The 144179-nt window shown below is 41.7% G+C and overlaps 1 protein-coding gene and 1 long non-coding RNA gene across 2 annotated transcripts; one reads left to right on the top strand and one right to left on the bottom strand.

Annotated features, from left to right (window-relative positions):
• The first annotated feature begins 49085 nt into the window (after positions 1-49085).
• On the top strand, positions 49086-53470 carry LOC120981086. The gene is made up of 2 exons (XR_005774619.1): positions 49086-49889; positions 50373-53470. It is a non-coding gene; the product is annotated as an uncharacterized LOC120981086 (long non-coding RNA).
• A 2462-nt stretch (positions 53471-55932) lies between these two features.
• On the bottom strand, positions 55933-101636 carry LOC120981077 (sodium-coupled neutral amino acid transporter 4-like). The gene is made up of 16 exons (XM_040410560.1): positions 101375-101636; positions 98936-99156; positions 95274-95364; positions 92475-92590; positions 91400-91473; positions 91151-91243; positions 84602-84683; positions 84043-84125; positions 83415-83473; positions 79167-79430; positions 76074-76153; positions 75039-75139; positions 73412-73536; positions 60074-60218; positions 59003-59100; positions 55933-56736 (listed from the first exon to the last, which is right to left on the bottom strand). The coding sequence occupies exons 2-16, from the start codon at positions 99052-99054 to the stop codon at positions 56635-56637; spliced, it is 1632 nt and encodes a 543-aa protein (XP_040266494.1). The 5' UTR covers positions 99055-99156; positions 101375-101636; the 3' UTR covers positions 55933-56634.
• Between the last annotated feature and the right edge of the window lie 42543 nt (positions 101637-144179).

Here is a 144179-nt window from a genome sequence, read left to right as displayed (position 1 = left end):
GGCGTATCGTCATCGTCCACCGTATCCCCCCAGCCACGCACCAGTGATGGGCCTGGGCTGCCACCCCGCTGTGAACTTGCGTCATCCTCGTCCCCCTCCACCTCCTCCTCCTCATCCTCCTCGTCCTCCAGTACAGTGCCTTGGCTGGCGACTTGTGAACCTGTCCTCTGCTGCTTAAACAAACCTCCCTCTGAGCCACTTCGAACAGACTGGCCCGAAAGTGTTAGAAACGAGCCCTCATCCTCCTCCACCTGGGCCACCTCCTCTAACATCATTGCCCTAAGTGTTTTCTCAAGGAGACATAGAAGTGGTATTGTAACGCTGATATCAGTGTCATCGCCACTGGCCATGTTGGTGGAGTACTCGAAACAGCGCAGCAGGGCACACAGGTCTCGCATGGAGGCCCAATCATTGGTGGTGAAGTGGTGCTGTTCGGCAGTACGACTGACGCGAGCGTACTGCAGCTGAAACTCCACTATGGCCTGCTGCTGCTCGCACAGTCTCTCCAGCATGTGCAAGGTGGAGTTCCACCGGGTGGGCACGTCGCATATGAGGCGGTGAGCGGGAAGGCCGAAGTTCCGCTGTAGCGCAGACAGGCGAGCAGCGGCAGGATGTGAACGGCGGAAGCGCGCACAGACGGCCCGCACTTTATGCAGCAGCTCTGACATGTTGGGGTAGTGGTGAATGAACCTCTGCACCACCAAGTTCAGCACATGCGCCAGGCAAGGGATGTGCGTCAAACCGGCTAGTCACAGAGCTGCCACGAGATTTCGCCCATTATCGCATACCACCAGGCCTGGCTTGAGGCCCACCGGCAGAAACCACTCGTCGGTCTGTTGTTCAATACCCCGCCACAACTCCTGTGCGGTGTGGGGCCTGTCCCCCAAACATATGAGTTTCAGAATGGCCTGCTGACGTTTACCCCGGGCTGTGCTGAAGTTGGTGGTGAAGGTGTGTGGCTGACCGGATGAGCTGGTGGAAGCAGTGGAGGAGGAAGCCGAGTAGGAGGAGGAGGCTACAGGAGGCAGAGAATGATGCCCTGCGATCCTAGGGGGCGGAAGGACGTGCGCCAAGGAACTGTCCGCCGGGGGCCCAGCCGCCACTACATTCATCCAGTGTGCAGTTAGTGAGATATAGCGTCCCTGGCCGTGCTTACTGGTCCACGTATCTGTGGTTAGGTGGACCTTGCCACAAATGGCGTTGCGCAGTGCACACTTGATTTTATCGGACACTTGCATGTGCAGGGAAGGCACGGCTGTCTTGGAGAAGTAGTGGCGGCTGGGAACCACATACTGCGGGACAGCCATGGCCATCAGCTTTTTGAAGCTGTCTGTGTCCACCAGCCGGAATGACAGCATTTCAAAGGCCAGCAGTTTAGAAATGCTGGCGTTCAGGCCAAGGGCTCGAGGGTGACTCGGGGGGAATTTGCGCTTCCTCTCTAAGGTTTGAGATATTGAGAGCTGAACGCTGCTGTGTGATATAGTGGAGACGCTAGTTGACGGTGGCGGTGGTGGTGGTGTCGGTGGCACATCCTCTGTTTGCTGCTCGGCAGGTGGCAACATTCCTCTCGAGGCGGAAGCCGAGGCAGCAGCGGTAGAGGGAGCAGGGGGAGCCTCAGCGAGTGCCTGGTTTTTAAGGTGTGTACCCCACTGCAGTTCATGCTTTGCATGTAGATGCCTGGTCATGCAGGTTGTGCTGAGGTTCAGAACGTTAATGCCTCGCCTCAGGCTCTGATGGCAGAGCGTGCAAGTCACTCGGGTCTTGTCGGTAGGACATTGTTTAAAGAAGTGCCATGCCAGGGAACTCTTTGAAGCTGCCTTTGTGGGGCTGGGTCCCTGTTGGCGATGTCCAGTAGCAGGCGAACTCTGGGGGCGGCGGCTCGTCTGCTTTGGCCCCCTGCTCCCTCTTTGGCTTCGCTGTTGTCTCGGTCTCACCACTACCTCTTCCTCTGAACTGTGAAAGTCATCGCCACGACCTTCAGTCCATGTGGGGTCTAAGACCTCATCGTCCTCTGCATCGTCTTCCACCCAGTCTCCCTCCCTGACCTCCTCCTGTTCAGTCTGCACACTGCAAAAAGACGCGGCAGTGGGCACCTGTGTTTCGTCATCATCAGAGAGTCGGTGACTCTGCTGTGGTGGTATTCCCATGTCCTCTTCATCTGGAGACATAAGTGGTTGTGCGTCAGTGCATGGTATGTCTTCCTCCACTGGGGAAGGGCTAGGTGGACGCCCCTGGGAAACCCTGGAAGCAGAGTCTTCAAACAGAAGAAGAGACTGCTGCATAACTTGTGGCTCAGACCGTTTCCCTGATATGCTTGGGGGTGATGTGACAGACTGATGGGCTTGGTTTTCAGGTGCCACCTGTGCGCTTTCCGCAGAAGACTGGGTGGAAGACCATGTGGTGAACGTGCTGGAAGCACTGTCGGCCACCCAATCGATTAATGCCTGTACCTGCTCAGGCCTTACCATCCTAAGAGCGGCATTGTGCCCCACGAGATATTGCGGTACATTCTGCCGGCTAGTTGAGGGAGTTTGTTCCCTACTGTGTGCGCCTGGGGCCGAACGGCCACGTCCTCTACCAGCAACAGAGGCTCCACGGACACCACCACGACCGCGTCCTCGTCCCTTAATAGTATTTTTCTTCATTGTTGCGATTCAACTCGCACCACAATGAAATATATTATTTTTTATAAGCAAAATCCCCTCACTGGAATACTTTCAGTCTTTTGACTGTATGGATTACAGATGGAATGACTGTTATATGTGAGTACCGCTTTCTTTGACAGATTCTAGTATGGGTACATATATGTTTTCCCAACCCCAGCACATTAGTTTGCTAATTCCAGATGTATGAAACGCAGGCCTAACTGTATCTAGTATATTGAACGCCAGATAAACTAACTTGGCCTTTTTTAAATAAAAAAAATTCCCTCACTGGAATACTTTCAGTCTTTTGACTGTATGGATTACAGATGGAATGACTGTTATATGTGAGTACCGCTTTCTTTGACAGATTCTAGTATGGGTACATATATGTTTTCCCAACCCCAGCAAATTAGTTTGCTAATTCCAGATGTATGAAACGCAGGCCTAACTGTATCTAGTATATTGAACGCCAGATAAACTAACTTGGCCTTTTTTAAATAAAAAAAATTCCCTCACTGGAATACTTTCAGTCTTTTGACTGTATGGATTACAGATGGAATGACTGTTATATGTGAGTACCGCTTTCTTTGACAGATTCTAGTATGGGTACATATATGTTTTCCCAACCCCAGCAAATTAGTTTGCTAATTCCAGATGTATGAAACGCAGGCCTAACTGTATCTAGTATATTGAACGCCAGATAAACTAACTTGGCCTTTTTTAAATAAAAAAAATTCCCTCACTGGAATACTTTCAGTCTTTTGACTGTATGGATTACAGATGGAATGACTGTTATATGTGAGTACCGCTTTCTTTGACAGATTCTAGTATGGGTACATATATGTTTTCCCAACCCCAGCAAATTAGTTTGCTAATTCCAGATGTATGAAACGCAGGCCTAACTGTATCTAGTATATTGAACGCCAGATAAACTAACTTGGCCTTTTTTAAATAAAAAAAATTCCCTCACTGGAATACTTTCAGTCTTTTGACTGTATGGATTACAGATGGAATGACTGTTATATGTGAGTACCGCTTTCTTTGACAGATTCTAGTATGGGTACATATATGTTTTCCCAACCCCAGCACATTAGTTTGCTAATTCCAGATGTATGAAACGCAGGCCTAACTGTATCTAGTATATTGAACGCCAGATAAACTAACTTGGCCTTTTTTAAATAAAAAAAAAATTCCCTCACTGGAATACTTTCAGTCTTTTGACTGTATGGATTACAGATGGAATGACTGTTATATGTGAGTACCGCTTTCTTTGACAGATTCTAGTATGGGTACATATATGTTTTCCCAACCCCAGCACATTAGTTTGCTAATTCCAGATGTATGAAACGCAGGCCTAACTGTATCTAGTATATTGAACGCCAGATAAACTAACTTGGCCTTTTTTAAATAAAAAAAATTCCCTCACTGGAATACTTTCAGTCTTTTGACTGTATGGATTACAGATGGAATGACTGTTATATGTGAGTACCGCTTTCTTTGACAGATTCTAGTATGGGTACATATATGTTTTCCCATCCCCAGCACATTAGTTTGCTAATTCCAGATGTATGAAACGCAGGCCTAACTGTATCTAGTATATTGAACGCCAGATAAACTAACTTGGCCTTTTTTAAATAAAAAAAAAATTCCCTCACTGGAATACTTTATGGCTTTTCACTGTATGGATTACAGGTGGACTGGTATTAGTAGGGGTGACACAAGCACACCCAAGTCCCTGATGTAGGATTTCTATGGCACAGACCACTATTACAAGTGATTAATGGACGTTGGGAGAGATTGTGCTGCAGCACTAGTCCCAAGATAGCCGCCGCCTATCAGCCCAGTAACATGTGCCACAAAATGGTCTGCACAACCTTTAAAAAAAATAGCCTTGGACTGTGCTGCTAAATCGCTATTGGTCTGAATCCCAGGTGTAGATGTCTGACTTGTTTGGAGCTTTGGAATGCACACTGTGGCAGCTTCTGCTGCAGCACTACAAGTCGCAAAATGGCGGCCGGCGGTCAGCCCGGGTACATGTGGATGGAAAAATCACTCTGGCCACTCTAAAAATAGCCAATCCCTATCAAAAAAGCAGCTCAGCTGCAGTTGTTCAGATGAATCACAGGTGGAGGAGAGAAATTTGCTTCCAGTTATTCAATTATCCCTGCCTATTCTCGCCCTAGCATTAGCTGCGTCTAACCCTGTTCTATTCACATCGGGAGTGAGCACGTCCCGACGTGCGCACAAGCTTATAAGAGGCTGAGTCACATGCTGCACTTGGCCAATCACAGCCTTGCCAATAGTAGGCATGGCTGCGATGGCATCTTAGGGCAAGTAGTATGATGCATGTTGATTGGCTGCTTTGCAGCCTTTCAAAATGCGCCAAAATACATGCCGAACGACGAACCCGAACCCGAACTTTTACGAAAAAGTTCGGGTTCGGGTCCGTGTCACGAACACCCCAAAATTCGGTACGGACCCGAACTATGCTCGAACTGTTCGCTCAACACTACTCAGGAATAACACGTCCCAAAATTGGGTCATTTTTTAAAATCGACCAGTTTTTTCTGATTGCGTTTTTCAGTTCACCAGAACACTGTGTGAACTGGGTTATAAATGAAAAACGAAAATCCATGGTCTTCTCTATTTTTTTAGGTTTACTATTGGGAGTTCTCTCTTGCTGTTCTGTTATATCTTTTATACACCTCTCCAGGTCTTCATTGTTATAGCCCTTTTCAACAAAGCGCTCCTTTATTACATTGCTCTGTTTTTTAAAAATCGCCGAATCAGTGCAGTTGCGGTGGATTCGCTGGACCTGTCCCTTCGGTACATTAAGTAACCAAGGGGCATAGTGACAGCTCGTTAAATCTATATAGCCGTTTACATCAGTTGGTTTAAAAAAGGTCTTGGTTTTGAGCCGTCCTTCTTCGGCATATATAGTAAGGTCCAGGAAATCCACAGCAACCGCACTGATCGTACTGGTAAAGCTAAGATTCCATTCTTTATTTTCCAAATTGGCAATGAAGATCTCAAGTAGGTTCTTTTCCCCTTCCCATATCACCAGGCAATCGTCTATATATCTTTTCCAGGTTTTTAGGGATCCCCTTTTACTGGATTTTTTTAGCTCGGGGTCAATGAACTGCTTTTCCCACCTGGTCATGAAGATGTTAGCGAAACTGGGGGCGAATTTCGCCCCCATCGCCGTCCCGACCTTCTGTAGGTAAAACTGATCCTTGAACCAGAAGTAGTTATGTTCTAAACAGAATTCAACACATCGTACTATAAAGTCTGCTTGTATCCTAGTCATGTCAGGGTCACTGTACAGGGTTTCTCTTATTGCTTGCAATCCTAGTTTTTTCGGGATGATGGTGTATAGGGACGATACATCGATGGTGGCCATCCATGTATTGTCCCCAATTCCCTGTAATTCCTTTATTATTTCAACCACACTCCCGCTATTTTTCAAATAGGAAGGTGCTATTGGTACATACTTTTGCAGGAAATTATCTATATACTCCGTCAATCTACTAGTAAGAGAATTGATCCCCGAAACTATCGGTCTCCCGGGGGGATTTGCAATACTCTTATATATTTTCGGCAGTATATAGATAATTGGGGTCATTGGTTCTTTTATATTTAAATAATCCATCTCTTTTTTGCTCAGGATGCCTTTTTCACCACCATATTTCACCAGAGTTTGTAGTTTGTTTTTATATTCTAGGAGGGGGTCTTTTTTCAGCACGGTATAGGTCTTATTATCTCCCAACTGTCTTAGGACCTCTGCTTCGTAGTCCTCAATATTCATAACTACTACCCCACCCCCTTTATCCGCAGGTTTTATTATTATATCTGAATTTTCCTGTAACGTTTTTAGTGCATCTTTTTCTTTTTTGGTTAAATTGCCCCTTTTCTTTTTTGCATCTATTTTTTCCAATTCATTCAAGATGCTTCTCTTAAAGGCATCTGTACATTCATTATTTCTGTTTTTCGGATAAAATTTTGACTTATCTTTTAATTTTGTATGTATATATTCCTGTTTCTCTTCTATATTATTCTGGTTATTAGTTGACTCCTTTCCTGCGAAAAATTTGGCTATATTCAACTTCCTGATATACTTATGGATGTCTACAAAGGCATCAAATTTATTTAAACTTTTCGATGGCGCGAATTTTAACCCTTTTCTAAGTACCGCTTTTTCGGGTTCCGACAAGGTGTGTCTGCTGAGATTAAATATCCCATCATTCACACCTTGCTTTTTTTGTTCGCGGATTTTGTGTTTTTTCCCCCCTCTTTTTCCTCTGTGAACCTTCTCTTTTGCGGTGTATTTATATTCGGTGTGGTTGTATTTAGTTTTAGTGATGAGCGGGAGGTGCCATATTCGGTTTCGCGATATTTCGCGAATATTCGCATGAATATTCGTGTTATATTCGTCGAAATCGAATATTCGCAATTATTCCAATTATCGCGAAATTATTTTTCGCATATTGCGAAAATTTATCTTGATAGTATAAGGCAACGTTCCTATGCTAATGACTATGGCTAGGCTAATATGTGTATATTACGAAATTTCGTAATATTGCTCTAACTTCGTCTCTTAGAATATTACGAATATTCTAAAAGACGAAGTTAGAGCAATATTAAGAACATTTGCAAAAGTCGAAATTGCGATGCGAGTAATATAATATATTCTAGCCTAATATGGAATATAGCTGTGTTAAGTTAGCACTGCTATATTCCATATTAGGCTAGAATATGGAATATAGCTGTGCTAAGTTGAAATCTTCATGCGACTATTTCGTGTTATATTACTCGCATCGCAATTTCGATTTTTGCAAATGTTCTTAATATTGCTCTAACTTCGTCTTTTAGAATATTCGGAATATTCTAAAAGATGAAGTTAGAGCAATATTAAGAAATTTCGTAAAATACACATAGATTGTATTTAAGCTAATATACTGCTATAGTAATAATTTTTAATAGTGTACATATTTTACAAAACTTAAGTTCAGAAGAGGCAAAAAAAATTACAGGAAAAAAAAGGGATTATAGCACTATATGAGGCTACTTTCACACTTGCGTTGTTCTTTTCCGGCATAGAGTTCCGTCACAGGGGCTCTATACCGGAAAAGAACTGATCAGGTATGTCCCCATGCATTCTGAATGGAGAGTAATCCGTTCAGTTTGCATCAGTATGTCTTCAGTTCAGTCGTTTTGACTGATCAGGCAAAAGAGAAAACCATAGCATGCTACGGTTTTATCTCCGGCTAAAAAAACTGAAGACTTGCCTGAATGCCGGATCAGGCATTTTTTCCCATAGGAATGTATTAGTGCCGGATCCGGCATTCAGAATACCGGAATGCCGGATCCGTCCTTCCGGTATGCGCATGCGCAGACTGAAAAAAAGGTGAAAAAATAAATGCCGGATCCGTTTTTGCCGGATGACACCGGAAAGACGGATCCGGCATTTCAATGCATTTTTTCGACTGATCAGGCATTTTTAAGACTGATCAGGATCCTGATCAGTCTTACTAATGCCATCAGTTAGCATACATTTTGCCTGATCCGGCAGGCAGTTCCGGCGACGGAACTGCTTGCCGGATCTCTCTGCCACAAGTGTGAAAGTAGCCTTAGCTAAATTACAATCTATATGTGTATTTTACGAAATTTCGTAATATTGCTCTAACTTCGTCTTTTAGAATATTCGTAATATTCTAAGAGACGAAGTTAGAGCAATATTACGAAATTTCTAAAAGACGAAGTTAGAGCAATATTAAGAACATTTGAAAAAGTCGAAATTGCGATGCGACTAATATAACACGAAATATTCGCATGAAGATTTCAACTTAGCACAGCTATACTCCATATTCTAGCCTAATATGGAATATAGCAGTGCTAACTTGCGAATATTTCGTGTTATATTACTCGCATCGCAATTGCGACTATTGCGAAATTTCGTAAAATACACATATAGATTAGATTGTAATTTAGCTAATATGGAATATAGCAGTAAGTTGAAAATGCCACTGACTGGAGCAGCCAGGAAGCCAGGAATCCAAAGGACAGGTAAGAACAACTTTAGGGAAGTGGGAAAGAAAAAAATATAATAAAAAAAAAAAAGAAAAAAAACGAATATTCTATTTCGCGAATATATAGAACGATATTCTAAATATTCGCGAAATCTCGAAATTGCGATATTCGAGAAAAAAATTCGCAATTCGAATATTCGCGCTCAACACTATTTATTTTTTCTTTTACTTTCTCGAGTTTTTCTTGTTCCTCCCTCTGTACACCCTTGATCGCTTGGTGTGGAAAATTCTGTTGATCTAACTTCCTCTCTTCTTGTACTTTAACTCTAGGCTCTTCCCCCCTTTCCATAGGTCTGGCCCTATTAACCTGCCTATCTATAATATCCTCTTTTACAAATTTATAAGGATTACTGTTATATCGCCCATATTGTTGGTATGGTTTCCTTACATTAGGCCATTGGTAATGGTTGGCATTCCTCCCATACCCATTGTTATTTCCGCCATACTGTTGCATGCCCCATGTATCAGTGGGTCGATCCCCATAATGTTCCTTTCTTCTGCTGACATCCCATTCCCCCCACTGTTGTCCGGGATAACCATTAGTTCTCATGTTGACACTATATTTCCTTTCCTCTACTCCTCTCTGCTCACCCATTTCCAAATAATTGGTCTTCCCATTTGCTTCTGACCTGAATCTCCATTTATATATTTTCTTATTCTCGTATTCTTCACATGTTTTGCGATATTTTTTCTGTTTTTTTTCTTTTATTTCTTTGTCTACTACTGTAATATTAACTTGACATTTTTCACTTTGCTTAATGTATTCTTTATTTGTTTTGAAGGGTTTTAGTTTTTCTTGTAATTTTTCTATATTCTGTCCTATATTTTTTAGTTTTTGTCTGCGTATTTTTATAATGAATTCCATGGCTTATGGAAACGTGGCTGTTTCGACAGAATAAGAGCAACCTACCACGGAGAGATTACATTTACGCCTTGTGTGATACGCAGTGTGTGAGTACAATCAGTGCAATGCAGGTTATTGTTACATACGGATTTACACTATTATAATTCCATTGGTTGCAGGATATCTACTTGAGGGGTATTTGCAGCCCTCAGGCTCTCTCTGCAAACGAGGAAGTGAGAAGGATTAAAGAACTTGCATACTGACCTGGACCAGAAGCGCGGTCCGAACCCTATATATTGTACCTGTTTATAACGTGATTGAACCCACATCACTTTTCGGACCTGCTGCATAACATTATTGCGGACTGGTGATATATTTATTTCTTTATGTTATTAACATTCACAGTATTATCAGGGGTGGACATTACATCACATTCTTAAGGGCACACTAGATATAACACAATATACACAGAGAATATATACAGTGGTCTGAGGTTACAGATACAGGTGATATAGTACAAACAGGGTTAAGCTGAGCAAAAGTCAGTTACCGGGTAAGATGAAAGTTCCTTTTGGTTTTGGTGTGTTCTTTGCTGTAGTCACATGAAGGGCAGTGATCTCAGCAAGTTCCTAGGGCCCCCTAAACACATTACACGATGTGACCCTTCTTCAGAGAAAATACACGCCCGCTTGCTGGCACAAGCCTTTTAACCTGTAGCCGGCCCCTCCCGGCCTTTGGGAGGGGTCCACCCCCCTCTGCTGGACTGGCTGCAAATGACCCACAAATCCCTTTAGGTCACAGGGAGATGATTCTGGGACCAACAGATCCGCCTGGGTTCCGGCTACAACTAGAGTCCAAACATGGTACCGTTAGTTGGTTTCTGTGGGGAGATATGTATATCTCCCTTCCCTGGCATCCCACTATCAAACCAAGAACATGGGCACTTTCATCGTGGCCATCGGGACACAAATATGTATCCGGTTTGCGCCTGCAATGGCCGGGCGATTCATAATTCCTTATGAAATGTAGGTGTCAACATGTCTGGGAGGTAGCATTGATCCTGGCAAGGGCTGATACCTCCTGCTGGGGGTTTGTCCTGCAGAATCCATGCTGTCTGACTGGAGGTGTGAAATGTAACAAAAGGTGGCCTGCTAGGAGTTTTCTACTAACTGGCTTTGTCTTTGAAGCAGGGCCCCCCTGTGGACCATGATTTACCCTGCCATCTTTCAGCAAATGGTGGGTGTGAGGACATGGCTGACAGTAAATATTAATCCATATTCCTCACAATATTTTGTTAATATTTTTTTCTTTACTTTTTCTGATTATGGCCTCCTTACTTCCCCCCACATCTTCTGCAGGCTGAATGGGGAAGGACTGATTTAACTCTTCATATCTTGGCATGGGTAGCAGCTTGAAAGCTGACAAGCTAAGCTTTAAAACAACACATTGAGGGACATTTATAAAAAATGGCATACCAATACTCCATTCTTGATCTCTCTGCACTGGCATGAAATGCAGATAATAAATTAGTAGCATCTCTGCCTTGCCATGTGTCAGATACTAAAGTCTACACCAGCTACAGGCACTTTCTGGCAAAAGCTATAGTAAATCCAATTAAAGGGGTTATCCAACCCTATAATGCTCCACAAAATGTCTGGGCACCACATAAAGGTTATACATACCCTGCTCCTTGGCACCCGCTTTATTCCTGATCCCCGCATGGCTGCCGCTGCATTTCCCCGTCGAGTGGATCAAAACATCTGGCGACCGGGGTCAGCCAATAGCAGGCCACTATGGGGACGAGCCTCCCTAACATTGCAGGTGACACTACTTGCTATTGGCTGTCCCCCCGTCGCCGGATCAACGGCGAGATGCAGCTGCGGTCGTGCGGGGATCAGGAGTGAAATGGGTGTCGGGGAACTGGGTAAGTATAATCTATATGAAGGGCCCATGCATTTTGGGGGGCATTATAGAGGTTGGATAACCCCTTTAAACAAAACTAGCCCCGTCCCTTTTCTCTGCACTTGGAAAAATTGCCAAGAAGCTTAAAAAGTTGCAAAATATGGTGCACATATTGCATGCACCATATTTTTTGACTTTTTATACCGCAATAGTTATGTAATAGTAAGTAAATGTCCCTCATTATCACACTACATCAAGAGATATAGCTGTTAGAAATCTGGTCTGGAGTGAAAGTGAAAGCAGGTTTCTGCTCCTTTCACTCCTGACTCAGTTTTAACAGCTGTATCTCCCGATGTAGTGGAAATAATGCTGTGATTTTGCTCTTGTGTTAATGCCTGATTTCCAGCTTTCAAACAAGTCCACACCCATATCTCTAGCTGCTACTTATCCCAAGATATGAGTTTTCAAAGTAGCCCCCCTCACTTTACTGCCTGAGGCTAAACTATTATGTCTTTTTCTCAAAGCCCAAGCAGAGCTTGAGCAAAACTAAATGGTTAAAGAAGTGTAGTAACGAGTAGTGATGAGCGGGAGGTGCCATATTCGGTTTCGCGATATTTCGCGAATATTCGCATGAATATTCGTGTTATATTCGTCGAAATCAAATATTCGCAATTATTCCAATTATCGCGAAATTATTTTTCGCATATTGCGAAAATTTATCTTGATAGTATAAGGCAACGTTCCTATGCTAATGACTATGGCTAGGCTAATATGTGTATATTACGAAATTTCGTAATATTGCTCTAACTTCGTCTCTTAGAATATTACGAATATTCTAAAAGACGAAGTTAGAGCAATATTAAGAACATTTGCAAAAGTCGAAATTGCGATGCGAGTAATATAACACGAAATAGTCGCATGAAGATTTAAACTTAGCACTGCTATATTCCATATTCTAGCCTAATATGGAATATAGCTGTGTTAAGTTAGCACTGCTATATTCCATATTAGGCTAGAATATGGAATATAGCTGTGCTAAGTTGAAATCTTCATGCGACTATTTCGTGTTATATTACTCGCATCGCAATTTCGACTTTTGCAAATGTTCTTAATATTGCTCTAACTTTGTCTTTTAGAATATTCGGAATATTTTAAAAGATGAAGTTAGAGCAATATTAAGAAATTTCGTAAAATACACATAGATTGTATTTAAGCTAATATACTGCTATAGTAATAATTTTTAATAGTGTACATATTTTACAAAACTTAAGTTCAGAAGAGGCAAAAAAAATTACAGGAAAAAAAAGGGATTATAGCACTATATTAGCTAAATTACAATCTATATGTGTATTTTACGAAATTTCGTAATATTGCTCTAACTTCGTCTTTTAGAATATTCGTAATATTCTAAGAGACGAAGTTAGAGCAATATTACGAAATTTCTAAAAGACGAAGTTAGAGCAATATTAAGAACATTTGAAAAAGTCGAAATTGCGATGCGACTAATATAACACGAAATATTCGCATGAAGATTTCAACTTAGCACAGCTATACTCCATATTCTAGCCTAATATGGAATATAGCAGTGCTAACTTAGCACAGCTATATTCCATATTAGGCTAGAATATGGAGTATAGCAGTGCTAAGTTGAAATCTTCATGCGAATATTTCGTGTTATATTACTCGCATCGCAATTGCGACTATTGCGAAATTTCGTAAAATACACATATAGATTAGATTGTAATTTAGCTAATATGGAATATAGCAGTAAGTTGAAAACGCCACTGACTGGAGCAGCCAGGAAGCCAGGAATCCAAAGGACAGGTAAGAACAACTTTAGGGAAGTGGGAAAGAAAAAAATATAATAAAAAAAAAAAAGAAAAAAAACGAATATTCTATTTCGCGAATATATAGAACGATATTCTAAATATTCGCGAAATCTCGAAATTGCGATATTCGAGAAAAAAATTCGCAATTCGAATATTCGCGCTCAACACTAGTAACGAGGGGCCGGCGACGCGTGCTTCCTTCACAGTGCTGCCGGCGCCCTTCGCAAGGAGAGGGTGAAGAATGCAGCCTGCGTCCTCGTCTCCATGGCAGCAGGTGAGCAGCAGAGGAGCTGAGCACCGATAATGATCGGTGCTCAGCTGTGTTGAGCTGTGTACTGTGAGTCACATGATGCTGGCCACGTCATGTGACTCACCAGCCAGGGCTATTTAAACAGGCAGCCTGCTGGCCACAGGTGGCCTGTGATTGGTCTTATTTTATTCACCAGCATTTTGTCTGTTAGTGTTTGTTGTGTTTTGACCTCGGCTCTGTATTTTGACCTCGCTCTTGCTACCTCCTGCATTTGACATGACCTCTTGGCTTTGACCCCGGCGTGAGTTTGACTTGATCTTGCTTTTCCCTTTTGTATTGTTGTTCCTCCTGGCTCCTGACATCGGCTCGTATTGACTTTGATATTTGATTAACCCCTCAGTGCCTGCCTGTCACTTTGTTGTTTTCTCCTTTATTGTATTATTTCCATTAAGGCCCTGTACGTACTCAGATTAGGGACTGCCGTCAAGTTGTACACCATCACCTAGGGAGGACCGTGCAAGTAGGTAGGGACAGAGGTGAGAGTGGAGCTCAGGGCGGCACACTCTCCTCCCGTACGTGACAGGTGTCCCTTCAGAATAGCCTACATTTTATAAACCAGAACCTGGATCGAAATACTTTTGTAGCTGAATTTAAATATAAATTTAGTACAACCTCTGAGTCATTCAATAAGATGCATCTGTACAGCTCCACCTGCTGTGTGTTCATTTCCTTATTTCGTTGTCCAGTTGAATAACATCGCTGAGGTCAGTTCAATCCTTCGACTGCCACTAACCCTTTTTTAATGTAATATTAAATATTTATATTTTATTTATATTTTTTATTTATATTTAATATGTAATTCTTAATATTTGTTTCATGTTTAATATTAATGTAATATTTAATGTAAATGTAATGTAAGAGTATTCAGTTTAAAGCTTTGACAGTAACAGGGACACAACTACAGTAGAAAGGACATGCTCCCTGAGAGATGTCTGGTTCTAGGTTTGTTAGAAATTGTCATGTGCTGTATGATATTTTCGTTTCCTACTTCAATCATGGAATTACTCCCTTAAGAAAGATTGTTCTCCATACTTTTATGTCAACAGAACATACCTTGTTTACACAGGGAGATGTGCTGCTCACCAGCAACCATTTTTATGCTTGCATAAATGATCCAATCAAAAAATCAGCATTTGCCAGTACTAATGTTCGTATTAATGTTCGTTCTTGATAACTGGCCCAATCATCTGCCCATGTAAGAGAATAGTTGAGTACAGTTTTTAGATTTCATGTTGCTGTTGTGTAGAGGGATTCCCCTGATCAACCATATGAAGGAATGATTGGAAAAGATTTAACTAGATCTAAAGGAGTGTCTCCTGTTTTTTCTTTCCACAGGAGAGCTAACCATTAGATTATGTTACACTGGGGATTGGGTTGGAATAGTAACACCCACAAACTGTTTACAAATTCTCCTGAAATATTGGTGAACTACTCAGGTTACCCCTCAAGAGGAAAGATAGACTAAGACATGCAACTGATAGCTCTGACACACTTGGCATAATGACTGACGAATTCTATTTTAAGATCGTGTATAAAGTGACTATGGCAGCTGCTGTTTTGTTTCAGTAAAACCTTCAAGTAATTTGGTACAATCATGTTTTCTGAACAAGCAATATAAATGAGGTTAACAGAATTCAAGTGTTCTAAAAGTTAGATACACTTCCATATGTTTTCATCATCTATTATGTAACGGATGAGTCCAACCTGACCTAAATGCTCTCTTTCCAGACTGATGTATAGTGTGTAAAAAACAACAGAAGCAACCATGGGTGTCAATTGCCGGATAAATATACACTGAAGTAGTGTGGCTATATAAGCAGACTTCCCAAAATTATGTGTGACTAGACAAGCTTTTTGGTACAAGAAAAAAACAAGAGAACTGAAGCTCATAGACGTCCAATTATGAAAAATAGTATACTTTATTAGTTACAAAATCAATCAATAATAAATACCATTAAAAAGGGGGGGGGGGGGGGGGGGAAGGAGCAAGAACACCATCCCAGCAATACAGAATCTGAATATATAAATGTCAGAATGACATGCACAATGATTTAATAAAAAGCGAGTCCTAGTACAGAAACATCACAGCAAAATTGCCAAACAATGTAGCTACTCAATAGCCGGTAATATCCTCCGAAGGTACTATATAGTATGACGCAGCAAGGAGCTGCTGTATACACCCACTGAATCGTATCCTGACTATGTGTGACAAGCCATGAGTATGGATGGAAATAGCATGGACTCACCAGAAGTGACGGAGACCTGAATGCCTGGGATGGCGTTACCCCGACGCGCATTTCGGCATACCTTCGTCAGGGGGTAACGCCATCACTGTGGGGATTACTATTTAAACTGCCCGTGGCCAATCAAAGCTTTGGTGGTGATTTGCCTCACCTGAACATTTGTGGGCGCGCCGAGTGCGGCGGCCGAAGCTCCGTGATCCCGCCCCCAGGCGTCACGCCATGACGCGGAGAGCCACATGATGAAATCACGTGATGCGCCCAGCCAGCATAGAGACGTCTAGGGGGAGGACACAGAGCACGGCCCCGCGACTCCGCACGCGCCATGTCAGATGGGGAAATCTAAGACGGGAGTGCATATTCTCCCTATCAGAAAATTTAGCATATACATACAAAAACATAATGCATAATTAATCATCGGGACATATCATACAAGATGCAAATACGTCTACAGATATCATAGAATGTTATATATAACACTATTATGCATACAAGTATTAGATGTACAAAAAACTGTTCTACCGGGATCAAATGGACTGTATCGTTATCTCATATTAAAATACAGATCTACCTATTCAGAATCGATAATGCAATAATAGGTTGAAATCAAAACTTTACATATATCTATATATCTGAAATGGGTGTACTGCACATACTGTTCCATACTACATGATGTAAAATATCAACTATACATTGTATGAGTTATACAGGTCATAAGCCTACACAAATCATACAATGGGTAACACTTCATGGATATCCCAAGTACTACAATAATAATAATATTGTTATAACATATGTAGAAAATAAAACTATACAGAGTTGTAATTATTAAAGGGAACTCCACTGGATAGATCTGCGTAAGAGAATCACAAAAGAAACTCCAGAAGGAGTTTCTGTGAGTCAAGTTGTGAAAAGTTTTTTTCAGTGTGGAAAATGAAAAATGAGCCGATAATATCCCTCGAAGATGGTGAAGTAATGAATAAAACTAAAAGTGAGCAAAATGTGAGAAAGGGCAATACATGATTATCTAACATGAAAAGCACAGTGATAAAAAATATGTGCGATAAATATGTGGAGAAATGTATATATAAATATATAAAAAAATGTAAATATATATACAAAGAAAATAAATACACATTGTTGAGTGTTGAATATATGTTAAGTGAACATGTGTACAGTGAATGGAGAACACTATAACAGTACAAAAAGAAAAAATAATAAAGAATAATAATATATAATATATTAAATATTAAAAATAATCAGGGAAAATTCATAAAGACAGTGTTGAACAGAGCATCCATAAAATATACGTATAAATATATTAAAGCGGTACAAGCCCGAGAAATCTGAGGTGATATAGAGCCAATGATATGCTAAATAACATCCCACGCAGCACAGTTGCAGATGGCATAGACTACCACCAATGGACAGCTTCACTGGTAAATGGCCTAGGGCTAGAAAAACTGAAAAAATCTAATTAAAAACAATACTTAAAAATAAAGCAATAAAACATAGGAGAGGGTATAAAGAAGACCCACAGTAGTGGTCCTGGTGATCAGAGAAACGACGAAAAACCGAGATTCTCATTAAGACCTCTTGGACGTAAAGTTCCAAGTGTCCATATTCAACGGCTTTCTTTCTGGGCCAATTTTTTTAAATATTTTCTGCTCTTAAGTTTAACTTGATACAATCAATCCCTTTCACTTTTAGTAATCTGGGGTTACATGCATGAAACTCCTTGAAATGTCTTGCTATAGGTTTTAGATACTCATTTCCCTGTACATCAACTGCTGCAATGATATCCTTCACATGCTCGCGTACCCGAATCTTCAGCTCACGAGTCATCAAACCTACATAAATTTTCTTACATGGACATGAGGCATAGTAGACTACCCGGGGGCTAGAGCAGGTGAGATTATGTCTAATTTGGAATATCCGTTCTCCGGACGAGTCCGCAAAGTCGCACGCCCGTTCCATGTTCGGGCATGCAACGCATTTGCCACAAGGTTTAAAACCATTTGTTGGTCTCCCAATACCAGGGAACCGCAGTGTATTTGTTGGTTCAAGATAGCTTTTGACCAAGATTTCTCGTAGAGTATTGGCTCTACGGGCTGTAATAGAGGGTCTTGAGGAAACTAATTTTCCCAAGACTGGATCTGTTAGAAGGACAGGCCAATGTCTGTCCACAGATCTCATCATTTCCTCCAATCGTGAATGATACTTGGTCACATACCTGATATTGCTGTCTCCAAGTTTGTCCTTTCTGGGTTGTAATAAGTCCGTTTGTTGATGTGCCTTGACCCTTTTATAGGCTTTCTTTATTGATCGATGGCTATAGCCCCTTTTCAGGAAATGGTCTCTCAAATCAGTGGCCTGTGCTTCGAAAGTTGTATCCGTCGAACAGATTCTTTGCATCCGTAAGAATTGGCTGGTCGGTATGGCATTGATGGTGCTCCTGGGGTGCAAATAAGATGCATGCAGGTAAGCATTTACTGCAGTTTCCTTTCGATATACATCAGTCTGGATATAGCCGTCATTAGTTCTACTTATGGACACATCCAGGAAATCTATTTTGTCATTATTATACATAAAGGTAAGTCTAATGTTATGTGTATTTGTGTTGAGGATCTCAAAAAATTCCTGTAAACATTCAGGAGTACCCTGCCAGATAAGGAAAACATTGTATATGTATCTCACCCAAAAAATGGCGCGGTCCATGACGACGTGTCCATCTGACATGAATAAGTCCGTCTCCCTCAGCCCTAGGAACAAATTAGCATATGAGGGTGCACAGGCCGCCCCCATCGCTGTCCCCTGGAGCTGCAGGAAAAAGGACCCATTGAAGGTAAAAGAAATTCTGGTCAACACAAAACGAAGTAGCTGTAATAAGAAGGAGGCCATTCCTTGATTAACATTGTTAGCCCTAAGAAAAAACTCGACTGACTGGAGTCCGTCCGAGTGCTTGATACTGGTATATAAGGACTCCACATAGCATGTTCCCAATAAAGTATTCTCTTCCAAACATATCCCCTGTAATTTTTGCAACAAATCCGATGTATCCCGTATATATGATGGTAAAAGTTCCCACCATAGGTTTCAAATGGTGGTCTATAAATTTGCAAATGCTCTTTACTAAGCTTCCCTGGCCCGAATTGATTGGCCTACCTGGTGGTATGCAGGATTTTTATGAATTTTGGGAAGTAGGTATAGCGTTGGAATGGTGGGCTCCCGGACGCTGAGGACATCATGTAACTCCTTGGAGATAATGTTTTTCTCCAGTGCCCTCTCCAAAATCTTCATCAGTTCATCTCTGGAGGACAATAAAGGGTTATATGTTAGTTTTTGGTAACATGTGTTGTTATTCAGTTGTTTGTACGCCTCAGTCAGGTACATTTTACGGGGCCATACAACTAAATTTCCACCTTTATCAGCAGGTTTGTATATGACATCAGGTAGATTCTTCAGTTTCTCTAAACTCTGTCGTTGTGCTTTGGTGAGATTATCATCACAAACCATCCTAGGTATTTTTTCAAAGTCATTGCTGACCAGTTTGACAAATAAGTCAATCCATGGGCACAATGACAGAGGAGGAAACTTTTGGGATTTTTGTTTCAAAATGGATGGTACATCACTTTTTGCCCCACTTTCTTGTTCAGGCAGGAGGTCCTCCAAAGTTCGAAGGGCCAATTGTTCAGAGGCCGTAGTGAAAACCTCAGGGTTCTGATCCTTATGATGCCATCTTTTTATCATTAATGAACGTCCAAACATATGTAGATCTTTGATGGCTGTAAATCGATCAAACTGAGAGCTCGGTACGTATGATAAACCTTTTTCCAACAGTGTGATGTCTAAAACAGAGAATACATGCTTGGACAAATTAATTACCTTTAAATCCTTGGCCGGCTCCTTGTTGGCATTCTTCCGATCCTGTGGTCTTTTTTTCCCGGACCCGGTCCATGATCCATTTTCCTTTTGTTATGGAAAAATCTGGTGGACTGGCCTACATATGTCTGTGTCTCGTCCTTGGAAGCCAAAGAAGATACTAAAGATGATCTGCTTATAGGCCTACCTATCTCCTTATTCCTCCATCTACAGCCAGGTCCATAAATATTGGGACATCTACACAATTCTAACATTTTTGGCTCTATACACCACCACAATGGATTTGAAATGAAATGAACAAGATGTGCTTTAACTGCAGACTGTCAGCTTTAAATTTGAGGGTATTTACATCCAAATCAGGTGAACGGTGTAGGAATTACAACAGTTTGCATATGTGCCTCCCACTTGTTAAGGGACCAAAAGTAATGGGACAGAATAATAATTGTAAATCAATCTTTCACTTTTTAATACTTGGTTGCAAATCGTTTGCAGTCAATTACAGCATGAAGTCTGGAATGCATAGACATCTCCAGACACTGAGTTTCATCCCTGGTGATGCTCTGCCAGGCCTCTACTGCAACTGTCTTCAGTTCCTGCTTGTTCTTGGGGCATTTTCTCTTCAGTTTTGTCTTCAGCAAGTGAAATGCATGTTCAATCGGATTCAGGACAGGTGATTGACTTGGCCATTGCATAACATTCCACTTCTTTCCCTTAAAAAAACTCTTTGGTTGCTTTTGCAGTATGCTTTGGGTCATTGTCCATCTGCACTGTGAAGCGCCGTCCAATGAGTTCTGAAGCATTTGGCTGAATATGAGCAGATAATATTGCCAGAAACACTTCAGAATTCATCCTGCTGCTTTTGTCAGCAGTCACATCATCAATAAATACAAGAGAACCAGTTCCATACATGCCCACGCCATGACACTACCACCACCATGCTTCACTGATGAGGTGGTATGCTTAGGATCATGAGCAGTTCCTTTCCTTCTCCATACTCTTCTCTTCCCATCACTCTGGTACAAGTTGATATTGGTCTCATCTGTCCATAGGATGTTGTTCCAGAACTGTGAAGGCTTTTTTAGATGTCGTTTGGCAAACTCTAATCTGGCCTTCCTGTTTTTGAGGTTCAACCAATGGTTTACATCTTGTGGTGAACCCTCTGTATTTACTCTGGTGAAGTCTTCTCTTGATTGTTGACTTTGACACACATACACCTACCTCCTGGAGAGTGTTCTTGATCTGGCCAACTGTTGTGAAGAGTGTTTTCTTCACCAAGGAAAGAATTCTTCGGTCATCCACCACAGTTGTTTTCAGTGGTCTTCCGGGTCATTTGGTGTTGCTGAGCTCACCTTGCATGCCTTCTTTTTAAGAATGTTCCAAACAGTTGTTTTGGCCACGCCTAATGTTTTTGCTATCTCTCTGATGGGTTTGTTTTGTTTTTTCAGCCTAATGATGTTTTGCTTCACTGATAGTGACAGCTCTTTGGATCTCATCTTGAGAGTTGACATCAACAGATTCCAAATGCAAATAGCACACTTGAAATGAACTCTGGACCTTTTATCTGCTCATTGTAATTGGGATAATGAGGGAATAACACACACCTGGCTATGGAACAGCTGAGAAGCCAATTGTCCCATTACATTTGGTCCCTTAACAAGTGGGAGGCACATATGCAAACTGTTGTAATTCCTACACCGTTCACCTGATTTGGATGTAAATACCCTCAAATTAATATACAGAAAGTGCATAGACGCCTGCGATCTAATAGCCTTACCCAACCGGGAGGGACACGGATGCAGTCTGCTGTGCCCAGCATTTGAGATTCATCTATATTGGGGATATATATTTATTTGGTATATATATGTTTTATGTTTTTTATGTCATTTTTATGAACTTTTACTCTGATGTACACAGAATATAGCTTAATCAACGCTTACTGTTTAATAAATAATTTTAATTTACTTCCACGCTTATTCCAATTGTTTTGAGTGCCGGTTCTATCCAAATCTATATTTACCCTCAAATTAAAGCTGACAGTCTGCAGTTAAAGCTCATATTGTTTATTTCATTTCAAATCCATTGTGGTGGTGTATAGAGCCCAAAATGTTAGAATTGTGTCGATGTCCCAATATTTATGGACCTGACTGTATATACCCTCTTCTGTTGGGCATCAATACTGTCCCTAGTGAATTTCTTCATCTTAAACTTTTGGATTTCCTTCTCCCAGATATAATACTTTAGATCTACAGTATTTGTTCTTGGAACTTTTTCAAACTGTCTGGGCTACATTCCCTAGAAAGTCTGCAGGAGATCAATTTCCACATCCATCTGTCCAAGGCTTTTCCTATTGAGGTCAATTTGGAGCTCAATAAATTTGACAGAACTGGTGAAATAAGATTCAGGATTAGGTGGCACTACGGCAAACTTTCGCTTCACCACTAGTCACATGGAGAAAACAGGGGCCACGGTCTCTCGCGGTCTGGTGGTGCACGGCTTGTCAGGTACAAAAATGGTTCCACAAATAGAAATAAATAAGCGGCACTCACCATTCGATGCGAATATTTCTTTTACTGGGTACAGAGAGGGGGATGACAAAAACAGTGCAATCACATAAACATGGCGATGGCCGTTTCGCATATCACCGCTTCATCTGGCCAATACTGACAACCCTTTGACGCAAATGACATCATCTTTTATGTGCCACGCGCGCTAACTTAGGCACGTAATGTTGGCATAGGCTGTCGCATATCATTGCGAATATAGGCTACGTCAGCAACGTCAGGGGTTGTACATCAATGTTACAAAATAAGATATCCGTGAAACAATAAAGCAACAACAAACAACATAGGTATAATATTGAGACATCACAGAAGGACACTCATGTCAAGTTTTTCATTCAGTCCAAGAGGGCCCGTGGCATTAGAACACAAGATCCATCTACCTTCTTTTCTTAGTAGTTCCCGTCCTCTATCGCCCCCTCTGGGTGGATTCTGAACAACCTCTAAGCCTGCAAATCTGAGGACTGAGCTATCTCCGTTATGTACGGACTGTATATGTTCTATGAGGCGTGGGACACCCCTCCCGGTGGTGATTGAATGTATATGTTCACGAATGCGTCCAAAGAGGCAGCGGACCGTCTTGCCGATATAGAATCTACCACATTTGCACAGGATTAGGTACACTACATATTTACCCCTGCATGTAATTAGTGTGTTCACTTTATGGTTAATACCTCCGAAAGATATGTGAGACCACTGGGGATTGAACCTGCAAAAGGAGCAGCTGCCACATCTTCTATTGACTTTGGGTGACCAACCATCCAGCCAAGTGCGATTTTTTTGTTTCTTTAAAATGGCTGCAGACCAATTTGTCACGTAAGGTATGGCACCTCCGAAATGCTATCAAGGGGCGGCAGTCTTTCATATCTTTCAGATTGGTATCACTTGCTACAATATTCCAGTTATCTCTGACGACCTTTTTGATTATGTCGGCCATTGGACTGTACCTAAATGAGAATATAAAGGGGCGGGGTGTCTAGCTGATTTTTGTTTTTAATAAGGGCTCAGGACATGAGTGGGTTTTTCGGCCTACAGCAGTCGCTTTTTCCATGGCTGTGTTAAGTAATTTAATGGGATAACCCCTCAATCTTAAACATTTTTTTAAATCCATGGCTTGTTTATTATAACTATCCTCTGATTTATTTATGCGTGCCAAGCATCTGAATTGGCTATAGGGTACAGCACTTTTCTCAGCTGTCGGGTGATAACTTGAATAATGCAATAGAGAATTGGTTGCCGTGGGCTTTCTGAAGCCCTCGGTCACCAATTCTCCATTGCTCACAGAGACGAGCACGTCCAGAAACTCCAGTTCGTCCCCTCCAAATTTGTAAGTAAAGCTCATGTTCATATCATTCTCCTTATTCAAATGATTCACGAATTGCTTAAATGTGTGTTCAGTGCCCCGCCATACGATGAACACATCTTCTATAAAACGCAGATATGTCTGTATGTATTTGATGTAGGGGTTGGACACAGAGTACACATATCTATCCTCGAACCGTGCCAGGTACAGGTTGGCGAATGTACATGCGACTGGAGTACCCATCGCAATGCCAACATTTTGTTTAAACCACGTGTTCCCGAACATCAAGACATTATTTTTAAAAATTAATTCCAGACCGTTTCTGATGAAACTCCTAATGACCTCACTTTTGTCTGTATTTTCTAGAATTTCCACCACATTCTGACATTTATATATTCAGATTCTGTATTGCTGGGATGGTGTTCTTGCTCCTTTTCCCCCCTTTTTAATGGTATTTATTATTAATTGATTTTGTAACTAATAAAGTATACAATTTTTCATAATTGGACGTCTATGAGCTTCAGTTCTCTCTTTTTTTTAATGTATAGTGTGGTGGAGGAAGGCCGGAGGGATATGTATCTTTAGGTGCTGGATGTCACAGAGGGGACAAGCACGCCACTCTGCCTTGATCAGTTAAAGGTAGATCTAACTTCTGGTGAACTCTATATTCAAGGACTCCGTAGCGCCTGCATAGGCTGCTACTACCTATACCCTGTTGAAGTTTTTATTTTAACAATATACCAATAAATCTTGTAATTAAAAGTGGAGAAACACTTCAAATGGGGTTAAGACTCATTTAGACAAGTTGATAATTGTTACGATTTGAACGCTAGAGATTCATGATAATCATGTGATGTGAATGTATGTAGCGACATTTACTTAAAAAGTTAGTTCAACGCTTGTGAAATCATTTATGTGAACAAGTAAATTATTATTTGTCAATAATGAATAGTGGTAATGTAAATGTGCATCATATGACGTTTCCCTGATAGCCATGATGACTAGGCCTGTCTGAACACAACCAAAGATCATTGTTTAACCATTTCGCTACCAGTGAAATACATGTATAGTGCTGGAGTAATATTTAAACATGACGCCCACTCGTGTGTGCAGTGGGTGCCATAGCCGGCAGGTCTCTGCTGTTTCAAACAGCAGAGGCCCGTGGCTAATGACTGCGACCAGCAATAAGGCTGATTGCAGTCATTACAACCTTTAGATGCTGTAATCAAGTGTAATCACAGCATCTAAAGGGTGAAAAACCCAGAAGTGCATGTTTCTGGGTTAATACTGGCAAACCCGTGTGGCGATTGGGGATTCTGGTAATGAATTTTAATAGGCTGGGTCTCTCTGAAGAGACCCAGCATATTAAAAGTGCCATTCACATGTTGACGAGCAGGTGGCAGGCCAACATAGGAAATCTGTAATTCATGCAATACTATACACCCAAAATTCTATCAATAAAAACTAAAGATTGTCCCACAAAAAAATGAGCCCCCAAAAAGCTCAGTAGACATATAACTATAAAAAAGTTATGGGGGTCAGAATATGGTGATGTATAAAAAAAGTTTCAAAGTTTTAATTTCTTTTTACATTATTTAGACATATAAAACCTATACATATGTGGTATCCTTGTAATTGTACTGACTCAGAGAATGAAGGGCACAGGTCAGTTTTTCGACAAAGGGAATGCCGTAGGGACAAAACCCGTAAAACTGTGGAGGAATTGCCTTTTTCTTTTTCCAATTCCACCCCATTTGGAATTTTTTCCAGCTTCCCACCACTACATTGTATGCCATATTAAATGGTGGCATTAGAAAGTAAAACTTGTCCCGCAAAAAACAAGCCCTTATATGAAATCGAAAAATAAAAAAGTTATGGCTCCAGGAAAACAGGGAAGAAAAATGAAAATGCAAAAATTAAAAAACCTCCCGGATCCTAAGGATTAAGCGAGTATCCACTGTATTCACTGAAGAAAAGAAAATGTCAGATGAAATGGAGAAGGAAGAAGTGCAGCGATTAAAATAGACAAATTGCCTGGACCTGATGGCATACACCCCCGTATCCTAAAAGAATAAGAAATGTAATAGGCAGCCCCTTATTTCTGATCTTTAAGGAGTCCATATTGACAGGGAGCGTTCCAAAGGATTGGCGCTTAGAAAATGTGGCGCCAATATTCAAAAAGGGGTCAAAAGCAGAGCCCGGAAAATATAGGCCAGTAACATAAGTTTAACATCTGTTGTAGGTAAACTTAAGATTTTCTAAGAGATGCTATCTTGGAGTACCTCAATGAAAATAAGAAAATAACGCCATATCAGCATGGTGTCATGAGGGATCGGTCATGTCAAACTAATTTAATCAGTTTCTATGAGAAAGTAAGTTCTAGACTTCTCCAAAGCATTTGTTACTGTAACACATAAATGGTTAGTACTAGGGATGAGCGAATCGACTTCAGATAAAACATCTGAATTCTCTGACCCCTGGTTAATACATAAAATGAGAATGCTTGGACTGGGGGAATATGTCTGTAGGTGGGTAAGTAACTGGCTCAGTGATAGAAAACAGAGGGTGGTTATTAATGGTACAAACTCAGATTGGGTCACTGTCACTAGTGGGGTACCATAGGGTCAGTACTGGGTCCTATTCTCTTCAATATATTTATTAATAATCTTGTAGAAGGCTTGCACAGTAAAATATCAATTTTTGCAGATGACCCTAAACTGTTTAAAGCAATTAACAGGGAACAGGACAGTATACTGCTACAGATGGATCTGGATAGATTGGGGCTTGGGCAGAGAAGTGGCAGATGAGGTTTCACACTGACAAATGTAAGGTTATGCACATGGGAAGGAAGTCACCAGTACATTCTAAATGGTAAAACACTGGGTAACACTGAGATGGAAAAGGATTTAGGAATTTTAGTGGACAGCAAACGTAGGCCTTATGCACACAAACCTATTTTGTTTCCATGTCCGTTCCATTTTTTGGCGGATAGGATGTGGACCCATTCATTTCCATGAGTCCGCAAAAAATGCAGACAGCACACCGTGTGCTGTCCACATCCGAATGTCCATACAGTAGCCCCGCAAAAAAGATAGAACATGTCCTATTCTTGTAGGTATTGTTACAATGGATTCTCAAAAAGAAAGAATGCTATATGGATGCCAAATGGACTATACGGATCTTTGTTTTGTGGACCACAAAACACATACGGTCGTGTGAATGTAGAATTAACTGTAGAAACCACTGCCAGACAGCTGCTGCCAATGCTAATAAGATCATGGGGTGCATCAAAAGGGGCATAGATGCCTGTGATGAGAACATAGTCCTTCCACTTTACAAATCACTAGTCAGACCACACATGGAGTACTGGGTACAGTTCTGGGCTCCTGTGAACAAGACAGACATAGCAGAGCTGGAGAGGGTTTAAAGGAGGGCAACTAAAGTAATAACTGGAATGGGTGGACTACAGTACCCAGAAATATTATCAAAATTAGGGGAGATCTAATAACTATAAATAAATATATCAGGGGTCAGTACAGAGATCTCTCCCATCATCTATTCAACCCCTAGGACTGTGACTGTGATGAGGGGACATTCTCTGCGGCTGGAGGAAGAGCCGAATATATTCATAGCGAATAGCATCACAAACTGCTATTTCCTGGCTGCAGAGAGCCTGTATAGTGGTGTAGAACACTGTGCCTTGCAGTAACACGCATAGGGAGTCTTCTGTGGTAGTGAAACAATACTGTTAGTCAGTATGACAGGCAGATGACAGGCGTCGTTCTTAGAATCACTGCACACTTGACTTAGTTGGTCAGTTTTGGCCCCGTAACTGCCCAAATAAGTGAAGTGTGAACTCAGCCTTACAGGTCAATGTTAGCGTCAAGAAGAAGCGCACTCCTTTTACACCGTCGTCAGCTGATTCCACATAGATATCTACAGAACCTTTTCTATTAAACGCTTATACAAGTAGAGATCCCCTGACAGAATGGAGAGGGTCCTGAAAGAGCGCCGGACCATAGGAGTCAAGCGTGTGGACAACATGGGGCGCACATTCACAAACCATTGTCAAACAATTTTCAATTTATTCAATGACGATGCGTTTCGGGGTACCAATTAGTTGCCCAGTCAGGAAGTGGGGAGGGTGGGAACAGCATGAGAAGTTCACAGAGTAGTCCAATGACATAGTAGTGAGGTGGCAGTATGAGGAGACCACAGAGTGGCCCAGTGACATAGTGGTGATGTGGCAGCACCATGAGGAGACCACAAAGTAGTGATGTGGCAGCAGCATGAGGAGAGCACAGAGTGACCCAGTGACAGAGTTGGGAGGTGTCATCAGCATGAAGAAACCACAGAGTATTGATGTGGAAGCATGAGGAGACCACATAGTGGCCCATTGACATAGTGCTGAGGTAGCAGCAGCATGAGGAGGCCACAGAGTGACCCGGTGACATAGTGTTGGTGTAGCAGCAGAATAAGGAGACAACAGAGTGGCCTAGTTACATAGTGGTGAGGTGGCAGCAGCATGAGGAGACCACAGAGTGGCCCAGTGACATAATGTTGAGGTAGCAGCAGCATGAGCAGACCACAGTGTGGCCTAGTGACATAGTGTTGAGGTAGCAGCAGCATGAGGAGACCACAGAGTAGTGATATGGCAGCAGTATGAGGAGACAATAGAGTAGTGAGGTGGCAGCAGCATGAGGAGACCACAGAGTGGCCCATTGACATAGTGGTGAGGTGGCAGCAGCATGAGGAGATCACAGAGTGGCCCAGTGACATAGTGTTGAGGTAGCAGCAGCCTGAGGAGACCACAGAGTGGCCCAGTGACATAGTGTTGAAGTAGCAGCAGCATGAGGAGACCACAGAGTAGTGATATGGTAGCAGCATGAGGAGACCACAGAGTGGCCCAGTGACATAGTGTTGAGGTAGCAGCAGCATGAGGAGACCACATAGTAGTGATATGGCAGCATCATGAGAAGACCACAGAGTGGCCCAGTGACATAGTGTTGAGGTAGCAGCAGCATGAGGAGACCACAGAGTAGTGATATGGCAGCAGCATGAGGAAACCAAAGAGTAGTGAGGTGGCAGCAGCATGAGGAGACCACAGACTAGTGAAGTGGCAGCAGCATGAGGAGACCACAGAGTGGCCCAATAGCATAGTGTTAAGGTGGCAGCTGCCTGAGGAGACCACCGAGTGGTCAAGTGGCAGCAGCATGAGGAGACCACAGAGTGGTCCAGTGACATAGTGTTGAGGTGGCAGCAGCATGAGGATACAACAGAGTAGTGATGTGGCAGCAGCATGAGGAGACCACAGAGTGGCCTAGTGACATAGTGTTAAGGTGGCAGCAGCATGAAGAGACCACAGAGTGGCCCATTGACATAGTGTTGAATTAGCAGCAGCATGAGGAGACAACAGAGTGGTGAGGTGGCAGCAGCATGAGGAGACCACAGAGTGGCCTAGTGACATAGTGTTAAGGTGGCAGCAGCAGAAAGAGACCACAGAGTGGCCCATTGACATAGTGTTGAGTTAGCAGCAGCATGAGGAGACCACAGAGTGGTGAGGTGGCAGCAGGATGAGGAGACCACAGAGTGGCCCAGAGACATAGTGTTGATGTAGCAGCAGCAGCATGAGGAGACCACAGAGTGGGGAGTTGGGGGAGGGCAATACCAGTACCAGCTGAAGATGGTGGCTGACAGTAGGAGCACCTGGCATCAGGTGTGGCATCAGGCGGGTGGCAGCATCAGAATAGTAGCTGAATAAGGTAGCTAGAAGAAACAGGCCTCTTTGTCAAAGTATAGGTGTGGCACCATGGATGATCTAGTCTGATGTATCAGGTACTGGTGTTTGAAAATCCTGTCTAATCCATGCCTGATTCATTTTCACAAAAGTCAGTTTCTCCACATTTTGGGTGGACAGGCGAGTTCTCCTTGGGGTAACTATGGCCCCCGCCTCACTAAACACCCGCTCTGATGCCACACTGCTGGCCGGGCAGGAAAGCTTCTCCAGGGCACACTCGGACAGTTTCGCAGACAAATCGAGATTGATTGCCCAGTAGTCCAGGAGATCTTCGATGTGGGGTGGTAGGGTCCACTCCAAGTATGCCACAACCTGCTGGTTCAGGTTCTGCTCTATATCTAGCTGCTGCTCCTGGTGAGTAGTTTCTTCAGTAGGCGGGTGAAGAAAACTTCTCATCAGCGACTCTAGACTTAAGTTGCTGCTGATGAAGCTGGTACTTCTCCTGCCACTCCCCCAGCAGCCATGGCAGTGGAACGTGATTGCAGGGGGCCCCTCCGGGCTGACCTGCATGAGGATGGGCGATGGCGCACATAGGCAGCAGCAAACTGACTACATAGGATGTCTAGATAGTAGTTCAGTTTGTTCTCCCTGTCAGCGGGTGTGAAAAAGCCCCCATTTTGGACCGGTAGTGAGGGTCTAACATGGTGGAGAGCCAGTAGTCATCCCTCTGGCGAATGGTGACAATTTCGGCTCTCACTATGCAAGCAAGTGAGCATTCATCGGGCCATTTGCGCAAGTTACTCAGAGGGAATCCCTGCCTCCATCTCCTCTGCCTCCTCTTCCTCATTGCCCTGTAGCTCCTCTGGCTGCTCCTGCCACCTGTGTAGAAAAACCACCCATTTTTCTACACATTGCTTGTGCTGAAATGTCCTCTTCCTCCTCCTCTAGTTCAGCTCCCACAGGGTTCATGTGGCCGTGAGATGTAGTCACTACGTCTCCTGTCCCCTGGCCAGCCAGATTTAGCAGCATCTGTTCCAGGACATCAATGGAATGACGCTGTTCATCCTGTAGTCCTGGCGACTGACAAATAAAGTGGCCTCCACAAAGGGCCTGAGCGAATGGCAGGTATCATGCATGAGCTGCCACTGGCTAACATCAAAGTTACACAGGGAGTACCTCTGTCCACCTGTATCATTACGAAATCATTTATGGCCTTTCTCTGTTCATATAGTTGGTCCAACCTATGGAGGGTGGAATTCCAACGGGTGGAAACATCACATATCAGCCAAAGTTGGGGGATGCCTTTGCAGTGTAAGAGTGGCTGAAGTGCATGCAAAGTTTCCTGGCCATTTTTAGGATGTCTTGCAGATGGGCAGAAGACTTCAGGAACTGCTTTACAGCCAGATTGAACACGCGCGCCATGCAGGGCGCATGGCTCAGCCCTCCTTGACTCAGCGCCGACACCATGTTCTTCCTGTTGTGGTTCAACATGGTTCCGATTTTGAGTTTTTGAGGAGAAAGCCAGGATTTGATTTCTTGATGAAGGATGCGGAGCAGTTCCTCCCCTGTGTGACTCTGGTCGCCCAGGCAAACTAGGTGCAGAACAGTGTGACACTGCCATGCCCTGCACATTTAGTATGCTGGTGAGGCACTGTGAATTGTCTCTGCAGTGGAGACTGAGGACACGATGGAGGATGAGGAGGCAGAGGCGGACATTGTTGCAGGACCAACGGTGTGAGAACATGGAGGTGTCACCTGGCCAAGTTGCTGGTGCGGTTGGGAAGGAACCTCATTTACCCAGTGGGCCGTAAAGGATATATATTGTCCTTGACTGTAGTTACAGCTCCACATATCGGCGCTGCAGTGCACTTTAGCAAACACCGCTCAAGGACTGGCCCACCTTCTGTTCTACATATGTGTTCAGGGCTGGTACTGCCTTTTTGGCAAAGAATTATGGCTTGGCACTCTCCACCTCAGCTCGGCACAAGCTATCAGTTCTCTGAAAGGTGCAGAGTCCATCACTTGGAAATCAGCAATCAGATGGCCACAAGAGGAGAGAATATGTAGGTGAAGGTGAACAAGATGATTCCACTTACCCCTAACCAAGATGAGTGGATATTACTCACCTGGTTTTGTTGCACTGGGTACAGTGCAACTTTGGTGGAGGGAGGCTGGAAGGATTGAGGCTGTTTCGGTTGGTGCTGCCGGGTGGTGTCCAAATCGACCACAGGCAGGGGCCAAGCCGCCACTTTGGTGGGTGTTGGAGTATACAAAGAGGAACTCATCTGCACTGGGTCCGTACGGCGAGCGGATGGACACAAGGCGCAAATCACAACCCGAGCTTGGATACGAGTTTTTTTTATTTTTATTGAAAAGACGACGTGTTTTGGGGTACACAGAACCCCTTTATCAAGTCTAAAAAACATAGTAGTTTTTTAGACTTGATAAAGGGGTCCTGTGTACCCCGAAACGCGTTGTCTTTTCAATAAAAAAAAACTAAAAACTTGTATCCAAGCTCGGGTTGTGATTTGTACCTCGCCGTACGGACCCAGTGCAGATGAGTTCCTCTTTGTATACTCCACCACTTGGAAAGGGAGGGACTGCACCACCAGCAACTTGGCCAGGAGCACATTCAGCTTCTGCGCCGTTGGATGAGTGCACGCATACTGTTGTCTCTTGGCAATCGCTTCGGTAATCGATTGCTGACGGAATGACTGACGAGGAGGAGCAGGAGCATCAGGACCAGCAGATGATGGGAATGACAGACAGCTCCCTTCAGCTGAGGGGGTGGAGCCTTAACCTCATGAAATTGGGTGTGTGCCACTGGGTGATGCAGCGGTTGCTGCGGCAGGCTGGACCACCATATCGGAACCATGGTTCTCCCAGGACACTTTATGGTAATGCTGTATGTGTTGACGCAGGGCGATGGTGCCAACTTTGGCACCCTGCCCATGCTTCACCTTCTGCCCACAAATTTGGCAAATGGCCATGTTCACCTTCTCCAGGGGCCTACCAAAAAATTGCCACACCGCCGAGTATAGCATTTTCTCCCCAACACTCCGTACTGACTGCCTGCTACTGCTGCCTCCGTGAACCCCTGCACCGCTACTTTCTGGGCAGGTAGTCTCCTGCGAAGCGAGGGGTCTACCCCGTGCTCGTTTGGCTTCCGACCTCCCAATGCTACCACCTTGCTGGCTCAGCCACTGCCTCACATGCAAGCTGCCACCCTCTTCTCCTGATGATTATGAAGCCCCTTCTTCACCCGGCTCCCAAGTGCGATTAGCTTCATCATCATCCACTACTGTCTGCACGTCACTGATGTCCCCCTCTATGGTCTCACTGCCAGAAGCCTGACCGCTCGCAACATCAGCTCCCACGCGACTCTCATCATCACTACTTGGCCGCCTACCGGAGGAAGCGGAGGATCTCTCCTCCAGATCTTGGCTGGGCAGTAGCTGCTGACTGTCCTCTAGTAGCTCGTCCTCGCTGCAAAGTGGAACGAAGCCTACGGCATATAATACTTCTCTAGCTGAGGGAACAGAAAAAAACAGAGGCAGGTTGAGGACAGATGAAGGCACAAGGCCTACTCCGGGGCCATGCAAACTAAGCGTCGTGTCTGAAGAACCCACCAACTCTTGGCTGGGGGTGTGTGATGTCACTTGCGACGAAGTAGAAGACCGAGTCTACCATTCAAGCACCTCTGGGTTGCTGGTCAAGACACGACCGCTAGATGGGAGCTCAGTCCTCTCGCTGTGACTCCTGCTGCCACCCCCCCTTCTTCTGCTGCCTGCGACATTTTGGCCACTGCCCGTTCCCTTTGAAGGGCCTGTCACTTGTATGTCTGACATACTGTTAGATAAAATAATTAAATTAAAACGATATTAATACACCCCAAAAAAGCTGTAGAACAATGTAACTTGACCGCAGAGCGGCAAATAAAATGTGCTTGTTTTTTCCACTAATACACCCCAAAAAAGGCAGTATTACAATGTAACTGCTCCGCAGAACGGCAAATAAGATATACTTTTATACTATTACAACACCTCAAAAAAAGTGTGTAGTACAATAAGGCCTCATGTACACGACCGTTGTTTTATTCCGTGTCCGTTGTTCCTTTTTTTCGTGACTCTCAATGGGTCAGTTGAAAACTCGGCTAATGCACCGTTTGTCATCCGCGTCCGTGATCCGTGGTTCAAGTCCGTCAAAAAAATATAACCTGTCCTATTATTTTCGCGGAAAACGGTTCGCGGACCCATTCAAGTCAATGGGACCGCTAAAAAACACGGAGGCACACAAGATTGTCATCCCCGTCCGCATCCGTTTTTTTCCTATTATTTGCATGGCAAACCTGTCTTAGATTTCTTTTTACTTTCCTTCATGTCTGGTGATCCTCCAAAAATAAAGGAAGACACACGGAAACAAAAACGGAAACGGATCACGGAACAACGGAACCCCATTTTGCGGAACGGAACACAACAACGGTCGTGTGCATGAGGCCTAAGATGTACTTTTTTTACACTTATATACCCCAAAGAAGGCTGTAGTACAAAGTAACTGAACAGAACGGCAAATAAGACATACTTTTTTTTACACTTATACACCCTAAGAATGGCTGTAGTACAAAGTAACTGCACCGCAGAATAGCAATTAATACGTACTTTTTTTTTCACTTATATACCCCCAAAAAAGCTGTAGTACAAAGTAACTGCACCGCAGAACGGCAAATACAACATACTTTTTTTTACGCTTATACACCCCAAAAAAGGCCTTTAGTACAATGTAACTGCACAGCAAAATGTCAAATAATACGTATATATTAGACTATTAAAACACCCCAAAAAAAGCTGTAGTACAATGTAACTGCACCACAGAAAGGCAAATAAGACGTCCTTTTTTTACACTAATACACCCCAAAAGAAACTGTAGAATTACAGAGGTATCATCTAATGCAAACCTAAAAGCAGCAGTATAATAACAATTTGGATCTCCAATAAGTGCAACAAGGTGTAATAGAATCACTCCTATTACCCAGGCTGTACACTCTCCTATTGCACCCTGTTCTCCTTTTATAGCATGGATGATTCCTCCCTATCCGTTCCTTACACCTTGAAAAATCTTTCCCTGAACTTGTAATTAGTTTTTCAGCACAATAAAGTATTTCCTAGCACTGTGCCTAGCGCCTGCTGACATCTCTCCCTGCACTAAGCACACAGGAAAATAGCAGAATCCAAAATGGCTGAGGGTATCTATAGGGCTGTGACATCACAGGGGCTGGCTGGATGCTGATTGGCTGCATGCATGGCATTGTGGGTGATGCAGCCGAAACGCATTGGGGTTGTGTCTTTATATTATTTATATTAGACTTATTCATTTTTTTTTTTTCCGCTGCATAAATATTTCCCGATCCAGCTTTTCTAAGTAGGGCATCACTAGGACCACATCTAGGCCTAGGTACGGGGGCAGGGTGTCTCCACCATCAGGGGACATCCCTGTGCTTCAGGACATAGTTCCATAGGGTCATCTAGGGAGAGTATTTTTCCCACAGATTTACCCAATATCACCCCCGCCCCTATAGTGATTCATTATTCCACCACCTATCTATAATAGGAGGTTTGTTTTTTACACATCAGAGCATCTGAGCATATCGACCACTCTTGCTCATACCCATTTATTAATAAAGGTTAAGTTTCTTAACTAAGCACGTTAATTTTCAATTTTCTTCTGGCATTGTGGGTGATCCCTCATTCCCAGAGTCCTTTGCTTAGCGTCCTAACATGTGCAGCAGCCATTTTAGGAAAAAAATTTATTCGTTACAACGAAGCGTGAGGAAATTTGGCGCAAATTGAAATTTTCCTGATATTCGGAACGAATTCCGCTTCGTCAACTTTGCTTCGATGAGGTTCTGTACATTGAATATATGTATATAGTGCAGTCAGTCTACTGTGTTATGTCCCACTTGTGCAGAGGGTGGGAGACTAGGGGCCCACCTTGCTAAGGGGCCCACTGGGGGATACACCTGTACCCCTGTGGACCAGTCCGAGCCTGGATATACAATATTCTTTTGTCTGTAAGTACAGTTTTGGAAGGAGAGTATCTAGATTCATTTAGACAAACTGTTGTGAAAAGTGAACAAAGGTATTCATGAAAAGATCAACACCAATGTTTAATTTGGCAAATTATTTGACACATTAATTTGCATTTCGTTCAAGGTCAGTGCTTAAAATATTTTGCACAATAGAACATACTAAACAAAAATTTATGATTTTTATTTCAGCGAAAACCTTTTTTTCTTTGAACAATTTCAGAGGAAGCTTAGATATGAATTAATCTTCTAAAACATACTTTTTCATTTTTTTCCTATTTACAGAATTTTATTATAAAGGATTTGGGCAGCTGCTGCAAGGGCTTATCCCTGGTTCATTTCAGAGACACTTTTGCAATATTTAGTTTAATGTGACTGATCATTTCAACCTTCCTTACTCACTTTTAAATGTACAGAATTTTCTTTTAACCCCTTAGTGACCACACACATTTTTTCAAAATTGCATTCCAAGAGCTATAACTTTTTTGTTTTTTCAGCAATATACCTGTATGAGGCCTTATTTTTTGCAGGACAAGTTATAGTTTTTAATGCACGATTTTGGGTACATATAATCATTGATTACCACCAGCTATCTAGCTTAAACCCCCTTTGTTTACGTCAGTAAAAAGGCGTATTGGGGCATCTGTCAGCAGATTTGTACCTATGAAACTGGCTGACCTGTTGCATGTGCGCTTAGCTGAAGGCATCTGTGTTGGTCCCATGTTCATATGTATCCACATTGCTGAGAAAAATGATATTTTAATATATGCAGATGAGCCTCTAGGAGCAACAGGGGCACATATGAACATGGGACCAACACAGATGTAACGCACATGTAACAGGTCAGCCAGTTTTATACTGTAGGTACAAATCTGCTGACAGATGGCCTTTAATACAAAAATGAAAACTCAGGTAAATGCTTTCTACCGTTATAATAGTGATAATTATTATTATCTTTATATAGCACCAACATATTCCACATCACTTTATAATCAGAGGGTACATGTGCCATAGCACATATTACAGTGAACCAAACTAATCAACAATTAAAATTAGAAGAGTGAGGGCCCTGCTCACAAGAGCCTACAATCTTTGAGAAAAATGGAGGAGGTACAAAAGGTAAAAGTGATTGTTTGATTGTTTTGTATAATGGTCCTTCTTAATTATCTTGTGTTTTTTAGAGTTCCTAAAACTGATTGTTGGGAAGTAACATGAATTTCTGGGGTAGCATATTCCAAAGAACTGATGCAGCAGGTATGGATTATAGAGGATGTTAGTTGTAAATCATTGGCAGAATGGAGAGCACAGGTAGGGTGGTAGACAGAGATGAGATAGATGTGAGGGGATGCAGCACTGTGGAGATCTTTGTGGGTTAGAGTGCAATGTTTAAATTGAATCCTATAATGTAACAACAAGTGCACTGACTGGAACAGGGGGGAGGGAGTAGCAGTTAGATAGATGAGCATGGTTGCTGCATTCAAGATAGATTGTAGAATGCTTGGTTGGTTGCACCGCTATCTGAAACTTTGCCCCGTTCACGCCAGGTCTAAAATAGTGGCTGTTGGAAGGGGTTTTACTATTTTCTATGCCTGTTTTAGGCATAGAAAATGGTCTAAATGTAAGACAGCAAGGAATCCGTTTTACATTTAGAACTGGCGCAGGATGGGCCTCTTCATAACTTCGGAACAACTGCCAGCTATGGGCTTAAGCGCCGGTCTAAATGTGCCCCTAAGTAAGGTAAAAAAATGTTATGAAGTATTATCAAATAGATTTTGCCTATTAATTCACCAATTATCTTATATATATATGTTAGAGTGCTCATTCACATAAACGAAATGGCTCTTTGCTCGTGCATAGGACACCAAAATAGTGATCCACAATTCACAATCACCGGCCATCTGAATCCAAGATTGTGTTGCTTATTTATATGCTTAAATCGGTCTATTTGTCAACTTGTAAAAAAAAATCATCCGACAACTCCAGTTTGTGGATTCCAGGAGAGCAGCGCAGTCCCTTAAACCTCTAACTGATACACTGTTTTACAGTGCACATGGAAAGTCTTAAGATCCTATGACTTTTTCATATTTTTTTATGCTATGGCCTTGGGCTAAAGTTTAAAAAAAAGTTAAGTACTTAGTTGAAGCACCTTTGGCAGTGATTACAGCACCCAGTCTTCTTGGGTATAATGCCACTAGGTTTGCACACCTGGAATTGGGGATTTTCTGCTATTTTTGACTGCAGATCCTCTCAATCTCTGTCAGTTTGGAGGGGATGTCTGTGGACAGCAATTTCAAAGTCTCTCCAGAGATGTTTGATTGGGTTTAAGTCAGGACTCTGGCTGGGCCATTCAAGGACATTCACAGAGCTGTCCCTAAGCCACTCCTGTCTTGCCTTGTCTGTGTGCTTAGGGTCATTGTCTTGTTGTAAAGTAAGCCTTTGGAGCAGTGTGGGGTCCGGAGCACACTAGATCAGGTTTCCATTAAGAATGTACTTTGCTCCATTTAGTTTTCCTTCAACTCTGACAAGTCTCCCTGTTCCAGCCATTCAAAACACTCCCATAACATGATACTGCCAACACCATGCTTTACTCTAGCGATGGTATTAGGCAGTAATTGTAATAAATTGTTCGTGAATCGCACATTTGCGGCAGGCCCCATTCACTTTAATAGCAGGCGAACCTAAAAAACCTTCAGGTCATATTTGCAGCCACCAAATACTTACTAGAAGTGCACAAATAGTCCCATCACATGGACAGTGACATACCAGAGGGGGATTATTGGCAAAAATTCCCACAAAAAATATGTATTTTAATCAGGGGCCATTTTTATGCATCTTAAAAGGAAACTCTCAAAAATGTGCCCTGCTGGAGCCTAGAAATTTTTTATCTTAGGCCACGGGAGTACAGGCCCCAAAAATTGTGGCTGGAGGTACATTAGGCGGGCACCGGCTAAAAATGTTACTGTAGGCCATTACAGGCCCAGAAATTAGGCATTCATCTGACAGAAAAGAACTTGTGATGATGTGGCTGGAGGTACATTAGGCAGTCACTGGCTAAAGATTTTACTGTAGGCCAGTACAGGCCCCAAAATTTAGGCATTCACCTGACAGAAAAGAACTGGTGATTATGTGTCTGGAGGTACATTAGGCGGTCACTGGATAAAATTTTTATTGTAGGCCACTGTAGTAGAGGCCCCAAAAATTAGGCATTCACCTGATAGAAAAGGCCTTTTATGCCGCTGTATATACATAAAAAAGGCCCATTCTTTGTTCTGGGTGGTGGCGGATATGTGTGGGCTGGCATGAGGAAATTTAATTACATATGTTTGTCACAGGTGTTGAATTCCTCCGAGATCCATGCCTCATTCATTTTTAGAATAAAAAGTAAAGTCTCTGTACAGGATATTTGTCCCCTCAAGCGCTGCAAATCCTAGGACAATGTGGGTAAAAAAGTCAGCTAAATAAAGTGATAAGAAGAAGGATTGCTCTGCAGGAGAAAATTATTTTCTGTTTCTTCTCTTTCCCTTATATTCGTAAAATCTTCAGTTAAATTCCTGCGCCCTCCTTCCTTTGAGATCTTTGGAAGTGTGAGTCGGGTGATATCTTCTGAAAGTGGCACTCTGCTGGTGGGATCGCGGTTTGGATAAAGATTTGCTGAATTGACGGCTCCTTGTTCACGCTCGCTCTACCAACAGAGCTCTCTTATTGAAGATACCTATCAGGTCTCTATCCACGCGTCTTACAAGTGGAGTTTTGTGAGTATATTGCATTCACCCGGTGCGATAGGTGTTCCGAGCATACTACACAATAGTGCGTTTTGTTACTACATTTCAGGTTTCCATGCCATTGTTGAGAGTTATCGATTGCATGTGGTCCTTTTAACTGAAGATTTATGAATATAAGGGAAAGAGAAGAAACAGAAAAGAATCTTCTCCTGCAGAGCAATCCTTCTTCTTATCACTTCATTCATTTTTAGAAATGTGAGGTAGTCCACACTGTCGTGAACTAGGCGAGTGCGCTTATCGATCACGATACCCCCTGCTGCGCTGAACATCCTTTCGGACAGGACACTCAACGAGGGGCAAGCCAAGAGTTCCATGGCAAATTGTCCCAGCTCTGGCCACAGGTAAAGCCTGCACACCCAGTAGTCCAGGGGTTCGTCACTTCTCTGGGCGTCTGCATCGGCCGTTAACCTGATGTAGTCGGACACCTGTCGGTCTAGACGTTCCCTGAGGCTGGATCTGGAGGGCGGCTGTCGATGGGTTGGCTGCAAGAATGATCTCATATCTGAAGTATCATATCCAACACATCTTTAAACCGCCCTCTTCTTGCAGGCGCAGTAGGATTGGTACCCGCACATGTTTCGCTGTGGGTGGAAATTCCTCTGCCAGCGCCCGCAACAACAGAATGCAGCATCTCTCACATCAAGACCTGGAAATGCTGCATTCTGCCAGCCCTTTGCGATGCTGGTAACATGTCCGCCATTTTGTGTTTGTACTGGGTGTCTAATTACGTTGCCACCCAGTACTGGTCCTTTCCCTTTATGCTTTTTATACGGGGGTCCCTCTTCAAACACTGGAGCATGAAGGCCCCCATTTTCACAAAATTGAAAGTGGTGGAGATCCCTGGCTCCTGTTCATCGCCCAGGAGAATGTCGTCCTCTGTCTCCTCCCCCCAGCCATGGACAACACCAGGGATCCCCAAAAACCACAGACAAAAGGAGGATGAGAGAGCCGCTGCTAAACCCCGCCAGTCCTGCTGCCCTCTTACTTGGAGCAATCAGCACACGGTGTGGCAGGCTGCGTTACAGCAGTGTTCTGCTCCAGACTCGATGTGCCCGATATGGAAACTGAGAGCAGACCAGTGCGGGCGGTGTGTGGAGCTAAATTTGTACTAATTTATTGTGGGATTTACAAAGTTTAAATACCTTTGAAAAAAAAACAATTTCAACTGAAAATATTGCATTTTGTATGCATAGGAGCACATTCCTACTCTAGATGAAGAACCTACTGCTGTCAGAGGTATCTAAGTTTATTTGTGGTGTTGCCCCGGTCTGGTGGGGGTCCAATCCTGGGAACACATTCCTGCTGAAAAGAACCTGCTGCTGTTTGTCCTGATCATGCTGAGTTATATTTAGGCCTTATACTACACCATTACCTTTACCTGCTGCTGTCTGTCCTGATCCTGCTGAGTTATATGTAAGGCCTTATACTCCACCGTTACCATGTACCTTCTGCTGCTGTCTGTCCTGATCCTGATGAGTTTGCCATGGACTAAAGGGGCCTTACTGCAACCTTATCATTTAAAATTACTTGAAAACATAACAGTATTAAAAAGTATTCACAAGCAGAGCCCTTGTAGCACTCAGTGGATATTTTACCGGAGTAGGGTTCCCACCCCTTTAGACATTTAATACAAAAACTCCAGTTAGATTGTATTAAATGCAACTTGTTTTTTAGGTATTCAAAGTCGGTTGCTGCGGCGAGGTAACGTTTTCGGCAACTAGGTGTACTACATGGAACGCATACTATTGTGATATTGCGTTCCACCCGCCGGAAATTCGTCATCGGGGCATCCTAGCGCTCGGATGACAGGGGAAAGAAAGGAGAAAGAAACTGTGAAAAAAGAACAAAGAAAAAAGAACAAATAAGGATAGGAAGGTGGAAAAGAGAGATGCTGAAAAATAGAAAGGGGTTATTGATCCATATGTATATATATATATTCATATATGTGTGTAAACTACACAGACATACATATACATATATGTGTGTAAACTACACAGACATACATATACATATACATAGTGGGACGCCTGTGGTTTAATAGATAAAAAAGGAGAAACAATAGCACTCTAGGATGGTTGATAAGCTGTCATATGACATTGAGGGTGACATAATAAAGTGGATAACAGGGAAATGTGTATGATGCCGGTATGTGAAAGCATAACGTATAGACATAAGGTGTAAGACATAAACAAAACTACAAGGAGACTACATAGAGTAAAGGCATACGGTATGACACGACAAAAACAAAGGATACAGTGCGGCACTAAAGTGGTCCTGATGGGTCTATGGCAACTTTTTAAGTAGCTCGTGCAGGTCACACAACTCCTGCATCTGATTTAGTTGCAGCGCATTAAACTGCTGCACCTTCAGTGCAAGCGTCTACTGCTGCTCATGGATCTCCTTCACCTTCTTTGCCAGCTGCCCCTGCTGCTCCTGGATCTCCTGCATGTTTTTTTATTCCCCTGCTGCATCTTGTTCAGGCGTGTTTTAAATTTACTGAGTACTGTTTTGTTAGGAGAAAGAAAATATGAACATTACTTGCAATTCATATTAAGAGGCAATTAGTGCATTGTGTGTAGTATTTGTTTATGCACTGCCGATTTACATCTCAATTCGTTAGTTAATGATATTTATGCTAATTATATAGTTGGTTAGTTAGTGATAGTTAAGTAGAGTATAATGTTATTTATTTGGTTAGTTAATGTTTTTTATTTAGATTACAGAGTTAGTGTCCAGTGTTGTTGTTTTCTATAACTGATCTTTATGTTGTCTCCTCATTGTTGGCCGTTTTAACCCCTTCCCGACCAGCGCCGTAATAGTACAGCACAACGGGACGTCACTTGCTGCCCAGCGCCATACTATTACGGCGCAAAGAACACCCGGCCACCAGGCATAATTGTTCGGGAAAAGGGGTGCAAAGGCTGCTCTGCCGAGCAGGCAGCCATATTAACTAAGGGCTGTGGGAGGTTTTTCCAGCCCCTTGCAGCCCCGATCGCTGCTATTGGCTGGATTCCTTACACATGCGCATATTAGTTCTAGAGCTGCAGGGGGTGGGGGGCGGTGGGTGTCATGTGGCCGTGACCGACGATGAAAAAGTCATCACCTGTCTACTCCAAGGTGAGGTAGGGGACATCAGTGTTTTGGGTCGCCTGCCAGCGCTGCTATTTGCTGGAACAACGCTCCAGCCAATGGCAAGGCTGTAGCTGTACAGGAAGAGGGAGAACTTCCCTGCATGCAGCCATTATAGCTGGTGACTGCATGCAGAGAGGTTATGTACCTTTCTGTGCTGCTTGTGGCTTGCTGGGACTTATGATGCACACCACTGCGGTTTAACCCCCTTCATGCTGAAAAGAAAAAAATGAAGAAAAGAAGAAGAAAGAAGAAGAACATCCGGAATTGCTGCATGGATTTTTTTTTTTTCATTTGCATCTGTTCCAGATCATTCCCGGCTGAAGTCCCCCAGACAGCAAGAAAGGGAAGGACCCAAAAAAGATGCATAGTGTATTAAAAAATGGGTATTAGGAAGGACACCATTTACAGATTACCACTGCAAAACCTGCCCTGAAAAACCTGGCCTGTGCATGAAGTAGTGTTTTAAAATCTACCACTCATCCATGGTGAATAAATGTAATTTCATCCTTTATGCTCCCTATAATATTTCCACTTTATATCTCTGATTTAGTCCACCTCGCTTGCATATCCACTTTCCACCAACCAATGCATAATTTTTCATGTCAGACAACTGTTAGGTCAAAAGTACCCTTTCCGCCCCTTAAAATGTTCGTACGGGGGTGATCTTTCCAAAATGCAGTCACTTGTTGGGGGTTTTCATTTCTGGGGACCTCATGAATTTTTTTAATGCAACATGGCACCTAAAATACATGTCTGCCAATTCAGGCGTGTCATTAAAATTCATATTTGGCAGTTTTACTCTAGAGCCCTGCCATGCGCCCATATATAATTTTTTAAGCACATATGGGGTGTCGGCGTATTCAGGGGAAAATGGGGAACTAAATGTTGGCTGCATTTTGTCCGGTAACTCATTGTATTTTTTTACAGCCAAGCGTTACCTAATTCTGTGAAATTCCTGATGGGTCAAAGTGCTCAGTATTTTCCTTGAGGGGTTTAGTTTCCGGAATTGAGTCACTTTTTGGGGTTTGCCACTGTAGAGCCACCTCAGTGTGTCTTCACATGCAACATAGCTCCCAATTACCATTCAAGCTAAATCCTCTTTCCTAATGCGATATGGTGCTCCTTCCACTCTGAAGCCTGCTGTGCGGCCATACATCAGTTTTGAGCACACATGGGGGTTTTTTTTAAACTCCAGATTCAGGGTAATAGATTTTGAGTTTTGTTTGGCTGTTAACCCTTGATGTGTTTCAGAAAAATCTTAAAATTTAAAATCTGCTAAAATAAGTGATTTTTTAAATTTCTCATGGGCCACCTAAAGGGTTAACAAAGTATGTAGAATCAGTTTTGATTAGCTTGAGGGGTGCAGTTTCTAAAATGGGGTGATTTATGGGTGGTTTCTACAAAGTAAGCCCCAGAAAGTGATTTCGCAACTGAACTGGTCCTTAAAAAAATTGGTGTTTGGAACAGTTCTTAAAAATTTTAAGATTTTATTCTAAACTTTTAAGCCTTCTAATGTCCCAAAAAAATTATTATTTTTTTTAAAAAAAGATCCAAACATGAAGTAGGCATATGGGGAATGTAAAGTAATAACTATTTTTGGAGGTACTACTATCTATTATAAAAGAAGAGAAATAGAAATTTGGAAATTAGCAAATTTTTCCCCAATTTTTGGTAAATTAGGTATTTTTTTTAGGAAAAAATTTGTTTCATGTTTAGCAATTTTACCACTATCACGAAGTACACTATGTGAGAAGAACATCTCACAATGACCTGGATAAGTAAAAGCTTTTTAAAGTTATTACCACATAAAGTGACACGTCAGATTAGCAAAAATGGCCTGAGCAGGAAGTTGAAAACTGGCCTGGGGTAGAAAGGGTTAATGTTTCTGAATATGTTATGCATACAGAATTATATTGCTGTGTGCACATATTTACCCTCCTGGCGAGGGCTGATGACACCCTCCTCATCATGAGCTGGAGGGGGGGAATCCGGCTGATGGGAGGGTCCAGCCTCTTCCGCCATCACCTCCACCACTTCACCAACATCAGTTGGGGGAGGGGCATCCACATTCTGGGAGGGTCCCACCTGTTCTCCCTCCTCCTCCTCCTCTACGGAGACCTCCACCACCTCCAAATCCTCTGTGGACCGCCTGCGGCGGACTGAAGGAATGGGAACCCCTGTAATCACACAATATTCATAATTTTGACAAACAACTCAGCCACATAACAAATGCAAATTAAGTGGGGGATGTATCTAATGTAATGATAGACAGGGCCTTTTACTGGAATACAGAATGATGATTGCAGTTTATGTATATACACACACGTATATATATTTATGTGTGTGTGAAATGTACGAAATCAGCCGGTACATCATACATGTCTACTTCGTTGTGTGTATAAATATATATAAATATATATATATTTATATAAAATATATAATACTCACAGCGAGGTAGACAAGTATGATGTAAACGGCTGATTTGCTACGTGTCACACCAGGTACTAAGTAATCATTTGTAAAGGGATGAAATACTTATTTGCGTAACTGCATATATACATTACAGAGTGTAGGCGAGAGATACAAAAGTAATGTAAGCATTGTACCTGGGGATTTTCTGTCACTGATCTCTGTGATCCAGCCAATGTGCCTCCTTTTCAAATCTGACCAATGACCAATATCAAGCATATACAAGGTGGAGTTCCAGCTCGTCGACCTGTCACAAATCAGATGTCTGACGGGCAGGTGGTGTCGCCGCTGAACGTCAGCAAGGCGAGCCATGGGCGTGTAAGATCTTCTAAAATGGCCAGAGATTTTCCTGGCCTGCCACAAGAAGTCCTGGACCCCGGGGTTATTAAGCAACGAATCGCTGCACGACTAAGTTCAGGACGTCTGCCAAGCACGGCACGTGTGTTAATTTGCCCTGTCTCAGCGCGCTCAGCAGATTGGCCCAGTTATCACACACCACTTTGCCAACTGTCAAATTAAGTGAGGTTGGCCACTGATCTTCCTGTGAGCACAGAGCTGAAGGCAATGCAGGACCGGTGTGGCTCTTGGCTTCCAGGCACAACAGCCGCAGCACAGCATGGCAACGTTTCACCTGGGACGTCAAATAGGTTCTGGGGAGCTTGGGGGGTGCAGCGGAAGAGGTGGTAGTAGTGGAAAAAGAGGAGTCAGCTGAGGAGGAGACGGAGGATGGAGTAGGAGGAGGAGAAGAGGCAGGGCTGCATGCAATCTGTGGCGGTAACACCAAATCCACACCGGAGCCACGAGTTACATGCTTGACGGCACCCAGTGGGCAGTAAAAGTTATGTACCTTCCCTGCCCGTGTTTGCTAGACCACAAGTCTGTGGTCAGATGTATCTTGACACCGACACTGTGTACCAGAGATCTATTCACTTGCCGCTGAACGTGGCCATATAGCTCTAGGATGCCCTTCTGGCAGTAGTTGGCGGGCTAGCAGTTCCGACAAGCCAGCGGTCAGCCATTGGGCAAGAGGGATATCCAGCATCATCAACTTTTTACGCTCAATATTTGGTGGAAAAAGGTATATCGCAGGCCTCAATCAGTATTTGGTGGAAGCAGGTATATCAAACCCCTTAATGAGCATTTTGTTGAAGCAGGAATATTGCAGGCCTCAATCAATATTTGGCGGAAGCAGGTATATCAATCCCCTTAATCAGTATTTGGTGGAAGCAGGTATATCAAGTCCCTTACTCAGTATTTTGTGGAAGCAGGTGTATCGCAGGCGTCAATCAATATTTGGTGGAAGCAGGGATATGAATCCCCTTAATCAGTATTTTGTGGAAGCAGTTGTAGCGAAGGCCTCAATCAATATTTGGTGGAAGCAGGTATATCAAACCCCTTAATCAATATTTGGTGGTAGCAGGTATATCAAACCCTTTAATCAGTATTTGGTGGAAACAGGTATATCAAACCCCTTACTCAGTATTTTGTGTAAGCAGGTGTATCGCAGGCGACAATCAATAGTTGGTGGAAGCAGGTATATCAATCCCCTTACTCAGTATTTTGTGTAAGCAGGTATATCGCAGGAGTCAATTAGTATTTGGTGGAAGCAGGTATAACAAACCCCTTAATCAGTATTTTGTGGAAGCAGGTGTATCGCAGGCCTCAATCAATATTTGGTGGAAGCAGGTATAACAAACCCCTTAATCAGTATTTTGTTGAAGCAGCTGTACCGCGGTGATGTACCATGTGATTGGAGCATGTGATCTGACGTCACCAAAGGTCCTTTAGACCATAGTTCATCTTTTTAAAGAACTAAAGACCGGGAGAATTACGCGAACAAGAGGAGAAGGTGAGTTAATTTTTTTTATTTTTTAACCCTCAATTGATCACCTACTATGCATTCTGTATTCAGAATGCTGTTATTTTCCCTTATAACCATGTTATAAGGGAAAATAATAACATCTACACAACACCGAACCCAAACCTGAACTTCAGTGAAGAAGTTCGGGTCTGGGTACCACAGTCAGTTTTTTATCACGCGCGTGCAAAACACATTGCACCCGCGCGATAAAAACTGAACATCGGAACGCAATCGCAGTCAAAACTAACTGCAATTGCATTCCTACTCGCGCGGGTTTGCCGCAACACACCGGGACGCATCCGGACCTAATCCGGACACGCTCGTGTGAACCCAGCCTTATAGCAACCCCAACTGCATTTCATTGGAGCATTCAGTCTCCAATCTGTTCAGGAACTGATGTTTCACAGGAAAAATAACAATAACTCCTCATACTCATAGCTTAGGAAGTTGTGAGTAATTTGTTAACTAAAAATGTATTTTGGTCTAACCCACAACTCATTATGGATAAGAGAACAAATTTGGAACCAATGAAAAATAAATATATACTGTACATCTGCTTTCTTTTCCATTAATATTTTTCCTTTATGGAATTTGTGACATAATTGGTGTTATTTCCTGAGATATATAAATACTTATTTAATTAGGGATTACAGATCACCATAGACAGTTTTTTTTTTTCCAAAAATGATTTATTATTCTGTACATGTTATCTTACTATAAAAAATCACATGTCATACTATAGTATTATACAAACTAATAAAGTAAAACATTCCAAAAATCCATCCAAATCAACCTAGAGCAGGATCCCTGAAACTTGCTTAAGATAGCATCATTCCCCCATGGCAGTTTTCTGACATGGTTTCTGAAAAAATCGCAAACACCATGCTTGCAACTTTTTTTTTACCACCACTTGCGACAAATTTTGTTGTATGTGGCATTTCTCCACTGCCTGCATGGCAAGGTAAGGGAGGGATTGAGGCCAACAGGCCTGGCACATTTATCTTCTGTTACGGCAGTTTCCTGACGTAAAAAAAGATCGAAATCTATGCAGAATTTCCGTTTAGGTTCACAGACTGCAGGAAGATGTGCCTAATTTAGGACGAGACATGCACAGGGGGTATCACAGACCAGAGTAAAATGCTGGTCTGTGATAATTCCCCCCAATGTCTCTAGATATTTGAATATGCGTTGAAACATATATAAAAAAAAGCATTAAAAGCAGGCGCGATATTAAACATCTATGACATAATATAGCCAAAGCAAAGAAATATATACAAAGAAACCAATGACAAAGCATAATCAAGGACTTTTTGTATGTCGTTTCAGGGACATTACAGTACATAAACATTGGCTCAACCTTATATATGAGAATATGTTTACTTTAAAACGATTACATGAGGTATTTTCTAATAGCAAATCGTACATATCATGGACAGGATTATTTAAGTTATATTAGTATTAGGCCTCATGCACACGAACGTATTTTCTTTTCCTGTCCGTTCCATTTTTTTGTAGGACCGTATACAGAACCATTCATTTCAATGGGTCCGCAAAAAAAATTACTCCGTGTGCATTCCGTTTCCATATATTCATATTTCAATTCCGCAAAAAAATAGAACATGTCCTATTATTGTTCGCATTACAGACAAGGATAGCACTGTTCTATTAGGGGCCAGCTGTTCCCGTTCCGCAAAATAGGGAATGCACATGGACGTCATCCATATATTTGGCGGACCACAAAGTACATACGGTTTTGTGCATGAGGCCTTATACAACAAAAGTTTACAAAGGCTGATTATATCATTCTGAACAGATGATACATATAAAGCCATGGAACACGTTTTTTCAGCGGTGCTAAGAAGCTTCTTCCTTTTTGCAATTCTCAGTAAACTGAGATAAGAGCATCCGCCAAACCCCCCCCTTCCCCCCCGCCCACCCGCCTTCTTCTGCTGCTTCTACAAGTGGGAAGTACTGTCTGGTGTCAGATTTAATTTACATTCAAAATAAACTGTAGAGTTGAAAAAAAATCCTTTGAACACTGAGCATAGACAAGTGGGATAAAGCATAGTTGCACCAAGCATTCTTAAAGAGGACTTGACACCATTCCTGACATGTCTGTTCAGCAGATTATTGCATTCCACATGAAAGTACAACTATTCTTATTACTGTATGTTGTTGCATTCCTTTACTAAGCCTACTAGAAGTTTATGAATAAACTGCCAAATGGGAGTTACCAGGTGGGAAGGGGTGGTGGGAAGGTGCCCATACACCAGGGATGGACAACCTGAGGCTCTCCAGCTGTTGCAAAACTACAACTCCCAGCATGCCCAGACTGCCTACAGCTATCAGCCTACGGCAGGGCATGGTGGGAGTTGTAGTTTTACAACAGCTGGAGAGCCGCGGGTTGTCCATGCTTGCCCTACACAGTCTGACCCTGGCCAAACAGTGCCACCCAGTTAGGAGTGAAAGACACAAGGTATAAGAAAAGATGCTCCAGAATTGTTATTTCATGGGGAATGCAAACAGTTACTAAAACAAAATATTTAACAGTTTTTTTTTATTGCTATAATGAATTAAAAATCATTTACGTATGCAAAAATCTAGATTAATAATAATCTAATATTTTGCGCATACAGTACCGAGGGAGACCTATGTATCTTCATGGTTACAGACTACAAACAAACCTTGTGTGCAGTATGCGTCTTGTTTTAGATTACCATGGGATTACTTTAAACTCCATACTGCTATTTTGAAGGAATTATCTCATTTAAATGATGGTGGGAATCAGATAAAAGAAGTGTAGTATGTAAATTTCCTAGCCCAATGTGATATATGGCTATGTGAAATGGATGGGGGCAATACTTGCTAAAGGAAATATGAAGGCATGCAGAACTGTTGGATTAAAAAGAAGCTATTGACTGGCATGTTTAAAAACTATTCACATCTAAAATGCTGTGTATTATGAAGTGCAGAGGACCTGTCACCACGTAATGCAGCAGGTTGTAGAGCAGGAGAAGCTGAAAACACATTGATATATCATTTCTGGGAAAAGTCAGTAAAACTTAATTTATGCATTTAAATCTCTGCTCTTTCTGGCGACAGAATGAAGTTTAAAGGGAATATGTCACCAGGTACTTCCCTATCCTACTGTTTGTATGGACACATAGCTGTGGTTCACCTGATTAAAATGCTGTTTTTCTTTTGTTGATCTGAGGCTCCATTCCAGAGTTAGGCCTAGTTCACACGAACGTTTTTTTTGTGAGTTTACGGGCTGTTTTTTTGTGTTCCGTATACGGAACCATTCATTTCAATGGTTCCGCATTAAAAATGGAATGTGTTCCATAAGCATTCCGTTTCCGTATTTCCGTTTTTCCGTTCCGTTGAAAGATAGAACATATCTTATTATTGCCCGCAAATCACGTTCCGTGATCCATTCAAGTCAATGGGTCCGCAGAAAAAACGGAACACATACGGAAATGCATCCGTATGTCTTCCGTATCCGTTCCGTTTTTGCGGAACCATCTATAGAAAATGTTATACCCAGCCCAATTTTTTCTATGCAATTAATGTATACTGTATATGCCATACGGAAAAAGGGAACGGAAAAACGGAACAGAAACGGAAACACAACGGAAACAAAAAACTGAACAACGGATCTGTGAAAAACAGACCGCAAAAAACTATAAAAGCCATACGTTCGTGTGAACTAGGCCTTATGATGCAAATTAGGCCCTTGGTGCAATGAGGGAATCACGGTTGCTCTTGTTGCAATCAAGCTCCATTCTTTTCAGTGGCCAGCCCCTCCATGGCTGTTTTGAATGACAAAGCAGTGAGGGAGAGAGGAGCTTGGGTCAACAAGAGCAATGGTAAGACCTTCATTGCACCAAAACCTCATTTGCACATTAAGAAAAAGTATTGCAACTAGGGAATGGAGCCTTGGTTCAACAAAAGACTGCATTTTAATCGGGGGAACCAGAGCTAAGTGTCCATGCAAACAGTTGGATAGGGAGGTTACTGGTGACAGATTCCGTTTAACAAAAAGAAATCCTTACCTTTTAGTGCACTAACATAATAACATAATACTGAAAATAAGAGTTTAGAGAGTATATACTGTACAAATGCAAATGCAGCGGAGCTAAACTTGATGGTTAGCGCATTAAGTAAAGAATGGCAAGAAAAAGATAACTAACTGTTCAGTGGATTTCAATAGCTTTTGTCACGAGATAACTGCGATAACACTGTGCCATGTGTTATCAGATTCAAGTTTAGCTCTGCTACATCTGAACTTTACTTCATATATCCAAATATTGTACTACATTGCTGTAAATATCATCAATATAAAAACCTGCAAAACTAATTTAGGCTATTCTAAAATCCATGTTCTTGCTACTGTTGTACAAACAATGTCCATTAAACAAAAGGATTTCTTGCTACCAGAAATAATGCTTATACATATTTAAAATGAACATGAAGAATAAATAAAACTGAATACTCAGTCAGAATAAATCTTTTTTTCCTAAGTGCTCTCCATATTCCTCATTCTGGAAGACATAGCCATACGGTGAATGGACATTGTTCAGAGATAAGTAATTATAAAATAAACACCCAGCACCAAGTATTATAGGACTATAAAGAAACAGAATATGTAAATATAATTTGCTTTGAAATCTTAGGAAGGAACTGAAGTAATCAATAGTTCTTTGTGTATCTATAGTATTATTTTTCATACAACTTTGCAGAAATCAATAGTACATGCACCCCACAAGAAACTATGTAATATGTCTTAGCAGAGAGAAATGTCTACTTCTTATTTTAGAAGCTACTAAGCTCCACTAATTTGCATTTACTTTGAAAAATGCCTTAATCCCATCCTAGACTGGAACAGACCCACAAGAGGATCATATTACACATATGAGTGCAAGTCTATGGAGAGGGGGGGGAGTGAGCAGGAGCACACACCGACACGAAGACTGCTGGAGCTACATGGACTCATATATAAACTACCTGAGTGCTTAATCCACAACCATACAGGTCAGTACTACTCTCTTTTGTCCTCCATTATCTTGAGGTTGGTTCTGAGGAACTAAGAGAAGGTTAATAAGCAGATTCTGCTCTACTTTCTATGTGCAGTTGATGGCAGCTGGTCTCCTTTCACCATCTCTGAGAGTACTGCAAACTAGACACTCACTATGCACAGAGGAAAACTGCTAAAAAATGGCACATACAAGTCATATAGTGGCCAGAAATAGTGTTCTTTCTCATTTACACACACTATACTATTGATTAATGCAAAGTTTGTTGAAAAGTTAGGTACACTTTAAATGGACTGTTGTAAACACAAGGGTACATGTCTTAACATAATCTATCTTTAGTCGTCATACAAAATTAGCTATTGTAGCTGCTTCTAAAGCATTGTCAAAAGTGTCGAATGCTGTTTCAAGAGATCATTATACATGATGGTCAATATATAGTAAGGTCAACAGGTCTTTTGTACAATTTGCTGGTTTAAACTATTGGTGTTTGCTAAAAATGAAGCTGTCACTGGAACAGGCACCTGTAACAGACTTCAAACCATTAAAGTGGATATCCAAAATAATTAAAATTCTCGGACATGTACCCAAATGCTGTTAAATAAAGATAAAAATATAGTATACTTACCTCTTTCCCTGCCACCATTCTCATGACCCACTAGTCCGGTCCTCCTATTGCTTTTTTACTGATTGCAGCTGTGGTGTACCAATATAAGGCATGTGACTGTTGCAGCCATTCACTGTTCTCAGCAGTATACATATATCGTACATCAACGCTGCAGTCGGTAAGCAAGCAGTGGTAGGAGGACTGGCAGAGCGGAGAATGGCACCAGAGAAAGAGGTAAGTTTACCATGATTTAATATTTTACAGCTTTTGGGGGCATGTTTAAGATTTTTAATTGTCTCGGACAACAAATTTAGCTAAGCTGACATCTACAAGAGGCCATGCCACACTACCCTACAGCAGTCGTTAGAAAAGTACCTCGTTGGGAGACAAAGCATGCTACTTCTGGTACCAAGATTGGCTCTATGGAGAATAGGTGGGCATTTAATAGCTGCAACCATATATACTATTTCGGCTTGCATATAGCAACCTACCAGTACCCTAATGTAAAGAGGGAAAATATTAATTTAAATAAAGCTAAAAGCACGTACCTCCCAAAACGTGGTCAACTTGAAAGGAAATGTCCACCCTTGAACACAATCTAGGTTTTTTGTTATCTAAATAATTCCAGAATTATGTACTGATTCATTTCTTTCTTTATTTGTTTTGTTATAGCAGTGGGTGCTACATCTTTCTGGTACAAAGCTTAAAGGAAATGTGCCACCAAAATTTTTATCTGCTAGTTAAAATCAGATAGTAGCACATCTTGTTTTAATCTGTTTTTATTTTCTGAACATGATTATGTGGGTGGCCATCTTGCCTTAGCTGTTCTTAATGGCATTTACAAAACATTAAAAACATTGCTTTACGGCAGTCCAATGGGCCATAGACAGGAGGGGACCCTATTGACTTACATGGGAAAGTTTTCTAGGCATGCTCTGTGACCCGTGCAAAGGTCATTGTACAGGGAAAGAATAGATAACTTTTGACAATCACCTATTGTGAATTGTGGATCCTGTCTTATCTAAACAATTACAGGCAGGATAACAATGAGTTAACTGCAGTAAAGTGATCTGTACAAACAAAGAAGTGGCACCAATATTAAACATAGTGGCCAGTGCAACAACTGCAGGATTTTTGGTTTTAATTTAAATATAAAAAGTGACATGGAAAACCAAAAAAAGTGATTTAAATAGCAGGTCACTTTCTGATGACGCATTCCCTTTAAGAATGAATTCTGTCTGCCTGCAGCCCCCACTAGGGAAAGCAAGCTTCCTTAAGGCTATTATTATATCTACATTTTCCTTTCTGGTTTTGGCAGAGGATCTCAAAACTGCAGGGAAACGCATCCGTTTGAATAATACAACCAGTTGCATCAGTTCAGAATGGATCCAGTTATAATATATCTAAAATGAACATGCTGGATCTGGTTCCGTTTTTTTTTCGTGTCTGAAAAAAATGGATCCGGCACAACTTACATGGTTTTTGATGCCGACATGTTCAGTTTCCCATGCTGCAGACAAAAACGCTGCTTGCAGCGGTTTTGTGTCCAGCATGGGAATGCAAAAAAATGGAACGGAATGCATTTTGGTGCACTCCGTTATGGTTTGTTCCGTTTAATCCCCATTGACAAAACTGAACCGTTTTCCTCTCGTTTTGAGATCCTCTGCTGGATCTCTAAACCAGAAAGGAAAACGCAGATGTGAAAGTAGCCTATTTCATTATCTGACCCCATGATATACAGTTTGCAACCTGCTTCTAGTTACTGACTTTCCTCATGTGGATGTGTCTCTCTCATTAATGCAAGCTGATTCTGTGCGTATAGGATACTGCTGTCTTCACTAGCTGTCATGTATTAGCATAGCTTCATTCTTGATGTAATTTTCTCTTCAGCATAACATGAGGGATCTGATCTCACTTGTGTTGACAATGACTGTTGCAACGTTTGCCGTGGTTGTTCTGCTTTTACTCTACATTTGTAGACATTTGTACTACATTTTTACACAGACTATGTGTTTGTATCCTGCAAACCCCTTGTGTGTACTTTCCTTCCCCTTTCCACACTCTGAATTGCCTAATACAACATACATCCATTCCCTGCCGCTATCTCTAAGGCTGGGTTCACACTTGAGCGTTTTACAGCGCGTTCAAACGCGCTGTAAAACGCTCAACACATGAAAACCAATGCTTCCCTATGGCCCTGGTTCTCACTTGAGCGTTTTACAGCGCGTTTGAACGCGCTGAAAAACACCCTACGCTCAAACAAGTTCTTGAGCTTCTTTGGGGCATTTTGACGCGCGTTTGTGGCCATAGGACATTGCAGTCAATCACACAAACGCGTGTCAAACGCGCGTTTACTATTGCCAAAAACGCGCATAAAAACGTGCGACAAAAACGCGCGTTAAACGCGCATATAAAATGCGCTCAAGTGTGAACCCAGCCTAAGGCCCCTTTCACACGGGCGAGATTTCTGCTCGGGTGCAATGCGTGAGGTGAACGCATTGCACCCGCACTGAATCCGGACCCATTCACTCCAATGGGGCTGTGCACATGAGCTGTGATTTTCACGCATCATTTGTGCGTTGCGTGAAAATCGCAGCATGCTCTATTTTGTGCGTTTTTCACGCAACGCAGGCCCCATAGAAGTGAATGGGGCTGCGTGAAAATCGCAAGCATCTGCAAGCAAGTGCGGATGCGGTGCGATTTTCTCGCATGATTGCTAGGAAATGATCGGGATGGGGACCCGATCATTATTATTTTCCCTTATAACATGGTTATAAGGGAAAATAATAGCATTCTTAATACAGAATGCTTAGTAAAATAGGGCTGGAGGGGTTAAAAAAATAATAATAATAATTTAACTCACCTTAATCCACTTGTTCACGCAGCCTTGCTTCTCTTCTTTCTTCTTCTTTGCTGTGCAGGAGGAAAAGGACCTGTGGTGACGTCACTGCGTTCATCACATGGTCTGTCACATAATCCATCACCATGGTGATGGATCATCTGATGGACCATGTGATGAGCGCAGTGATGTCATCAAAGGTCCTTTACCCAGGTCCTGAAGAAAGAAGAAAGAAGAGAAGCCGGGCTGCGCGAACAAGTGGATTAAGGTGAGTTAAATTATTATTTATTTTTTTCAACCCCTCCAGCCATATTGTACTATGCATTCTGCATTAAGAATGCTATTATTTTCCCTTCTAACGCGCGTGCAAAACGCATTAAAATGTTTTGCACTGGTGCGAAAAAATCGTGCATTTTGCCGCGACGCACCCCCATCTTATCCGGCCCAAATCCATGACGCCCATGTGAAAGAGGCCTAACACTGAGAGAAGGGAGGTAAAGAGCAGAGAGAGAAGTCAGAAACAGTAACAGTGACATATTTATGCCAGATTCTGCAGGACAGTCAGCTTGGTGAAGGAAAACGGTGGAGATGTTTAATTAAGTTATTTCCAAAGCAAATGAATAAAAAAAAAATCAGTGCAAAAGTGTTTATAACATTTAACTCTGTCTATGCAGGGCATTTGAAGTTCTGTACCCCCCCCCCCCCCCCTCCCTTTCCTAAAAAAAAAAGAAAAAGAAAAAAAAGAAAAGAGCTTTAACTGCTAAAAAAAAATAATATATATATATATATATATATATATATATATAAAATGTATCAGTGGGACCAAAAGTGACATGGTGTTAAAAGGTGGGCACCTAATGTATCAGTCAAAATGCGTTGAATCATGACTAACTACCATGCTTATGGAGTATTTTCTGTTATGTCGATATACTAGAAAAAAGATAGTTTGACATAGAAATCAGATAAGACAGGAAAGGAGTGCCTCTTGAGGAACGGGGCCCGTCAAGGCTTAATACTCGTCCTGTAGTAATGTCTGTTGAAAGGTATTAGCAGTAGTATTAGAAGAATCTACATTTGCAAAGTCATCTACTGTAGTAGAAATACACCATTACAGTTATTGAAAACTAAAGGTTCCATGGTTGCCAAAAACCCATCACATTAGTTTCAGTAATTTTCCAGTCTCCTCTAAAAACAGTGTTAATGCAGTCATGGCACAGTCCACAGTGTCCTCCAGACATAACAGCATCTATAATACAGCAGTATTTCTGCTCTGATTTGCATAAAACCTGTGCAGAGAACAGCTACTAAGGTTTTAAGATGTCTAATAATACAAACACTTATATGTGTTAATGCATAAATAACAAGCCCTAGTATAAAAAGAGTTTTCTATTCCACACGTTGGTACCAGCAACAGTCTTTGGATTGATCTAGCATCTTGTCTTCCGGTCATCCACACTGGCTTCCAGCCAAAGGCGCATGTAGGGCGATCACAAGGGTTAATGATGTTTGGAGGACGATGCGTTGTGGATCCAGTCGAATATAATAAGAGACATGCTCCCGATCATGAATATGAAACCAACCACGAGGAAAACAAAAGCCTGTGAGATCAAGCACATAGAATGAATTTCTAATCACCGTTTACCACAGACATACCATTTCAGTCTATCTCTCCAATGCTTGCCCTGACCATGGAACGTACCGGCAGTGCTACGGTAAAACTAATAATACATAGCAGCCATTTCACCATGATATACAAAAGAACATATTTAATAAAATGATTGAATCAGCGCCCTCTGTTGTAAGTTCACATGGACACAGTCCACCTTTTCCAGTATTCCCGGTGTAATGACTAATTCCGGAAAGGCTGTCTGTACATTCTTTGGGTGTGTAGCACAATATTAACAAGTTAGGACATTGTACGTTAGCTTGGCATTTGCATAGAAGTTCTAAAAATCGGAATTTGTATCTTTTGGATAGAATAGAGATTAATTGTAATTGCCATATCAGGGTGATTTGTGACAGCCTCATAGGAAGTTTTGCCTTCTTCTGCATTAAAGGGGTTCTCCTGGCTTTTAATCCTCAGGATAGGTCATCAGTATCAGATCGGTAGAGGTCAGACACCCGGAACCCTGCCGATCAGCTGTACGAGTAGATGACACACGCGCCGTCGCCCATCTCTCTTCTCTCCTCATAGCTTTGCTGCTATGTCTAGCGAGCAGTAAGAGAGATGGTGGGGGTGCTGGGTGTCGGACCCCTGCCGATCAGATATTGATGACCTATCCTGAGGACAGGTCATCAATATTAAAAGCCTAGAGAACCCCTTTAACACAGTAGGATTATACATTGGACATGATTGATCTGATTCTTTTTCATCAGCTATGTCTCTGTGTAGTTGTATAGTAGCAGTCTAAAGGACCTATCAGGCGGAGGGATTATTGTCTGAATTTTCATATAATCGTTCAAATTTCAGTGACTGAGCGACAAGTAATGCATTTTTTTTTTCATAGATTAAAAAAATCTACTCAACTGAAAGATTATTGTTAGGCTACTTTCGCACTGGCGTTTTGAATTCCGTTTGTGAGATCCGTTTCAGGGATCTCGCAAATGGTTCAAAACGGATCAGTTCAGCCCCAATGCATTCTGAATGGATAAGGATCCGCTCAGAATGCATCAGTTTGGCTCCGTTCCGCCTCCATTCCGCTCTGGATGCGGACACCAAAACGCTGCTTGCAGCGTTCTGGTGTCCACCTGGCGATGAGGAGCCAAACGGATCCGTCCTGACTTACAATGTAAGGCTACTTTTACACCTGCGTTAGGTACGGATCCGTCTGGTATCTGCACAGACGGATCCGCACCTATAATGCAAACGCTTGTATCCGCTCAGAGCGGATCCCTTTGCATTATGAAGAACAAAGTCAAAATGGATCTCTCCTGATTTACATTGAAAGTCAATGGGGGACGGATCCGTTTTCAGTTGCACCATATTGTGTCTGGGAAAACGGATCCGCTCCTATTTACTTACATTGTAAGTCAGGATGGATCCGTTTTCAGTTGCACCATATTGTGTCAGGGAAAACGGATCCGCTCCTATTTACTTACATTGTAAGTCAGGATGGATCCGTTTGGCTCCTGCAAGCAGCGTTTTGGTGTCCGCATCCAGAGCGGAATGGAGGCGGAACGGAGCCAAACTGATGCATTCTGAACGGATCCTTATCTATTCAGAATGCATTGGGGCTGAACTGATCTGTTTTGAACCGTTTGTGAGATCCCTGAAACGGATCTCACAAACGGAATTTCAAACGCCAGTGTGAAAGTGGCCTAAGTCAATGGGAACGCGGATCCGTCCCCCATTGACTTTCAATGTAAGTCAGGACGGATCCGTTTTGACTTTGTTCTTCATAATGCAAAGGGATCCGTTCTGAATGGACACAATCGTTTGCATTATAGGTGCGGGTCCGTCTGTGCAGATACCAGACGGATCCACACCTAACGCAGGTGTGAAAGTAGCCTTAGTCGCTGCCACATCCCCTCATCTGATGAGAAATCTGCCAGTGTAAATGCTCTAGGGGTGAACAAGCAATGATTACGGTAACAACAGCTTTAAGTCATGCTTCTGGACACATCTGTATTTTATTATGTATAAAAATCCCAAAATCTGATTGTAATTCACACTAACAAAGGTATGCTCGAAAATATGTTTACTTTATTCTTCACATTTTATTTTCTCACCATTTAAGGAACAATGCTCCCTCTGCTGGTCACAAGTTTGTGTTTCAACTCGTGGTCTATGTGCATTGTAGTGACTGGGTGACATTAGTATAACAACTTTAAACTATTAAGGAATGATACATCGATTAGCCTTACCCCAATTTTCTGTGGTGAACGAAAAGGTTCTTTTTTGACTATTCGTAAATAAAAAGCAGCAGGAAGAATGAAGATCAACATGGTTGCCGCTGAAGCACCTATTGAAGAGAAAAGGTCGTTCTGCATTTAACATGGGGAGGTTTTGTTGCAATATTCATTAAACCCAAATGCAATGTTTTAATGTTTAATGTTAAATATATATTACATTGTGAACACATGACTCAGATTTAGATAATTTCTAAACACTTAAAAGACAAGATATTTCCTTATATAAAAATTATTATTATTCTTCCTTATACCCTTACCGATGGATATGAATATATAGGGTACAAAGGTAGCAGTTACACAGGCGGCCATGGTGCCTGAGGGAGGCCAAAGGCCCTTCTACCGCATAAACAGCAATAGTATAAATGAGACCTGGTAGGTGGGGGAACTTCTTATACATTTTACATTGGGGCCCAGGAGATTCAAGATATGCTTCTGACCTTACCATTTGTCTAAATGAAATGGGCTCCATTAATCTCTTTACCTACAAACAGGAAGAAAGTGTTCCTTCCTGACAATTTGCTGCTCGTTAAGTGGAGGGCGAAGAGCTGCATTTACATTCATCGATCACCCCCACAGTATGAGGATGAGCGATGGCTACTGCTATCTCTCAACCCCATAGAGAACCATTGTTCCTGACCACAAAATTTCACCCGATCAACGAGCATTTTGCTCGTTCACCGCATGATCTGCGGTACCAGAGATATAGCTTAGAGCAGGCATGCTCAACCTGCGGCCCTCCAGCTGTTGCAAAACTCCAACTCCCATCATGTCCTGCTGTAGGCTGTCCGGGCATGCTGGGAGTTGTAGTTTTGCAACAGCTGGAGGGCCGCAGGTTTGGCATCCCTGGCTTAGAGCCTCTGGGCCACAGTACAAAAAAACTGTATTGGAGAGGTTGTACGTATGTTGACTGCTTGATGATGCCCCCTTTTGGGATTGTCAGTATTGCACGTAAACCAATGTGCCAGAGCTAGAGGTGCTCTATTCTTATGACAAGAGAACCTCAACATGCAAAGCGTAACCAACCTATGAATCCAAAGATATCCTTAATAGTGGGCACAAATATGACCAGAATGTTGTTGAAGATCAGCAGAATAAAGGCTATCATGAAATGCCGTAGAAAACTGAATGGTCTTCCAGGAAATAGCAGGGTAGTGACTGAGGAACGTATCTGGAAAACAAAATTGGAATTTTTGAAAACATAAACTGAGCTCCAAAAAATGTGTAAGTCATGGCTCACACCATACTTGCACAAAAATGTGTGACTTTTCTTATTACTAACAAGTACTGTTATCCCAGAGTAGATGTGGTAGACAAGTTTAAAACTGATTTATTAAAAGGCAAGCCGGAAAATAGCAAATATTTTGGCGCATATCTACGCTTGCTAATGGCTGGTGTTGACTGCATTTTCTGACTTTTTGTCTGGTGCTCACAGCAATGTGTGTCACACAACAGCGAGACTCAGAAAAGTCTTGCAGCCTAAAACATTTGTGCAACTTATCTGCAACTTGCTGTCACGCAACGATTTTAAAGCTGTGATTTGGTTGTAGGAAAGCACATTACGGAAAAGTTACAGGCAAGTTGCAGACTCATTTTGGTCTATGAAAGCAAAGTTGCATGCGGCCAAACATTCAAACAGTATCTGATGTCACATTGAGACTCTATTCACATAATCAGATGCGATTCCATTTCAAAATTGTAATCTTCATATTCTGTGACACATGTTGTACTGTAGCTGCAGCCTTGGACAGACTGAAATGTCTCAAATTTAGAATGGCATATGAAACACACTAAGTAAATATAGGCCTAGTGTATGCCTTTTGCCACGCAGTCATATTTAGGCACATATGCTGCCTGCCAGTACAAGCTGCCGTAGAATTCAGCTGACCTTCATATACGGAGAAGTCCTGCAAGTAACTAGGATCCCTCTACGGAAAATATTTCCTGTAGTATCGTAGGGACCTTCCAATATTAGTAGGGATCTCTCAATATGAGCTCATACACAAGGTTGCAGTCCTCTGTACAGCGGTTTCCTGGAGCGCAGATGCCCCTCTGTTTTAGGGATCAGTGATGGCTAATGTTGTGGCATATCTGTTTGATGTCATAATATCAAGATATCTCTTTATATGGCTTCTCAGCACAACATAAATATAGATAAAATAACTATACACACATCTAGATGTAATGTGCATCATCAGTACAAAATAGTATATGAGCAATGGAATTAGACAATAAATTGAGAGGTCAAAGACACTTTGCGGGAATTGAGGGTAACTTTTGAAGTCATTTTTGCTTGAGTCTTCCTTGGAGCAAATTTATCAAATGCGGCAAATAGTTTGATAAATCTTACACTTTTGTCTAGAAATGTGACTCCTGTTTTTTGCGTCGCCCCCTCAAGTTTGAGGCTTTTTTTGCAACTTTATAAAATATTGCTGTGATAAATCTGGAGTAAAACCATGGGCACTTTTCCACCCACTTTCAAAAGTGGCAAGTCTAGCGACAAAAAAGTCAAAGGGCCAAATTTATCATGACTCTGACAGCTCACTCCACTTTCACATATGGCTAAAGTCAGTTTTAGCCAAGTCAGATTTATTATCGGCCCTTTAAGACTGTAATAAATGTGGTTTGACGGTAGCAGTTTATTCATCAGTAAGCAGCTTTACAAAAGTCGCACATCTTTACGAAAAAGTCGCATGTTCTATTAAAAAGTCGCATGTTCTATTAAAAAGTCTCATAAGATAAGCATGGTCCTCACTGGAGTGAAATTGCGACTTTTTTGCGACTTTTTAAATAGTCCCAATAGTAAATCTGTCTAGAGATTCATTTACATAGGTAAACACGCCCACTTTCAGAAAACTGGCGAGCATAGTGCAGAGCAGAAAAAAGTCGCAAATTTGTGCGCAGTTTTAGCGTTTGGGACTTTTTTTGGGACTTTTTCACTCCATTATTCTGACCTGAGCTAATGATAAATCTGGCCCAAAATGTTTTGCACTAATTCACACTTTCAGCAAAATCTCTGACTTTTTACTCCCGTTTTCAGCATACACTAATAATACATTCCCATTTTTGCATGTACCGCTCTGTGTAAAACATTAACAGCATTTGCTTATGCGTCCGAAGCGCACACAACATTCTTTTCCACATTTACACAACCAAGGGACTGAATGACTTAAGCAAGTCGTACGGCTTTCACTGCAGTTGCTGACGAAGAAGTAGGTAAAAGTTCACAAGTGGCTTGTAGTATTACTATGAACATATGTTATGGGTGTGGAGCAGAAGATGCAGTTACCTGCACATTCTAATTCATTGCCTCTGGTGTATTTCATAAAACTACTGTATGTGCAATATGTTATATATTCATGGGACTGAAGGAACTTATTAAGACTGTATGCCCTGTCTCCTAGGCATTGCCAGACGTGTGTCTATAGCTAGAGGGCCTCAGGTTGGGCATCCCTGAATAAAGCAATCCAATAATAAGGGTATATCAATGTATACTGGCTAAAGCCTCATGCACTCTACTGTATTTTTTGTCTGCATCTTTTCAGCATTTTTTGTGGATCGGATGCAGACGCATTAATTTCAATGGGATCGCAAAAGTTCTGGACAGCACACTGTGTGCTGACCACATCCATATGCCCATCTCGTGGGCCCCGCAAAAAAAAAAAAAAAGAAAATAGAACATGTCATATTCTTGTCCATTTTGCAGACAAGAATAGGCATTTATAACATAGTGCAGGACTTGCAGAAGGGGAAAATGAAGGTTGCACAAGGCAGTTATCCGTGTTTTGTGGACACGCAATTTGCGGACCACAAAAACTGATACGGTTGTGTACATGAGGCCTAAATGTATGAAGAGAAAAAAGGACACCCCTTTGGCATACATATAGTTAAAAGAAATACTGTATATGGGCATGCTACATTTAGATGACAGCGGGGATGTGCGTTTTTTATATGATTTACAGTCAGGTCCATAAATATTGGGACACCGACACAATTCTAACATTTTTGGCTCTGTACACCACCACAATGGATTTGAAAAGAAATGAACAAGATGTGCTTTATCTGCAGACTGTCAGCTTTAATTTGAGGGTATTTACATCCAAATCAGGGGAACGGTGTAGGAATTACAACAGTTTGCATATGTGGCTCCCACTTGTTAGGGGGCCGAAAGTAATGGGACATAATAATCATAAATCAAACTTTAACTTTTTAATACTTGGTTGCAAATCCTTTGCAGTCAATTACAGCCTGAAGTCTGGAACGCATAGACATAACCAGACGCTGGGTTTCATCCCTGGTGAGGCTCTGCCAGGCCTCTACTGCAACTGTCTTCAGTTCCTGCTTGTTCTTGGGGCATTTTCCCTTCAGTTTTGTCTTCAGCAAGTGAAATGCATGCTCAATCGGATTCAGGTCAGGTGATTGACTTGGCCATTGCATAACATTCCACTTCTTTCCCTTAAAAAACTCTTTGGTTGCTTTTGCAGTATGCTTTGGGTCATTGTCCATCTGCACTGTGAAGCGCCGTCCAATGAGATCTGAAGCATTTGGCTGAATATGAGCAGATAATATTGCCCGAAACACTTCAGAATTCATCCTGCTGCTTTTGTCATCAGTCACATAATCAATAAATACAAGAGAACCAGTTCCATTGGCAGCCATGAATGCCCACACCATGACACTACCACCACCATGCTTCACTGATGAGGTGGTATGCCTAGGATCATGAGCAGTTCCTTTCCTTCTCCATACTCTTCTCTTCCCATCACTCTGGTACAAGTTGATCTTGGTCTCATCTGTCCATAGGATGTTGTTCCAGAACTGTGAAGGTTTTTTTAGAAGTCATTTGGCAAACTCTAATCTGGCCTTCCTGTTTTTGAGGATCACCAATGGTTTACATCTTGTGGTGAACCGTCTGTATTCACTCTGGTGAAGTCTTCTCCTGATTGTTGACTTTTACACACATACACCTACCTACTGGAGAGTGTTCTCGATCTGGCCAACTGTTGTGAAGAGTGTTTTCTTCACCAAGGAAAGAATTCTTCGGTCATCCACCACAGTTGTTTTCCGTGGTCTTCCGGGTCTTTTGGTGTTGCTGAGCTCACCGGTACGTTCCTTCTTTTTAAGAATTTTCCAAACAGTTGTTTTGGCCACGTCTAATGTTTTTGCTATCTCTCGGATGGGTTTGTTTTGTTTTTTCAGCCTAATGATGGCTTGCTTCACTGATAGTGACAGCTCTTTGGATCTCATCTTGAGAGTTGACAGCAACAGATTCCAAATGCAAATTGCACACTGGAAATGAACTCTGGACCTTTTATCTGCTCATTGTAATTCGGATAATGAGGGAATAACACACACCTGGCCATGGAACAGCTGAGAAGCCAATTGTCCCATTACTTTTGGTTCTTTAACAAGTGGGAGGCACATATGCAAACTGTTGTAATTCCTACACCGTTCACCTGATTTGGATGTAAATACCCTCAAATTAAAGCTGACCGTCTGCAGATAAAGCACATCTTGTTCATTTCATTTCAAATCCATTGTGGTGGTGTATAGAGCCAAAAATGTTAGGATTGTGTCGATGTCCAAATATTTATGGACCTGACTGTATTTCAATAAAGGATTGATTTTTTTACAACCCACTGGATTCCTTCCCTACCCTCAAATAGCTTATTGCTAAGAACATGAACAAGCCTTGAATCCGTGAAGTGACCTGCTTGATGACTCCAAAATCTGGTGCTGGATTGCATTTTCTCTATACATGCTTAATTTATACCTTCGGATTTCCTGGAGTATACAAAAGTGCACTGTCATATTCTGTGCATACAAGCAAAGGTTGAAAAGGACCTTTAAGCTCTCCTGCCATGTATGCTTTAGTAAATACTTGTATTTCTCGTAATATAAAAATTCTGGAGCATCTTTTTTACTGTTCCTGTGTTTTTCCTGCTAGAAATTTATAAATAAAATAAACTGGGTATCACTATTTGGGGATATGTCCCATGCCAAAATGTGCAAAGACACAATATTTTTACAAGGAGCCTTGCAATACCATAGACAAACATTTAATATGATATCGCGATGTGTCATTGCAATATTCAGTTCGCACGACTCTTGTTTTGAAGTGGGAATAATAGAGGAACTGCACAATGCAGAGTTATTAGGAAAGATTCTTCAGAATTGTTTTTATAAGCCTGAGTGTTGCCCGGGTAATATTAAAAAAATGTCAAGCAACCTCTTTAAATACTACGGTTCCTCTTAAATGACAAGTACACCTTAAGAAATAGTTAGTATGTAAAAACATTACATTTTGTGGTTCTAAAGTAATTTAAAATGAATAATTGCTACTAGAATCACTGCATATGTATAGAATGAACCTATAGAAAGTCTTGCTCTTTTTTTTTTCTTTAGGGAGGCTCACAGCAGGTAATTCTCAGTGCCTCACACATAGAATCTTCTCTTCTGTAGCAATGCCACCGCACTGCGCATGTAATACTTTAAGGCTACATTCACACGTCCGTGGTGTGTCGCGGACCCGCAAATTGCGGGTCCGCAACACACCAGCCCATCACCCCCATAGAAATGCCTATTCTTGTCCGCAAGAATAGGCTGTCCGCATCCATTTCGTCCCCATAGAGAATGAATGGGTCCGCACCCGTTCCGCAAAATTGCGGAACGGATGCGGACACATTTTGCGGGCGTGTGAATGGAGCCTAAAGGTCCAGATGGGTGTTACCAGTAGGGGCTGTGTCCCTGTGCAGTTTGACACTTGAAGCACTGATTGAATATGTCTGCAGGGACACCCCTCAACTGGTCACATCCAGCTGAACCTTTATTACAAACTACTCATGGTTCGTTCATAACTTCTAGCAGAAATAATCAAGGAATGTCACAACCTAGAGCCATAAGAACAGCTGTTCCAGAATTGTCATTACATGAGAAATGCAAGTAGCTTCTAAAACAGACATGTCAGGAGCGGTGACAGGTCCTCTTTAAAAGACTGTGTTGTGCTGTGATCAGCCCTGGCTCCTGCTCATATCAAATAGAACTGTACCAGAAGTGCAGACACTGAGAGATATCTGTGAGGAGGCATTGGATTGGATTCTGGGGGTTATTGGAAGTGGGTCAGACAGTACAGAAAACAATGGGGGAGCTTTATCAAAACGGATGCAATCTAATTGCTTGCTATGGGCGACTAAGCCAGTTTTCCTTTTCATCAGTTTTGATAAATCTCCCCCAGCATGCTGCGTCTCCTCCTAAACAATGAACAGGATTAAAGGGGCTGTCCGCCAGGATAGAATTTTTTGTACATTCCCCAAACAACCACTGCTGCTGTTCTGATGGTCAGCCAATCACTTTCACACCATTCTCCCCCTATTTATCAAATGTCATTCTGCTGGACAGTCCCTTTTATAACATCACTAGGAGTATTTATTTACATACTTTAATAATGCTCCATTAAAAACTATAATTTGCCATTAGCTGTAGTGCTATTAACAGTAATGTGACCACTCATGTGTTGTGCTATACTGTATTCCGGTAATAGTGCATTAAAATGGACCTGATCATAAATTGCTTTCACGAGTGATTGCTATTTCACTGTTAGAAAATATGAGGCCACCTGTTTCCTGTTTGGCTGGCAGATCCTTTTCTGTTCTGAAATGGTAGTATAGTCTGATCAGTGACTATACCATAAAAGGCACAAGGAATCATCGGTTTCACTAGTATTATATCAAATAACTTTGTTTAGTATTTAGTCTATTCCCTCTTATCTAGACCTCATTATATAGCAGGGGTGTAACAAGTGATCATGGGATAGATGAAAGGGGCCTTTTGATCTTGGTAGGGGGAGGGGGGTCATATATCAAATCTGCTATGCTAGTTTTGTGGCATAGAAATGTTGCAAGCGATCTAACATGCAATATTTTGTGCAAGATTTTGTAACATTTCGTGAAATTTTGCGACATTTGGTGAGCTTTGCCTCTTTCAGAAGTGGAATAAAAGACAGATCGAGACTACAAATTAAAACACTTTTATGTCACATTTAGGGCTCATGCACACGATCGCATGCATTTTGCGGTCCGTAAAAAACGGATCCGCAAAAAATACAGATGACGTCCGTGTGCATTTCGTATTTTGCAGAACGGAACAGCTGGCCCCTAATAGAACAGTACTATCCTTGTCCGGAATGCGGACAATAATAGGACATGTTCTATTTTTTTGCGGAACGGAAATACAGAAATGGAATGCACACGGAGTAACTTTTTGTATAATGGTTCTGTATACAGTGCGCAAAAAAAAAAAAACTGAACGGACACGGTGCCTATCTCTCCAAGTGGCATGGCTTAGCAGGAAGGGGGCTTGAAACCCTTGAGAATCAGCTGTTTAAAGATGGTGTGGCGCTTGTGCATGTCATCTACTTTGTACTGACAGTGCAGTGTAATTACAGCTGTACGTCCCATTCAAGTGAAGGGGAGAGGAAGCTTTAATTACACTGCACCGCCATTACAAAGAAGACAGTGTGCATGAACACTGAGGCCCCTTCAAACTGCTGATCTGTGGAAGTGCCAGGGGTCAGACTCTCTCCGATCTGACATTGATGACTTGTCCCGAGGATAGGTCATCAATATCTGTAGCCCAGACAACCCTTTTAGCCTCACTTTCTCAGTCAGACCTTTCACTGAGACTAGAGAGGGAAGCATGAGTGGCTCAATAAGAGCATCACCCATTACACTGATAAGTACAATGCTCTTCTGTGGACATCTAGGGCTATCAAGAGCTGCCACACTGTTATCCTAATTCTACTAATCTACTATTTTAGTAACAGATAATATATTTCCCTTACGGCGGCAGTAAAATAACAATTGGTTTCCTCTCTATATAGGAGTGTTATCTCTCTGTGCTGTCTGCTACAGAAGGACAATATTTGTTATCTAATTTTCAAAAGTATACTACTGGGAAAAAGATCATTGAAATGTTTTCAATTAATATTGATTTAAAAATGCCCCTTACTGATGGAAATGTCCTTTTAATAAATGTGGTGCAAAGTGTGAATATATACATATATATATATATATATATATATATATATATACACTCACCTAAAGAATTATTAGGAACACCATACTAATATAGTGTTGGACCCCCTTTTGCCTTCAGAACTGCCTAAATTCTACGTGGCATTGATTCAACAAGGTGCTGATAGCATTCTTTAGAAATGTTGGCCCATATTGATAGGATAGCATCTTGCAGTTGATGGAGATTTGAGGGATGCACATCCAGGGCACGAAGCTCCCGTTCCACCACATCCCAAAGATGCTCTATTGGGTTGAGATCTGGTGACTGTGGGGGCCATTTTAGTGAACTCATTGTCATGTTCAAGAAACCAATTTGAAATGATTCGAGCTTTGTGACATGGTGCATTATCCTGCTGGAAGTAGCCATCAGAGGATGGATACATGTTCTCATTCTTTTTATGCCAAATTCGGACTCTATCATTTGAATGTCTCAACAGAAATCGAGACTCATCAGACCAGGCAACATTTCTCCAGTCTTCAACAGTCCAATTTTGGTGAGCTCGTGCAAATTGTAGCCTTTTTTTCCTATTTGTAGTGGAGATGAGTGGTACCCGGTGGGGTCTTCTGCTGTTGTAGCCCATCCGCCTCAAGGTTGTGCGTGTTGTGGCTTCACAAATGCTTTGCTGCATACCTCGGTTGTAACGAGTAGTTATTTCAGTCAACGTTGCTCTTCTATCAGCTTGAATCAGTCGGCCCATTCTCCTCTGACCTCTAGCATCCACAAGGCATTTTTGACCACAGGACTGCCGCATACTGGATGTTTTTCCCTTTTGAGACCATTCTTTGTAAACCCTAGAAATGGTTGTGCGTGAAAATCCCAGTAACTGATTGTGAAATACTCAGACCGGCCCGTCTTGCACCAACAACCATGCCACGCTCAAAATTGCTTAAATCACTTCTCTTTCCCATTCTGACATTCAGTTTGGAGTTCAGGAGATTGTCTTGACCAGGACAACACCCCTAAATTCATTGAAGCAACTGCCATGTGATTGGTTGACTAGATAATTGCATTAATGAGAAATAGAACAGGTGTTCCTAATAATTCTTTAGGTGAGTGTGTATATATATACACACAGTACAATCTCTTTGTTAAAATTACACAACAAAAATGATGGGTATGTGATCCTTTGAAAGAAGAGGTCAGTCACAGAAAATTCTGGTGTAGATGGGCAACATAACAAAAACATAATTTTCTGCATTCCTAGCTATTATTTATGACCTTAGTTAGCTGTGATTGACAACCACAAGTCTTGCTGCTTGAACAAAAATTTCTATTTCAAGCATCAGGCAGAATAATAATAATGAACAGGTATTTTTTTCAGTTTTTGCTTCTCCAGGTTTAAGCAGCCATAACTTTATTTTGTTTTCAGACATTATTGTATGGCCTCTTTCAGACGGGCGTTGCGGGAAAAGGTGCGTGTGCGTTGTGGGAACATGCACGATTTTTCCGCACGAGTGCAAAACATTGTAATGCGTTTTGCACTCGCGTAAGAAAAATCGCGCATGTTTGGTACCCGAACTTCTTCACAGAAGTTTGGGCTTGGGATCGGTGTTCTGTAGATTGTATATTTTCCCTTATAACATGGTTATAAGGGAAAATAATAGCATTCTGAATACAGAATGCATAGTACAATAGGGCTGGAGGGGTTAAAAAAAATAAAAAATAATTAAACTCACCTTCTTTGCTGATTGTAGGAACAGGACCTGTGGTGACGTCACTCCAGTCATCACATGGTCCATCACATGATCCATCACCATGGTAAAAGATCATGTGATGGATCATGTGATGACTGGAGTGACGTCACCACAGGTCCTGTTCCTGCACACAGCTAAGATGAAGACAGAAGGAGATGCCGGGCTGCGCTATCAAGTGGATTAAGGTGAGTTAAATAATTATTATTATTTTTTAACCCCTCCAGCCCTATTTTACTATGCATTCTGTATTCAGAATGCTATTATTTTCCCTTATAACCATGTTATAAGGGGAAATAATAATGATCGGGTCTCCATCCCGATGGTTTCCTAGCAACCATGCATGAAAATCGCACCGCATCCGCACTTGTTTGCGGATGCTGCGATTTTCACGCAACGCTCAAGTGATGCGTGAAAATCACCGCTCATGTGAACAGCCCCATAGAAATGAATGGGTCGGTATTCAGTGCGGGTGCAATGCATTCAACTCACGCATCGCATCCGCGCGGAATACTCGCCCGTGTGAAAGGGGCCTATAAGGCATAGTTTTATGCAAGAGAAATTGCATTTTTTGTGCTGTTTATGGGTACATATAAATTACTTTGTAATTTATATGCTTTTTTACATTGCAAATATAAAGCAATTTTTTATATTGCTTTTTATTTTATTGTTTACACTGTTGATATATTTCACACTGAATATCCTGTTAAATGAGTTGTTCAGGTTATTTAGGTCTTGCGGATACCTAATAAGTGTATTTATTTTGCTATTATGTAAAGTATGTGCAATAAAATATATTTTAGGAAAAGTAATTGCTTATTTCTTATTGTTTATGAGCTTTTCTAATTTAAAATGTTTTTAATTAAAATTTTATTACATTTTTAATAATCCCATTAGGATTATTAATCCCAAGGATTTACTGTTTTACAAAATTATTTTATACTTATAATCTATTAACATACTCCTGTATGCTAATACATTATGCTCTGTGTCTCTATGGCACATGCTGTGGTTAGTGCAACACTAGTGTGCCCTAACAGCAGGACTACAGAGCTTATATTTTTGGGGTCATTTCTACGTCCCCAGGGCTGACTGCAGAGGGTTAACCCAGCCTCTTAACATATCACTGGGACCCAATCAGAAGGGAAAATCTCCTTTGATCATGATGTTGTCACAGACTGTGACAATCAAAGGTTTAGCAGTTGGGATTAGAGCTACCTCTGATCCTAGCTGTAGAGCAAAAGGCTGCTCTAAGAACTGGAGCTGCTAGTTACAATTTGTTTATGTGGCAGGAAGGCCTACAGACGCTCTCTGCTTCATTTAAAACAGCAAAGGCAAAAGACATTAAGGGGATAAAGAAGCAAGATTGTCCATGGCTGGATTGGACAAAATTTATATTTTTATGAAATGTATGGTTTTTAATTTTCCTATTTAAGGTAATTATTAATTTTTTAATTTATGACTTCTAGATACAATATAATTTTTTATTTATTTATGCAGATAAAATCCCATCCCCTTGGATTGTGCCTGTCTAATAACAATTTATGAACTGCCTTTAAGCTATTCTTCAGCATCAATTCTTTACATTCTTTAGCATCAATGTCTAATACTTGCTGACAGCATCTGTCTAGAGTGACCGGTAAACCATGCTCTTTTGCATTTATTATATTGTGGACAGTGTGTCTCTTATAATGCAAAATGTAGTATTTAATACTCAGCAATATTAAATTCTTCATGATAAATAATAAGTGGCACATTAAGTATGGTAATAGTTATATTTGATAAATGTATGGCACAGCTCTGAAAATATAGGCACTGCAGCAGAATCTCTGAGCGAACATTTTTAACATTTTGTAACTAAGGTTATATTTAGAGCACATGAAAGGCAATACTGCCATAACAAGCCAACAACTACCTCACTGCAGAGGGTCCAGTGAAAGCTATAGCTAAGAATATTCACCTTCATTCAGAAGCTTCTACTGCAAGAAGAGTGAACTATTAATATGACAGCAGAGGGCGCTATAGATAAGGATGCTAATACTAGAAATATCTTATTTAATTGCACAGTTACATGCTATTGCTGACATACATTGATATTTATTGTTTTAGAATGGCAGTATTAGTTTGAACGGTCAGTTAAAAAAGGTCTAGTTATTACTAATGATGTTTTAGGCCGAGTTCTGACCCGTGCCTGTGCTGTGGCCCGCAAATAGCGGGCCGCAATGCACGATCGCCGGACGTAGGTCAGCCGCATCGGATCGCGGACCCATTCACTTTAATGGGTCCGCGATCTGGCCGTTCCGCTAAAAGATAGGATTTGTTCTATCTTTTAGCGGAACGTAAGTACGGGACCTAACCCCACGGAGGCACTCCGTAGTGCTTCCGAGGGGTCCCGTCCCGTGCGGCCGTTCCGCGATTCCGGATTTGCGGACCCATTGAAGTGAATGGGTCCGCATCCGTGATGCAGAATTCACACGGAACTGTGGCCGTGTATTGCGGGCCGCAATATGGCCACAGATCACACACGTTCGTGTGAACTTAGCCTTACTTTGTATTTTATGTTCAATGTACAATTTCAATTCATGCATTTCAACCTTTTTTCATCCCAGCAATGTTGGGACCTTTCCCTTAAAGGAACACTTCCATCAGAAAGAAGTATATTTTGAAACTTAATATCCATAGAAAACAACTTTTTTCAGAATTTTTGGCTGTTTTTCTTTTTCATTTCAGAATTACTATACCATCAAAAATCAAATCCATAATACTGTCTTCCTGTAGCCATCAGCACAGAGAGATAATACTCCTAAATAGATAAGTAATCCAATGTCCGTTTACTCCTGCTGTGAGGGACAGATGTTATCTGTGAGTTAAATAGTAGGTGTAGAATTGGGATAACAGCATGACAGCTCTATTGTTCTTTTGATAGGCCTAGATAAAGATGCCCACAGAAGAGCATTGCATTTATAAGTGTAATGTGTGATACTCTAATTGAATTACTACAGGGGTGCTGTATCTGACGACTAAAAAAAGCCAAGCTAGGCTGTTTGCTGTGCCAAAAGTCGAAACAAAGGAGGAAGTTAAAGAAAACAGGACCAGAAGTAGACTACATGGAGTGACTAGATCCAGAAAACCATTTACATGGTTTTTGTAAAGAAAATGACATACAATATTCAAATAGAGGCTGTTAATATGTGATAAATGGTAGTGTCCATTTAGATTATATTTAGTTATATTGTTATACTGTTTTACAGCATATACATTCCCAACTGAGCACATCATATGTGCCATATTTGTAAAGGGGGTAAGCAGAGGGAAGTCTGAGCAATCAGATATATAGTTACAGTACATATAACATAGACACACAACTAGACCCATAAGACCCATTTCTGACTGTACCAAAAATGTCTGGCACTTATTGCTCTAGACTCAGACTGGTGGCTTCAGTGGGCACGAGCCTGAGAAGCGCCAAAGTGTTTTTCCTAAGGATTCACAAATACTAAATATATAAAGTTTGTTTTCGACCATATATATTAATATAGTAGCATGCATGTGAACCAGTAGGTCTAGGTCATACATTTTCCTTAAAAGACTTTTTACTTACAGGAAATAATACAATTGGCACTGTCAAGGTTACAGCCACAAGTACAGCCAGGCGAACACAGAGAAGAAGAGTGTCAAACGTGTACACTTTTGTGTAGGTGTGCAGCAATTCATCTTGAACTTCACCTGCAAAAATTTTATGGAAAGATAAAAGAAAATGGTTAAGAAATAACTTTTTAGTGTGTTTTCTTCTACCAATCCAGAAGAACGTAGATAAAGGAGGAAATGTATCAAAGCTGGTGTAAAGTAGAACTGGCTTAGTTGCCCATAGCGATCAATCAGATTCCACCTTTCATTTTACAAAGGAACTCTGAAAAACGTAAGGTGGAATCTGATTGGTTGCTATAGGCTAACTAAGCCAGTTTTCCTTTACACTAATGTTGATAAATCTCCCCCGAATGGCCCAGTATAAGCACCATTGTTCACAGCATATGATGTAAACGGGGAATGTGCTGTCAATACTAAAGTGACTGTATAAGAGACGTGGGGGAATAAACGATTGTATGTGAAAATGAAAATAAATGATCACTGATCGACTTGCAATGTTGCCAGTCAGTGCTTGTTGCAGGCAGTGACATTACCAGCCTATGTGAAAGGACCTTTCAGTATCATGTGTTCATAGAAATCGACATTTCAGATTAAAAATCCATTAAAGTTTCTCAGTTATCTTATTACTACAGAAAGCAAAAACTGTTGCATAATGCTTTCGTCTGAAAATCTGCAAATATTGGTAACTCTGTCATTAATACAAACTATTGTGAAATCTTAGGGTGGATCAATAGCCCTGCAGTACAATCTCAGTTAATCACTTGTTTTAATTACAGTTAGACCAGGGATTGTAGGCAGCAAACTATTGAGACCATCTGCCTGGATTACAGCAGAGGACAAAACTCTTCTGAGTTTGAGAGTACCCATTCAAAGACCTTAAATGAAGGAATTTTGGGGAATATTGGTGAAGCTGAAATCGCCCATTGCACACATGCTCTGCTGAGCAATGACACATTGAGACTTCAATGTCATGAAGCCCAATGGCCAGCTGATAGCGGAGTGGAAAGTGATTCATTCCACTGATTGCTAAAGTAGGCCCTAGCTTAAACACATTCACAATGTTACATTCCAGTATAATAATTTATAGGATTACCACCCCATAATAATATACTAATTGTCCTAATAGGAAGAAAGAAGATTGAGCACATGCATGTGCCATTTATTCCCCCAAAATTTTGGAGGGTGAGTGTGGATGGATATTAACTATATTAGTTTCCTCAGAGATTTGTGTTTTGGGCTACATGGCAACATGCTCCATGACAGTAGAAGATTGCAACATTGTATCTAATGATTGCATGTTGTGACCCCTGACTATATTGCAACCGGTGCAACAAATCAAATCTGTCTGGAGTCTGCAAATTTGCCATCATAGGCTGTAATGCACGTTGGCCATTTTCAAACATTTCTGGAGAACATTTAAAAATGTGCCAATCGTTATGGCCCTGCTCTGGGTCATGTTAGACCATATTGGGCAATACAGATTATTAAAGGGGTTTTTGCCACAGTTAAAATTTGATTATCACTTATCCACGGCAATGCCTTACCATATTACATTATTCACATATACGTTTTTTACCTACCATAAAATGTAAGGTAACCAAACAGCGCAGCAAAGAGATACATTGCCAACATTGCAGCTATAGACACATTAGAAACATTCTGCATTTTTCTTCGGGAACGGCTAGAAGGAGATAATTAAAATGTGCGTCAGGCTATCATGAGACGTTGCTGTAATAAACTAATTAGTAAATGCAAAGAGAATCTCTCTATCGTTCACTGGATCACTGCTGCTCTCATAATGTTCTGTATACTATATCACCTTTATCTTACTATTTTGGCTTCTATGTTTCATTCTTCTATGTTTTCTTCTTTATTATATTTTTGTATACTTTTCCAATGCTTTGCATACTTTTCCATGCTTGCATACCATAGGAAAAAGCGTCAGCCTATGCACACTCACCAGAGAGGCTGGCTTTTTCCTATAGTGTGCAAGCATGGCAACCGCTGCTGGATTGCAGGGTGGTCGTAACCATGGAAACAAGCACTATATAATGTGATGGAAAAATGAGTCCAGCCAGCAAAGGAGGCAATATGGACAATCACAATACATTAGTAAGTGCCTTGTATTACCTTTCGCTACATGATAAATTCCATTTGCTGAAGTGACACATCCCCTTTAATATATACTCTTCTAATTTCTAGACTAACTATAAACATCTCCTCCTACAGTTTAAAAAATTAATTAAAAAATTAAAGTTGGCAAAGAAATACCCAGATATTTTCCTTTTCTCGGTACAATGTCAAACTCAGCTCTGAGCTGAGTAGTTGAGTAGTACTGAGGCAGACTGGTTACCACAGAAATACTGCTGAGGCATATTGTAACATGCATGCCAATGTGCCCATAGTGGGCACTAGGGTGTCTTTTTTAAGTACATTTGGTTAGAATATCTCTGAACTCACTGATCAAACACCGACTGTATGAAAACAGCCTAAGGGGTGTCTTTTCCATTTTCTTTCACAATTCACCCACATCATCCACATACAATAAACTTAATTCTCATCACGTCGTAGGTTTTTCCATAAGATTTATTAAACCTTTCTCAAAGTAAACATACCTTTTCAGCTCACTGTAGATAGGTAAAACTTCTGGATGGCACACAAAAGCAAAAGCCAATATAGGAACAGCATAAGCTGTCTGCAAGATAGAAGGTCAGACAGTAATTTTCCTGAATTGAAATGTTCCAATGTTCTAAATGTTTCTACCCAAATCATAATATAAATGTAATAACAGTTAAATAAATCCACAGGTGAAAAAAATCTTCTTTTCTGAAAGTCAAGGGGCTATATGATTCCCTCTGATTTAACAGAGAACTAAATCTGCTCTATGTTTGTAACCTAATCTATGACAAATATGGAGCTGACCTTGGCAGCAGAATGGCTGTGTCTGTTTACAACGTCTATACCATAATAAGGCCCCTTTCACACGAGCGAGTATTCCACGCTGGTGCAATGCGTGATGCGAACGCATTGAGCCCGCACGGAATCTGGACCCATTAATTTCAATGGGGCTGTGTACATAAGCGTTGGTTTTCACGCATCACTTGTGCGTTGCGTGAAAATCGCAGCATGTTCTATAATCTGCGATTTTCGAGCAACGCTGGCGCCATAGAAGTAAATGGGGTTGCGTGTAAATCGCATCGCATGCGCAAGCAAGCGTGGATGCGATGCATTTTTCACGGGTGGTTGCTAAGAGATATTGTTTGTATACCTTCAATTTTTTTATCATGCGCGTGAAAAACGCATTAAATCGCATTGCACCCGCACGATAAAAACGGAACAACTGAATGTGATCGCATACAAAACTGAATGGCTTTGCTGGCGAAATCCCAACGCATCTGGACCTAATCCGCTCTCGCTCATCTGCAAGGGGCCTAACAGTATATATATATATATAGTATATATATATATATTTATATCACTGTATCCATATATGTTGCTATATGTAGTAAAGGTTGCTAGATGTAACAAATATGAAAACAAATACAATCCCATTGCACTTATAGTTTCTGAGATCAGCTCCAAATTTTACTTGTGTATTTCACAAAGCAAGCAAATATTCAGTGCTCTATCAAAATGTAAATAATATATCATATTTCAGTATTTAAGCTTAGAATGTCTTAAGTACACAAATAATCACTAAGGGAGACATTGCAACTAGGGATGAGCGAATTGACTTCAGATGGTACATTCAAAGTCAAGTCGCAAAAAACTTTGTTGTAATACTATACAGTACTCTGTACAGTATTAGAATGTATTGACCGATAAGCCGAAGTTATCACTTCGCAAAGTCGTGCAAGACTTTGTGTAATAACTTCGGTAATTAATTATTACTGTAAAAAACCTTGGCACCGAACTCAGGTTCAGTTTCAAGGTACCACTTAGTGTGACTTTGCGAAGTAATAACTTCGGCTCATCGGAATCAATACATTCTAATACTGTACGGATCGGGAACTCCGTAAAGTCGTTTTTTGCGACTTCGGATGTACCATTTAAAGTCGATTCGTTCATCCCTAACTTCAACCAACCAGGTACTTGCCTGCATCTGTATGACCAGTCTATTTAAGATGAAAGAAGATGCCTGCTGCAGATAACAATTCTGTTTTACAAATGATAATCTTAGGGCCCTTTAACATGGGACGAAGGAAGCACAGGGATTGGGAATAAGGAGATCAATGGTCACTTGTTAGCTTGATCACGCAGCAATGGTCAGGGTTGTAAGATTGTTACGACGATTGTTCATCCCCATCCCCATCCTGAATTGTCGGCAGCACATGCCTGTTTACAGAGGACGATGTGCTGCTGACTAGTGAGGCTTTTTTGGGGCCGCATAACAGATGCTATCACCCGAAAAACAAGCTTGTTTGTCGGATGATTGCAGACTTCTACACATGGGCCGATAATCAAGAAAAAGGATTAATCGAATCGTGTGTCCCTGATAATTATTCCAGTCCCCACCTCGTGTTAAAGTGCCCTTAGAGAATAAACATGACAATGACCATTCCTACGGGATGGGCCAACCATCTACTGTGAATGGGGGCCTTCCAGGTCTCCAAAATGTATCAAAGGATAAAGCAGTTGGATTTGAAATGCCCAATCCTTTTTTTCTGGGGGAGATAAGATGTCGCCAGAGGATGCATGTGTAAATGGGGCAGTCAGCAGAGAGAGATGTCTTATTCGACTGAAAGCTACCTAAAATGTATGACCAGCTCAAGATCTCATGCACATGTCATAGCCATGTACATGTAGCCTGCATGGTGGTAGACTGAGTTCCTATGGTTCCATATTATTTGTCCTGAGTGCTGTCCTATGGTGCTTTCTTGGTCTGCCATATTCCCAAGGATTCTCTATACTCTGTATATACTATACTCTATACTCTGTATACTTCAGTATGAAATCCGATGCATAGATTTCTACACAATCTGTAATATGGACCTGTGCAAGAGTTCTTATGACTAATGGACATGAGTAGGGAATTCTTATTATGTAGATGTAGTAGATTAACTCTTTCAATGCTGCTAAGTGAGGATATTGTGCAATATAATTTACAAATACAACGCTGAACAAAACAGATTGCAGTGGAGTACATAATAGAGTGCTTTATTGCACACGTGTTGGGGGCTCTATATGGCCAGTTACATGAGATTAAAACTGCAGTCCTCGGACCCCCATTAGCTTTCATACTGTATATTGCACTAGTGAAAGCTTACAAATCTGAAACAGCAATATGTGAGTTGGAATAAATGGTTCTGAGCTTAAATGGATATGTGACCTAAGTTGTTATCTTCTGTCGCTATAGGAATGGACTGAACTGTAATGTTCATGAGCTTTCCTAAGGCAGCATTGTCTACATGGTTATCCAACTGCCAAATGGCATGGGGGAGTAGGGATTTGTTGAAGCTGTTCTACTTGATGTCTTAGCTCATAGACCGTCGCCTCTATTGTAATATACCTCTATGAAATATGATATATCAAAATATAGATAAAACTGGAGGGTCTTGGTAAGAATGTCTTGCTGTGCTATATTCATCTGCTACAATTTACATACAGAACACAAATAATATCAGAAAGGGATGAGGATGAAGAAAACATCAGCAATATTTATTCACATACATGCATATGTATTTATCATACGACAGTATAAAACCTACCTGTGAATTGAACACAAAATATTTGGGCTGGCATCTATCGTCAGTGTGGGCTTCAAACTCTACTCCACTTCCATGGTTATTATCTTTGTGCTCATTCAGGCCTGTCCCTTCTTGAGTGTAATCCATCATAAAGTTCACGCCAGAACTAAGGGTGTAGTTTTGCATTATAACAGGGGGTAGATGATTAGTGCTGTTTGTTAAATTTCCAGGATGTTGATCCAACATAGGTAATGGGCAGGGTATCTGAGTCTTTTTATAGATGACCTGTAATGAACAATTATAGAGATGTTTTGTGGGTATTATTTGCTAGATTCTTTGAAGCATGCAGAAGTAGCAGAGATAAAGTGACAGCTGCAGAAGAGTTTGCCATTTGTTACAACTCCTCGTGGTATAAGTGTGTCTACCGTATATATGCTTTTAAAAAGAACTGCAGGTAAAATGAACAATCCAGGCAAACCTTATACACAGTGTTAAGGCCCTTAACATAGGCTGATAATTGACTAAATGAGCACCTACAAAAATGTTCTCTCCATGTCCTGGGTAAATATGGCAGCCATCAGCCAACAAATGAGCAAATGCTCGTTTGTGGGTTGATCTAATCTTTTATGTGGGACTAATAATTATCATCGGCAGCGCATCTCCTTATGTCCTACAACTTTGCCCGAAAAAAACAGGACGTCATACAGCTAGATGGAAAAATAAAAAAGTTATAGCTCTTAGAAGGTGATGATGAAAAAAGCAAAAAAAAGTGCTTGGTCAGTAAGGGCCAAAACAGGTGGGTCACTAAGGGGTTAAAAGAGCACTGATCAACTTGATTAGCACTCTGGGCTGAAATCAGCCCATGTTTAAAAGGATCCCTACACCTAGATAATCTCTTTTGTGTCCTTTGCATCCCTGATCAATGCACTGTCCCTTTATGCTTTACAATAGGCATGCACAAATTTATAAAGCTGGCCATACATATTAGATGTTTCACGTAAAATATAAGAAATAGGGGTAGGTATATGATAAATTGTGCTGAGAAGCAATGTTAATTATGCTGAGAAGCAGTTAGATAAAAGCATAGTATTGAGGATGTGCGATCCAGTTCATTTTCTTATATTTTACACATTAGATGTTTCATTGGGAATGCGCCGAGCCAAGTGATGTTTTCGGCGCATGCCCAATGAAATAGTTGAAACTGATGCCTTCATTTGAACTGGAAGAGAGCAGGCCCAGGCAGTGTTCGGCACTGCATCTGTAGGCTATGCTGAAGGGAAAGGGTGGGCAGGGTTATTGGCCTCTCATGATGTAGCCGGGGGCTGAGGGCATAGTATATGAGCGGAACAGAGGCATGCTTGGGCTCTGTAGGGGGGCGTTCCTGGGCACCTTTGAATGAAAATAATGCCCCTCTGTGCACCTTAATGCCTCATTAGCATATGGATAAAAGAGGATTTTATGAAGATATAATACCAGCTCCGAAGAAAAAGTTAAACATATGGAAAAAAATTATGAAATGCTGTAAGGACATGCTTTTGGTTTGGTTATTGATTCTCTAGGTGACAGATTCCCTTTAAGATTTACTTGACAGCTCTGCTTGTTCAGACTAGCTACTGTAAGTAAGCACAAGGCCACTCATCAAGAAGCCAGTGCCATTACAGCTAGGACATAATGATTAGTAAATGCAAACAACTATAACAGTAAGTCGAAAATATATATTTAACTCAGTAAGGGATGATTTAATTTCCTTGGTTAAATCAAATTTTTATGTAAAACATTTTAAATAATTTTTGGTGATGTTTTTTCCAACTTCCACATCTTTATCCATATAAAAAAAAAAAAAGGTGTCTACCTCATAATCATGTTCGCTTAATAGAATAACAAATCTACAGTCGTGGCCAAAAGTTTTGAGAATTACATAAATATTGGAAAAGTTGCTGCTTAAGTTTTTATAATAGCAATTTGCATATACTCCAGAATGTTATGAAGAGTGATCAGATGAATTGCATAGTCCTTCTTTGCCATGAAAATTAACTTAATCCCAAAAAATACTTTCCACTGCATTTCATTGCTGTCGTTAAAGGACCTGCTGAGATCATTTCAGTAATCGTCTTGTTAACTCAGGTGAGAATGTTGACGAGCACAAGGTTGGAGATCATTATGTCAGGCTGATTTGGTTAAAATGGCAGACTTGACATGTTAAAAGGAGGGTGATGCTTGAAATCATTGTTCTTCCATTGTTAACCATGGTGACCTGCAAAGAAACGCGTGCAGCCATCATTGCGTTGCATAAAAATGGCTTCACAGGCAAGGATATTGTGGCTACTAAGATTGCACCTCAATCAACAATTTATAGGATCATCAAGAACTTCAAGGAAAGAGGTTCAATTCTTGTTAAGAAGGCTTCAGGGCGTCCTAGAAAGTTCAGCAAGCGCCAGGATAGTCTCCTAAAGAGGATTCAGCTGCGGGATCGGAGTGCCACCAGTGCAGAGCTTGCTCAGGAATGGAAGCAGGCAGGAGTGAGCGCATCTTCACGCACAGTGAGGCGAAGACTTTTGGAAGATTGCCTGGTGTCAAGAAGGGCAGCAAGGAAGCCACTTCTCTCCAAAAAAACATCAGGGACAGATTGATTTTCTGCAGAAAGTATGGTGAATGGACTGCTGAGGACTGGGGCAATTCTCCGATGAAGCCTCTTTCCGATTGTTTGGGGCATCTGGAAAAAGGCTTGTCCAGGGAAGAAAAGGTGAGCGCTACCATCAGTCCTGTGTCATGCCAACAGTAAAGCATCCTGAGATTCCTGAGACCATTCATGTGTGGGGTTGCTTCTCATCCAAGGGAGTGGGCTCACTCACAATTTTGCCCAAAAACACAGCCATGAATAAAGAATGGTACCAAAACACCCTCCAACAGCAACTTCTTCCAACAATCCAACAACAGTTTGGTGAAGAACAATGCATTTTCCAGCACGATGGAGCACCGTGCCATAAGGCAAAAGTGATAACTAAGTGGCTCGGGGACCAAAACGTTGACATTTTGGGTCCATGGCCTGTAAACTCCCCAGATCTTAATCCCATTGAGAACTTGTGGTCAATCCTCAAGAGGCGGGTGGACAAACAAAAACCCACTAATTTTGACAAACTCCAGGAAGTGATTATGAAAGAATGGGTTGCTATCAGTCAGCTATCAATTGGCCCAGAAGTTGATTGAGAGCATGCCCAGTCGAATTGCAGAGGTCCTGAAAAAGAAGGGCCAACACTGCAAATACTGACTCTTTGCATAAATGTCATGTAATTGTCGATAAAAGCCTTTGAAACGTATGAAGTGCGTGTAATTATATTTCACTACATCACAGAAACAACTGAAACAAAGATCTAAAAGCAGTTTAGCAGCAAACTTTGTGAAAACTAATATTTGTGTCATTCTCAAAACTTTTGGCCACGACTGTACAATAAAAAAATAGATTAGAGAAAAAGGGTATGTATCGTTATCTGGTTTTAACCGGCAGAAGCAAATTGTAGGGCACACAATCTCTTGAAGCTTCTTTAAAGGAAATGTGTCACCAAAAATGTTATCTGCCAGTTAAAATCAGATAGCAGCACATATCCTTTTTTTCTGTTTTTATTTTTTGATTGCAGATTTATTCTAGTTCCTGAACACAATTATGGGGGCGGCCATCTTGCCTAAGCTGTTCTTAATGGCATTTACAAACATTAAAAAAATTGCATTTAAACAAAAAAAATTGTGATTTAAACAGCAGGTCATTTTCTGATGACTCATTTTCTTTAAAGGGGTTGTCCAGGTTCAGAGCTGAACCCAGACATACCTCCATTTTCACCCAGGCAGCCCCCCTGAGTTTATGGTCCGATGCTCTCCTTTGCCCTGTGCTAAATCGAGCAGGGCAAAGGCATTTTCAGGAGTTCTGGTGACGAACCGGGCTCTCCATGGGGCTGCCAGGAAGCCCGTTCATATCACCGGCACTGATGGGCGGGCTTTAGCACTGCCCTAGACAGTAAAGCGGCTAGGGCAGCGCTAAAGCACGCCCATCAGAGCTGGTGACATCACCGAACACACTGCTGGACGGAAGCATGAGATGCTCCGATGCTAACACCAGGGGCGCTGCCTGGGTGATAATATGGGTATGTCGAACCCGGACAACCCCTTTAGAGAGTATACAGTACAATTGTATGTAGATTACCAAATATATTCAATATGTTTATTACAATATAAAGTGCGTCATAAACGTATGCACAATTAGATAAGATCTCTTACCGCACTGACGAAGAAGACCATGCAAGAGAGAGAAAATCCACTTGTGTACCCAAGGTATCCTGTTCATGTAATAACACAATAAATTAATTACTCAGACGAGAACAAAAGAAATTGCATAAGATACTTAGGCTACTTTCACACTAGCGTTTTGGCTTTCCGTTTGTGAGATCCGTTCAGGGCTCTCAAAAGCAGTCCAAAACAGATCAGTTTTGCCCTAATGCAATCTGAATGGAAAAGGATGCATCAGTTTGCCTCCGTTCAGTCACCATTCCGCTCTGGGGGCGGACACCAAAACGCTGCCTGCAACATTTTGCTGTCCGCCTGACGAAGCGGAGCCAATGGGGACGGATCCGTTTTCTCTGACACAATCTGGCACAATAGAAAAATGGATCCGTCCCCCATTGACATGGCTATAGAAGACATAATACAACCGGATCCTTTCATGATGGATGCATGCGGTTGTATTATTGTAATGGAAGCATTTTTGCAGATCCATGACAGATCTGCAAAAAATGCTACTGTGAAAGTAGCCTTCACACATGATTTGTAAATTTTCATAAGTCATCTGTTTATCTTGAATAATCTGGCATCCGTTCTATAAATCATGAGGATATACTTTCAAAATTACCTAAATTCTTCAGAAGGGACAATGGAAGAATAATTCCAACAGACACAAATATCACCAGATAGTTTCCATTCAGGTACCATTCCCTGCAATAGTGAAATATGATTTACCATTAATAAAAGAGCAATTCACAACAGAAAGGACACAGGACATAAAAACCGTGGGCAGACTGAGGTTTGAGCTTGCATTTGTCTGTTTATGTAAAGGTCTGCGAATCAAATTTAGGAAAGTGGCACACAACACATGATAAATTTAGCACAGGCAACTGATCACATTCTGATGCCACAACTATGGCAGAACGGCCGTGGAGTACCGTTGAGACAAGTTTTTGGGACTTTTACAAATGTCCCAATGATAAATAAGGGCAAAAACCAATGAACTCCACAGGAATGCCAACAAATAGCTGGATTTATGAAACTGACTTAGCAGGTGAGAAAAATAATGTTGGCCTGTTACAGACTATTAATATATGTGTCTTACAAGAAATGTCACAGTTTACACCAAAATAAAGACAAAACCAGTTTGATAAATCAGGGCCAAAGACTACTATAACCATACATACCCAGAATTCTCTTCCAGTCGCATAAAAGTTCTTATAACTTCAGGAAGTTCATATTTGACAATAAATAAGTAACTTGACATTGCTAAACAAAGTAAAGAAAGATTAAGTTAGCAAACTGTTAGATAATCCATAATTGTTGCATAGATATAAAGAGTACATGTCATTAGGGCATGCTTTCATTACATCAAGAAATGTACACAATAAATTATTAAGGCAGAACCGGTGCACCCATAAATGGTCCCCTATGTGCCAGTCAGTACACTGGAAGAAAAAGTTCCCTGCCTTACAGACAGAACTCTCAGGATGCTTAAAGGCACTGAGTCCTATGTTTTATGACCCCATTTTACTTCACAGAATGGCTGTGAGGACCTCTGGACTTCAAGCCTTGCATGCTTTGTTTCTAGAGTATATTTCATCATATCGTCACTCGTATCCATGTAGATATGTATTCATGTAAATGTATGTAATACTGTACGTATAATCAGCATGTTTGGACATCTCTCCTAGATGATGAATGAAAATCAGCAGCTGAAAAGAAGGTGAGTGAGCAGTGACTTGTATTCTAGGATCATTTATTTCACTGTCTTTAATGGAGGAAAATGAGACTAGAACTGAGATTGATGGCTAAGGCTGGGTTCACATCACGTTTTTCCCAACCTTAGTGTATACAAAAAGAGTATACGTTAAACAGATGCCTCAGACTGATGCCATACAGTGACATCCGTTCACTATAGAGATTCATTGTAAAAAAGTTTACTTTTTTTTACCAGACTGTGCAAGATGCAAGAACGTGGTGTGCTGTGTTTTTGTATCCTTTTTTTTGTAACATAGATGCAAGCCGTGTACCGGAGTGGACCCCCCCAAGATACAGCGAAGTCACGAACAAGGAAAACCACCAGCTTTTTCCAAAACAGAATTTTACTTAAACGTGGTAATGAACACAACCACAAATTCTGGGAACATACAATAAATTTACATACACCCAGCCCGAAAACTGAGACCCTTGCGCTGCACAGCGTGGCGCCCTCCGATGGATGCAGGAGGAAAGCGTGGTAATTTACCTACTGGTGGGCACAACTAAACTGCCACACCTTATCTGTTATTACCCCAAAAAACAAGAATAACTGTATGGGTGTGTGATAGGGTCTAGCCTGCGGTGCAGCACATCAGCTTATAATCTTACAAAGCTCTACAGGATTACCCCTCCCATAACTGGTCTTGTAGCACGTGCCTGAGTATTCCTCCTGGCTTCCTCTGTCAGCCTGGCTTGAGTTTGTGGGAAGTTGATTAGTTCTCCAGTGTGAAATGTCCCTTTAAATTATGGAGTCCTTGCAATGAACAATAGCATTTGTTCGCTTTGTCCTTCTTGGCCATCGGTACTTGCCAATACCCACTGGCCAGGTCAAGAGTCGAGAAGAACTTCGCCTGACTCAGGGGGGACAGCGACTCCTCAATCCACGGAAGGGGGTAGGCATCCTGGACGGTCTGGGCATTTAGCTTCCGATAATCCACGCAGAACCGGAGACTCCCATCTTTCTTCTGCACCAAGACTACTGGAGCAGCCCAAAGTCTTTGACTCTCCTGGATCACCCGGTTTTTCAACATGCTGGCCACCATATCCTTCACTTCCTGGTAAATTTTAGGTGGTATTTGCCAGTAACGTTCCCTGATTGGTGCAGCATCTCTGGTGGGGATTTTGTGTTCGATGGCGGAAGCACACCCGAAGTCCTCATCATGTCTCACACCCTTTCAGTCCAGTCCTGCAACGTCATGTTTTTACAGTCAAATTTTGGCAAACGACACAACAGCGCCCCCACGAGGATGTACCCTACTGGGGAGGGCATGGTGGGGGCAAGCTGTATCAGCCGTGTTGGGGCAAGTTGGCCTTGCACTGGCCCACCCTGAGCTGGGTCCTGGACCGATGCCATTGGGGGAAGGTCTCCCGCTGCGTTCCCATCCATAATGGTCACTGAATCCTGCCGACTACGCCAAGATGTAAGCCATGTACCAGGGTGGGCTCCCCAGGATACAGCGAAGTCACAAACAAGGAAAACAACTCCACCACCAGCTTTTGCCAAAACTGAATTTTACTTAAACGTGGTAATGAACACAACCACAAATACTGGGAACCAACAATAAATTTACATACACCCAGCCCGAAGGCTGAGACCCTTGCGCTGCACAGCGTGGCTCCCTACGATGGATGCAGGAGGAAAGCGTGGTAATTTACCTACTGGTGGGCACAACTAAACTGCCACACCTTACCTGTTAATACCCTAAAAAAACAAGAATAACTGTATGTGGTAGGGGCTAGCCTGTGGTGCAGCACAACAGCTTACAATCTTACAAAGCTCTACAGGATTCCCCCTCCCATAACTGGTCTTGTAGCAGGTGCCTGAGTATTCCTCCTGAGCAAAACGTCAGCCTGGCTTGAATTTGTGGGAAGTTTATCAGCTCTCCATTGTGAAATGTCCCTTTAAATTACGGAGTCCTTGCAATGAACAATAGCAACGCTTGTGGCCTGATACAAACAGAGACCCTATCTAACTACAGGCTTGGTCTCAGTCTCTAGGCGCCAACACTGTAATGAGGTACGTGCACGATCTTACCGACTCGGGTATGCTCTGCCTCCGCTGGTGACTCTGAACAGAACAAATGTCTCTCCAACAAACATGTGGCCCCGCAGTGTATGTAGCTTTGCTCCTCAGCTCTCATCAGAATTCCTGGAAGCAATCCTCGTTCCTCTTTTCAGGATCAGGGTCTTGGACACGATCAGCTTCACTTAGCTGCAGCTCTGGTCACTGAGGGATGCTCTCACACCTGAATGCCGTCGGATCCTCTGCTGACACAGTTCCTCAGTCTCAGCTCCCTCTAAGATGGCTGCTTCCTTTCGCCTCCTCTCCAGGCTCTGTGCAACTCCACCTCTCATGAATATGGAAATATATGCAGTCTGTAGCTGTGTTTAGGAAACAGCGGCATCTTGTGGCCAAACAGCAGAATGTCAGTCCAGATCATTTAATCTATACAAACAGTGTTCAGACAAGGAGAGCTGTTTGCCTATCTCACATATACGTCAAATGGAGGCACAAAATGTCATGTGAACCCACCCTAACATGTATGGGGTCCTTTGTTAATGACACTGCAGGAGGTACTGTGGCTTGCAGTTTTTAAGCACTGTGATTTGCACTGTTTGACCCTGTTTTAAGGACACTGTGGCTAGCACTGTTTTAGGAGGGACTGTATGGGGACACTGTTGCTTGTATTATTATAGCAGGAAGTGCTGTACACAAGTCAGCTCTTGTAGAACCAACATCATGACTTTGAATGTTTGCAATAGATAACTTATTAACTGTATTCATGTTATCACTCCTCTAACCATCTAAAAATGATATGTACCTATTAAATTTAAGGACGGATTTTGTTTTTGACTAACAAAGTAAAAATATGAGCAGTTGCACATTAAGTCAACTTTTGCACCTAATTAGGACATTTGTCGACTTGGTAACTTAAGTGTTTGCTGGTATCTGGATCATGGATACTTTTTGGACTATTCAGTTCTGATGACTATATGAAGATATGTGCTTGACTATATTGAAGTCAGTGTGAATGGGCAGCAATCCCACACACATGCTGTGGACATGTATGACACTGATTATGGAAGGAAGCAGTCATGTTTTTCCACTCCTGGACAACCCTTTTAAAAGTATTAGAAGCCTTAGGACAGTGTAGATGTTTATGCACTTTAAATGTTAGCAATTAACCATGAAATTTTATGACATGGGAAATGCACAGTTTTCTGTTTATCATAAAAAAATACTAAAAAATTCTGTCTGTTGGAGCCAGTTTTCATTTATAACCAAAGGCAACAAAGAAATCACAGACAACTCATATAATCAAATGCAAAACTGTAAAATCTATTATTGCTTTCAAATGTTTGAGACTCTTTTATAAAACTTTAAGAGACAACACAGATAAACCACAAATCTTAAGAATGGTCTGTGTCCCTGAGGTCCTAACCAAAGTGAAGTTTGATGCTACAACTGAAGAATTATGAGAAGTGGGAGGAAGTTAATGGATTTGATTCATGCTACGCTTTTCTTACTGTGATGTTACCGTATTCTAGACATTCATACATTTCCCATGAGGTCATATTGCTAAAAGCTTAAAATTCACCACATAAGGAGCTGTATGATGTGTTTACTTTCAAGCGGAAGCTGGAGAGTAGAAGTTTAGTGATCTGGTTAGGAACAGATTATTTAAGTTTTTGTCATCTATTACAAAAGACAAGTGAATTACGCCAATATTCTAAAAATAAGATCTACCAGAGGTGTCAGTAGATGAGAAAGACTGCTGTACGTGTACGCTGCAAAAGGGTTGAAACAAAGTGGTAGCAACTGATTGTATAGATGAGTTACTGCACTGTGTAAATCACCACCTAAAGCTGTCGCAGGGCCCCGGTGGTCAGCAGTCTGCAAATGTGCAAACTGATAAATATTGTAAGATAAAATGCATATACTTCCACCAATTGTGTTATTGGCAAAATAGGCCAAAGATGCCAAGTGCATGTCCAATGTAAATAGTGTACCAGCAGTCACTTGTTGCCATGTAGTTAATGGCCTGCCCTGGTATCCATAGATGTGCTTACTCAGTACTATATGTGTTGTAACAAATAGACCCATATAAATGTTGCGCTGTGTGACACCTCTTACCCACTCCACCGCTCCATTTTCCAACAATTCCTTAACTCCTGCATCTCTGAGATTATGTATAAAGCATACAGCATGCGTGCACACTAGCATCCCACGGACGCTAAACTGAGAACTGTAGTGCTTCACGAGTCATCTTCAACACCAATGAGAGGCATTTATTATTGTCCATTTGGAAGGACAAATGAGAACCAGACTGGAAGATCTGCAGTGGGTGAGAGGTGCCAAACAGCGCAACATTTACATATATAGTTCATAACTTCTATTTGTTATAACATATATACAGAGTAGGCACATCTGTGGATACCAGTGCAGGCCACTAACTACACAGCAACAGGTCAACTATTAAAACGACTGCTGGTACACTATTTCCATTGGAACTGTGTGATTGCCTGGATTTGGTGGAAATATAGGAATTTTATTCTACAGTGTTTAGCAGTTTGCTTGTTTGCAGAATGTTGATCGAGAGGGCCTCACTACAGTACAAACTTATTTTATGTGGCAATTGAGTTATTTAAATTGTGACTAAGATCACTTTTATATTCTATTGTGTGACACTAAGCCGTTGGTTAAATTACCCCCCCCCCCCCCCACCCCAGCCTTTCCCTCTTCCCCCAGCCTTTCCCTCTTCCCCTTTTCTCTTTTCCCTATTTACCTAGCTAATAAATATATTTAACTGATTGGCAGGATTGCTTGATAGCCAATCGTATTCCTTCGTCTATAGAGCTGGGACTGTGCAACATCATTACTGTGCACTCGTTATCCTGCATCTAATATTAACCAGCAAGTGCGCTGCCCAACAGACTATAATTTTTAGTATTCTATCAATGTTAGTGGGGACTGAGTATTCTGAGAGATCTGCCCACAAGGGACAGGGAGACGATTCTCCATAGCCAGCCATCCAGGATGACACCACTACAAAATGTGAAGAAACTGTGTGACTTGAAACTCCTTAGCCCCAACGCAAAATGCCTGTCGTGTGCTTTTTATAATACCAGTGCCTTCTTATGTGGCCCCAGAAGCAGCACTGATTTTTTTTTCCCTCACACTAAGGCTACATGCACACGACCGTATGTGTTTTGCGGTCCGCAAATTGCGGATCCGCAAAAAAAAACGGATGACGTTCTGCATGGCATCCATTTTTTTTTGTGGATCCTTTTTTTTTGCGGATCCATTGTAATAATGCCTATCCTTGTCCGCAAACTAGAAAAAAATAGGACATGCACTATTTTTTTTGCGGAGCAACGGAACGGACATACTGATGCGGACAGCACACAGTGTGCTGTCCGCGTTTTTTGCGTACCCATTGAAATGAATGGGTCCGCATCCTATTTGCAAAAAAAACGGATCGGACACGGAAACAAAATACGGTCGTGTGCATGAGGCCTAAGGATACTGCCACGGTTTTCTGATGCAGTTTTGGACGTCAGAACCAGGAGTGGAATTCAAAAAAGAGGAGACGTCATATACGTCCAATATACTTTCTTTCCTTTTATGATCCACTCCTGATTTTGGCTTCCAAAACTGCATGCAGAAACCTAACCATGTGGTCTGATCTCTAGGACTCTCACTGATTATATGAATTGAAAAGGTGGTGGTGTGGTGGAGGGGTTGTCCCTATTTGAAATTTGTACTAGTGTTAAGTTAAAAGAAATGATCATGTTTGCTCATGTTTCTTTCATTACACTACTGCTTTTATGTGACTGGAGACATATAAGTAGGAGTCCATAGAGTAACCAACAGTTTCCACTGAAGAGCCTGAGAGTCTTTTAGCTCTATAAAATTGAGGGAAAAATAGTATAATACATACTTGTACCATTGAGTATTGTGATTTAGAACTCACCCCCAATGTTCTGCATTGTGATGGAGATAAAAGCAGCAAGTTTTCCCGGCCATCCAAAGGCTTTTTCACCCAATTTTTCATAAATTAATGAACCTGTTAAAAAATATATATTCCGTATTTTTTTGAGTCCAAGATAATTGGAGAACCCAGAATGACACAGATGCATGGGTACACTTTAAATCCTTCAATGTTCTAGGCCATTGCGATTTGCATATGAGCCATCTAAGGTACAAATTAAAGTTGTCTTACCTCCTTCCTTTGCTGTCTTTAATAAAAGATGCACAGAATACAGTGATAAAATGGCAACTGCAAGCAGGAGAACCCTAGAGGTGACAGAACACATATTTTGTTTGTCATTATTTATGCACTGACTGCTCTGCGTTCACACACAGCAGGTTTAACCCATTCATATGAATGGAATTTAGCAGAAATCCATGCAAATGCTGCAAAAGCTACCCATTCAAATTTACAGAAATGTGTGCAGCAATTCTGAATGACTGCTCAAAAATAATCACGGTTGACCAGTCCTACGTACAAAAGGATATAACATCTTCAAATACAGTTTCTAATTATTAATGAACTGATTAACTTATTAGCTCATTAACGATTATCTGACGGTGTGAAGGTGCCGCCAATTACCCGATAAACAAGCGAAACCCATACAATGATTCTGTATGAGGATGAGCGATGGCATTAGTGATCCCTCCTCCCCATACTGTGGAGTAGATTGCTGCATGTAAATGAGCGGTCTCCTTCACTGACAAGTAGGAGCTTGCCGGGAAGGAACACCTCCTTCCCGACAATCACCTGCTAAATTATTCAGTGTAAAGGAACCTTTAGGGACATGAATTCTATCTTCTCTATGTTCAAACAAGATTGTGCATCGAGAAACATCTGAAGGTTTCTCTGGAGCCTCATGTGAGAGCAGCATTGTGCAATGCTTCCTTCCGTACATCATACTGCTCATGTTCTGAAACTTCCTGTAAGTGTGTGGGCTGCCAAGTGCCTGGTTATATAACCCTGAGTTCACTTGGTTTAAGACAAACTTGGAGAATAAATTATGTAATTGTTTCTGTAAGGATTACATGCCCAGAACTACATAAGAATCAAGTCAAAGCTGATACCTGATTTATAATAACTAGAAAGGGAATGGCTCAATGACATTTCTACTAGAATCTTTTCTGTACTGATCATTGTGCTATAAAATTGGTTTGGAAATTGATATGTGTGGGAAAATATGTGTAACATAAAGGTCTACTACGTTACGTTACTGTGTTTCATTAATGTGATTCATTAGCATAAATTGTTAGTTAGCTGTACTTACACAAACAATACGATTCCTGTATTAGCCATGGCATAGGAAAGGCCAAGAATTCCACTGCCCATGATGGCATTGCCTAGGTTGAACACTGACATTCCAAATGATGTGGTTCCAGGATGCTTTTGATAAAAATAATGGGAATTATTTTTTTTAATAGCTGATATTGACATTTCACTGACTCATTTCCTGCCGAAAGGCCACAGATTTCTCAATCACCTGATAATTTTTAACTATGATGTGCACAGAACTGTAGTACAAGTATGAGTTAATAATTATACACAATTCAAACTTATTGACATGGTACTACATTTGCTGAGACATGCTGTGTCAAAGCAACATAGATGATAAGGTCATGGGGTTAAGGACAATGTTTCACAAGGGAAATTTGAGACTGCCAGTATACATCTAGTTTTCTGTTGGCTAAATGATATATGCAAATAGCTAGAGGCAAAGGCTTATAGAGGAAAATAGATTTAAAGACACACTTCATCAAAACGTGGCATTTTTTAAAACTCAATACTCATAGAAAACAAGTATTTGAGAATGTTTGACTATTTTTCATAATTAAATACTAGAAGTTGCCCTTCTGTGGAAGTCAATAGAAATTATAAGACCTCATACATAGCTAGCTTATCTACTGTCAGTTTACTGCTGCTGTGAGGGGAAGATGTTATCTTAAAAGGGTATACCGGTAACTTAATTTTTGAAAAACTTCATTAAGGGCTCATGCACACGGCCGTTGTCTATGGCCGTATTGTGGCCCGCATACAGCGTTTCAATTTACCTTACCATCCATTTGTCTAGCTCCTGTGTGAGCCTGCAACACACTGAGAGTATCCTGGTGCCGGATCTTCCCTCACAAAACTTCAAAGACTACAATCCCCACAATCCTTAGCTTTCCTGCTGTGAGTGTTGATGTTTACTGATTGGCTGCCTGATATACAGTCGGTCACGCCCCCTCTACTCAGTAATCACCAGCACACTGACACTCCCTTTGTTTCACAAGACATTTAGCTAGAGAACTGATAACAACACACTGAGCATGCTCGACCGGCTCAGAACTACAGGTCGATGCCATGGTAATTTATGAGTAAACACAGCGGGTAGCAGAGGAAGAAAACTACTTTTATAACTACTGAATAGTAAATATGTGAAATTTACATTATATTAGGTAATTATTGATGATGAATTAGTCTAAAACATAAGTTATATTTATGGTAACCGGAATACCCCTTTAAGGAAAGTTCTTATTTTAAAAGTATGTGTGGAATTAGGTTAACAGTATGATAGCTCTATTGTTGTCTTGATAGGTCTACATACAGAAGTCCACAGAAGAGCATTACTATACAGATTTAAAAATTAAATTAAAACAAAAACAAAAAGGCACAAGTCTTTAAAGTGTAACTGTCATATTTTTTTTTTATTTGCTCGTTTATTAGAGCTAGGCATGTATACCTGAGTTAGTCTGTCAATGATTGACAAAAGATCTTTAATTATCTTATAACAGCAGCTTTCATTAATGTCCTCTGTTCCTTTCCACTGTTCCTTAAAAGACAGTTGCTCTGGCTTGTCTGTCTCTGCTTAAGAAGACAGGAAGATGAAGGTGCGGTCCTTCACACTGCATGCCTGCATTAGGCTTCAGAGTGAGGAGGCGTGTCTCTCAGTAATCCAATCTGATTGGCTGGCAGGGAGCTGCTGGCTACAGCAAGTGTGTATGGGAAGTGAGGGAAAGCAGTTTTGGCCTCAGAGAACTGGCAGAGGAGCCATCTTGAGAAGGTCCTCATATTGTAAATGTTTAAACAGCCGTAACTAAGGGAAAAACTCAAGGAAAACAGTGTTATGTGAAGAAACTAAATATTGCTTTATGCATAATGCTGCTGCAGCAGTAACATATGCTTAAATTGATTTTTTGATGAAAACATGACAGTTACCCTTTAAATCCCAAGTCAATGTTACACTTAGAGCACTGCAGTTTTGTCGTGAGGTGGGTATTATTCACACACAGTCCATATAAAGTAGTAAAACCGTGCTGATCCAGCAGTGAAAAAGTACACCTTTCAGACACACAGAAAGTTCATCTGATATGGTCGAATACAACAAAGTGACTTCGACTTCCACAAGAATTGGTGCTCTTAATCCCTATAATATTAAAGGAAACGCCCCGACATAGTGAAGTCCCGTAAGTCCTTTATCTTATGGCAATCGAGTAGTGCCACTTATTTTTATGACTGATATTTTATGGAATTTGTGAGTATAATGAATGATTTTATAAGATAAATGACTTGCGGGACTTCACTATGTCGGGGCGTTTCCTTTAATATTATAGGGATTAAGAGCACCGATTCTTGTGGAAGTCTAAGTCACCATATCAGGTGAACTTTCTGTGTGTCTGAAAGTTGTACTTTTTCACTGCTGGAGCAGAGCGGTTTTACTACTTTACACAGAAGAGCATTGCACTGCTTAGGGTAATGTATGAGGATCTGAGTCACTAGAGGGAAACTTTCACTAGTCAGAATGAATGGTCAGACTGATTACATTTATGCGAGGCTGGTTGCTGCGATAAAAGTCTAAGTACAGAGGAAGTTAAAAAGCCAGGACAGGAAGTAGAATATATGGAGGGACTATATTCAAAAATCCTTCAACCACTTTTTTAATTATATGCAATATTCACATATAGCCTGTTAATGACGGAAGTGTCCCTTTATTAAAACTGCTGACATGTAAAAAGAATATCAACTAGAAAGTTACAGACATTCGAAAAAATTATTTTTTTTTGTGCTCCCAAAGTACAGTAATACTTACATGCTCTTCTGTGTAGTCATCTAATTTCTTCTTTCCACCCATTCCATTAGTTAGAAACTTTTGACTTTCAGCATCTTCATCAGCAAATTGACTGTGTGGGAAAGTGTTAATATGTAACCATGGTTGCTTTATATTGACTTGCTTTGAGTACACAGTTTCCTATACAAATAATAAGTTGGACTTCTTAACAAGTTGGACTTCTTAACAAAGTGGACAAAGAGACTCTGCGTGAAATATTTAGCTGAATCAGTCTACAGAGCTGCCAACCCTAAAAGCATCACTGATCTTTTAAAACACATTTTGATATTATAACTGTACTGGAGCAGCAATGGGGGGGTCTGTGGATGACACTGTTAAGGGGTGGGGGGGTCTGTGGATGGCACTGTTATGGGGTGGGGGGGACTGTGGGTGGCACTGTTATGGGGTGGGGGGGGTCTGTGGATGGCACTGTTAAGGGGGGGTCTGTGGATGGCACTGTTATAGGGTGGGGGGGGGGTCTGTGGATGACACTGTTAAGGGGGGTCTGTGGATGGCACTGTTATGGAGTGGGGGGGTCTGTGGATGGCACTGTTATAGGATGGGGGGTCTGTGGATGGCACTGTTATAGGATGGGGGATCTGTGGATGCCATCCACAGATCCCCCATAACAGTGCCATCCACAGATCCTCCACCCCATTAACAGTGCCATCCCCAGATCCCCCATTAACAGTGCCATCCCCATCTGGGGGGTTTCTTTGCTGGGCTGGACTTTTATAGCCCCCCAAATTTTACTTGCATCCCTGTTCTCTAAAGGGGCGGTTTTAGGGGCGGGCCTAAGGGTGGGTAGGGGCAGGGCCAGGGGAGGGGGGGTGAGTTCCACCACCTTTTCTCTGAGAAAAAAAGCCCTGTATGTCATCATGACCTATTCAATCTCTAGAAAAAGGAGAGAGAATCACTCAAAAAGCACGCTCTCTCTCCTCTCTAAAGGAGACAGCTAATAGAAAGTCTTGATTTATGTCTTGATTCCTGCAGCGAGGAGAGAGTGCGCTATGTGATTGCTTCACTCTCTTTATTCTTATCAGTGAGGTTCTCAGCACTCAAACTCCCAACGATTAAAACCTTTCATACGTTGCTATTTCATTAGAAGTTCTTTAAAAGTTTAGTGACACTTTAAAGGTATGTACCCAAATAGTGAAAATTATGTGGATATGCATGCAGCAGATCTGCTGCACTGTACAGTAGCAGACAAGCGGATGAGATTTTTAGGAGTTGTGACACAAAATTAGCTTATAATCATCTGATTGATAAGGGTATAACTGTTAGGTCCCCCACAATTCCCAAGAACAGGGGTTCCATTCCACCAAATGAATGGGGTGGCAGATCAAGCATGCATGCTGCTGCTCCATTCATTCTCTATGGGACTGCTGGATTTAGCCACGTACACTGTTCAGGGCTGCCATCCTCAATTTCTGGGCCCCATGCAGACAAACAGTGTTCGTTAAAAAAAATATATATATATAAAAATATAAAATGGGACAATTTTTCCCCTTCATTTCAGTAATACTATTTACTGTTTATACTATTTAATATTAGGTCTGTGAAGAACATAGTAATACTGTACACAAAATCCTGTCTTCGCAGGTTCATCGTGCTGCCTGCCACACAGAAGTGGGTTCAACTCTCACTAGAGACCTGTAAAATAATTAGTTTACTAAATGTCTATGTGCTGGGAGGGGGCTCCTCCCTTAACCTATTTTGAAGAGAAAGGCCACACTGCTTCATCTCTATTCACTGTCATTAGTATTCATTGCACTGAAGTAAATACTAACGAAGCTGATCATGTCAGAGGCTCAAAGTGGCTGGGCTGGGGCCCCCCACCGCTCTCGCCTCTGACGGCAGTACTGCCTGTACTGCCCCGATTGCTGCCCTGACAGTACTCGACCATCTCCAGCAGTCCCATACAGAATCAGTGAAACAGCAGCATACATGCCCTACCCGACTCTCCATTAGTTCGGTTCAACAGGACCAGTTCCTGTCTATAAATGTTCTTTCTTTCCATCAAGTGGCTATTTTTTAGACAATAATAAATTAATAAGGAATCTATTTTAAGTACATTGAGTATTTTTCAGTTTTATCTTGGTGCACTACTTTAGTAGTAATATAGTTCTGAGGAGTGGAGTGAGGTTTTGGAGAGTATACCAGCTTACTTATATTCCTAACACAGCAATCCATTTAGTGAATTGCTACAGCTTGAAGGCACACTTCTCTAAGACCTGCCTAATCCAGTAATAACCTACTACTTGTTAAATCTTGTTATTCAGAACATGTTAAAGCAAACCTAAATGTTTTAGAAAATAGTACTACTACCATATCAGTAGTGCCTAATGCTTGAAAATATCCACTAAGGTCATTACATCAGAAAAGCCCTTCTGACTTTGAATACACTGTAACTGAATATACAGGTAAAACTCGAAAAATTAGAATATCGTGCAAAAGTCCATTTATTACAGTAATGCAACTTAAAAGGAATTGCATTAATGCAGCTTAAAATTAGAATGTTGTGAAAAGGTTCAATATTCTCGGCTCAAAGTGTCACACTCTAGTCAGCTAATTAATCCATACCCCCTAATCAAAGGGTACCTCAAAATTGTGACTTTGGGGTTTCATAAGCTGTAAGCCATAATCATCCAAATAATAACAAAGGCTAATATCTCGCTTTGCATGTAATAAGTCTATCTCATATGTTAGTTTCACCTTTTAAATTGCATTTCTGAAATAAATGAACTTTGCACAATATTGAAATTTTTCGAGTTTCACCTGTAGTTCAGGCACATCATATTTGTAAGAGTCATTAAAAAATGATATATTAATGTAAATGATAATGTAGCAGTCTGTTTACTGTATGTTTACTCTACATATAAAAGTACGGGACTATATGTTACGGCAAGTCTTGTTTCTTTACATTGTTTAAAGCGACTCTAATCAGGGGCTCAAAACTTACATTTTAGGTCTCATTCACACAACCGTATGAATGAGTCCACATCATTTCATTGGGGCTGCAAAAGATGCAGACAGCACTCTGTGTGCTGTCCGCATCAGTTTTTCTGTTCCGCAGCCCGGCAAAAAATATAGAGCAGGTCCTATTCTTGTCCGCAATTGCGGACAAGAATAGGCATTTCTACAATGGGCCGTCAGTTACGTTCCGCAAAATGCGGAACGCACACATGGGCAGATTTTGCAGATTTGCAATTTAGAGACCGCACAACATGGCATGGTAGTGTGAATGCGCCCTAAATCTGCACGTACAGTTGATGCTCTACTGCTATGTATTTTCATCAGATCTTGCGGTTTGCTTTTTAGCTAAGCTCCATTAGAGCAGGTCTGATTTCTATTACATAAAGAGAAGAATGGTTATAAAATACAAACTACTAAACTGCCAGTAAGGGAAAATGAACATCAGATAATTTCTGCACATATACTGGGGAAAATGTGCCTTAGAAAGGCATATGAGTTGGCTTGAATAAGTAGGAGTTACACTTTGGTCCCTTTTAGATAAATAGACAGTCATATTCTCAGTTGTAACAGTTCTGTTTGTGTGCCTTACATTCACTGTTTGTCTACTGAAGGATGGTGCCTTCTAGAAGCTATTTAGGATTTATACTTACACAGTTCACACATCTCACCTGTTTATGGTAACTTTCTCAGAATCCATATCTTTGCAATATCCATCTTCAGTGCTTTCTCCGCTGTTGCTGTCATCATCAATATCTGTGTTGACTTTTTGCAGTTCCATGCGGTCCATTGCAGTCAGCAGTTAATGAATTGACGCACACCTTTCTTCAGAGTAAACACTATGGTTCTTCTTCAGGGTCAAACAACGTGTCAGGTTTCAGAACACTTTGTACTGCAAACAAAACATAAAGAAGCCATTACAAACCCCTCAGATGAGCATTGATTACTAAATGAACAAGCCTACTCCTGTTGAACATGAAAGCTTTCCAGTTCATTGACAATTTTATATCTATCTATCTATCTGACATTATTTTATATAAAGGTTATGTAGGTAGAGGGCTTACTGTATCTTTCGAATATAAGGGAAGCTCAGTTCCTTACATATAAGGGACTGAGCTAATAAATCTCTTTGACCTCAAATAGTAGTGGATTTTTAAAGAAACATACAGTAAAGAGGGATACTATTGTTAGCTATTTGAGACCAAAGGTCCTATATACTGTTCTTGCCCTGGGGCTTTCTCCATGTATATGTCCACACTTGCCTTAAACGCCAAAGGCTCTGATACACATTACAGCATTATTACTCGGCCTTGCCATCAATCTAATATGTATGGGCAGTTCCAGATGAGAGAAGTATCAGGTGCATTGGATTTCAACACCCTGTCCATTTGTACTACCAGAGATAAGTCTCCATCAGAAGTGTCTGGTAATGGCTTTTTCTTCTCTCCTATTGAAAGCACATACATTCTTGGCTAAAATAAGCATGTATGTGTATGGGGAAGTTGGGATAGATCAGGCATGGCCAACCTGTGGCTCTCCAGCTGTTGTAAAACTACAATTCCCACCATGCCCTGCTGTAGGCTGATAGCTGTTGGCAGTCCGGGCATGCTGGGAGTTGTAGTTTTGCAACATCTGGAGAGCCTCAGGTTGGCCATCCCTGGGATAGATAGTTGGCTGAACGAACTTTCGGCTGACAGCTATTGCAGCTATATGGCACCTTACACCTTAAGTTCACATAGCTTCTATGGCACACATTGCTAGTGTATGCAAAAAAAAAACCCTGACACATGCATCTAACATGCCCATGAACTTCAATAGCCAAACATATGCCTAAGGAACACTCTTTAAGCAAATGTTTGGCTTTCAGTAAAATGTGCATCCAAAATGTGGAATGAACCTGCCCTTGATAAAATTATATGTGTTATTTTATGCTCTATTATAGCGCTACTATATTCCGCAGCGCTTTGCAAACATTAGCATCCAACTGTCACCAATGGGGCTCACAATCTAAGTTCCCTATCAGTACGTCTTTGGAGTGTGGGAGGAAACCGACACAAACACGGGGAGAACATACAAACTCCATGCAGATCTTGTCCTTGGTCGTATTCGAACCTAGGACCCCAGAGCTCCAAGGTACCAGTGCTAACCACTAAGCCACCATGCTGCTTATATGTATTTTTCTTTAATTATCCAAAACTGACTTGATAATTTATAGGTTTGCAAATATCCAAGAAGATATCAAAATATAACCACCCTGTTTGCCACACACAAACATTTTAGCACTTGTATTTGGTGATTCAGATAATGTTATTCCATTAGATCAATTAGGTAATTGTGAATTTATATTACCATAAATTTCTTAATTCACATTTACTAAATTACAAGTGCTCTAAATTTCATTGAAATTAAAATTGTCATAACATTACCAAGTCAGTAGAACATTGCAGAACAATAAAAAAGTTACATTTTGTAAAAAATGTATTGTTTATAATAGTTATCAATGTTTGTCAACTAAGAAAAATACATTTATTTAAATTACATTATCTATTAGCCTCATGACAGTTTTACTGTATGACACTAGTCATGGCGTGAGTTGAATTTATATTTTTCTTGGAAACAAAAAAAAATAATGCAAAAAAAAATAAATTCCATATCACGGACAGATTCCTTGATGTTCTGCCAGCTTTAAGGAATTATTCCTGACTATAAGCCTCCTTTTAGACATTTTTGGGCAACTGAAATGAAGGCAGGTATTTAAGACAGTGGCAGAGAAATGTTTCAGAATGAGTTAAAATTCACACTGAGACAAAAAAAAACACATATACAGATATTTACATATACATATATACTTATATATACCTGCAACCATATTATACAAACTCCTAAGATATGCATTCAGTGGTATTACTGTAAATCACAATTTAAAGCAAAACAAACATTAAATTTGAATAGAACAGTTAATTGAATAGAAATTTTAATGATCCATTGTCAACTTTTCTATGAAATGCAATCTCTAAAATAAATCTCTACATATAATTCTTAGCATTTAAAATTGTAAGAGAAAAAAACTAAATTACCAATCAAAGCAATGTAATAAAATAAAATTGTACCTCAAGTCCAGTGTGCACGCTTTCTAGGTAACTGACTTAACTGAAAATCTTTTTTTTGGCCACTTACAATTGTGAAAGACTTTTCCTGTGTCATATAGCAGTGTAATATTTAAAGACCAGAGGGAGTGTAAGTTTTAAACCAATCAAAAGTTACATTAAGGACCAAACCTATCCAAGTTGCGTCACATTCTGTAGATAAAACCTGATTTCGCCAGACACTGTGTACTCAATGAATTTGGCTGGGTACATCTTCTTAAACAAAACTGGATCTGTGTCCTGAAGCAAAGAAAGATAACTAACTAGTTTGCTGTCTTGTCATCACACTGCACTCATTAACCTATTCACCTCCTGACATTCTGAATTACAGGGGTTTCATAGTGGTGCTCGGGAAATATACAAAACTTGAAGTATAGTTACCACAGCAACAAGAAACCAGTAATTGAAAACAACTTATTGTTATTATTTTAACAGGCCCTAAGATATTGTACATTTTTTGCTATTTAACTTGTGAAGTTTTAGTCATCACTTTTAGGCCTCCTGCACACGACCGTTTTTTCCCCCCGTTTACTGTCCGTTTTTTGCATTCCGTATACGGTCCGTATACGGAACCATTCATTTCAATGGTTCCGCAAAAAAAATGGAATGTACTCCGTATGCATTCCGTTTCCGTATTTCCGTTCCGTTTAAAGATAGAACATGTCCTATTATTGCACGCAAATCACGTTCCGTGGCTCCATTCAAGTCAATGGGTCAGCAAAAACAATGCATCCGTATGTCTTCCGTTTCTGTTTCGTTTTTTGCCGAACCATCTATTGAAAATGTTATGCCCAGCCCAATTTTATCTATGTAATTACTGTATACTGTATATGCCATATGGAAAAACGGAACGGAAAAACGGAACAGAAACGGAAACACAACGGAAACAAAAAACGGAACAACGGATCCATGAAAAACGAACCGCAAAACACTGAAAAATCCATACGGTCGTGTGCAGGAGGCCTAAAGAGCCTTTGTCTCCATGATCAACCCTACTAAACCAGGCAGTGGTTTGCGTTGTTGCACTCACCATAGTCCACTTTACCAGGCAGTGTGCCTGGTAAAGTGGACTATGGTCAGTGCAACAACGCAGAATTCATAATTTCAATATTATGTTTAGAGATCAGCAAATTATTGGAAAATTCGATTCGGCTGCTTTTTAGAATTTTTTTTTAAAATCCGCTTTGTAAAGGATTACTTTGTCACGAAGCGCATTTCTTTGTAAGTAGAGGGTGCAATGACAGGGAACAGCGATTGCACCTCTCCCCGTCATTGTACCCTTCAGATGCCGCAGTCAAAGCTGATCGCAGCATCTGACATTAATATTACAGTGTAAAATCAATAATAAATAAATAAAATAATACTTACCCTATTGATTGAAGTCATGTTGATTGAAGTCTCGCTCAGCCCGTGATGACATCACACAGAATTTTGCGTGTGATCTTTAATCAAGATGGTGGCGGCCAGTTCTTCGTGCTCAAATGGATAAGGTAAGTACGATTTTTTTTATTTATTTTTTACCGGCAGTAAAAGAAAATCGATTAGTTACCACAAAGCACGAGGAAATTCAGCTTAACGGAGAAACAAATTTTCCCTGAAATTTGGATTGAAGTCCTGCTCAACACAGATTATGTTAATGAGGTACTAAGAGCGCCGAGGGGCTGACCTAGCTGCTTGGAGCATTGGTTTACCGTCTCCTCTCCCCCGTTGCCACTCTCTCTTCCCACTGATCAATGAGAACAATAGTAGAATCGGTGCATGCACAGTTGATCTCATTTGGCTGTTCCCCCACTGAAATTTGAACTGCACATGTACCGTATTGCCAGCGCATGTACAAGATTTCAGAGTTTCGCATCAGAAGCTTGCTTGCTATAGTTGCTTATGAGAACTATAAAAAAGTGTAAAAAGAATTTTTTTTTTAAATATAAAAATTCAAAGCACCCCCTTTCCCCAAAACTTAAATAAAAGTACATAAACAATTAAAACAAAACATTTTATGGGTATCGATCCGTAGGAAAATGCCCATACTATTAAAATACAAAAAGATTTATTCCATACGGAAAACGGCAAAACAGAAAAAAAAGTCAAAATGGACGATTTGCCGTTTTTTGGCTGCTTCAGCTCCCACAAAAAAAAATTATAAAAAAAAAAGATCAAAAAATCATACACAGCCCAAAATGGTATCAATGACAAGTACAGATCGCCCTCACACAGCTCCGTACACATAAAAACTAAACAAGTTATGAAGGGTAAGAATATGGTGATGCAAAAAAAAAATTGTTTTCAGTATTAAAACATAAGAAAAACATACATACGTGTGGGGTATCATTGTAAAGAAATAAGAATTTTTTTTACTGCTTCCCACTACATTGTATAAAACCGTAAATGGTGCCATTAGAAAGTACAACTTTTCCCCATAAAAACAAGCCATCATACAGCTATGTGAATCAAAAAAGAAAGAAGTTCTGGCTTTCAGAATAGTGGGTTTAAACAACGAAAATCGAAAATTTCCTGGTCATGAAGGGGTTAGGGATGTTGTCTGATTTAGAAAACACATTTCAAATGCTCTTTTAGGGTATTTTCAGTTAGTAATCGGTGACCTGGCATTCAGGTCCCTCACCAATTAGCCACAATGGAGAGTGCCTACAAAGAGTACTTCTTCACTCTGGGGGACACAACAGGTCTGCTATGCACATGCAGCCAATCATTTTACAATGTGGTGGCATGGCAGTACAATGGAACAGTTGATGCCAGGCTCACCCACAAATTACAGCTGCTAGAAGCAGAGCAACACCTATCTTGTCATTGGAGATAGAACACTTCTACCAAAGAACAGAATTCAATTTTGCGCAGTGGCAAACTCCTGGGTCCTAATGCAGAATTTGTAACAGGGCTAACATCTGCTAGTTCTTATACTGTTGTCTTCTTATGTGGCAGAGGAGCCATTGAGCCCCTGAGGCACCAGGGTCCAGGTGTGACTAATTCCTCCTCACATCCTTTACATACCCTTGCACAGTTCAGTTCTGTAGTTTTAGAAGGATTTACAGTGCAGTCTCATAACGAAGATGCATGAGCAATGTATTTGGAGTCTTTTTATTTTTACTTTTTTAAATGACCCCTATATCCATTTCATACAAGAATAGTAACAGCATCCCTGTTAGCGATATAAACACATTTTAGGAGGAAAAATGCAATCATTTATTTACTCACACTTTTAGTTCTGATACAATCATTGCACACTTATTCCTATAATTTAATTGCGTATTGGAAAAATACAAGTTTTGACCTAATGAATTGATCGGATAAAATATCAACCAAGGCTAGGCTAAAGAATAGACACCTGTGTAAGGAAATTTACCATGATGCTAGATTATGGTTTTACATAGTAAACAATTATATACGTACAACACACTGTTGGTTTTGAATGCTTGCTTTAATATTTATGAAATATCATATATTTGGTTGATAGGCCAAAGTTTTGGTAGATCTGTAGAAGGCCTAACATAGAAAAATGACAAATGCAGCTGGCACTGGCACAAGTCAGTCCAAAAGATTATTTTCTGAATTAAATATTCCACTTGTAATTTTTAAAGAATGGCTTCTTTTAAATCAGCAGAAGGTTGGTCATTACATTTTATGATTCATATAAAGCCTCTAAAACTATGTGATTCACAGTTCTCAATCTGATCATCTAATTGTAACACAGTGGGTGTGGGCCCACTGTGTGTGCCACGGAATAGATTTGACTTGGAGCTACTCTTAATAGTGTTGTCAAGGTGGTCTCCTGGTATTCACTCCTGTATGGGGATCTGGACTTTGCTTCAAAGTCAACGGGCTGCTACCTCTCGGAGTATTCTCAATTTAGAGAAGACTGACCCAGGTGAGTCAAGAGACACCAGTGTGTGGCACCAAGGGGGCAGACAGAAGCTTAGTCAGAGGCCAAGTTAAGGTGAGAAGAGGCAGAGTTTGTGCAATACATTAATCAGGCAATAAGTCAATGTAAGCAGCACAGGGTCAATATGGTGATCTAGCAGAGGCCACGACAAGCAGCACTTAGCCAATATGGTTAACATAGAGAGGTCAGGCACAAGAGGTCAGAATACATGATAAGCACACCTTTGTAGGGGCTAAACAAGCTAAAACCTTTTGCTCTGACACTTTCCCATAGGGTAAGGCACCATATATATCCCAGGCAGCACTGCCATAGCCTTGGGACAGATTACTCATGTTACCTTTAAGATTTGGGAAGAGTGTGCATTCCCTGTGGGAGCATGCATCAGCCAGAACAAGAGGGAGGAAGAAGGGAAAGCTCGGAGTGGACCTGGAGCATGGTGCAGTGGGAGGAGTGAGTACACAGCCAGCCTTAAACTATTCTATCTGAGAAACATATAAAGTGTGTACAGAAGTAAAGAAATAGAAAATAAAAACAACCCCTGGTTCCAGAAATAATTTGATTAATGTTCCCATCAAGTTCACCAAAACTATCGTGTCAAGCAAGAATCTGTGACATAACTCTCTCATTTCATCACATCTGTTTGCATATAACGAATAAAAAAATGCTACAGGTGTAATAAAAATGAATGCTATACTCTAAATACTCTAAACATACAAAGAACATCCTGGTCTCCTGACGTGTCTTTTCTAGGAAATACAGATGTGGCAATCAACATCTTGATACTTAAAAAGTAAAGTAAACAATAGCAATAAACTTTTATAGACTTTTTCAATGACCTTTGTGATGAGATAATGCACAGTGATGTTATTGATATCACACCAAAGTTTAGAACTGCTCCATCTGCATTTGCATACCACATGAAATAACATATATGGAGGATTTTTCTTAGATCTCTGCTTTGTGTCATATCTCTGTTATATGACCTGGAAATGACCTGTATGTATTGAAAACAAGGTGTCACCATTCCCCTTTTCGATTGGTCATGTACTTAGACGCTTTGACCTTGTCAGCAATAAATGGACAAATCACAGTCCAGGCATCTGTCAGGTCACTGATGCTAAAATGGGAGACATTAATATAAAAAAATTCACAGAGAGCACTACCATAACCATAAAAACATATCACATCTAAATAATAATATCATAAAAAAGAAAAGAGTGGGGCATCCGCAGTAAAAAAGGGAAGTCATAGAACTATGTCTATCAATGCCCTGATAAGGCCTCATTCAAACTTCAGTGTTAGTGTCACGTCTGTGAAAAAAAAACCTTACGTGTTTCCTCCATGAAGCTGTCTGTGAAGGATCCGTGGTTGGTCCGTGTGTTTGTTTTTACCATCTGTTTGTCATCCGTAATTTACTGACGTTGCTTAGCTGAAAATTTATTTCCAAAGAATCTCCTATTAGGCCTCTTTCACACAAACGATCTGGATTGTGTCAGGGTGCGTTCAGTGAAACTCGTACCATTTTGCAAGCAAGTTCAGTCAGTTTTGTCTGCGATTGCGTTCAGTTGTTCAGTTTTTTCCGTGCGGGTGCAAAGCGTTTTGATGCTTCACATGTGTGATAAAAAACTGAAGGTTTACAAACAACATCTCTTGGCAACCACCAGTGAAAAACGCATTGCATCCGGACTTGCTTCCGGATGCAATGCGTTTTTCACTGAAGCCCCATTCACTTCTATAGGACCAGGGATGCGTGAAAAACGCAGAATATAGAACATGCTGCATTTTTCACGCAACGCAGAACTGATGCGTGAAAAAAAAACGCTCATGTACACAGACCCATTGAAATGAATGGGTCAGGATTCAGTGCGGGTGCTATACTCAAAAACTCACTTGTGTGAAAGGGGCCTTAGGCCCCTTTAACACGGGCGAGTATTCAGCGCGGATGCGATGCGTGAGGTGAACGCATTGCACCCGCACTGAATACCGACCCATTAATTTCTATGGGGCTGTTCACATGAGCGGTGATTTTCACGCATCACTTGTGCGTTGCGTGAAAATCGCAGCATGCTCCTCTTTTTCACGTAACGCAGGCCCCATAGAAATGAATGGGGTTGCGTGAAAATCGCAAGCATCCGCAAGCAAGTTCGGATGCAGTGCGATTTTCACGCACGGTTGCTAGGAGACGATCGGGATGGAGACCCGATCATTATTATTTTCCCTTTATAACATGGTTATAAGGGAAAATAATAGCATTCTGATTACAGAATGCATAGTAAAATAGCGCTGGAGGGGTTAAAAAAATTAAATAAATTTAACTCACCTTAGTCCACTTGACCGCGCAGCCGGCATCTCTTCTGACTTCATCTTAGCTGTGTGCAGCAACAGGACCTGTGGTGACGTCACTCCGGTCATCGCATGATCCATCACCATGGTAAAAGATCATGTGATGGATCATGTGATGACCGGAGTGACGTCACCACAGGTCCTGTTCCTGTAATGAATGCTCACCAGTCACCACAGGTCCTGTTCAACAAAGGAGACAGACGAGAAGCCGGGCAGCGCGATCAAGTGGACTAAGGTGAGTTAAATTATTTTTTTTAACCCCTCCAGCGCTATTTTACTATGCATTCTGTATTCAGAATGCTATTATTTTCCCTTATAACCATGTTATAAGGGAAAATAATACAATCTACAGAACACCGATCCCAAGCCCGAACTTCTGTGAAGAAATTCGGGTTTGGGTACCAAACACGCGCGATTTTTCTCACGCGAGTGCAAAACGCATTACAATGTTTTGCACTCGCGCTGAAAAATCGCGCGTGTTCCCGCAATGCACCTGCACATTTTCCCGCAACGCCCGTGTGAAAGGGGCCTAAGTCTTCAATGAAAAACGGATGCAACACTGAAACAGCAAAAAAATGCTGAAATGTGAACAGACACATTTAAATCAATGGGTACGTGTTCTGTCCGCCGAAAATACAGACAGCACACGTCAGTGAAAAACAGAAATTTGAATGAAGCCTAAGGCTACTTTTACACTAGCGTTTTTGCTGGATCCAGCAGGGTTCAGCAAAAACGCTTCCATTACTGATAATTCAACCATCTGCATCTGTTATGAACTGATCCGGTTGTATTATCTTTAACATAGCAATGATGGATCCGTCATGAACTCCATTGAAAGTCAAAGGGGGAAAGATCCATTTTCTATTGTGTCAGATTGTGTCAGAGAAAACGGATCCGTCCCCATTGACTTGCATGCTCCGCATGCCAGGACGGAAAGCAAACTACAGCATGCTGCGGTTTGCTCTCCAGTATGAGAACGGAACGGAATGCATTTTGGAGCATTCCGTTCTGTTCTGTTACGTTTTGTTCCCATTGACAATGAATGTGGACAAAACTCAAGCGTTTTTTTTTCCGGTTTTAATACCCTATGACGGATCTCAATACCGGAAAACATTAACGCTAGTGTGAAAGTGGCCTAAGGGTGATCCTGATAGCAAAACATAGGTAAAGGGTGCAAAAAGCCGTATGTGTACCAGAATGTACCAAGTAAAAGTGCAAAAACAACAATAAAAGTGCAAAAACAACAATGAATATCTAAGCAGATTGATAAACGCATGCCTCTGATACATTTCCCTGTAGGTCAGGACCACAGTTCGTCGAGGAGGAATATTAAAAACCATCAATGCTACTACTATAAAGCACCGAAGTCCAACTAGCCCACCGGAGTACTAATGCGTCCTCAGGGGGATCCAAGGACTCCTGATAGAACAGTGCACCTAAGGTCTAGCAAAAAGACAATTTCATTTGGAACTAACCTTGTAATAAGATCGGGGGTTAGACATACCATATGTGCAGCTATACAGGGGCCCAGTAGGAATAGTGGTCCACTAGCATCCTATCAAGACAATGCCAATGCATCCTAATTTCTACTTCATTGCATGTCTGGTTAAAGCTGGTGTCATACATATTTTTTTCGGGAGGTTTGGGGACTTTTGTGGTTATTGGTGCATTTTTGTTTGCTGCTAATTTTTGCCATATTTATGGGCAAAAAATGTCAGCTTCAGATGTTACATGGAAGTCTATGAGAAATGTTAAATGCAGCACAAACATTTTTTTTTTGTAGTGACTTTTTTTTCCCCTTTGAGGTACTTTTTTGTGGCATTTTCAATTGCATTTTTTTTTAAACCACAGTGTGCTCTGGGTTTGGCTTTGCTGCACCATTGTTTTTTACAGCTTCCAAAAAAAAATGTATGTGCTATATGTGTTGGCATTTTAACAGTGTTTTTCCATAAGTTCTGGAGATATCTCCATTTATACAAAACGACAAGTTTGTCTGTGCATGACCCAGGATGTAGTTCTCTTCCTGCACCGTGTATAAGGCCTCTTGCACACGAACGTTGTGTGCCCATGGCCGTATTGCGGCCTGCATACGGCGGGTCCGCAATACACTGGCACCTGCCAAGATGCAGAACGGAAGCACGGATCAGAACCCCACGGAAGCACTACGGAGTCCTTTCGTGGTGTTTCTGTCCATGCCTCCACACTGCAAAAAAATAGAACTTGTTCTATTTTTTTGCGGCACGGATAGATCACAGACCTATTCACGTTGGGGTCCGAAATGCACGGTATGGATGCACAACGTTTGTGTGCAAGAGGCCTAACTGTGGTGACCATGCATCATATGCAGGATTTACAGTGAGCGTACAACATTTCTTTATTCTTTTTACTTATTGACCCCATAAACCAATCCATCAAAATCTGCGTTGCAAAAGCCAAAAGGTGGTCTTTTCCTTTGGAACCTTGCAGTGTACCCGAAATGCTGTTTATGTCCACATTTATGGCATTCCAGTATCCAGTAGAACCCACTTAACAATTTAAAGGTGTGTGGTGTGTCTCAGATGTCACCAGCTGGGCACAACATACTGGGCACTGAAATGCTGTATTTGTGTAAAACTTGTAATTTTTATTTTGCACAGTCACCTACTCATTGATTTCTGTAAAACACCTGTGGTGTCACAATGTTCACTACACCCCTTAATGCTCTGATGAGTGGCATTTAAAAAATGGGGTCACTTCTCAGGGGTTTCATTTCTTATTTCACCCAAGAGCCTCTACAGTTGTCAGCACAAGCAGTGTAAGGCTACATGCACACGACTGTGCCGTTTTTTCCGGTCCGCAAACCGCGGATCCGCAAAGAAACGGAAGCCGCCCGTGTGCCTTCCGCAACTTGCGGAACGGAACGGGCGGCCCATTGTAGAAATGCCTATTCTTGTCCGCAAAACGGACAAGAATAGGACATGCTATATTTTTTGGGCGGGGCCACGGAACGGTGCAACGAATGCGGACAGCACACGGAGTGCTGTCCGCATCTTTTGCGGCCCCATTAAAGTGAATGGGTCCGCACCCGAGCTGCAAAAAATGCGGCTCGGATGCGGACCAAAACAACGGTCATGTGCATGAGGCCTAAATCACCACATTGGACCTCAAATCTGCATGGTGCTCTTATACTCCTGAGCCCTGTTGTATGTCCAGGCAGAAGATTAGGGCCACATGTATGGTGTTTATAAAACCAAAGAGCACAGCACAAAAAGAGGGTTGACTTTTCCCATTGGCATATGCTGGGCTAAACATAATGGGCACTAAAATGGCCTATCTGTGTAAAAATTTATATTTTCACTTTGCTGTGAATACATTTTTGCAAAATACGTGTGGGGTCAAAATGCTCACTACACCTCTTGGTAAATTCTGCGATGAGTGTGGTTTCTAAAATGGGGTCAATTCAGAACCCTGTGGTGTGCCCAAACAGCAATTTATTCATGAGAAAATGTGTACGAAATTTTGACATCGTTTTTCTCCTTTTACTCCTTTGTGAAAATAAAAAATGTGGGATAATTTGAGCTAAAGCAACACAGAAATGAAGTTTTTAATTTTCACAGCCAAGCGTTTCTAAATTCTATGAAACGCTAGTGGGGTTCAGAGCACTTAGTACACCTCTCGATAAATTTGTTGATTATTGTTTATTTAGATCTGTTTTGCTGTTGGACCTTGCTGTATTACAGATAAAAATGGATAAAAATGCTAAATATGCAAAAAAAAAAGGGCCATTTTTAAATTTTCCTTTAATTCTTGTGGAACATCTAAAAGGTAATCAAAGCTTGTAAAAATAGCTTTGAATAGTTTGAGGAGTGTCGTTTCTAAAATGTGGTAATTTCTGTGTGGTTTCTATTATGTAAACCCTTAAAAGTCACTTCATAACTGAATCCTTAAAAAAGTCGCTTTTGGAAATTTTCTTGAAAATTAAAAAAATTACTTCTAAAATTCTAAGCCTTCTAATAGTGTTGAGCGAATCAAAGTCAAATTAATTGACTTTGATCAGAATTTCGGGAAAAATTTTGTTCACTGCAAAGCTGAATTTCCTTGCGCTTCGTGGTAATGAATCTATTTTTCCTGAAATGCCTGTAAAAAAAGAAAAAATACATACTCACCTCATCCATTTTCTCGCAGAGAGGCCATACAAAATCTCGCGCTGGCCGGGTGCGGTGATGTCATCAGTGTGCCCGCTACATACAATGGAATGCAATTTGTGAAAAAGTAATTCATGACAAATCAAATTTTCTTTGTGAAATTTGGCAAAGCAGCCAAAACAAATTTGTGATAACTTTGCTCATCACTACTTTCTAACGTCCTAAAAAATAAAATTACATTTTTACTAAATGATGCCGACATAAAGTAGACATGGTGAATGTTAGTAACTATTTGAGATATATGAACTATATGAGATATCACTATCCGTCTTAAAGACAGAGAAATTCAAATTTATGAAATAGCTAATTTTTAAAAATCTTCTTGAAGCTTTGGATTTTTTAAAATAAATAAACGTGAAACATGCCTACTAACGTTTACTACTAACATGAAGTACAATGTGTCACAAGAAAACTATCTCAGAATGACTTGGGTAAGTAAAAGCTTTCCAAAGTTATTACCACATAAAGTGACACATACAAAATTAGCCAGTCTCAGCAAGGAGAATAATAGTAGAATCCTGAAGCGGTTAAGTGGACTGCATGTATTTACTAAAACCTACAAGTCTGTAAAACAGCACACCTTGACCTTATGTTCTCATTTCCTTTATCATTTCTATATATATTCCAAATATTTTATACAGACATTCAACATATTAGACTTTGGATCTAAACTACTATTTTTAAAGACATACCCTATCTGTGGTCACTTCTTTATAACATAGCCAGATTACAATAGCATACAATACAGTTCCCATGTGCAGTGCCATATTTGAGATACCCATAATATGGACACTTTCAAAGTACTCTGCAGAGTGACAGAATATTTGTTGTTCTGTACTATCTTTGTTGCATCAATGCCAGTACCGCGAAATGTCAGTTCATTGCAATGTCCAGTCAATACTTTTGGCAGACTCAAAAATTTGTCAGCATTTTAAAAATCACTGTGTTCCTTTTGCTTCTTTGAGTTTCTATGGAAACATTAAATAGAGCATCTATCACAGAAATTGAATATTATATTAACCCCTAAAGATCTAAGCCAAATTTTGTCAACTAGTTATTTTTTTCATCCCCACCTTCCAAGAGCCATGCAATGTGCGATTTTCCCCGCTCATGCCAGGTCTAAAAAAGTGGCCATGGCATGGGTGGGGAAGGGGACAGACCGGTCCGGCTGGTCTCACTTACCAATTTCTATGCCTGTTTAAGGCGTAGAAAATGGTCTAAATGTAAGACAGTAAGGAAACTGTCTTACATGTAGAAGCAATGGTGGATCCGCCAAAGTTATGTAGAGGCCGGCGCCTCTACATAACCTCGGCGGATCCGCCACCAGCGCAGGGGCTTATTAAGACCGGCGTCTAAAACACTGGTCTTAATAAATGTGCCACTTAATGTTCCATAGAATGTAAAAAAAAAAGCTTTTTGGGTAGAATGGAAAAAAATCCACTGTTTTTGGTTTTCATTTTTACGGCATTCATTATAGTAAAAGGACATGTTAACATTATTCTGCTGGGTAGTATAACTACAGCAATACCAAATTTATGTAGTTTTTGTAATTTTTTACTTCTTTTAAAAATTGGAAAAAAAAACTATAAAAAATAAATAAATTTTGAACCGTCACCATGTTCTGACACATGGTCTGAGCTGTAGTTTTCATTGGTGCTATTTTGGTATACATACAACTTTTCAATCTTTTTATAATTATTTTTTTTTGGGAAGCAAGGTTACAGAAAACTTGGCAATTCTGCCTGTGGGGACTTTTCTCTGCATGGCTTCCACTGTGTAGGATATAGAAGATGATATTTTAATAGTTGATACATTTTCAGATCTGTCAGTTGCAATTATGTTTGTTTGTTTATTATTTATATTTTTAGGATAAATGGGAAATGTTTTAAAAATTTTTGATATACCGATTATGTATTTTTATATTTCTTTTAATTGCAAACTTTTTAAACATTTCATTTTAGTCTTCCTAGGGTCCTTGATTGCAGGACTTCAGCGTTGCAATCATGCAATGTATTGTGATTTTACATTTGTGCTTAGAAATTAGCAAAGTTTAGAAAAATTCAATTCAACAACTTTGCCAAATTTAGCCAATAAATTTGATTTGTTCCAAATTAATTAGTCACGAATCGCTATAATCAGGTATACCCAGGCCACTCTGCCTTAGGGCTCTTTCACACGGGCAGATGCTGTGTGGGTAATCTGCTGCGTGAAAGAGTGCTAACCCCGTTCCAGACAGCAGAGACACGGAGTATTAACATGATTGATAATGCTCTTTGCCTCTCTGTGACATTTTTACTACAAAATCACAGTGAGATAAAGTCGTCACTGTGATTTTGTAGTAAAAAGGTCGCAGAGAGGCAAGGAGCATTATCAATCATGTTAATGCTCCGGGTCTCTGCTGTCCGGACCGGGGCTTGGCACTCTTTCACGCAGTGGATTCCACTCACGGGATCCACTTGTGTGAAAGAACCCTTAGGGTGCGGCCACACGCAGCTTCCGTGCTGCAGGCTGCTGCCTTTCATTTAATAATGAAGACCGCACTGTATAGTCCTTCTTCATTGTTAATAGCCACGCGGCACTTTTAATGCACCTTTAAACGGGGGCTGCTGCTGATATGGGGTTTGGCTGGTTAGGTGGTGGCACAATATGCTAGCATACCCACTTCTCCAAACCCAGCGCTCTCCTGCCATACAGGTAGGATCCCTTCTTCTGCCATGTGCTTTTCCTTCTTTTCCAGATCATCTAATATCGATGAGAATATGTCATCAGGAACATCCAGCTCCTCCTCTCTCTGCATCTTGGTGACTTTTCTAGGACATGGACACTTTGAAGGATGATTTGGAAGAAGTAAAGCCAGCAAAAGATGAGGATGGTCATCATAAAAGGGAACCTGTCACCTGGATTTTGTGTATAGAGCTGAGGACATGGGTTGCTAGATGGCCACTAGCACATCCGCAGTACCCAGTCCCCATAGCTCTGTGTGCTTTGTGTAAAAAAACGATTTGATACATATGCAAATTAACCTGAGATGAGTCCTGTACGTGAGATGAGTCAGGGACAGGACTCATCTCAGGTTAATTTGCATATGTATCAAATCGTTGTTTTTTGACACAATAAAAGCACACAGAGCTATGGGGACTGGATATTGCGGATGTGCTAGCGGCCACGAAATGACAATCCTGGCATTGGGATTTTAGGCTTTTTACTGCACGTGGTAAATAATGTGATCTTTTAACATTTCAGGAATTTTCAGACATTGTGATACAATTATTTGGATGGTTTGGTTGCAATACTTCTGTATTAGGTCTCTCGCACACGAATGTTTTTTTCCATTTCCGTTCCGCTTTTGCGGATTCCGTTTGCGGTCCGTATGCAAAAAAAACGGAATGTACTCTGCATCTGAGGGGTACAATGACGGGGGGGGGGGGGGGGGGGGGGGCGCGCTATTGCAGTTCCCTGTCACTGCACCCGCTACTTACAAAAAAAATACTGCCTGCAGATTGCATTATATTTCACAGTGACAGGTTCTATTTAATGGTATCCCATTACACCCTGCGAAACAACTAAGACAAAGACCCTTGCTGCCATGATAACTGATCGGCAAACCGTAACTCTGTTGCAAGAGCACAGCCAGGAATGATCATGTATGGAGCGGGCTCAGGAGCTGCACACACCTTTGTGACCAATGCCATACATGTACATCAATGGTCATTAAGAGGTTTAAAACAGAAAAAAAAAATAAGGCCTAGTGGCTTTATATATACTGTGTTCTATATTTCGATCACCATTTTAGCAGAGATTTGTTGCAACCCTCTAGAAAATAGTGTATTTGAATTTTCCAGTGTTTGGCTCAGTGCAAAGGTAGAAAGGTTTTGATGTAAGTATAGGGTGTTGGTGACCTAGTTGTAGGCCACTATATCTAGCTAGGACATTACTGATGGAAAACTAATCATAGCACTAATGAATCATTACTACTTAAAACAGCTGTTAACTGTTCTTTTCTACAACTCTATGATTTGCCATTACATCAGTATCCCAGCATCAGTATAAGGTAAGTAATATACTGTGTTCTTACAGTGACTCAACTCTGTACATAGTGTGACAGGACCAGGGGGAAAGTGGTGGAAGGAGTCTACATTTCACCTAGGTTCCTGTCCTATACGTTCTAAAAAGCAGCCAGGGAATTGACAGCAAGGAAAACTAGGTTTTCTCTTTGCAAGGGTTTTGTTATAAAACCTGGTTAGAAGGGCCTGGCTGCTTGGAGCAGGGAGAGTTGGGTGGGTCCCTGCTCCAATTAGCCACTCCAGGTATTCAGTGTAACTGTGGCTAATCACCTTGGAACCTGAGTGTGCTATAAAAGGGCAAACAGCTCACTAGCTGATCTCTCTGCTCCTGGGAAGAACCCTTATGTGTGAGTAAAAACAACAGTGTGTTATGTTGATGGAGCTGGGCACAAGGCTCAGTTTCATGTAGTTAGGGACTACTGCCTGTTTAGAAGTAGTGGCCAGACGGCCAGGTATTTCATTTGTTTTGAACTGTTTTGTTTAATTCTTTTTCTGCAAAAATCAATAAAACTGGCTGAGGCCAGTTGCACCATACTTGCTTGGACTGGACTGTGTTTTATGTGCCTATAGCGCCCGTCTATCCCAGGAGACGGCGGTCCTGTGAGCTAATCCCGCTACAATAGATTATATCTATATATAAACTGTAATGTGGTGTATAAACTAAAAGTATTCATTATGAATTAAATTTGTATAAAAACATTTAGACCAACAGTTCATTATTAATGGCGTGACACAAGCAGCCAATATGTTTAAAGGGGTTTACCAGCAGTCCCAGCTACTCTCTACTCCCTGTTCCGACTCAACACCAAGAAAGTCCCTCTCAGCCAATCTCACTGGCCTTTTTTAAAGCTGTGGTAGGAAGTGGAGGCCGAAGCAGCAGGGACCAGAGCAGAGCCAGAATGGCAGCAGGAGATCAGTGGAGGTGAGTAAAGCTTCTTCTTTTTACTTTAAAATTGTCAGAGAGAGAGAGAAAATCAAATTTTAAGAAATCCGCTCATTTACATTAGTAAAACTCAGCATTCATTGAACCAAGCTAAACAGGATTGAAGCAGAAGCTGCACAATGGTAATTTTATTGAGTTACCAGGTAACAGTTATTAAAATCAGCACAAACAATCAGTGATGGGGTGGTGTGCTTCTGTATAGTCAGGCATGTACAGCATCATTTGTAGCTGCAGCTTCTTTGTCTTGTCACCTCAGCTTCCCCCATACAGTTTCATGAAGCTGGGCTGCAACGGCTACTATACCATTAGAGATTGGGCACTCTGTACTTCCATGGGTTGTGTTCACTTTGCCAAACACCTAAATTCTCGATCACAAATGAGGCTGCTTGCACTAGCATTTTTTTTACCATGCCCGAATTGACCTTTCGATGGGAACGGGGCTGAACTTTATGCACCCACTGGACTCCTTCCAGGTGGGTGATGTCACACAAACTGATGTGCCCATGTTTATTAGCCAGAGCAGCACCCCCATCCTTCCCTTTACTAATATGGTGCCTTATTACTTCCCACATTATTGTCATTTGATTGCTCCATCCTTCTCATGAACTTCACCACCATATATTACCATTGCATTGGACCAATGCTATATATATATATATATATATAGTACAGACCAAAAGTTTGGACACACCTTCTCATTCAAAGAGTTTTCTTTATTTTCATGACTATGAAGGCATCAAAACTATGAATTAACACATGTGGAATTATATACATAACAAACAAGTGTGAAACTGAAAATATGTCATATTCTAGGTTCTTCAAAGTAGCCACCTTTTGCTTTGATTACTGCTTTGCACACTCTTGGCATTCTCTTGATGAGCTTCAAGAGGTAGTCCCCTGAAATGGTCTTCCAACAGTCTTGAAGGAGTTCCCAGAGATGCTTAGCACTTGTTGGCCCTTTTGCCTTCACTCTGCGGTCCAGCTCACCACAAACCATCTCGATTGGGTTCAGGTCCGGTGACTGTGGAGGCCAGGTCATCTGGCGCAGCAACCCATCACTCTCCTTCATGGTGAAATAGCCCTTACTTTCAAAGTTTTCCCAATTTTTCGGATGACTGACTGACCTTTATTTCTTAAAGTAATGATGGCCACTCGTTTTTCTTTACTTAGCTGCTTTTTTCTTGCCATAATACAAACTCTAACAGTCCATTCAGTAGGACTATCAGCTGTGTATCCACCTGACTTCTCCTCAATGCAACTGATGGTCCCAACCCCATTTATAAGGCAAGAAATCCCACTTATTAAACCTGACAGGGCACACCTGTGAAGTGAAAACCATTTCAGGGGACTACCTCTTGAAGCTCATCAAGAGAATACCAAGAGTGTGCAAAGCATTAATCAAAGCAAAAGGTGGCTACTTTGAAGAACCTAGAATATGACATATTTTCAGTTTCACACTTGTTTGTTATGAATATAATTCCACGTGTTAATTAATAGTTTTGATGCCTTCAGTGTGAATCTACAATTTTCATAGTCATGAAAATAAAGAAAACTCTTTGAAGGAGAAGGTGTGTCTAAACTTTTGGTCTGTACTGTGTATATATATATATATATATATATATATATATATAAAGCATGACAACAGTGCAAAACGGTACATACAGTAAAGCACAGCAATAAGTATGTGCAGCAAAACACAGAACATGAAATAGCATTAAATGAATGAATTACACAGTTTTAACCCACTAGTAGTACGATCTAATGATGGCAGCCTGTTCACTGTGGTCCCATGCTCCAGGTAGTGCACCCTACTCTATAAAATAGTGTATTTGAAGTTTGCAGTGTTTGGCACTGGCCTAGGCCTGCGAGCTTCTATTGGCTGATAAGGGTCATGTGACCAGACTTCTATTGGCTAATGCATTTTTTTGGAAATATCTCAGGAACAGTACACCCTAGAGAGCTGAGACCCGCTCTAAAACCTTCCCTGACACCTGATGTACCTGTGTGCCAAATTTCATGATTGTAAATGCGGATTGGTGCGGATTTCTTTAGCGGACATACACACATACACACATACACTCATCTTTATATATTAGATTACTTTAATAATGGATAATCATTACTATGTATACTGCTATTATCAGTTAGCCATAAGCAATGGCTTGCTAAAATTCTTATGATTATGATTGCTTTTCTATAGTTTAACGGCTTGAATGAATATCTTGTTTATTCTGGTTCACAAGGTTTAAGAAATCTTTGTTTAAAACTAGAATTCTATTTATGACGTTTATTCAGGGCAGTCACACAAACAACTTTACAAGTGTGTCTATGTGTCTGTCAATACTGGGACAATGCAATACCCTTTTCTGGGTATCAGCTAATGCTGCATTTACATGCAGAGACCAAATGCACAATTCAGCTATATGACAACGAACAATAGCTGTAGCCATCACTCATCCTTATACAGTGTGGTGTTACCATTTCTGCACCCTGCTACTGTCTTTATTGGGCTAACACAACGTCATCTTATGTATTTTTGTCCAGGTCCTCCACAATGTGCATTCCTAATCTTGTTATGCAACTGTTATAAATGTAATTGTGGTTCACCCGCAGGTGGCAGCAAACATGGCAGAGCTATAGTTAGATAGAATGGTACTCACCATTCTATTCCCCCCCCCCCCCCCCCTTTGGTCAGAAGTGGGCCAGTACTGCTTGCTACCAGAAAGAGGTGGGGCAGTTCTGGCTTGCTCTGATTGAGACTCCATGTTGGAGCTACCAGTATTCTAACCTATTCCTTGGCTGAAAATAAGTCCGACTAAAAAGTGAAGTGCAGCATAAAGAAGAAGCCAAGTTATTAAGTCAGCTTGTCAGTACAGCAGAGTGAGAGAAGAATATGAATATGCACAAAGAAAAGTCCATCTCAACCCAATTATCCAAACACCTGCGTGCACGAAAAAGGCTGGTGAGCCTGTATATCCTTGATATGAAAACACAATGAAATTCCAGCACTCACGATTTTGGTAGCTAAAATCTTCGTCTTTTATTCAGGCAGTAGACAATTTAGACAGGACATCCACCCACAAGTGTAGCAACTTTGACGCGTTTCGAACAGTAGTTCTTAGTCGTACGACGCGTCAAAGTTGCTACACTTGTGGGTGGATGTCCTGTCTAAATTGTCTACTGCCTGAATAAAAGACAAAGATTTTAGCTACCAAAATCGTGAGTGCTGGAATTTCATTGTGTTTTCATATTGAGAGAAGAATATAGCAGAGTTGAGTATGCCTACCAGTTTAACGCTAAAGCCTGCTGGAACCAAGACAAAGCCTGTAAATTGTTTAAAGAAATGTTTATTTAAAGTAAAGATGCCATTGAACTTCATCTCAAGGTCTGGTCTCAAGTTATTCTTTGCAATCCCTCAATTATTCCCCCTATTATTTGCTTCGGAGCCAAAGCCTGGGGTCCAGCAGTATCCAGGTAGGAGCACCGTGACACATAAAGAGACATTTAGGCCACACTACACCACCCGGCATTCCTACTACACCTGGGACGCGATATAGAGGCTCTGGGGTGAGGTGCCCATTGCAATTGCTGTAAATGCAGCACTTCATCTTCACTAACAAGCAGGAAATTATTGCTCATCCTCATATAGCTGCATGCTTCTGGGCACCAGAGTACTGTTCAGACAGCAAAATCTGCTGCTCAGAAATAATGTTAGGTGTCCGCATGAGTGATTGTTTTACCCGATCAAACGATTGTTTCACTCATTCATCGGGTGATCTGCAGCACCTTTAGACGAGCAGATTATCAGAAACAAGCATTTGTCTGAACGTTTGTCCACCATAATCCGTCCGACAATTGGGCAGTGTAAACCCACCTTAATATCAGCAGTATCCTCATTCTAGATCAGCAGTATCTTCATCCTAGAATTTATGGAGTCATGTACTGTAATTTAAATAGGAATATGTTCTGGCAATATTTGGATGATTCAAAGGCATACTACAGATTTAGGTATATTTAGTAACATAGTAACATAGTATATAAGATTAAAAAAAATACATTTGTCCATCCAGTTCGGCCTGTTATCCTGCAAGTTGATCCAGAGGAAGGCAAAAAAAAAAAAAACTGAGGTAGAAGCCAATTTTCCCCAAATGAAAAAAATTCCTTCCCGATTCCAATCAGGCAATCAGAATAACTCCCTAGATCAACGACCCATTTATAGTAGCTATAGCCTGTAATATTATTACACTCCAGAAATACATCCAGGCCCCTCTTGAACTCTTTTAGTGAACTCACCATCACTACCTCCTCAGGCAGAGAGTTCCATAGTCTCACTGCTCTTACCGTAAAGAATCCTCTTCTATGTTTGTGTACAAACCTTCTTTCCTCCAGACGCAGAGGATGTCCCCTTGCCACAGTCAGTCTTGGGGATAAATAGATGATGGGAGCATAGGCATTGCTGCAGAGGACCCCCCCTAGGTTATTCCTTGCCCCCCCCCCCCGCTGATTCCCCTTTAAAACGCTGCCGCCGCTAGTACAGCGGCGATCTCAGGGCCCTATTCAACGTGGGGCAAAAGGGGCAGCTGCCCCGGACCTAGTTGCTCCTGGGGGGCCCAGCTGCCTCTTGAGCCCCGCTGGCCACTGGTGACATGGGGGGCGGCGGCAGGGCACAGGGAGATGAGTGCTCATCTCCATAGTCATCTGCATCGCCGTCCTCAGGACAGCGATACAGATGTAAGTGCTGCGGCGGGGCAGGGGAGGGAGAGGCGTCTCCCTTCCCCGTTCCTCTGATAGGCTGCAGGCCTAGTGCCTGCAGCCTATCAGAGGCCGGTGCAGGCAGCGCGATGACGTCATCGCGCTGCCTGAGCCGTATAGTATAAGGCTGGGTTCATACGAGCGTGTCCGGATTAGGTCCGGATGCGTCCCGGTGTGTTGCGGCAAACCCGTGTTTTGCACGCGCGTGATAAAAAACCGACTGTGATACCCAGACCCGAACTTCTTCACAGAAGTTCGGGCTTGGGATCGGTGTTCTGTAGATTGTATTATTTTCCCTTATAACATGGTTATAAGGGAAAATAATAGCATTCTGAATACAGAATGCATAGTAGGTGATCAATTGAGGGTTAAAAAAAAAATAAAAAAATTAACTCACCTCCTCCGCGTAGTTCCCGGTCTCTTCTAATGATGAGCTGTCGGCTAAAGGACCTTTGGTGATGTCAGATCACATGCTCCAATCACATGGTACATCACCACGGTGATGGACCATGTGATTGGAGCATGTGATCTGACGTCACCAAAAGTCCTTCAGCCGACAGCTCATCAGAAGAGACTGGGAACTACGCGATCAAGAGGAGAAGGTGAGTTAATTTGTTTTGTTTGTTTTTTTAACCCCTCCAGCGCTATTTTACTAAGCATTCTGTATTCAGAATGCTATTATTTTCCCTTATAACCATGTTATAAGGGAAAATAATACAGTGAATAGACTGTCACCTAGCAACCATGCGTGAAAATCGCACCGCATCCGCACTTGCTTGCGGATGCTTGCGATTTTCACGCAACCCTATTCACTTCTATGGGGCCTGCGTTGCGTGAAAAATGCAGAATATAGAGCATGCTGCAATTTTCACGCAACGCACAAGTGATGCGTGAAAATCATCGCTCATCTGAACAGCCCCATTAAAATGAACAGCCCCATTGAAATGAATGCGTTCACCTACCGCATTGCACCCGCGCGGAAATCTCGCCCGTGTGAACGCAGCCCAAGTGTTTATTTTTTTTATATGGTACTAATTCTGGCACATTATATGCCATGTATATGGGCATTTATACTGGGGCACATTATGGTGGGTACTATGGGGAAGGGGAGAGAGGAGTACTATGGGCTCATCTGGGGGGGCACTAAGAAGGGGTATTTTATACTTGCAAATTATGGGGGACACTGAGGGCATCTACTGGGGCACTATATATGGGGAATTTTATACTGGTACATTATGGGGGCACTATGGGGACATTAGCTCAACTGGGGGCATTAAAAGGGGGCATTTTTTGCACTGGCACATTATAAGGAGAATTATTACTGCTGGGGGGCTTTATGATGGGCTTTATTACTACTGGGGGTCCATGGAGAACATGATTACTAGTATGGGCACTATGGGAGCATTATTACTTCTGGGGCACAGTGGGGACATGTTGGGGGCACTATAGGAGCACTATTACTACCATGTGTGCTTTAGCAGAGAATTATTCCTTTTGGTGGGCCTTTTGGGAGCACTGTTACTGTGGGGGCACCTTGGCACAGTATCAACTTACCACAATTATTTTTGGGGGACGTTATGTTTACACTATTAGTGTCAGGGGCACTATTTGCTGGGCTCAGTTATCTTAGGGCACTGTGTGCCAATAATTATTGAAGAGCACTATCTGCATGGTACTACTATTACAAGGGGTTTATCTGTTTCTGCAGTATAGTATTGGGGAGCACAGCGGCACAGTATTGGGGGTGGTAGGATGATTTGTCCAGAAGATGGGAGGATGATGGAAAAGTAGTAAACTAAGATTTTGTTTTTCAAACTGCAGAGACGAAAAATGGCTGAAAAATGATGGTCTGGTCTGAAGGTCTGAAAGGAGAAGATGAGGAAAGAGATTACCTCTTACATCAAAGAGAAGTCACTGGATGTAAGAGGTATGTAGCACTGTATTACCCTGTATGTAGGGGTAGATGGAGGGGTTAGTAGTACAGTACTATCTACACATTGTAAAAAAAAAAAAGGAATCTGCAAAATACTATATATTTGTGTCAGAAGTTGTGCTTTTTTAATTTTTAGAATAATGATACAGCCATTTTATTTGATACTTTCGTGCTGATTCTTTTTTTTCTCTCTATATTAAGGGATACTATATTCACCAGAACCACAACAGCTAAACGTAATAGTTCTGGTGTCTATAGCATGTCTCTTCAAGCTGTTTAATGTAAACACTGCCTTTTCAGAAAAAAAAGTAGTATTTACATTACTGCCTAGGAACACCTCTAGTGGCCACGCATCATTATTAAAGATTACTACTCTACGAGGTGTGTGGATTTTTTTTTTTGTGTGTGTGTTGTGGTGGAGGGCGTGATTGTATGCTAGGGTGTGGGAAGGTAGGATCCAGGGGGCCCAAGAAAATTCTTGCCCAGGGTCCAATCAAAATTAAAGACGGCCCTGGATCTGTCAGTTTTGCCAAACTGAAAGTACTGGCCATGCTGCCCACCCGCTTCACTACGGGCTTCTCGGCAGTCGGCAGCCAAGTGAATCTTCCCCCACCCACCTCAGCTGCTATTGGCTGGGAGGGAGAGGGCAGCACTGCCATTGGCTGCCTGTGTATTTCAGCCTAGCAGGGCCTGCAGAGGTAGAAAAGAATGCGGCTTGGGGATTTAACATCAGGAAACATCGTTGTGCGCCCCTCCCCTTGCCTCCACGCCTAGAGGAAGAAGGCACGAGGACAGAGCACATCAGAACTGTAAGTACCTTTTCTATCGACGATGGACCCCTGTCCAGCGCTCCCTGCGTTACATGCACCCCTGACCAGCGCTCCATGTGTTACATGCACCCCTGACCAGCGTCTTTTATTATGGGTTAAATGAGGGAGAAAAAAATATCTGAAGAAAAAAATCTATAAGTCTCTCCCAAGATTCAAATCTGCAATTGTACATGATTATAGCCTGTGGCGGATCCAAAGCCTGGTCTCGGGAGGGGCACTTCCAGATTATTTTCTGTCCGCTGCCACAAGACTCCACAGTGTAGAGGTATACTGTATATTGTGAGGCACAGTGTATGCTATATGTGTATAACATAAACATATTTCACATGAAAACTTACAATTACTTGGCTTGGCCCTTGGGGATCTCGGACACCACTTCAACACTTTGGCCGGGGGAGCTGATGTTGTGTTTTATCCTAATGAAAAAGATTTCATAATAAGGATTTGGAGAAGGGGCAGAGGGATAGCAGAGCAGGGAAAGGCTGGTGCTGCTACTAGAGGGTCATACCATGGGGGAGTAATAAAGCCCACCATAATGCCCCCCAGTAGAAATAATTCTCCTTTTAATGTGACAATGCAAAAAATACCCCCTTGTAATGCCCCCAGTTGAGCTAATGTCCCCATAGTGCCCCCATAATGTGCCAGTATAAAATACCCCTATATAGTGCCCCCAGTAAATGCCCCCATAGTGCTCCTCTGCCCCCTTCCTCCTAGTGCCTCCCATAATGTACCAGTATAAAATGCCCCATATATAGTGCCCCAGTAGATGCCCTCAGTGTCCCTCATAATTTGCAAGTATAAAATACCCTTTCTTAGTGCCCCCCGTAGATGACCCCATAGTACTCCTCTCCCCCCTTCCCCATAGTACCCACCATAATGTGTCCCAGTATAAAATGCTACTGTACAGAGCCCCCCATATAAAATACCCCTTCTTTGTGGCCTCAGTAGATGCCCCTATAGTGCCTACCAATAATGTGCCAGTAAAATGTGCCCCATAGATGCCCCCCAATCATGTTCCAGTAACAAGAGCCCCCCCCAATCATGTGCCAGTAACAAGAGCCCCCCCAATCATGTGCCAGTAACAAGAGCCCCCCCAATCATGTGCCAGTAACAAGAGCCCCCCAATCATGTGCCAGTAACAAGAGCCCCGCTAATATGCCAGTAACAAGGGCCCCCCTAATGTGCCAGTAACAAGAGGCCCCCCTAATGTGCCAATAACAAGAGGCCCCCCCTAATGTGCCAGTAACAAGAGGCCCCCCTAATGTGCCAGTAACAAGAGGCCCCCCTACTTACCTCCATGTCAGTGATGCGATGCAGGCATCTTCCGGCCTGTGTCCTGCGCTGTACGGCTCAGGCTGCGCGATGACGCCTGTGCCGGTCTCTGATAGGCTGCAGGCACTAGGCTGGCAGCCTATCAGAGGAAGGGGAAGAGATACTACTCTCCCTCCCCTGCCCGTTCGCTCTCGCAGCACAGCCATCTGTATCGCTGTCCTGAGGACGGCGATACAGATGACTATAGAGATGAGCGCTTCCACAATGAAAGCGCTCATCTCCCTGTGCCCTGCGGCCGCCGCCCCCACCTCTGAGCAGCTCGGGGGGGGGAGCAATTGCTCCGTTGCCCCCCCCCCCCCGTATCCGCCAGTGATTATAGCCTTATCATATTGCAGTACGCAGCCCTGCAGGGTATTGCGATAGTGAGGTCACGGTTACTAGGCAATCGAGGGTTGCTCTTGGTTACTCACAGTTTGTAGGGAAACCCTGGGCAGGCGTACAGCAGTGATGGAGAGGCTGGCACAGAAGTCCTCTGGGGCACTCTCTGTATATAGGGACCAGGCTGGTGGTAGGTGAGGTGCACTGGGTGTTGCAGGTTTAATGTGCCGGTGGCAAGGTCCCTTTTAGTTCGTGACGCCAGTGCCGGTAACGGTGGCACATCGATAGTCAATAGGAATAATTGAGGAACACGTTGTTGTGGTGAACCAAAACTTCCTTTTACTGGAAACAGTTAACTTATTTACAGTCTTAGGTTTAGTTCCATAGGTCACAGTTGCAGTCAATGACAAGCAGGCTTTCACAATAATGGCAGGCACAATGTTCTTGCAAGATACACAGAGGGTTAAATACACTCACAGATCAGGCTGCACCTTTTCCTCAGAAATCCTGTGCACTATTCCTCAGAACTCCTGTCTGTCTTGATCCCAAGGCCCGTATGCCCTATTGGCGGCTTTATACTTGGTAAAGAAACTTCCTCAGGTATATATCTCCTTGCATTGAATAGACTCTTCTGCCCTTCAGCTCTCTTGTTTGGCTGGAAACACTTCTGCTCTGCTCTGTACTGTACTTTGTAGGAACTGCAGGTTTCTCAGGAGGTAACTCTTCCCCTGGTAGGATCTAGAAGCCTGGGCTGTCTAGCTGCATATCAGAGGCTGGATCCCAGCTACCCTCTGCCTAGGGTGCTCACTGACTTCAGGAATCCACAGCCCTCACTGACTCTGCACTAACTCTCTTGTCTAGACCTGGCTATTTATACTAGGGGGTCCCTAGCTCCATCTAACGTCTAGGAGGAGGTACTACACCCATACAGGCCTGGTAACTTGGAAATACACATAAATAACAGGAATAAAATTACATTATACATTAAAATGACATATAAAATACAATGGCCCTGTTCCACAGGAGGTGGAGAACAATGTGGCCCAATTGACCCTTGTGTAGTGCCCACATTTACCTAGTGGAACACTACAATATTGAGTCAGTAACCAGTTCCAGATTGGGAACGTGAAGTGGCACTGGAAAACAATACTTAAAAGTTTCCCCATATTGTAGGAGGGTCTAAATTGACAAAAGTCGGGTCTACAAGAGTAGGGGGGTTAGCAATACCATAATGCAAAATACCACATAGCACAGTGCCGCACAATATCTCGCTCCAAAAGCTGTCCCTCTGATTTGGCCATTAATAGAGGCCATTTTCCCTCCTCCTCCAGTTGTCTTTGATTAAGATGTGGATCAGGGTGCTTAGGAGGTGAGATGAGGGAGATTAAGGAGGGCATGTTGCCGGATGGGTACATGAGCACCTGATTCTCAGAGAGTTAATTACCACTGATAGCTTATTATATACCCAGCCAGCAGCAGAGCTGGGTACTTGGGCGGCCCCCTGGGCATCGGCTCACCAGGAAATTTCCCTGTAAGGTCTATGGCCAATTCACCCCTGTGTGCAAACAACGTATCCACAAAATATGAATAATTTCCATGTGCATTCTGCATTTTTATCACTCTCACTAATAGAAAGAACTTTCCTCATCTGTGATATAGACAAGAATAGAAAATGTTCTATAATTTGCAGAACGGCCACACGGATCCGCAATAAACACTTATGTGTGCATGGCTCTATAGAAATGAAAGGGTTAATGTGCCATCCATTAAAATTGTGGATAACACATGGATAAAAAATATGGTCGTATGCATGAGTCCTTATAAGTGTGTTTGGACGTACATGTTATATACATATATGGCATTATATTGACATATATCATATAACAATAGATAAACATTAAAAAAGAGAATAGCATTTTTATTTCCCCTGTGAAAATATCTTACTGATACAAATGTACTCATCATGTAAGAACAAGAATCAGCAAGGTCAAACGGGAATACTGCTGTCAATGACCCGACAAACCATTTTGACAAAACATTTTCTAAATGAAAATTAGTGCGCAACATATGTGCTCATTTCTTTCCTGAACTTTGATGTTTGACTTATGAAGGTGTGTGACACCAGTGTGCCAGAGTACATATTTGCTTGAAATCGTCTCTTCAAGCCTGTTATTTATGCATGTTGATGCACTGCTGCCTGTTTTGCATTTCTTCTTTTATACTAACAAAATAACGGAATGAAACAAAATAGTAATTTGAACTTGGAAATAGTACTGGCTTCATATTCATCACAATTTTTCTAAGTTTAGCTTTTATCCACAGGCTTATGTGCAACATTAAAGGGCTGTTTCACACAAGCGGATGCCATGCGTGACATCCGCTGCGTGAATGACAGACAAGACCCGCTGCGGACAGAAGAAGTACGGAGCATTAACATGATTCATAATGCTCCGTGCCTCTCTGTGATCTTTTTACTACAAAATCACAGTGAGATAAAGTTGTCACTGTGATTTTGTAGTAAAAAGATCACAGAGAGGCACGGAGCATTATCAATCATGTTAATGCTCCGTGCTTCTTCTGTCCGCAGCGGGTCCTTATGGCTATAAGGGAAACTAATAGCATTCTTAATACAGAATGCATAGTAAAATTGGGCTGGAGGGGTTAAAAAAATAAATAAATAATTTAACTCACCTTAATCCACTTGTTTGCGCAGCCCCGGCTTCTCTTCTGTCTTCATCTTTGCTGTGTAGTAGGAAAAGCACCTTTGATGATGTCACTGCACTCATCACATGATCCATCACCATGGTGATGGATCATGTGATGGACCATGTGATGAGCACAGTGACATCACCACAGGTCCTTTTCCTACTACACAGCAAAGATGAAGACAGAAGAGAAGCCGGGCTGCGCGAACAAGTGGATTAAGGTGAGTTAAATTTTTTATAAATTTTTTTTTAACCCCTCCATTACTATTTTACTTAGCATTCTGTTTTAAGAATGCTATTATTTCCCCTTATAACCATGTTATAAGGGAAAATAATAATGATCGGGTCTCCATCCCGATCGTCTCCTAGCAACCGTGCGGGAAAATCGCATCACATCCGCACTTGCTTGCGGATGCTTGCGATTTTCAAGCAGCCCCATTCATTTCTATGGGGCCTGCGTTGCGTGAAAAACGCACAAAATAGAGCATGCTGTGATTTTCACGCAACACACAAGTGATGCATGAAAATCACCGCTCATGTGCACAGCCCCATAGAAATGAATGGGTCCGGATTCAGTGCGGGTGCAATGTGCTCACCTCACGCATTGCACCCGTGCGGAAAACCCGCCCGCGTGAAAGGGGCCTTAGTGAGCACTTCTCCTTTGCCGAGATAATCCATCCCACCTCACAGGTGTGTCATATCAAGGTGCTGATTAGACAGCATGAATATTGCACAGGTGTGCCTTAGGGTCCATTCACGCGTTCGTGTGTGTTTTTCTAAACTCCGCAAAACACAGACATTGGTAATGTGCGTTCCGCCGGCACTTAATAGAAAATGCCTTTTATGGTCCGCAATTCCGGATCCGGGCAGCAAACCGTGCTTCCCCATAGAAATGAATGGGTCCGCAAAATGCGGAACGAAATTGCGTACGTGTGAATGGACCCTTAGACTGCCCACAATAAAAGGACACTCTGAAATGTGCACAGTTTTGCCTTACTGGGGAAGGGGGGGGAGCAAGAAAACCAGTCTGTATCTGGTGTGGCCACCATTTGCCTCACGCAGTGCAACACATCTCCATCGCATAGAGTTGATCTGGTTGTTGATTGTGGCCTGTGGAATGTTGGTCCACTTCTCTTCAATAGTTGTGCGAAGTTGCAGAATATTGGCAGGAACTGGAACACGCTGTCGTATACGCTGATCCAGAGCATTCCAAACATGCTCAATGGGTGACATGTCCGGTGAGTATGCTGGCCATGCAAGAACTGGGATGTTTTCAGCTTCCAGGAATTGTGTACAGATCCTTGCAATATAGGGCCGTGCATTATTATGCTGCAACATGAGGTGATGGTCGTGGATGAATGGAACAACAATGGGCCTCAGGATCTCTTCATGGTATCTCTGTTCATTCAAAATGCCATCAATAAAATGCACCTGTGTTCGTTGTTCATAAGATACGCCTGCCCCTACCATAACCCCACCATTCACATGACCGTGTGTAATTGCGGTCCACAAATAACGGAAACGTGTGTCCGCATTTTGCGGACAAATGACTGCCGTTTGTGTTCCGTATGTCTTCCGTTTTTTACGGTCCGCAAAAAATTGAAGGAAAAAAAAAATATAGAGAAAAAAATAAAATTATTTATGCCTTCAAAAATACGGAAACGGATCCGCAAAAAACGGATGACATACGGAAACTATTCCGTTTGTCATCCGCAATTTGCGGATCCATTGAATTCAATCGGGCTGCGGACCGATCTGTGCAGACAATAGTAGGACAAGCTTCATATTTTTGCGGACTAGAAATGCGGAAACACGGATGCGGACAACATACTTAATGTTGTCCACACATTTTATTCACCCATAGAAATGAATGGATCGGATGCGGATAAAATTATACGGTTGTGTTAATGTACCCACACCTATGAGGTGGGATGGATTATCTCGGCAAAGGAGAATTGCTCACTAACACAGATTTAGACAGATTTGTGAACAATATTTTAGAGTAATGGGTCTTTTGTAATGTAGAAAATGCTTCAGATCTTTGAGTTCAGCTCATGCAAAATAGTAGCAAAACCGAAAGCGTTGCGTTTATATTTTTGTTCAATGTATATATACACTCACCTAAAGAATTATTAGGAACACCATATTAATACGGTGTTGGACCCCCTTTTGCCTTCAGAACTGCCTTAATTCTACGTGGCATTGATTCAACAAGGTGCTGATAGCATTCTTTAGAAATGTTGGCCCATATTGATAGGATAGCATGTTGCAGTTGATGGAGATTTGAGGGATGCACATCCAGGGCACGAAGCTCCCGTTCCACCACATCCCAAAGATGCTCTATTAGGTTGAGATCTGGTGACTGTGGGGGCCATTTTAGTACAGTGAACTCATTGTCATGTTCAAGAAACCAATTTGAAATGATTCGAGCTTTGTGACATGGTGCATTATCCTGCTGGAAGTAGCCATCAGAGGATGGATACATGTTCTCATTCTGTTTACGCCAAATTCGGACTCTACTATTTGAATGTCTCAATAGAAATCGAGACTCATCAGACCAGGCAACATTTTTCCAGTCTTCAACAGTCCAATTTTGGTGAGCTTGTGCAAATTGTAGCCTCTTTTTCCTATTTGTAGTGGAGATGAGTGGTACCCGGAGGGGTCTTCTGCTGTTGTAGCCCACCCGCCTCAAGGTTGTGCGTGTTGTGGCTTCACAAATGCTTTGCTGCATACCTCGGTTGTAACGAGTGGTTATTTCAGTCAACGTTGCTCTTCTATCAGCTTGAACTAGTCGGCCCATTCTCCTCTGACCTCTAGCATCCACAAGGCATTTTTGCCCACAGGACTGCCGTATACTGCATGTTTTTCCCTTTTCACACCATTCTTTGTAAACCCTAGAAATGGTTGTGCGTGAAAATCCCAGTAACTGAGCAGATTGTGAAATATTCAGACCGGCCCGTCTGGCACCAACAACCATGCCACGCTGAAAAATTGCTAAAGTCACCTTTCTTTCCCATTCTGACATTCAGTTTATAGTTCAGGAGATTGTCTTGACCAGGACCACCCCCCTAAATGCATTGAAGCAACTGCCATGTGATTGGTTGACTAGATAATTGCATTAATGAGAAATAGAACAAGTGTTCCTAATAATTCTTTAGGTGAGTGTATATGTTCAGTTAACGGGTTTGTGTGGAATAAATTTACAAAAATGCTCTTGTGTGTCTAGATATTTCTGATATATACTTGTAATTACACCCCTGTGTTCTTTTGATTCCCTCTCAGAACAGGCACCTCATGTTTAAAATGCTGATACTCATACATGCTCAGTAAAGATACTTTTACAGACTCTGTGAATATACTTTACATGAATGAACGTATGCTTGTTCATCGGGTGATTGCTGGCATCTTTTATACCGTGTAATTGAAAAGTGGGATTGCCTTAAAAGATAACTTTTAATAGTCAATGGTTAAAATAGTAGGCCCAATAGTTTAATTAGAGACTACATACATTAGTAGTCATACACTGTAAACACTTGCTACGAGGGTGAGATTACGAAACATAGGGATACAGATAAAGAGGGAGACAGATGCTGGGTCTCTTCCCCTAGTATATCCCTAGGTTCTAACTCAAGATGATGCCCTCACTATACAGTCAGGTCCATAAATATTGGGACACCGACACAATTCTAACATTTTTGGCTCTATACACCACCACAATGGATTTGAATTGAAACGAACTAGATGTGCTTTAACTGCTGACTGTCAGCTTTAATTTGAGGGTATTTACATCCAAATAAGGTGAACGGTGTAGGAATTACAACAGTTTGCATATGTGCCTCCCACTTGTTAAGGGACCAAAAGTAATGGGACAGAATAATAATCATAAATCACTTTTTAATACTTGGTTGCAAATCCTTTGCAGTCAATTACAGCCTGAAGTCTAGAATGCATAGACATCACCAGAAGCTGGGTTTCATCCCTGGTGATGCTCTGCCATGCCTCTACTGCAACTGTCTTCAGTTCCTGCTTGTTCTTGGGGCATTTTCCCTTCAGTTTTGTCTTCAGCAAGTGAAATGCATGCTCAATCGGATTCAGGTCAGGTGATTGATAACATTCCACTTCTTTCCCTTAAAAAACTCTTTGGTTGTTTTTGCAGTATGCTTTGGGTCATTGTCCATCTACACTGTGAAGCGCCATCCAACGAGTTCTGAAGCATTTGGCTGAATATGACCTGAAATATTGCCCGAAAGACTTCAGAATTCATCCTGCTGCTTTTGTCAGCAGTCACATCATCAATAAATACAAGAGAATCAGTTCCATTGGCAGCCATACATGCCCACGCCATGACACTACCACCACCATGCTTCACTGATGAGGTGGTATGCTTAGGATCATGAGCAGTTGCTTTCCATCTCCATACTCTTCTCTTCCCATCACTCTGGTACAAGTTGATCTTGGTCTCATCTGTCCATAGAATGTTGTTCCAGAACTGTGAAGACTTTTTTAGATGTCGTTTGGCAAACTCTAATCTGGCCTTCCTGTTTTTCAGGCTCACCAATGGTTTACATCTTGTGGTGAACCTTCTGTATTCACTCTGGTGAAGACTTCTCTTGATTGTTGACTTTGACACACATACACCTACCTCCTGGAGAGTGTTCTTTATCTGGCCAACTGTTGTGAAGAGTGTTTTCTTCACCATGGAAATAATTATTCGGTTATCCACCACAGTTGTTTTCCGTGGTCTTCCGGGTCTTTTGCTGTTGCTGAGCTCACCGGTGCGTTCCTTCTTTTTAAGAATGTTCCAAACAGTTGTTTTGGCCATGCCTAATGTTTTTGCTATCTCTCTGATGGGTTTATTTTGTTTTATCAGCCTAATGGTGGCTTGCTTCACTGATAGTTACAGCTCTTTGGATCTCATCTTGAGAGTTGACAGCAACAGATTCCAAATGCAAATAGCACACTTGAAATGAACTCTGGACCTTTTATCTGCTCATTGTAATTGGGATAATGAAGGAATAACACACACCTTGCCATGGAACAGCTGAGAAGCCAATTGTCCCATTACTTTTGGTCCCTTAACAAGTGGGAGGCACATATGCAAACTGTTGTAATTCATACACTGTTCACCTGATTTGGATGTAAATACCCTCAAATTAAAGTTGACATTCTGCAGTTAAAGCACATCTTGTTCGTTTCATTTAAATTCATTGTGGTGGTGAATAGAGCCAAAAATGTTAGAATTGTGTCGATGTCCCAATATTTATGGACCTGACTGTATGTCCCTTAGTGTCCCTTGCAGGCAATAACAGTGACTGCCCATCACTGCCATACGCAGGAGGAGTGGACCCTGAATCGCTGCACATAGAGAAGCTAAGTACCAGTTTTTTTCACAATACTGTTCCTTCCCTGGCTGGCCCCAACACACTTGGAAGTGCCGTGGATTGGATACTTTTCTAATTGTGTATATGTGTGTATTCTGTTTTGTTTTGCATATAGGTCCCCTGATGACCTGGCTGACTGCCAGTGAAACGCGTCGGGACTATGTTTTTGTTTGGTACTATATGATTTGTATGTCCTTGGATGTGTGATACCTTTGCATTTCTGACGAAGCTGGGCAGTCACTGTTATTGCCTGCAAGGGACACTAAGGGACATATAGTGAGGGCATTATCTTGAGTTAGAACCTAGGGATATACTAGGGGAAGAGACCCAGCATCTGTCTCCCTCTTTATCTGTATCCCTATGTTTTGTAAACTCACCCTCCTAGCAAGTGTTTACATTTCGCATCTGCTTCTCTTCTCTACCTTTTTCATTTGGTGGTGCATGACTACTAATGTATGTAGTCTCTAATTAAACTATTGGGCCTACTATTTTAACCATTGACTATTAAAAGTTATCTTTTAAGGCAATCCCACTTTTCAATTACACTTTCAATAGTTATGGGTGCCATATACAGTCAGGTCCATAAATATTGGGACATCGACACAATTCTAACATATTTGCCTCTATACACCACCACAATGGATTTGAAATAAAACAAACAAGATGTGCTTTAACTGCAGACTGTCAGCTTTAATTTGAGGGTATTTACATCCAAATTAGGTCAACTGTGTAGGAATTACAACAGTTTGCATATGTGCCTGCCACTTGCTAAAGGACCGAAAGTAATGGGACAATTGGCTTCTCAGCTGTTCCATGGCCAGGTGTGTGTTATTCCCTCATTATCCCAATTACAATGAGCAGATAAAAGGTCCAGAGTTAATTTCAAGTGTGCCGTATGCATTTGGAATCTGTTGCTGTCCACTCTCAAGATGAGATCCAAAGAGCTGTCACTATCAGTAAAGCAAGCCATCATTAGGCTAAAAAAACTAAACAAACCCATCAGAGACATAGCAAAAACATTAGGCGTGGCCAAAACAACTGTTTGCAACATTCTTAAAAAGAAGGAACGCACCGGTGAGCTCAGCAACACCAAAAGACCCGGAAGACCACGGAAAACAACTGTGGTGGATGACCGAAGAATTATTTCCCTGGTGAAGAAAACACCCTTCACAACAGTTGGCCAGATCAAGAACACTCTACAGGAGGTAGGTGTATGTGTGTCAAAGTCAACAATCAAGAGAAGACTTCACCAGAGTGAATACAGAGGGTTTACCACAAGATGTAAACCATTGGTGAGGCTCAAAAACAGGAAGGCCAGATTCAAGCTTGCCAAACGACATCTAAAAAAGCCATCACAGTTCTGGAACAACATCCTATGGACAGATGAGACCAAGATCAACTTGTACCAGAGTAATGGGAAGAGAAGAGAATGGAGAAGGAAAGGAACTGCTCATGATCCTAAGCATACCACCTCATCAGTGAAGCATGGTGGTGGTAGTGTCATGGCATGGGCATGTATGGCTGCCAATGGAACTGGTTCTCTTGTATTTATTGATGATGTGACTGCTGACAAAAGCAGCAGGATGAATTCTGAAGTGTTTCGGGCAGTATTATATGCTCATATTCAGCCAAATGCTTCAGAACTCATTGGACGGCACTTCACAGTGCAGATAGACAATGACCCAAAGCATACTGCAAAAGCAACCAAAGAGTTTTTTAAGGGAAAGTAGTGGAATGTTATGCAATGGCCAAGTCAATCACCTGACCTAAATCCGATTGAGCATACATTTCACTTGCTGAAGACAAAACTGAAGGGAAAATGCCCCAAGAACAAGCAGGAACTGAAGACAGTTGCAGTAGAGGCCTGGCAGAGCATCACCAGGGATGAAACCCAGCGTCTGGTGATGTCTATGCGTTCCAGACTTCAGGCTGTAATTGATTGCAAAGGATTTGCAACCAAGTATTAAAAAGTGAAAGTTTGATTTATGATTACTATTATGTCCCATTACTTTTGATCACTTAACAAGTGGGAGGCACATATGCAAACATAATTCAGTCCCACCACCCAGGTTCTCTTGTATACAGGAAATGGAGTAATTCCTGTTATTGTGAACATTAAACAGTGAGAATTATCACACTAGAAGTGGCTTCCTGCCAGAGTAGGACACATTATAAGAACAATCTGAATCAAAAGAACAAGAAAGTAGCAGCAATGTCCAGAAATAGGATCACAAAAGTCAGAATTAATCATGAGACAACACTTTAAAGGGAGTCTGTCAACCCAGACCACCCTATTTAACACAGAGCACTGCTAGATGGCTTTTGCTCACCAGAATAAAAGGTTTCTTTCTCCTTTAGGATCTGAGGCTCCTGAGATATCAAATTTTTCGAAATGTGTGAATGAGATGTTACCATTGCTCTTGTTGCACCAAAGCTCTGCTCCGTCTAGTGCCAAGCCCCTCTCTCCCACCTTTAATTGACAGGGCTAGGCAAGATTATGTCACCGCTGCCTGACCCTGTCAATCAAAGTAACGGAGCCTTGGATCAGGAATGGGATAGAAACATTTCATTTTAGTGAGCAAAAGCTATCTTAAGTGGTCTGTGTTTAATAGGGAGGTTTGTGGTAACAGACTCCTTTTATGTAGAGAATGTTGCTTCCAGTCTGGAATAAAGAAAAAATTTGACAGTATGTAAAGGGACCATGTTAACTAAAACTGACCATCCCCTGCCAAATGTTGGAACCTTTTTGTCACAATAACAAACATGATAGACAGACTCAGAGCAGATGTATGTGGACATGTTAATCTGCTGTGTCGGATTGCAGTCATTGGCAATACTTGGAAGTTTGCTTGTTCCAGAAATCAGATGTGCATCCCACAGAAACTCAGTCCAGGCCACAAGTCAAACCAGAGCTTAATCATCGAGAACTGAACAAGTAATTCAGAAACCATTCATTTGAAATTTCTAGTGAATGACCAGCTTAAGGCCTCTTTCACACGACCGTTTTTTTCCCCGTTTACGGGCCGTTTTTTGCGTTCCGTATACGGTCCGTATACAGGACCATTCATTTCAATGGTCCCGCAAAAAAAAACAGAATGTACTCCGTATGCATTCTGTTTCCGTATTTCCATTTTTCCGTTCCATTGAAAGATAGAAAATGTCTTATCATTGCCTTCAAATCACGTTCCGTGGCTCCATTCAAGTCAATGGTTCCGCAAAAAAAAAAAAACACATACAGAAATGCATCTGTATGTCTTCCGTATCCATTCTGTTTTTGCGTAACCATCTATAGAAAATGTTATGCCCAGCCCAATTTTTTTCGATGTAATTACTGTATACTGTATATGCCATACCGAAAAACGGAACGGAAAAACGGAACAGAATCGGAAACACAACGGAAACAAAAAATGGAACAACGGATCCGTGAAAAACGGACGGCAAAACAGTGAAAATGCTATGCGGTCGTTTGAAAGAGGCCTAAAGATAAGGCTGGCCACAGATTGTCAGATCACAACCCCCACTTCCACTGGATCACTTTGAAACAAACCATTATTAAAAATATGATGAAAATTACAGTTTGAAAATTTAGACTAGCACATTCATATTCATAATTACAGGTGCATATCCATCAAGCAAGCATGGTTGATAAAAAAAATGGCTGCTCAACATTTCACATACAAACAATAGAGCTGAGAAATGGGGATCATTCTAAATGAAAGTGGTATTATACCTACTATAAATGGAAAAATAGAAGCTCTTTGTGCACACTTTTGATCAAACGTGTGTCGGGCCCATCTACCAGGTGTCAAGGTGGCTTCCGCAGATGGGTACCTAACACTAATATACCGTCTCTCTTGGACTTACCTAAGCATACAATTTTCAGTTCAGTGGAGGATTCAGCTACATTAGTACTCTGCTCAGAAGCCCCAGGCAGATGGGCGTTGCTCAGTCTAAAAGAGGCGCTACCCTCAATATATACTACAAGAAAATTTAGACTACCACATTCATAGTCACAGGGGCATATCAAGCAAACATGGTTGATAAGAGCTTCTATTTTTCCATTTATAGTAGGTATAATACCTGTCACTCCTTGCCCTGTGAATGTGCGGAGGTCTGTCAGACTGGCTGCACATGTCTGACTTCTCTGTTTGTTTTGATTTGGGTTTGAGCTGGATCCACCTTCCCTCAGGTGTACTGGGTTTCATTGTTAGTGAGGCTATTTATCCCTCCTTCCCCAGTGGCCTGTGCGGGTTATAGTTCTTTCCTGGGAGCTCTTGATTTGCGGTGGATCGTCTGCTCTTGCTCTGCTCAAGATAAGTCCTCTCCGTTATTCCCCTTTGTGTGTTTTATCTAGGCCTCTAGGGAGACGCTTACTTCCTCCTGGTTTGAAGAAGCAGGTTGCCTCTTCCCTTTTCCCTGCTGCTTAGGGTTTGCCCAGGGTGTTTAGGTTTAGGCACGAGGGCATGTGCATATCCACCATAAGGGTATGCACATGGGCACAGCAGTCTAGGGAAATTTTTTAGGGATTGCTAGGAGGGGACTCTTTCTCCCTAGCTTTTGGGCCTAGTCGTTTGTTCTGTTTGTTTTCGTGAAGTTTGGTTATTTCCCTGCTTACCTACCTATCGTTACATTATAACCCGCCGAAAAACTGTCATATCCCTGCTGTTTGCGAAATGGAGGCTATGGATGCCTTGGTTGGTTGCATGCAGGGATTATTGCTGGAGGTTGCTGTTCTCCGCAGTTCTGTTGCACGATGTCAGAATGTTCTGGCATCTGGCGCCGTTGGAGGAAATCAGGTCTGCTTAGAGCCTAAAGTCGCTCTCCCTGATTGGTTCTCAGGGGGTGGCGATTACTTTATTCGGTACAGGGAGTCCTGCATGTTGTATTTTCATCTGCGGCCGATGTAATCTTGTGACGAGAATCAAAGAGTGGGGATCATTATATCTCTGCCTAAAGGGGACGCGCAGTCCTGGGCTTTTTCTCTGCCGACCGATTCGCCTTGGGCTTGATTTATAATGACCTAGACCGGGTCTCTATGGCTGAATCTCAACTGTGCAGTTTGTTACAGGGAAAACGTACTGCAGAGTCGTATTGTGCAGAATTTAGAAGATGGGCAACTGACTCGGGGTGGAATGATCCTGCACCCCGGAGTCAGTTTTGTCAGGGGCTATCTGAGAGGTTGAAAGTTGCCCTTGCTTTTCAGGAGTATCCCGATTCATTGGAGACAGCCATGTCTTTAGCAGTGCGGCTTGATAGACGTCTTAGAGAGAGGTATAAGATTCCTCTTGAGCGGAGGGTCCCGTCTGTAAGTGGATCCGTCCCACCTAGTCCCCGGGGTAATATGACTTTTGAATCTGGGGCAGGAGAGGAGCCTATGCAGTTGGGCCAAGTTTCCTTTCGCTCAGGTGATAGGGATTTTAGGAAGCTGAATAAGCTATGTTACTTCTGTGGAAAAGAAGGTTATTTTGTTTGTGCGTGTCCTTTTGTTAAACCTCAAAGTGGTAATGAAAAATAATTCCCTGACTCTTGGTAGTGTGAATGGGTAGTCTGAGCAAGCAAATATGCATTCTCCCTGCAATACCCGTTTCCTCCTGCCTGCCATGCTGTCGCTAGACTCAGGAAATTTTGATTTTGAGGTATTTGTTGACAGTGGTGCGGGGGTAAACCTTATTGATTTTCAGTTCCTCCAAAATCTTGGTTTTAGAACTAGCACTTTAGATAAAGAGATACCAGTGTTTGCTATTGATTCCTCCTCTCTCTCTCACAAAAGAGTCCTACTCATATCGTTCATGACATTCAGTTAAGGGTGGGCGATTCACATGTTGAGTCCATTCACATGTTTTGTTATGAATGGCTTGCCTGCTCCGATGGTTCTAGGTTTACCATGGTTGATAAAGCATAACCTTACTATTGACTGGCAAACAAGACAAATCAGTAGCTGGAGTAAATTTTGTTCGGACAACTGTCTTTGTGCTTCTATCTCAGGGGTGTCAATTATGGTCCTACCTCAGTTTCTCTCTGATTTTGCGGACCTATTCTTGGAGGGTGGAACTCAGGAGCTGCCCCCCCCCCATCGAGAATATGATTGTCCGGTCAATCTCATCCCTGGAGCTAAACTGCCCAAATCTCGGCTATACAACCTTTCCCAACCCAAAAGAGAAGCTCTGCGGTATATGGCAGAGAGTTTGGCAAAGGGATATATTAGGCCATCTAAGTCCCCTGTGCCCGCCGGCATCTTTTTAGTAAAAAAAAAAGACGGATCACTTAGACCGTATTTAGATTTCCAGGAATTGAATCTCATTACAGTCCGTGATCCGTATACCCTCCCTTTGATTTCTGATCTATTTGATCAAATTGTCGGTGCCAAGGTGTCTCCAAGTTGGATTTAAGAGGAGCTTATAATCTGATCAGAATTAAGGAAGGAGATGAATGGAAAACGGCCTTCAAAACACCCGAAGGTCATTTGGAGAATCTTGTCATGCCCTTTGGTTTAACTAATACACCAGCGGTCTTTCAGCGATTTGTCAATGATATTTTCCATCATTTAGTGGGAAGGTTCATTGTTATTTACCTTGATGATATACTAATTTACTCACCCGATTTGGAGACCCATCAGGTTCACGTGAGACAGGTGTTGTCGATCCCTCGGGAGAATAAATTGTATGCAAAATTGGAAAAATGTGTATTTGCTGTCCAGGAGCTAGCGTTTTTAGGATACTTGCTTTCTGACTCTGGTTTTCTTAAGGACTCCGAAAAGGTCAGGGCGGTAATAGAATGGGACCGGCCTGAGAATCAGAAAGCTCTGATGCGGTTTTTGGGTTTTACCAATTACTACAGAAAATTCAGCTTGAATTATTCCACCATTGTAAAACCTTTGACAGATATGACTAAAAAAGGCGCCGACTTTTCTGTCTGGTCGGATGAGGCATTACAGGCCTTTTCTGCTATTAAGAAATGTTTTGTGTCTGCTCCTATTCGGATGCAACCTGATGTGTCTCAACCGTTTATCGTGGAGGTTGATGCATCAGAAGTGGGGGGTCAAAGGAGTTCTGTCACAGGGTCCATCCCCTAGCAAATGGCGTCCGTTTGCTTTTTTCTCCAAGAAACTCTCGGCCGCTGAATGAAATTATGATGTAGGAGATAGAGAGTTGCTGGCTATTAAATTGGCCTTTGAGGAATGGCGTCATTGGTTGGAGGGGGCTACTCATCCTATTACGGTATATACTGACCACAAGAATTTGGCTTACCTGCAGTCTGCTAAGCGCCTGAATCCTAGACAGGCTAGATGGCCACAGATTTTTACTAGGTTCAATTTTGTGGTCACCTTTCGCCCTGGGGTTAAAAACGTCAAGGCAGATGCGTTGTCACGTAGTTTTCCTGGGGGGAGCAACTCGGAGGATCCCGCTCCGATTTTGGCAGATGGGGTGGTGGTTTCCGCTCTGTACCCCGAGGTGGAGATGGAGGTGTTAGGGGCCCAGGAGGAGGCTCCTGATTCTTGTCCTCCAGACAAGTTGTTTGTTCCTGCTGAACTGCAATACAAGGTGTTCAAAGAACATTGTGATACGGTCCTTGCGGGATATCCTGGAAGCAAATCCACCATAGATCTTATTTCCCAGAGATTCTGGAGGGCAGGGTTGCGCAAGGGTGTGGAGGGTTATGTGACAGCTTGTGAGTCCTGTGCACGCGCGAAGGTGGCTCACACTCGACCTTCAGGATCCCTTCTTCCTTTATCCATCCTGTCTCGTCCTTGGACGCATTTGTGTCACGCTGGACAGGATACAAGATACAACAGAAATCCACAAACAAGTGTCTAGGCCAGAAGCTGGGGATAAAGGTCACCTCCTTACAAATCCCTACTAGCTCTCCCTAGACTTCTGTGCCCACGTTCAGACCCTAGAGGTAGGAATAAACGTGCCCCCATGCCTAAGGCTGAAGATTCCTTAAAATCCCTAAGATGGTGACAGGGGGAAAGAGACAGCTTGCCTCCTCAGACCAGGAGGAGGCAGGCATCTCTCTAACAGCCTAGACAGAACACACACAAGAAAACAAAACCAACTTATCTTGTCACAGAGCAGAAACAGCAAATCCTTCCTTCCTTCCACTGAGCAAGATAGAAGCTATAACCCGCACAGGACACTGGGAAGGGGCGTAATTTAAACTCATAAATTCAGTGCACCTGAAGGGCGGTGGATACAGCTCAACTCCAAAACCAAAAACTACACACGTGCTGCTAACCTGGCAGACCTCCACACATAACATGAGCAGGGCATGACAATTTGTCCATGGACTTTATTACCGATTTACCGAGTTCCTCTGGGAAAACTGTGATTTTGGTGGTAGTGGACCGTTTCAGTAAGATGGCCCACATTGTACCGTTACCTAGCTTGCCCAATGCCAAAACTCTTGCTCAGGTTTTTATCGATAACATTGTGAAACTACATGGCATTCCCTCTGATGTGGTATCTGATAGGGGGACGCAATATGTTTCCAGGTTTTGGAGGGCGTTCTGCTCTTGTCTGGGAATTCAACTGTCCTTTTCTTCCGCTTTTCATCCCCAGTCGAATGGTCAGACATAGCGCACTAACCAAAACCTGGAGACCCATTTGAGGTGTTTCATTGCTGAGAACCAGGATGACTGGTCCTCCTTCTTGTCTCTAGCCGAATTTGCCTTGAATAACCGTAGATATTAGATAAAACTGATAAAACTGCTAAGTTGCCATTTTTTGGCTCATATGGTTTTCACCCACAGTTTGGTACTTTTTCTGGGACTGGATCTTCTGGGATGCCAGAAGAGGAGAGATTATCTTCTGCCTTGTCATCTATCTGGCGGAAGATCCAAGTTAATTTGGAAAAGATGGGTGAAAGATATAAACAGATGGCTGACAGGAGACGTATGACTGGTCCGGACCTGTGTGTGGGTTATTCGTTGTGGTTGTCCACTAAAAACATTAAGCTGAAGGTACCATCTTGGAAATTGGGTCCAAGATTTATTGGCCCTTACAAAATCTCAGAGATTGTCAACCCGGTGGCATTTCGTCTGGATATTCCGCAGACCTGGAAGATCCATAATGTGCTTTACAGGTCTTTATTAAAGAAATATGTGGAACCTGTGGAACCATCTCCATTGCCACCTCCCCCGGTCCTGGTGGATGGCAATTTGGAGTTTGAGATCTCTAAGATTCTCGACTCACGTGTTCTTTGGGGTTCCCTCCAGTACCTGGAGCACTGGAAGGGATATGGTCCCGAAGAAAGAACGTGGGTTATGGCTACTTATGTCAGCACTAGCCACCTGGTGAGGGCCTTCCACAGGGTACACCCGGATAAAGTTGGTCCGGGGTGTCCGGAGGTCACCCGTAGAAGGGGGGGGGGGTACTGTCACGCCTTGCCCTATGAATGTGCGGAGGTCTGTCAGACTGACTGCACATGTCTGACTTCTCTGTTTGTTTTGATTTGGGTTTGAGCTGGATCCAACTTCCCTCAGGTGTACTAGGTTTCATTGTTAGTGAGGCTATTTATCCCTCCTTCCCCCAGTGGCCTGTGTGGGTTATAGTCCTTTCCTGGGAGCTCTTGATGTTTGGTGGATTTTCTGCTCCAGCTCTGCTCAAGATAAGTCCTATCTGTTATTCCCCTTTGTGTGTTTTATCTAGGCCTCTAGGGAAACGCTTGCTTCCTCCTGGTTTGAAGTAGCCGGTTGCCTCTTCCCTTTTCCCTGCTGCTTAGGGTTTGCCCAGGGTGTTTAGATTTAGGCACGAGGGCATGTGCATATCCACCATAAGGGTATGCACATGGGCACAGCAGTCTAGGGAAAGTTTTTAGGGATTGCTAGGAGGTGACCATTTTCTCCCTAGCTTTTGGGCCTAGTCGTTTGTTCTGTTTGTTTTCCTGAGTTTGGTTATTTCCCCGCTTACCTACCTATCATTACAATACCACTTTAATTTAGAATGATTCCCATTTCTCAGCTCTGTTGTTTGTATGTGAAATGTTGTGCAGACATTTTTTTTTATCAACTATGTTTCCTTGATGGATATGAACCTGTGACTATGAATATGAATGTGCTAGTCTAAATTTTCTTGTAGTATATATTGAGGG

The sequence above is a fragment of the Bufo bufo genome, chromosome 1, assembly GCF_905171765.1.
Source record: "Bufo bufo chromosome 1, aBufBuf1.1, whole genome shotgun sequence".
NCBI lineage: Eukaryota > Metazoa > Chordata > Amphibia > Anura > Bufonidae > Bufo > Bufo bufo.
Note: the sequence above shows the minus strand (reverse complement) of the source record. Positions and strands in the feature narration are given on the sequence as shown.

Coding starts and splice junctions, on each gene's coding strand:
- LOC120981077 (XM_040410560.1), bottom strand. CDS start 99,054: ATGGACCGCATGGAACTGCAAAAAGTCAACACAGATATTGATGATGAC. Junction 95,365..98,935: donor GAGAAAGTTACCATAAACAG/GTGAGATGTGTG, acceptor TTTCCCACACAG/TCAATTTGCTGATGAAGATG. Junction 75,140..76,073: donor ATCTACAGTGAGCTGAAAAG/GTATGTTTACTT, acceptor ATCTCCTTCTAG/CCGTTCCCGAAGAAAAATGC.